The sequence below is a fragment of the Solanum dulcamara genome, chromosome 8, assembly GCF_947179165.1.
Source record: "Solanum dulcamara chromosome 8, daSolDulc1.2, whole genome shotgun sequence".
NCBI classification, from domain to species: domain Eukaryota; kingdom Viridiplantae; phylum Streptophyta; class Magnoliopsida; order Solanales; family Solanaceae; genus Solanum; species Solanum dulcamara.
This window is the reverse complement of record NC_077244.1, coordinates 1,913,478-2,057,656: the sequence shown is the minus strand read 5'-3', so window position 1 is coordinate 2,057,656 and position 144,179 is coordinate 1,913,478. Positions and strand designations below refer to the sequence as shown.

General features: G+C 34.4%; 5 protein-coding genes, 1 non-coding gene and 1 pseudogene across 11 annotated transcripts; 2 read left to right on the top strand and 5 right to left on the bottom strand.

The window, feature by feature from the left end:
- Positions 1–20,839: 20,839 nt before the first annotated feature.
- On the bottom strand, positions 20,840–36,709 carry LOC129901337 (CLIP-associated protein-like). Its single transcript, XM_055976488.1, has 21 exons — positions 36,221–36,709; positions 33,791–33,946; positions 33,592–33,654; positions 33,363–33,431; positions 33,030–33,195; positions 29,150–29,311; positions 28,890–28,987; positions 27,280–27,354; positions 27,095–27,163; positions 26,920–27,005; positions 26,714–26,831; positions 26,506–26,604; positions 26,056–26,389; positions 24,042–25,834; positions 23,761–23,862; positions 23,436–23,540; positions 23,219–23,293; positions 23,070–23,138; positions 22,910–22,978; positions 22,040–22,141; positions 20,840–21,271 (listed from the first exon to the last, which is right to left on the bottom strand). The coding sequence occupies exons 1-21, from the start codon at positions 36,551–36,553 to the stop codon at positions 21,110–21,112; spliced, it is 4,305 nt and encodes a 1,434-aa protein (XP_055832463.1). The 5' UTR covers positions 36,554–36,709; the 3' UTR covers positions 20,840–21,109.
- Positions 36,710–68,606: 31,897 nt separating this feature from the next.
- Positions 68,607–68,680, top strand: TRNAV-AAC (transfer RNA valine (anticodon AAC)). Its single transcript has one exon. It is a non-coding gene; the product is annotated as a tRNA-Val (tRNA).
- A 4,037-nt stretch (positions 68,681–72,717) lies between these two features.
- On the bottom strand, positions 72,718–75,538 carry LOC129900265 (probable indole-3-pyruvate monooxygenase YUCCA8). The gene is made up of 3 exons (XM_055975197.1): positions 74,439–75,538; positions 73,666–74,037; positions 72,718–73,146 (listed from the first exon to the last, which is right to left on the bottom strand). The coding sequence occupies exons 1-3, from the start codon at positions 75,087–75,089 to the stop codon at positions 72,922–72,924; spliced, it is 1,248 nt and encodes a 415-aa protein (XP_055831172.1). The 5' UTR covers positions 75,090–75,538; the 3' UTR covers positions 72,718–72,921.
- Positions 75,539–88,702: 13,164 nt separating this feature from the next.
- LOC129898856 (uncharacterized) lies at positions 88,703–90,624 on the top strand. Its single transcript, XM_055973568.1, has 3 exons — positions 88,703–89,016; positions 89,861–90,087; positions 90,585–90,624. Exons 1-3 carry the CDS (start codon positions 88,774–88,776, stop codon positions 90,622–90,624), a joined length of 510 nt encoding a protein of 169 aa, XP_055829543.1. The 5' UTR covers positions 88,703–88,773.
- A 1,101-nt stretch (positions 90,625–91,725) lies between these two features.
- Positions 91,726–100,970, bottom strand: LOC129901614 (cullin-1-like). 3 transcript variants are annotated; one of them, XM_055976862.1, is made up of 10 exons: positions 100,881–100,970; positions 100,538–100,597; positions 97,200–97,362; positions 96,773–96,872; positions 96,259–96,447; positions 96,122–96,169; positions 95,821–96,024; positions 95,672–95,749; positions 95,240–95,329; positions 91,726–92,017 (listed from the first exon to the last, which is right to left on the bottom strand). In XM_055976862.1, exons 3-10 carry the CDS (start codon positions 97,328–97,330, stop codon positions 91,979–91,981), a joined length of 879 nt encoding a protein of 292 aa, XP_055832837.1. In that variant the 5' UTR covers positions 97,331–97,362; positions 100,538–100,597; positions 100,881–100,970; the 3' UTR covers positions 91,726–91,978. The 3 variants fall into 3 exon arrangements, with proteins under 3 accessions (XP_055832837.1, XP_055832836.1, XP_055832838.1); XM_055976861.1 differs by having other exon boundaries at positions 100,550–100,597; XM_055976863.1 differs by lacking the exon at positions 100,881–100,970 and having other exon boundaries at positions 100,538–100,637.
- Positions 100,971–101,486: 516 nt separating this feature from the next.
- Positions 101,487–104,139, bottom strand: LOC129901616 (cullin-1-like; annotated as a pseudogene).
- Positions 104,140–112,971: 8,832 nt separating this feature from the next.
- LOC129901683 (myosin-6-like) lies at positions 112,972–139,701 on the bottom strand. Of its 4 annotated transcripts, none has more exons than XM_055976939.1 (39): positions 139,392–139,701; positions 135,829–135,957; positions 135,493–135,636; positions 135,244–135,389; positions 135,010–135,166; positions 134,822–134,880; positions 134,577–134,736; positions 132,110–132,259; positions 131,886–132,022; positions 131,629–131,775; positions 131,309–131,410; positions 130,619–130,676; positions 130,431–130,532; positions 125,929–125,966; positions 125,646–125,772; positions 125,042–125,212; positions 124,804–124,935; positions 124,611–124,720; positions 124,484–124,544; positions 123,498–123,675; positions 123,214–123,419; positions 122,907–123,026; positions 122,049–122,147; positions 121,197–121,409; positions 120,952–121,091; positions 120,702–120,810; positions 120,564–120,608; positions 119,767–119,847; positions 119,494–119,664; positions 117,804–117,959; positions 117,501–117,680; positions 116,532–116,660; positions 116,380–116,450; positions 116,196–116,295; positions 116,055–116,111; positions 115,343–115,399; positions 115,024–115,104; positions 114,839–114,921; positions 112,972–113,375 (listed from the first exon to the last, which is right to left on the bottom strand). In XM_055976939.1, exons 1-39 carry the CDS (start codon positions 139,392–139,394, stop codon positions 113,261–113,263), a joined length of 4,524 nt encoding a protein of 1,507 aa, XP_055832914.1. In that variant the 5' UTR covers positions 139,395–139,701; the 3' UTR covers positions 112,972–113,260. The 4 variants fall into 4 exon arrangements, with proteins under 4 accessions (XP_055832914.1, XP_055832913.1, XP_055832915.1 ...); XM_055976938.1 differs by having other exon boundaries at positions 120,564–120,614; positions 139,392–139,700; XM_055976940.1 differs by lacking the exon at positions 139,392–139,701 and adding an exon at positions 138,401–138,543 and having other exon boundaries at positions 120,564–120,614.
- Between the last annotated feature and the right edge of the window lie 4,478 nt (positions 139,702–144,179).

The following is a 144,179-nucleotide window of genomic DNA, read 5'->3' as shown; positions in this document are numbered from 1 at the left end:
CGTGTGCTTACAAAAGGTCCTATAAAGATTTCACAAAAAAATTGACTGAAAGTCATATCGCCAAAATATTCACGTGCTAACACACACGGAAAAAAGAGAAAATCGTCTAATTCCGCTTGAGTGGCCCTAAATGCTATAAATATATCGTGGGTCATATCGAGGCTACACGTACTACTCCTCGTATACTTACGGATGGTCCCATAAAGATTTCACAAAAAAAATATCCGAAAGTCATATTACCAAAGAATTCATGGGTTAACACATACAGAAAAAATAAAAAAAATTACCTAATTCTACTTGAATGACCCCTAAATGCAATAAATATGTCATGGATCGTGCTGAGGCTACACGTATTACTCCCCTAAATACTTACGGATGGTCCTATGTAAGGTTTGAAAAAAAAATTGATCGAAATCTATATCATCAAAAAATTCATGATCTAATACACATGAAAAAAATGATAAAATCAGCTAATTTTACTTAATTGGCTCCTAAATAGTATAAATATGCAGTGGATCGTATCGAGAATACAGGTACTACTCCATTAGGTACTTACAGGGGGTCCCATAATGATTTCGCAAAAACTAACCGAAATTTATATCACAAAAAAATACATGGGCAAAGTTATATCACAAAAAAATAAATGGACTAACACACAACGAAAAAAAATGAGAAAATCATTTAATTTCGCTTAAGTGTTATAAAGATGCAGTGGATCATGTTGAGGCTACATGTATTGCTCCCTCGGATACTTACGGAGGTTCTCATAAAGGTTTCACAATAAAATATGTCGAAGGTCATATCACCAAAAACTTTATAGTCTTACAGACACGAAATAATGAGAAAATAGCACAATTCTAGTTGAATATACCATAAATATGCTATAAATGTCATAGATCGTGATAAGGCTACACGTACTGTTCTCTCGGGTACTTACCTAGTGTTTCATAAAGGTTTCACAAAAAATATACCAAAATTCATATCTCAAAAAATTCATAAGTTAGCACATACGAAGAAAATAAGAAAATCGTCTAGTTATGCTTGAGGTATCACGACCCGATTTTTCTTAGGTCATGATGACATCTACTATAACCCACCAGTAGGTAAGTCAATCCGTAAACCCGAAATGTCAAGTAATGGGTTTGAGGGAGAAAACTAAACAAGAGTGGCGAATTATAAAAGTAAGCAAAATGAATAAGCGAAAGTAAACGAAAATATAATATAAATAACTAAAGATCCCTCCCAGAACCTGGAAGTCACAAGTACAGAGCTGCTACAAAATAAAAGACGAGTACAAGTCTCGAAAGTGGACCGGGCATATATATAAAACAACTAGCTAGTCTCAAAAAGCAAAAGACGGGCCATCCATACTGAAGGAGACAGAAGTGATCCAGAAACGCCAAGTGCTCACCCTGGTCTCCGAATCTGACTGCAACAGACTCGATCTATTCGTGACGGTAGCTGGTGCTTGGTCCTGCATCACGAAAGTAGATGTAGAGTGTAGTATGAGTACCAAAATAATATGTCACGCCCCGAGAGGGTACCCTAGGCGTGGCCGGCACTCAGAAACCATTTCTGGCTTCTAAGAGAACCACTTGGTCTCATTTCTTATTTATTCATCAGCGGAAGACTTAAGAATACTAATGTGGGCTTGTCATAATCAAAGGAAAAATAGATAATTCTTAAAAGAAGTAGTTTCTAAAGAGAACTACTCCTATTACATCATCAGACTCTGTCTATGAAGCCTCTAATACTCTTAGATGGTGCCAATGACATGTCCATGGCTACCTCAAAAGAAATATCACACTCAACAATAATAAAAGGATAAGGAGTTCATTCGAATACAAGAATGACTCACCAAATAGCTGAAAAGAAATGATCTTCAACGATGCGCCTGTTGAGGATCTCTAACACCTGTATCTGCATCATAAAACGATGCAGGTCGAATGACGTCAGTACGTGGAATGTACGAGTATGTAAAATGGCAGGAAGGTAAGGACAGATATCAAGAAACTCCTCTCAAGAAAACTCAGCTCAAAACTCAACATCATCTCAACATGAATATGTAATGCAAGTTTAAAATATAATAATAAAAATAATAGTAATAAGCAATGCTTACTCAGTTGGGAGTTTCTCTAACTGACAACCATCACTTATGAGCTAGCAATGATACAACGAAGCAATGTCGTTGCCACATCCATCTAATACCTTGCCAGGGTAAAGGACATCACCATCTTGGATCCATTCATCAAAGTCCTCTTTTTGGGACTTAAGAGGCATAGCCTCCATCCTACGCTGGCTACGTAGTTCTGGGGTTTGAGTCAATTAAACTCTTACCCAACTCGGTGCTCAATACTACTCCCAAAATATGTGCTCATATTAAACTCATCATCTAGTCTCATTGGACTTTAATTTAAATCATCAAACTCATCTCATTTCATGTTCATCAATCATTATACTTCCAAAAACATCATTTACATCTCATCAAAATATCTTGCTCAAAATATCATTTTCTCAAATTCATTCAAATTCAACTCTTTTGCTCTTTCAAAACTCAATAAAATACATATATAGTATTAATTCATATAACTCTCTTTTTATCAATAAAAATAATAAAAAGCCAACATCTTTACTCAAAACATGTGTAAAAATATTCATGAACATCAAATCAATTAGGATTCATGGGAAAATAGCCATAATAATTCCAATAATATGAGAGATAAGAATAATAATAATATTAATGCATAATATATCAAACTCAATAGAAGAAGAATTATTTCATTTATAATTCAAGATTTGGATAAAACTCAACTATAACTCAATTATAATGAATTTAAATATTGGGCGCATGGACGAACTCAATCCAATGCTATGAAAGCCTTACATACCTTAAATCCGAAGGTTTACTCCGAATTGGAACACTCTTGGATCTCTAGCCTTTTCTTCTCGCCGGAGCGTTTTGTGTACTACCCGGAGTATAAGAATCACTGGAGTAGTATTTTTATACTACTAAAACTAAAACTATATTTGAGAAGAAGTATATAGAGAGAGAAGAAATGCTTAAGAAAGCTTGATGAATAAAATGAGGAAATAAGGTGGGTATTTATAGGTGGGAAAGAGGGACCTAACAATAAATAAAATAATTATAAAGAAAAATCTGAAAATTTAATGGAATATATTGATGTCATGGATGATGTTAAATGGAGGACAATTTATGTCATGCATGATGTCAAATGCATCTAGATGTTTCCATGGTAGGTAAGATGAGTTCTTTTTAACAGAATACTCGTTTTCGAAGCTGCGTTTGAATAAGATAAATTCCTTATTAGGATTTGGTGTATTCATAAGAATTGTAGATATGGAAGTCTAGTTTCATATCGTTCAAGAATCAACTAATTTGGAGCAACCTACAGTGAGATATGAATTTTCTTCTATCAACACTCAATTCCGTCACAACACTATATCTTGCAAAGATTAATTTATTTGACCTACTTATACTCCGAATTTGTAGTTATGTTCTTCATGAAAGTTGTAGGTAAGGATGTTGTGATTACCCAGAAATTTGAATCATCTAATTTGGACCAACCTATGAAAAATTATGCCCAAAATACAGAGGCTGTATTATTTTCGTCGAGAATTGAAATACCGACATACAACATTTTAGGGGTTGTTACACAATAGGTACCCTGTAGGCATCATGCACCGACTGAGCAGAAAAGTGAAAACAATATGAAAAAAGAGGAATAATCCTAAATAAGAGTCAACATAAGTATCACAAGGGAAAATTATACTATCTATGAGGACTACAGCTAACTATACCCAACAGGACCCCCATAACCCCAGCTGAGATACTCGTGCACAACTTAAGTAAAAACCCGAACGAACCCCCATAAGCTCGCCAAGTACACAGAATAGTTATAACTACCAAGGCTAGGAACCAAGAATCTGCGATATCAGGAACCAATATACTGTATCATTTTTAAACCTAGAATCTCCAAGAATCAACGAACTAGGGGTGTCTTAGGGGTCGAGGCCGGGATTGAGACTCAAATGCTCGCCCGAATATCCAACTTGGCCAAGGCTGTAACTAGATACCCAGATGCTCGCAATAATACATCAGTGCGGTCGAGGTTGGGACTAGGTACCATGATGCTCGCCATAACAGATTGATATGATCGAGCCCAGGACTGGATACCTGGATGCTCGTCATACTAGCAAGCCGGCAGAGGTCGGGGATGGGTACTCGAATGCTTTTCGATAATTCAGAACTAAAGCCGCGATTGGGTACCCGGATACTTACATATAATTTATTCTATGGTGCCGAATATTCTTCTTCCCAACTAGACAACAACAGTACCGAGAATATCCTCCCCAATGTGTTAACTGATATGCCGCCAGAACTTGAACCTAAGCCAAAGTCAAATGATCACGAAGTCTAGTATTATCGACGCATCTCGGAGACATGTTTATACCGAGATATGGATAAGGGTGTTATTAAGAGCAAGGGTATCGCCTAGCTGAGGCCATCTTCCAGGAACTAGTCCGCTACTCCATTCTACAAGGATCTAAGTCTGAAGGAGTGACGCCAAGGCAACTAAAGCAGGTTTACAACATATACTAAGGTCAATATACTCCACAATATCAGCAAAATTCTCATTCAACTCTTATTATAATACTAACAAATAACGATAGGATACACATACTTCCAAATACCCAAAAAAACCCGATAACAAGTCTAAAACATAATTTTTAACACCTAAGATATACCATTAAGCTACCCAACTTAAATTCCAACTATTTCAATATGCTTACACACATTTCAGCTCAATCTAAAGAAAGAAAAACCATAGCCTACTTGTAGGCTGAACACGAGAGCTCTAAATCACAGTGCTCGAGCATTTCCCTTTTGAGCGATCTCAAAACGCTGCTACGCTGTCATAAATAGAAGCACAACATTGATACAGTTGTTTAGACTATTTTCATAACTTTTAGAGATGGATCAATTTGGGAGTCTAAAACGGAGAATGTGGGACCAACATCCAGAATTTCAGATTTGACCTCCAAAACAGGCTCTAAACATCACCTCAAGCTCACAAATCATTTTTATACATAATTCGGGTGGAAAAATAATGCAAGACGATCAAACAATCAATTTTCACATTTTCATACTAAGAAAACAAACAAGGCTGCCTCTTTACGCATCGATTTCTCAAGAACGAAACTCTTCCAATCAAAACAAATTACACCATGATGTTCCTTGCGAAACCCCTCATAATCTAGCCTCAAGAATCACTCAAAACGGATTTATATTGACCAAGATACACTCTTCCAAAATTCAACAAAATTTGATTTCGAAGAATACTAAGTCTACTGCTAAAAATTGATTTATTACCTCAAACGATGTGCCAAAAGCATATTTCGACTCCATGATGTTCTCCCTAATATTCCACGTAAGATAGCTTCCGAAATCACCCAAATAGGAGTCAAAACGAGCAAGAACCAGCCCCTCAAAGATCAACACAATTCTAACTTGGAAATGTAACAACCAGCTGCTAAATTCGAAGTTTTACCTTAAAAAAAGCCTTCCCTCGAGATTCCGAACCACCAATAGATTCCCCACAAAATTCTCTTGAATTTGGACCTTTAGATCGTCAAATTTGAGCTTGAAATGAAGGAGAAATCGAGGTGTGAAGTGAAACTAATTTTCAAGTAAATGCTGAAATTGGTTGCTTTAATAGAGGCGGTGCATGTGGGAGTGCACCAGATATGGTGCACCAGCTCACAACCAGATTTCAACAATTTACCAAATCCTTGGTTTTGATGCTCTGGACTCATCCTGAGTGGGAAAAATAGAAACCATATATGGAATCTGATTGGAAATAAAAATTCGAACTCAAAGGCGTGGTTAAAATTCTCATCAAAGATCGTTACAATAAAAAGTGGTTCCCACCTCCGAATATTGAAATCTACCGAGGGGGTCAAAATGAACTCAAAAGCCTCGAGAATCAAACAAAAAGTCATTCTAGACTAAAATCAACACTCTGGAGCTAATCATGCTGTTAGAATTTTTATCCAAACACGTTTTCCAATAATATTGATCAAAGTCAAACCTTGGCTTAAAATTCCTCAAATTCTCAACTCAAGGCCTCAAATTTTTGTTACAACTTCAAAACTGATTTCGTAATGTCTGCTAAGCCAATTTTGACATTTTGTAGCTGCTGGAATCGACGAAATTCCATTCTGAGACATATAGTTCTGATTGAACCCAAATTCCATTTTTAATACTTAACTCAAAATTTTCAAAGACTTAACTTTTTTTAAGATTTTCCAAAAATCAACACCTGGTACAAATCAGAAGCGACTCGGGACAACTAAAAAAAGGGGTAAAATGATCATTTTACAAAAATTCTAAAAGTGACTTTCAGGGTCATTATGCTTGAGGTACCCCTAAATGCTATCTATATATATAATGTGGATTTTTTCGAGGCTACATGTGTTTCTCCCGTGGGTACTTACGGAGGATCCATAAAGGTTTAACAAAACAATTGGCGGAAAGTCGTATCACCAAAAAATTTATGTGCGAACACACAAAAAAATTAAAAAATTGCCTAATTCTACTCGAGTGACCTCTAAATACTATAAATATATAGTGGATCGTGTCAAGACTACATGTACTTCTCTCGCAGATACTTATGAAGGTTTCCATAAAGGTTTCGCAAAAAATATACCGAAAGACATATCACCAAAAAATTTATGCTATAACACACACGAAAAAATGAAAATATCACTTAATTTCTCTTGACTGCCCCCTAAATACTATAAATATATCGTGAATCGTGATGAAGCTACATGTACTGCTCCACCGGGTACTTACGGAGGGTCCATAAATATTCCACCAAAAAAAATATACCAAAATTCATATCACCAAAAAATTTATGGTATAACACACAAGAAACAAATATGAGAAAATCTCATAATTTCACTTAAATGCCCCTAAATATTTTAAATATGTTGTGGATTATGCCGAGGCTACATATACTGCTCCACTAGGTACTTACAAAGGATCACATAAAGGTTTCTCATAAAATTAACTGATAGTCATATCACTAAAAATTTTATTGCTAACAGACACGAAAATAATGAGAAAATTACCTAATTACGCATGAGTGACCACTAAATGCTATAAATATGTCAAGTATCGTGTCGAGGCTACACGTACTACTCTCACGGGTACTTACAGAGGGTCCCATAAATGTTTCGTAAAATAATTGATCAAAAGTCATATCACCAAAAATTCAGGAGTTAAAACAAACAAAAAATAAGAAAAATCCCCTAATTTGCTTAGTGGCCTCTAAATGCTATAAATATGTCGCGAATAGTGCTTAGATTACATATAATGCTTCCTGGGGTGCTTACGACAGTTCCCATAAAGTTTTAATAACAAAAAATTGATCAAAAGTCATATCACAAAAAAAATCATTGGCTAACACGGATGAATAAAAATGAAAAAATTGGCTAATTCCTCTCGAGTGGCCTCGAAAGGCTATAAATATGTAGTGGATCGTACCGAAGCTACACGTACTACTTTCTTAGGTACTTACGGAGGGTCCCATTAAAGTTTCTCAAAAAATTGACCAAAAGTCATTCCACCAAAAATTTTATGAGTTAACACATACGATAAATGAGAAAATTGACTAATTCCGCATGAGTGGATCGTAAATGCTATAAATATGCTGTGGATCTTGCCGATGCTACACATGCTTCTTTTTCGATTACTTACGAAAGGTCCCATAAAGGTTTTGAATTTTTTTTGACAAAATCATATCACTAACGAATTCATTCATGTCACTAACGAATTCATGTGCTAACACACAACAACAACAACAACAACAACAACCCAGTGAAATCCCACAACGTGGGGTCTGGGAGGGTAGAGTGTACGCAGACCTTACTCCTACCAAGGTAGGACGACTATTTCCGAGAGACCCTCGGCTCAAAAAAGGTATAAGGGGGTCAGATAAGGTTAAGAAATTCAAAGCGCTATAGGAAAATAAATAACGAAGGCATCACAGATAAAATAGAGTAATCAAAAGTACTGAAAGTAATAAATAGTAACAGAAATAGCAGAAATGAGAGAACAAGGAATTGTAATGTGCTAGTGCGCCTATGAATAGGGAAGAATAACGAGACTATGTACTAGCCTTCTACCCTAATGTGGGTCCTTCACACCCTCTTATCTAAGGTCATGTCCTCCGTAAGCTGTAACTGAGCCATGTCCTGTCTAATCACCTCTCCCCAATACTTCTTCGGCCTACCCCTACCTCTTCTGTAACCATCCATTGCCAACCTCTCACACCTCCTCACTGGGTCATCTGTGTCTCTCCTCTTCACATGCCCAAACCATCTCAGTCGCATTTCCCGCATCTTGTCTTCCACCGAGGCCACTCCTACCTTGTCCCGAATAGCCTCATTTCTAATCTTGTCGCTCCTGGTGTGACCACACATCTATCTCAATATTCTCATCTCGGCAACTTTCATCTTTTGAATGTGAGAGATCTTAACTGGCCAACACTCTGCCCTATACAACATAGCCGGTCTAACCACCACTTTGTAGAACTTGCCCTTAAGTTGTGGTGGCACCTTCTTGTCGCATAGCACTCTGGAAGCGAGCCTCCATTTCATCCACCCTTCCCCAATATGATGTGTGACATCATCGTCAATCTCCCCGCTGCCTTGCATGATAGACCCAAGATACTTGAAACTACTTCTCTTTTGAATGGCTTGGGCACCAAGCTTAACTTCCACGCCAACCTCCTGAGGTGTCTCACTGAACTTGCACTCTAAGTACTCTGTCTTGGTCCTACTCAGCTTAAACCCTTTAGACTCCAAGGTATGTCTCCAATCCTCCAGCTTAGCATTAACTCCACTACGAGTCTCATCAATCAGGACTATGTCATCCGCGAAAAGCATACACCATGGCACCTCACCTTGAATTTGTCGCATCAATGCATCCATCACCAAGGCAAATAAAAATGGACTTAGAGCTGATCCTTGATGCAACCCCATCCCAACTGGGAAATGCTCTGAGTCCCCTCCTATTGTCCTTACCCTGGTTTTGGCTCCCTCATACATGTCCTTGATCACCCTAATGTATGCCATAGGTACATCTTTAGCCTCCAAACATTTCCATAGTATCTCTCTTGGAACTTTATCGTAGGCCTTTTCTAAGTCGATGAATACCATATGCAAGTCCCTCTTCCTCTCCCTATATTGCTCCACCAGTCTTCTCATAAGATGGATGGCTTCTGTAGTTGAGCGTCCCGGCAAAATCCGAACTGGTTCTCTGAAATAGACACGCCTCTCCTCACCCTCATCTCCACCACTCTTTCGCACACTTTCATAGTGTGGCTTAGTAACTTGATACCTCTATAGTTGTTGCAACTCTGGATATCCCCTTTGTTTTTGTATAGAGGGATCATTACGCTCAACCTCCATTCTTCGGGCATCGTTGCCATTTTAAAGATGACATTAAATAACCTAGTCAGCCACTCCAAACCTACCAAGCTGGCGCTCTTCCAAAATTCCCCAAGAATCTCGTCAGGTCCGGTTGCTCTTCCCCAGCGCATCCTACGAATAACACCCTTAACCTCTTCGACCTTAATACTCCTGCAATATTCAAAATTGCGACGCCTCTCTGTATGTTCCAAATCTCCCAACACAAACTCTCTGTCCCCTACGTCATTCAAGAGTTTATGGAAGTATGACTACCACCTCTGTTTAATGAGAGTCTCTTCTACCAATACTTTTCCATGCTCATCCTTAATGCACTTCACTTGATCCACATCGTGTTCCCTTCTCTCCCGCGCCCTGGCTAGCTTGAACAATTTTCTATCCCCACATTTTTCTTCTAGTTCAGCATAAAGGCGTTCAAAAGCTATCGTTTTTGCCGTCGAACCAGCCGACTTTGCCTCCTTCTTCGCTATCTTATAAAGTTCCTTATTCGTCCACTTCTCTACCTCATCCGTGCTTTCTATCAACTTCGCGTACGCCATTTTCTTTGCTTCCACCTTCCCTTGCACTTCTCCATTCCACCACCAGTCCCTTTGATGTCGACTACGACTACCTTTCGAGACTCCCAACACTTCCCTTGCTACAACCCTAATACAACTAGTCGTCCTATCCCACATACTGTTCGCATCCCCACTACTATTCCAGGCCCTCATGTCCTTCAATTTCTCTCCCATCTCCAGGGCACTAGCCTTGGTCAAACTCCCTCATCTGATCCTAGGTTGATCATTCCCGACCCTCTTCTTCCTCGTCATCTTGATCCCTAAATCCATTACCAAGAGCTTATGTCGGGTTGTAAGGTTGTCTATCGGAATGACCTTGCAGTCTTTGCACAGACCTTTATCATCCTTCCTAAGGAGTAAAAAGTCTATCTGAGTCTTAGCCACCGAACTACTGAAGGTTACCAAGTGGTCCTCCTTTTTTGGGAAATTCGAATTAACTATCACCAACCCAAAAGCTCTTGCGAACTCCAAAAGTGAAACTTCTCCTCCATTTCTGTCCGCGAAGCCAAAGCCTCCATGCACATCGTCATACCCTCCCGAAATAGACCCGATGTGCCCATTGAAGTCCCCTCCCATGAAAAGCTTCTCAGTAGGCGGTATGCTTCCCACTAACTCGTCCAAATCCTCCCAAAAGCGCCTCTTCTCCTCCTCTGCTAAGCCGCTTGCGGCGCATAAGCACTAATAATGTTCAAAGTGGTCCCTTCAACGACCACCTTAATCGACATCATCCTATCAGTGATTCTCCTAACCTCCACCACCTGATCCCTTAGATCACTGTCTACTAAAATGCCTACCCCATTCCTATACTTTGATCTACCAGAGAACCAAAGCTTATACTTGTCTACCTCCTTAGCTTTAGTACCTACCCATTTGGTCTCTTGGACACAAGCTATATTAATCTTCCTTTTCTTAACAATCTTAACTAGCTCTATTGACTTTCCCGTTAACGTCCTAATGTTCCAAGAACCTACTCTTAGTCAAGACTCTCCTTTAACCCATTTACCCTTCCTTACCCTCGTCCCCGACCCTGAATGAGAACATGACCCTAATCTATCATCACTATCCAAAGCCACGAAAACGCGTATGAACTACTAAAGTATTCAATGGTCTAAAGTCAGCAAAATGTAACGACAAGTGTATGAACAAAGAATATTTGGAAACCGGAGGTACCAACTCCAGTTGAAAAGAACCTAGTTCACGCCGGAAATATTGTTCGCACGCTGAAAATACTGTTCACCTCGAAACACTGTTCATGCACCGGAAACACTGTTCATGCGCCTGAAACACTGTTCATGCGCCGGAAATACTGTTCACTCGTCGGAAATACTGTTCACCGCCAGAAACTACCAAAATACCTATGCAAAAACTGCCCAAAAATCTACTGGTGGGGGATTTTCGATCGCAGTCAAAGAGGAAAAAAGAAAAGAAAAAAAACACAAAGAAGAAGGAAAGAAGAGATAAAGAGAGAGAACAGAGGGGGGAGAGATCTCGCCGAAAATAGTCTTCGCCGGTGGCCGCTTGGAGAGGTGGTGACCTGGGTGTAGGTGGGATGGAGGTGGGGGGGTCAGGGGGGTCGGGGGTGGGGGTGGGGGAGTCACTTACCATTGTGAAAGATGAGAGGAGAAACACACACGAAAAACAAAAGAAAATAACCTAATTTTGCTTGAATGCCCCCTAAATGCTATAATTATACCATGGATAGTATCGACGCTATATGTACTTCCTCTCGAGTACTTACGGAGGGTTCTATAAAGGTTTTACAAAAAAATTAACCAAAAATCATATCACCAAAAAATCATGGCCTAACACACACGAAAAAAAATTGAGAAAATCGCTTAATTATCCTTCACTAGCCCCTAAATGCGATAAATATGACGTGGATCATGCTGGCGCTACAGTACTGTTCTTTGGAGGGTCCCATAAAAGTTTCGTAAAAAATTGACCAAAAGTCACAACACCAAAAAATTAATAGGTGGACACAAACTAAAAAAGATAAGAAAGTCGCCTAATTTCGCTTAAGAGACCCCTAAATACTATAAATATATCGTGGATCGTGCTAGGATTACACGTACTACACTCTTGGATACTTATAGGGGGTCTCAAAGGTTTAACAAAAAAATTGATTGAAAGATATATCACTAAAATAGTTATTGACTAATAGACACGCATTGCTCCACTGGGTACTTAAGGAGGGTCTCATCAAGATTTCGCAAAAAAATTGACCGAAAGTTATATTATCAAGAAGTCATTGGCTTATACACACGAAAAAAATGAGAAAACAACCTAATTTTGCTTGAGTGACCCCTAAATGCTATAAATATACAGCTGATTGTGTCGAGGTTACATGTACTGCTCCCCTAGGTACTTACGGAGGGGCCCATAAATTTTTTATCAAAATATTGACTGAAAGTCATATCACCAAAAATTTCATGATCTAACACACATGAAAAAAAGAAAAAAATGTCTAATTCTACTTGAGTGGTCCAATGCTATAAAGATGCAGTAGATCGAGCTAAGGCTACAAGTACTACTCCCCCAGGTACATACGGAAAATCCATAAATATTTCTTAAAAGAATTGGTCGAAAGTCATATTATCAAAAAAAAAATCATGGAATAAAACACAGGAAAAAAATGAGAAAATTGCCTACTTCCACTATAGTGGCCCCTAAATGTTATAAATATGTCTTGAATCGTATCGAAGCTACACTTACCAATCTCTCATGTACCTATGGAGGGTTTCATAAATGTTTTGTAAAAAATAGACGAAAAGCAATATTACCAAAAACATCATGTCTAACACACACATAAAAATGAGAAAATCGCCCAATTCTGCTTGAATGGCCCTTAAATGCTATAAATATGTCGTGGATCATACCAAGGCTACACGTACTATTCCCTCAGATACTTACAAATGGTTCCATATAGGGTTTGCAAAAAAATTGACCAAAAATTATATCACCCAAAAATTCATGACCTAACACACACGAAAAATAAGAAAATCGCTTAATTCCTCTTGAGTGGCCCCAAAATCTATAAATATACAATGGTTCATAATGAATCTATATGTACTTCTCTCCCAGGTACTTATGGAGAGTCTCATAAAGGTTTTGAAAATTGATTGAAAGACATATCACCAAAAAATTTATGAGCCAACACATACGAAAAATGCTAAAATCGTCTAAATTCTCTAAATGACCCCTAAATGCTATAAATATATAATAGATCGTGTTGAGGCTACATGTACTGCTCCCCTAGGTATTTATGGAGGGTCCATAAAGGTTTCACAAAAAAAATAACTCAAAGTCATCACCAAAAAATTAATGGGCTAACATACATGAAAAAAATAAGAAAAACGCCTAATTATGCTTCTGTGGCCCCAAAATGCTACAAATATGTTGTGGATTGTGTAAAGCCACATATACTTCTCCCTTGGGTACTTCGCAAAAATATTGATCGAAAGTCATATCACCAAAAAATCATGATCTAGCACACACAAAAAATGAGAAAATCGTATAATTTCGCTTGATGACTCCTTAAAGCTATAAATATGTCGTGGATCGTGCAAAGGCTATACGTACTTCTTTCTCGAGTACTTACAAAGGTTCTCATAAAATCTTCACAATAAAATTGATCAAAAGCAATATCACGCAAAACAATAATGGGCTAACACACATGAAAAAAAAATGAGGAAATCGCCTAATTTAGCTTGATTGGCCTCCAAATGTTAAAAATACATCGTACATCGTATCGAGGCTACACGTACTTCTCCTCTTAGTAGTTACGAAGGGTCCTATAAGTATTTCAATAAAAATTGCACAAAGATAAATCATCAAAAGAATCATGTGGTAAACACCCAAAAAAATGATAAAATTTTCTAATTTCACTTGAGTGGTCCATAAATGTTATAAAAATGTAAAGAATCGTGCTGAGGCTACACGTACTGCTCCCACGGATACTTACGGAGGGTCACAGAAATTTTTCATAAAAAAATTGAACGAATGACATATCCCCAAAAAATTAATAAGCTAACGCACACGAAAAATGAGAAAAATCGCCTAATTCTACTTGAATGGCCCTAAATGCTATAAATATATTGTGAATCATACTAAGGCTACACATATTGCTCCTCGAGCACTTACGATTGGTTCCCATAATATTTTTCAAATATATTGACCGAACTCCGTATCATCAAAAAATTTATGGGCTACGTGCACTTTTCCCCCATGTACTTAAGGAGGGACTAATAAAGGTTTCTTAAATTTTTTTACTGTAAGCCATATGACAAAAAACATTATGGGCATTACACACGAAAAAACTAAAAATTCGCATAATTTTGCTTGACGTTCACCTAACTGTTTTTAATATATCATGGATTGTGTCGAGGCTACACGAACTACTCTGCCGAATACTTAAAAAGGGTTCCATAAAGGTTTACCAAAACAATTTGATCGAAAACCATATCACCAGAATATTCATAAGTTAACATACATGAAAAAAATTAGAAAATTCCCTAATTCTTCTTGAGTGTCCCTTAAATGCTTAAAATATATCAAGGATCATACCGAGACTACATGTATTTCTATCCTGGAATACTTACGTAGGGTCCCATAAATGTTTCGCAAAAGAATTGATCGAAAGCCATAACACCAAAAAAAATCATTGACTAACACACACGGAAAAAAATAAACGAGAAAATCACCTAATTCCACTTGAGTGGCCCCTAAATGTTATAAATATGCTTTGGATCATGACAAGGCTAACGCACTGCCTCCTCGAATATTTATGGAGGGTCCCGTAAAGGTTTCGCAAATACATTGACTGAAAGACATATCTCCGAAAAACTCATGGGCTAACACATATAAAAATGAGAAAAACACTTAATTCCACTTGAGAGGATCCTAAATGCTATAAATATATCATGAATCGTGTCGCTACACGTACTGTTTTCCCGGGTACTTACAGGAGTCCCTTAAAGGTTTGACAAAAATATGGATCAAAAGTCAAATCACCGAAAACTTAATGGGCTAACACACGAAAAAAGAAGAAAATTGCCTAATTTCGCTTGAATGGCGCCTAAATGCGATAAAAATATTGTGGATCCAGTTGATGCTAGACATACTTCTCCCCCAACTATTTACGGAGCGTCCCCTGATGGTTTCGCAAACACATTGACCAAAAGGCATGTCCCCAAAAATCTCATGGGCTAACACACAAAAAATGAGAAAATCACCTAATTTCGCTTGAGTGGCCCTTAATGCTATAAATTGTCATGATCATGCCAATGCTACACATACCTCTTCCCCGGATATTTACGAAGGATCCCATAAAAGTTTCGCAAACACAATTGTCATATCCCCAAAAAACTCATGGGCTAACAGACACAAAAAAATAAGAAAATCACATTATTTCGCTTGAGAGGCCCTAAATGCTGTAAATATGTTGTGGATCGTGCAAGGCTACACGTACTGCTCCCCAGGTTACTTACGGGGGGTCCCGTAAAAATTTTGTAAAAAAATTGACCGAAAATCATACCACCAAGCAATTTTAGGGTTAACACACACGAAACAAATGAGAAAATCGCTTAATTTTTCTTGAGTGACCCCTACATGCAAAAATTATGTAATTGATCGTGTCGCTTCTACAAGTAATTCTCCCTCAGGTACTTATAGAGGGTCCCATAAAATATATGCCAAAAAATTGATCGAAAGTCATATTACTTAAAAATAATTGTGGGTTAACACACACGAGAAAATGAGAAATCGCCTAATTCTGATCGAGTATCCCCTAAATGCTATAAATATGTTGTGGATCATTCGAGACTACATGTATTCTACCTCGGGTGTTTACGGAGGGTCCCATAAATAGTTCAAAAAAAAATTAAACAATCGCCTAATGCCCCATAAGTGGCCCAAAAATGTTATAAATGTGTCTTGGATCATACCGAGTCTACACATACTGTTCTCCCGGATACTTACGGAGGTTTCCATAAAGATTTAAAAAAAATATTGATCGAAAATCATGTCACCAAAATATTCATTGGGTAAAACACACGAAAATGTCAAAATTGCCTAATTCGACTTGAGTGATCTATAAATACTATAAATATATTGTGGATCATACTGAGGCTATATGTAATTCTCCCCTAGGTACTTATGACATGTTCCATAAAGGTTTTGCAAAGAAATATTGTTCGAAAGTCATATCTCCAAAAACATTCATGGGCAACACAAACAAAAAATGAAAAAATTATTTAATTTCGCTTAAGTGGCCCCAAATGTTATAATAAGTCGTGGATCATGCGGAGCTTTCACCTACTGATCTCTCCGGTAATTAGGGAGGATCTCATAATGGTTTCACAAAAAACTTAACCGAAAGTAATAGCACCAAAAAAATTAATGGGCTAGCATACACAAAAAAATGAGAAAAATATATAATTTTCTTGAGTGGATCCTAAATGTTATAAATATGTCGTGGATCATGCTAAGGCTACACGTACTTCTCTCCCGGGTAGTTACGGAGGGTCCCATAAAGTTTTCACAAAAAACTTGACCGAAATTCATAGTACTAAAAAATTCATGGGCCAACACGGTCGAAAAAATGAGAAAATCGCTCAATTCCGCTTGAGTGGACTCTAAATGCTAAGAAAATGACATGTATCTTAATGAGTCTATACGTACTGTTCTCCTAGGTTATTACGGAGGGTCGGATTAAGGTTTGTCAAAAAATTGACCAAAGGTTATACCATCAAAAAAATCACGGGTTAACACGCATGAAAACATTGAGAAAATTATATAATTTCTGTTGAGTAACCCCTAAATGGCATGGATCATGATGAGGATACACATACTATTCCCCGGTCATTGCGCAGGGTCCCATAAAAGTTTTGCAAAAGAATTGACTGAACATCATACCACCAAAATATTCATGGTCTAACACAAAAAAAACTGAGAAAATCGGCTAAATCATGTTGAGTGGCCCATATATTCTGAGAAAAAAACATGGATCATGCTAAGCTACACATATTATTCCCCCAAGTCATTACGGAACATCCTGGAAAGGTTTTGCAAAACATTGATCAAAAATAACACCACCAAAAAGTTTATGGGCTAAGACACACAAAAAAACTAAGAAAAAAAAACACAATTTTTTTGAGTGGTCTCTAAATGCTAAGAGAATGTCGTGGATCATACCAAATCTACACGTACTGTTCCCCATATCATTACAGGGGATCCTATAAAGGTTGGAAAAAATTGATTGAACATCATATTACGAAAAAAAAATTAATGAGCAAACACATATGAAAAATTGAGAAAATTGTCTAATTCTTGATGAGTAACCCTTAAATGCTAAGCAACCCCTAAATGTTAAGTATATGGCATGGATCATGTTAAGGCAACATATACTATTCCCCTATACCATTACAGAGGGCCATATAAAGGTTTTGCAATAAAATGATCAAACGTCATACCACCAAAAAATTCATGCGATAATAAACACGAAAAACATAGAAAATCGCATAATTCTTGTTGAATGAGCCCTAAATTTTACGACAGTGGTATGAATCATTTCGATGCTACATGTACTGTTCCTCCAATTTATTACGGAAGGTTTTGTAAAAGTTTTGTAAAAACATTAACCGAAAGTCATACAATAAAAAAATTCATAGGCTAACATATACGAAAAGTAAGAAAATTGCCTAATTTCGATTGAGTGGACCCTAAATTCTAAGAAAATAATGTGGATCACAACGTACTGTTACCGCAGGTCATTACTGAGGGTGCTGTAAATGTTTTACAATGAAAAGTGTGAAAATAATACAACCAAAAAATTCATGGTTAACATACACGAAGAATTGAGAAACTCTTCTAACTCTTGTTGAGTGACCCCTAAATGCTAAAAAAGTAATGTAGATCATGTTGATGCTACACGTACTTTTCCCCAAGTTATTACGGAGGTTCTTTTAATAGTTTCACAAAAAATGACTGAAAGTCATATAACACACACGAAAAACTGAAAAATCATCGAATTCCTATTGAAGTGCCCCTAAATGATAAGAATGTGGTGTGGGTCATGTCGAGACTACACGTACTATTCCTCCAGATCATTACAGACGGTCTTGTAAAGATTTTGCAAAAAAAGACCGAAAGTTATACCACCAAAAAATGAAAAACTAAAAAAATTACCTACTTCCTATTGAGTGGCCCTAGATTCTATGAAAGTGGCGTGCATCATGCCAAAGCTGCACGTACTTTTTTTCTGAATCATTACGGAAGGTCTTGTAAAGATTTTGCAAAAAAATTGACTAAAACTCATACCATCAAAACATTAATGAGCTAACACACATGAAAAATAGAGAAATCACCTAACTTCTTTCTAATGGCCCCTAAATGCAAAGAAAGTTGTATGGTTCATGTCGAGGCTACACATATTGTTCCCCTGAGTCATTACGAATGGTCCTACAAAGGTTTTGCAAAAAAAATTTACTGAATATCATACCACCAAAAAATTCATGGGCTAACACATTTAAAAAATAAGAAAATCGCCTGATTTCTGTGGATTGGTTTTCAAATGCTAAAAAAATGGCATGGGTCATGAAGAGGCTACACATAATGTTCCTCTAGGTCATTACGGAGGATCCTATAAAGGTTTCGCAAAAATATTGATCGAAAGTCATACCACCAAAAAAATAATGGGCTAACACACAAAAAAATTAAAAAAAATCTCCCAAATCCTGTTGAGTAGCCCCTAAATGCTAAAAAATATTGTGGATCATGTCAAGAATACACGTACTTATTTTTCAGGTCATTACAGAGGGTCCTATAAAAGTTATTTTAAAAATTCACCGAAAGCCCTGACTCAAAAAATTCATGGGCTAACACACACGACAAATTGAGAATATTGCCTAATTTCCATTGAGTATCTGCTAAATACTAAGAAAATTGTATGGATGATGCTGATGCTACAAGTATTATTCTTTGAGGTCATTACAGAGGGTCCTGTAAAAAAAATTCAAAAAGAAAATGATCGAAATTCATACCACCAAAAAAATCATGGGCCAACACACAAAAAAAATTTAAAAAAAATCATCCAAGTTCTGTTGAGTGCTCTAAATGCTAAAATTGACGTGGATCATGCTAAGATTACACGTATTATTTTCTAAGGTCATTATGGAGGGTCCTATTAAGATTTTGTAAAAAAAAATTGACCGAATGCCATAGACTCGAAAAAATCATGGGTTAACACACAAGACAAATCAAAAATATTGCATAATTTCGATTGAGTAACTCCTAAATATTTAGAAAATGACATAGATCATGCTGAGGCTACAAGTATTATTCCTCAAGGTCATTGCGGATGAGCCTATAAATTTTTTAAAATAACTGATCGAAAATACTACCACCAAAATATTCATAGGCTAACACACAAAAAACTGAGAATATCGCCTAACTCCTCTTGAGTGGCCCCTATATGATAAGAAAATAACATGGATCATCCCTAGCTACACGTACTGTTTCCCTAAGTAATTATGGAGCATCTTATAAAGTATTTGAATTTTTTTTAATGAAAGTCATTCACCAAAAAGTTCATTGGCTAACAAACACGAAAAATTAAGAAAATAGTCTAATTCTTATTGAGTGACCCCTAAATGCAAAGAAAATAGTGTAAATCATGTTGATGCTACATGTACTATTCTCCAAGATCATTACGAAGGTTCCTATATATGTTTACAAGAAAAAAAAATTGAAAGTCATACCACTAAAAAATCCATGGATTACACACGAAAAATTGAAAAAAATCGCTTAATTCTGTTGAGTAGCTCCTATATATGCTAAGAAAATGGCGTGGATCATTCCGAGCTACACGTATTGTTCCTCAAGTCATTACAAAGCATCCTATAAAGGTTTTGTAAAAAAGTTAACTAAAAGTCATACATCCAAAAAATTCAAGGGGTAACACACAAAAAACTGAGAATATAACATAATTCCTATTGAATGACACCTAAATACTAAGAAAATAGCGTGAATTATACCAAAACTACACGTACTACTCCTTCAGATCATTACTGTGACGACCCCCTCTTTGGGCCCCCATGGAGTATTATCTCTGCGTGGGTCAGTCAGTTCATCCATTCCTTCACCCTGCAGGGCTTCGTGGGAATCGAACCCGAAACCCTATGCTCCTTTACATCTACTCTAGGGGATCGCCTTTCACCAATTGACCTAGAGTGGATGTAAAGGAGCCTAGGGTTTCAGGTTCGTTCCCACAAAGCCCTACAGGGAGAAGAAAGGGATGAACTGGTTGACCCTTACATAGACAATACCTGAATATGTGAGCTCGAAAGGGGGCCATCACAATTATGAAGGTTCACGTAATGGTTTTACAAGAAAATTAAACAAAAGCAATACCAAAAAAAATTAATGAATTAACACACACGAAATACTGAGAAAATCATCTAATTCAAATTAAATGACCCTTAAATGTAATAAAATCATGTAGATCATATCGAGGCTACACTTATTATTCCCCCATATCATTGTGGAACGTCCTATAAAAGATTTTGCAAAAAAATTAACAAAAAGTAATATTACCAAAAATTCATGTGCTCACTTGTGAAAAACTGAGAAAATCATGCCGAGGCTACATGTACTCTTCCCCATGTCGACATTCAAATGTATAAATGAAATTTTACTGACAAGTTGAAAGGGCTGTCCATGTATTTACTATGGTCAAATATAACTACATGAATTATAAATGATATACTCCAATGTCTAATAAACAAATCATCCAAAAACTGTAGATTTCACTATGAGCTCAAAGTTTACTGTGTACAATATCACATTTGTTCTCAAACCACTCTCCTCCCAACTACCAACCAATTAGGTAAAAGAAAAAGAAAGGATAACTAAAAGAATACAACCTCACCCACCAAAAAAGAAATACACATTCACACAGATATACAAAAGACATCAAATATTAAATCACAAGATTCACAAATACACACATCTAACTACAATGAATACCAAAAAAGCTACACCAGCTAACTATGGCTCGCATCTACCGGAGTACCAGTTCTGGCTTGTGATATTCGATTTGCATAAATGGTTACCAATCGTAACTGTGTGCTGTTCAGCCCTTCCAAGTATGGCATAAATGCTTTGCCCAGCATGATGTATATGTCAACCAAACAGAATACAACAGTCTGCCAGCCAAAACAAATTATGCATATCAAGATATAGCTAAAGAGGAGATGTAAAACTATAAACATGAAAATACATTAATTGGTTTAGACATGGTTTTAATCGTAATTGCAACCACCTTACAACTGATTAAGAGAGAACGTAATGTGGTCAACTACAGCCTAGAAATTTGTAGAGCTTTGGCTCGCATACAGCGACCACATTTTAAGTCCATAAACAGGAAAGAGAAGAAATCAAGTAAGGACTGGTTCAATAGCATTAACAACCAATAGAGCTGAATAGCGGTAAAATATCTAGGAAACAAGACAACAATTTGTTGGCTAATGTTTTTGTCACTGACATAAATAAAACAAAAATGAATTTCAGAAGAGAAACATTGTTAAAGTACTTTGTGAGGAACACTTCGTTCTCATTATTTATTAGGTTTAGAATCCTGATTCTGATCCAGGTATGCAGGACAACCATCGAACAACATCTCTTTTGATTTTCTGTACAATAAACCAACCTGCCACCTATTATACACTAAGGGGAAACTGGCAGGTAGAGGAGTAACCCTTCAGGCTATCTAGTTATCCCCACAAAATGTAAAGAAAACAGCAAGATATGCAAATTGCGGCATATTACAGAAGGCTACATATCACTTCCTACTTCCCTTTCGAACTAAGATGTGATAGATGAACATTACTGAATTATCTTTAGTTCTTCTACTCCTTTCGGGTTTTATAACTAAACGTAACAGCTGAAAAAAACAGGAAAACAGTGATTTTCACCTTGCGGACATCAGCACTCTGATTTCCAAAAGCATCAAACAGGGAAGGTAAGAATGAAGGCAGATGAGACATCAATTCCTCCTGAGACAGCCTCCCAACAAGCTGAACAAAGAGATAACAAGTCCACATCAGAAACCAATTCAATGACACCATTCCAAGCTTGGATATATTAGCGGATGACATAACTTTTTCTATGATAAAATAAGATCCCAAGGTGTAATTATACCTAGACACTGACAACTCTTCACAGCAATATTATCACTACATGCTAGTAAAAAAATGTTGTAAAAGCTCCAATGTACCGCATGAGTTGTCATGTATGCCTAGAACTAATAGGTGCATATCAACATGACAACTTCAATATATCTACCTTGCTTCAAGAACAAGGACAAATTCATATCTGCTGGGGACTAGATAAATGCTGAATGGCTTATGTAATGCAAAGTAAGAAAAAAAGCTGATAAATTTCCTCCTTTGAGAAGGGGAGCCTTGGAGTAACTGGTAAAGTTGCTGCCATGTGACCAGGAGGTCACGGATTCAAACCTTGGAAACAACCTCTGGCAAAAATGCAAGTTAAAGCTGCGTACAATAGACCCTTGTGGTCGGGCCCTTCCCTGGACCCTGCGCATAGCGGGAGCTTAGTGCACCGGGCTGCACCCTAAATTTCCTCCTTTGACTGGATATCAACAAGATAGTATGCAGGCAAGAAAACATAACCCTTGCCAACCAACAGTCATGTATGGATGATTTCAACTCTTAAGCACAACATAGAAATATGGAAGAAAAGGAATAAAGAGTCCAAACTTAATGTAGCCAAGAAAGCACCAAATTAAGCAAGTTGGACGAGTTGAAACAAAATCAGCAACTCACCTTCGTCAAACAGTTTATACAAGTTACAAGAGTCTTCTCGTCTTCAGTGACAAGCAAAGGAACAATAACCTGCAATACCAGAAAATATCAGACAATACAAGAATGACTAGCCCATGGTCGAAGGAAAGAGGCAATTCACTCAGCACACTCTAGCGCTTACACTTAGGCATCTGAATGGGTCGTACTGGGACAAAATTGTAGATAAACAATTCTCAGCTTCATTTGCAACCTGAACGTTGCAACACATTAAGAAAAAATGGAAATGAAAAGTTTCAATATACATAATATTTTCGGCCAAGCAGAAGTTACTTTTGCAACATCATCCTTGGTCAAATGGAGCAGCTTTTCAATTATGATCTCAACTGAGTCCTCCATAGCATTTTTCTGGAACACAAGATTAAGCAAATTGATAATGGAAAAAGAAAAGGTAAGATGTGCACAGAAAATAACTATTCCTCTTTATTTTAGAAAGGGGTGGATCATAGAGGACATCCACAAGTGACTACTGAAAAAACAGCCTACAAACCTGATTCTTCAGCATTTCAAGAATCAGAGATAGGGCAAGTTCCCTTGTCCACGACTCAGAATCATCTAACACGTCAAGCACAGCAGTTAATATCTGATTGAAGTACTGCACAAAACCAAAAACAGCACCTCATGAGATCCATATCCTTTTTAACTTTATTAGAAGAACTAATTCTGAAGGACACGAATTAGCCTAAACTAGTTGGAATGTGATACGAATACTTAACAAAAAAAACAGTTAAATCAGACTGATCCCGAGCCTTATATTAAGAATCCGAAAATCTACATCAATTGACTAAATATCAGACAGTTCAATGGCAATATACCTTGCTCCAGATGGATCGATCATTAGCAACAGAAGCTTTGACCAATTGTTGAAGTGCATCACGCTTGTTAGCAGCAGGACTACCATCATCACCATTGCAAATCTACCCAAAAGTGGAAGAAAAAGCAGGGTAACTGGGTAAGAATACTGAAGGTTTTTATCCTCAAAATTCATGCAAAATTAAACTTGCATAATGATCTAAAAGATTCTTCATAATTTAAATAAAATGTGACGATATAACACAACCTGAATGACACAGATGGGACCACAAAAAAAACTCACCACATGAAGCATCTGAGGGATACTTGGTCCAGTTTCTGGAGTTGGATTTATCTGTAGAGCAGGAAGTTTTAGGTGATTCAGCCCCAGGTCAGATGAAGACCCATTATCAGCTCCAGCATCAAGAGCAATCTGTAGATGGTCTGAATCAACTAGCCCATTGACGTCCAGATTAGGAGTAGAGGTGTGTTCTATGTTTGAACTGTCGTCCTTGCTTTCCAATGTAGTCCATAATCCATCATTCTCACTTGTGGTAAGGGCCCCAAATTTCAAATCCTTGGCTTTTGAAACAGAAATATCAGTGTTGGGACCAGTTTCCACACCATGATAGAAGTCCTGAGCACCATCAGACAACTGGCCAATAGATCTAGTCATATAGGTTGGGTCTTGAAGAGAGTTCCACTTTCTGATGCTATCAGTATCAACTGCACCAGCAGAGTACCTTCCAAATACATTACTCTTCTTTGAAGTGCCAATATATCCCTCTTCAGATGATGTTCCAATAACATCAGATGGATCATACGACGACTTGGATCGTTGTCTTTCTTTCTTGCTCTGCACGAAATTCATCAAATCCACTTCTATACGAGGCGTGCGCTGCTTAAGAGCCCGTCTCAAGTAATTTTGTTCTTCAACTGATAAGCTAAGAATAAAATTCAGAACTGCAATAGAGTCAAAGTGTGTGTACATTGATATAATGCACGAAATAGCTGCGTCTTTCAGTTTGGTATTCTTATCATGGACCAACGGTGTCAACTTAGCAAGCCATAACTTGAGGATGCCAATGTTAGCAGCGCCTTCAGAATTTAAAGGATGCTTGTTAAATGAGCCAATTGCAAACTCAATTACAGCGAGTTTGGCCTTTGGGGAACGCTGCTCATCTAATGAACGGAGCAAAGCTGGCAAAAGGGAATCTATACCATATGATTTGCTGACTATTGCTAAGGTAGTTGAGCAGGGCTGCCTCACCAATTCTTTGGGATCAATTAACCGAGAGAAAACATGTGGCAAGATCCTCTCTATGTAACTTTCAAATGGCTTTCTGCAAGAAGGAATAAGATCTGCAAGAGTTGAAAGTGCTGCCTGTGCAACTTTATGATGGGGATCATCAAGATGCTGGAAAAACAATCTCATAACCTTCTCAAAACTCTGAGTGATTTCTTGAATACCTTTAGGGCCCTGCTGTAGCAAAGACCGGAGAGAGCTAAATGCAGCAACCCTGGCTTTCCAATCTGAAGTAGAATTCAAACCCTCACTTAATGCGTCATTTAGTGAAGCAGGACCGTCCACATAACTAGATAAATCTCCTAGAGGAAGTTGACTGTCATCAAAGCTCCTCCTCCTGCTAGCTGACATTCTTCCTGTTGTATTTTTTCTTAAGAGAGGTCGTTGAAAATTGGGAACGTGATTATGAAGGGAGTCCCTAATAGGATCTTTATACGGTGTATCTAGGTATTTTCTGTCTACATGCGAGTTCATAAACCGCCTAATATCCCTCGGCTCGGTGTTCTCTTCAACAAGTCCTCTATCCTGTAGTTTTTCAGAGCCTCGTCTTGCAGTGTAGGAGTTGAGTGACGAAAAAGACTCGTGATCCACACTACTTCGGTATGATGCTTTAGCTGAATCCTTTGAGGCCTGGATCTGAGTTATGATATCAGACAAAACCAACCCACCGTTGCGACTATTTCCTTTAGTCATAGCAGATGGTGCATCAACCAGTAAAGCATTAGTAAGACTTGTTGATGCAGGAACAGCAAGAGGGAATGGTGGATCACGGGATGAGGGAGGGTCAACTCCTGCACTAGGGTACAATATAAAAACATTTTAAGCTGTTCAATAATACTCAAAAGTTATGGCAGTAGTTGGAACGTAATTTTTTTCTGAATCATAAAACTGACAACCTTTCACAATGTCAATAACTAATTAAACACATCAAGCTTTTCTTCATCAAATCATTAACTACTTAAACACATCAAGTTTCAAGATGCTGAAGAATAATGGAAGAGGAAACAATCACCTAAATCCAAACTAGAGGAGCGATTTTTCTCAGATACATCTAGACCTTTGAGCAGGTTTTCTATAGCAGAAACTTTCTGTTTGCTGGCATGAAGTACACTCTCCAGACTACGTTCCACTCCCACAGGTTTTGGTTGTGGAAAAAGCAGCCCAGAGGACAGAGACGTTCCTGAAGGCAAATTGGCACTTCTATCCATGGAAACTATTGCAGATGTTCCATAACCAGGTAGATGTGAAGTAGATGTTTGAGAAGCAACTGAGAAGTGTGAACTCCTCTCTCGAACAGAGGGAGAAGTGTGTCGTTTATGAATACCACCATCTTCCTCATTTATGATCTGCAAAATAGTTCCACTTTAGTCCACAACATCATCCTTAAAGACACTTTTGGAAAAGATGCCCATTATCTGTCATGGAAGGATGCTGGGAGCAATTTATAAGTTAAATAGAGTACCCTTTGGATGGCAGGATCCAAGGATGACAGCAAACGCCTAGAACGTTCTGGCCAAGTTCTTGCAAACATTCTGTACAAAGTTCTTGCAGTTGATCGTACCTGTTGTTATAGCCCAGTGTTATGAATTGCCAACAACATTTCTTGAATCGAAGAGGAGGAGGAGGAGGGAAGGGGGAGCAAGTGATACTCAAGAGTTCAATAAGCATACCTCACCCATTGCATCGACCACACAGCATCTTATAAGGTCTTCATAGAGCTCTGCTGAACGTTGTACCTCAGATGCATCAGGCCAATGTTCAAGGATCAGAAGTGCGTATTCACAGCATCTGTCATCGAAAATAATCAGAAGAATAAACAGGCAATGTGTAGAACTAAATCAAAAAGATATGCTAATTAGAAGAGGCAGTATCAAACCTTGCACGAAGTACTGCATTTTTGTCATTCTTGGCAGAATCAGCTATACGAGGAAGTGCCCGACCAACTTTGCAGTTGCGCAACATCTGGAACGAAAAAAACAGCAGCAAATGATTGACAGATACTGTAAGTACAGGCAAAGGAAAACAGGTTCAAACAGCACATAAATCATTACCGTCTTTATGCAGTTATCAGCAGATTCTGCAATCACAAGAACAGTTATCACAACAAGCTTGAAAAGAACCTGAAGTTCAACGAGGATGTCATAACCTCGCGCATGTTAGAGCAAATGTAATCCTTTCTCCCCTAGTAAAATGATAGAAGTATAAGCACACGGATAACTAGAAAACTTGTTCTCACCGGAATGAACATCTCAGCACATGCCTCAAAATCTCCCAACAGCTCTTTTGATAAGAAGTTTAGTAAATGGCATGCCTACCATTCACATAAGACGGTGGATTAGCCTTCATGGAAGTCAGAACTTGGAACATATTCCATTTAGTAAATAGTGGTGCATAGCAATACAGAATAAAACATAAGTCTAAATTAACCCATCAACAATACACAAAGCACAGACTAAACAAGCACTCTGCTTGAATGGTAAGAACATGCAGGTGTGTATGTTAGCACTAAACAAGCACTCACGCTTCGTCTTCTTTTTCCACCTTTCTACTCAATTAACGACAAACATAGAATGTCTAGTTGTCTACACCGCTTTACCTAGGAGATCATTTTTCATTTTTGACTAAATTGGTTTCCCAAATCCCACAGAAGAGTTGCTGCTCATTCTATCTGATAAAAGAATTGAAGAGAATATGTTAGGAATGTAATTCTTCCACGTCTAGCTGTAGCCCTAGAACCTGAATAAATGCAACAGAAAAGAACGGGGAGATTCTCTTTAATTCTTGCAAGACTTCTGTAGATGTGCAATTACTTCTTAGAACAGAAAACCTAGATGGAACTGGACCATAATCAGTGTTGGGAACATACAGCAACACATGCTAAAAGAAACTTCAATATGCCCACATTGACTTTACAGTGCTCAAGTCTAACCATGATTCAACTATAAAGTGTTCCAGTTTCAATATGAAAGGCGGAAAGGATGATATAAACCTAATGTTCAGTTTAGGTGCTCTCTGCATTTACATCAACTTGGAGGTGCTCTCTGCATAATTGAGATGTCTCACTGAATGTCTCACTTTTTTATTATGTTCAAATACAATTAAATTGTACACATTCGAATACTAAGAAATCAAACCGTCTTAATCATTCAGTGTTTAGATCTAGTATTCAGATTTAGATACATCTTAATATTCAAATGTGTATTTACATTCAAGCGTCTTAATCTTACAACAACAACAACAACCCAGTGAAATCCCACATCGTGGGGTCTGGGGAGGGTAGAGTGTACGCAGACCTGACTCCTACCAATGTAGGACAGTTGTTTCCGAAAGACCCTCGGCTCAATAAAAGCATAGAAAAAGGTCAGACAAGAATATTAGAGTAAATAAGTAGATGACGAAAACGGTCAAGCGTCTTAATCTTAATAAAGACAAATGAACCCTTAGATAAGAGCTACTTCTCAAAAATCAAAAGAAGCAACCGCAATGACAATTTCTGTGATAAACATGACATTAGAAGGATATTTTTTTTACTTAGTTTAATAAGCTATTAGCAGCTATATTAGTGGCTAGGATAAAGGAAGAGGAATATAAATCAACTTGTAACAGGTTTTCATTGGATCTGACTGGTCATAAGAAGGTAAGCCCAAGACATTTTAGACAGGTGCATCATGGTAAATGAAAGTCAGGCTAATAAAGGTAGCACAGCATAGTTCAACAAACTAGAAATAAACAGAATATGCATCCATAGAACACATATTTCTCAGAAAAAAGTATATCATAGGAACACAGGCAAATATATGACAACATAGAGAAGCGGGAGCAGTAGCCAGTGTTATGGAACCAAACCTGTTTGATTATGCTGGATCGCCGATCAGCTAACTGTGTGCTCAAAGGAACAACAAGTTGCTTTAGAAGTCCACGAAAACAAGGATAATCAGCTGCACCTAATGGAACAGAATAAAAGATAACATGCATTATCAACTGCAGTCTTAATTAATATGGACACAACATAGGAAGATGCCACTGTAAGACCATAAGGAGGCATTGCACGTCAATTCAATAAAGGAAGAGAAAGATTATTTGGAGGTGCAAAGTTGGTAAAATACCTCCTATAACAAGTGCTTCAACTCTCTGCATAGCAGCGATACGGACAGACCAATCTTTTTCTGGTACAAGGGTAGAGCCAATATTCTCAAATTCCCTTATCAGTTCCTTTTCTGAATATACTTTAATTGGATCGACAGGCTTTTCTGTAATATCACCGTCCGCTGCACAAGAACAGAGATCAAACTAAAATCATATTAACAAGTAACCATAGAACAATTTGTTTGCATTATTTGACTGCATATCGAATCTCTTTTTGTTCCATTTCTTTGCTCAAATTACCACTGTTAGCAAAAATTGCTTAATATCTTTTTTTTTAACGAAAGGAAATTCATTAACAAGCATCCAGAAGATGCAAAAGATTACAGGGAAGAAAGACCTGCTCATATACAAAATCTAGTCTACAACTAAGCGGCAAACACTATCCAAAAGTTGATCACAACTAGTTATAGGGGCCTGGTTGAGGCCGTTGAGCTATATAAAAAATTCAGTAAACGTTTTGCTTTGAGTACATCAGTAGTAATTGAGATCTCATCAGAACATCTACGATTCCTTTTATTCCAGATGCACCAATAAATTTGCAGTGGGTACCATTAATCAAACCTTTTTGATGAATTTTCCAACTCACCAAACACCAGTTTTCATATGCGCATGACATCCAAATATAGAGAAGAACATACTCCCAAGTATCATATGCTACTGTACAATGCAAAAATGGGTGTCTGACACTTCAGAATTCAATTGACACATGTAGCACCTATTCACTATTTGTATACTTCTCCTGCTAGGATTATCTTGGATGAGGCATGCTTCCGATCAAGTTATCCGGATAAAAAGGAGCAGCCCGGTGCACTAAAGCTCCCGCTATGCACAGGGTCCGGGGAAGGGGCCGACTACAAGGGTCTATTGTACGCAGCCTTACCTTGCATTTTTGCCAGAGGCTATTTCCAAGGCTTGAACCCGTGACCACTCGGTCACATGGCAGCAACTTTACCAGCAACTCCGGATAAAGCAAATCACTTTTTTTTTGAAACTGGTAACTTTTGTATTCCTCAGCATTAAGGGTTATGCAGACCACCTCCAAAAGATGTTATAAGAAAAGAATAAGACATAAATACTTACAAAGAGCCTACGAAGTCCATTAATTGGATCTCCTCTTCTATAACATGTTATTTACACCAAAATCCTAGAGTAGTTATAACTTTCCATTTGATCTTCTGTATTGTACACTCCTTTCCTTCAAAAATTCTTTGATTCCTTTCTTTCCATATGATCCACCAAATACAAGCTGGAATTGTTCTCCACCATCTTTTCAGGCTCTTACTGCCTCCCCTTTTGATCCAACAGCTTAGGAGATTAGCAATGTGTTCTGGCATAGTCCAATAGTCATTGACTATGCCTACTAAAGCAAATCACGTTAGTAGGCAGTTTACTTCTCCAATTAGTTTCCATGGCCAATTGTCAATCAATTCCTTTTTTGAAGTCTGAACAGAGATGTGCATATGATTTCTTCACACTAAGAGCCCGTTTAGATTAGCTTATAAGCTGTTTTCAGCTTTTTGAGTGTTTGGCTGGCCAACTTAAAGTCATTTTGTGCTTAAAATAAGCCCCAAAAAATAATTGGGTTTGTTTGACTTAACTTATCTAAAACAGCTTATAAGTTGTTTTCAGCTTATAAGTTGTAGCCAAAAAAATAAGTTGGGTTACCCTAGCTTTTTTTTTAGCTTAAAATAAGCAGTTTTCAGCTTATAAGCAGCTTAAAACAAGCGTATCTAAACAGGTTATAAATGACCTATCTTTAAAATCTTCCCCTTCCAACCTATCTTTCAGCTGAGGTTGCTAGTAAGCTTAGCAAGCAATTAAATTAGATCATTCATCTCTCATCCTGAAAATTCCTCCTGTCACAGTGTTGTGAAGGGAAATCGCCTCGTCACTAATGGTGAGAGGCGAGGCAACCCTTCATCGCATATTAGCTTTGTAGCACTGCCATCTTCAAAAGGAGACGCCATGACGACAATGCCAAGAGGCGAGAAAGGCGTTGCCTTTTGTATTTTCTTACAAAAAGCCGACTAATTAAGGTTTTAAAAGTTAACAGGTAATTTTAGGGTTTTCTTGCCAAATTTGCACAGTTGCACTCTTAGAGCCCGTTTGGATGGGCTTAAAAAAAGTAACTTTTATGTATGAAGTGTTTTTAAAATTTTGAAGTGCTGAAAGTTATTTTTATAAATAAGCAGTTGAGGATTTGGATAAAAGTGCTTATATTGAAAATAAGTGTTTGAATTTTAGGATTAAAAGAATTAAAAAGGTAGTTTGAGAATTTGGTTAAAATATAAGGGATATAAAAGTAATTTCCATGGTCAAACAAAATTGCTTTAAGCACTTAGAAAAAAAAGGTTAGAAATCCTAACTTTTCATTTTTGACTGATTTTAAGAACTTTATAATTTAAAGTTAGCATTAGGCAAACACGTCCAAAAGCTAAAAAGGGGCTTATACGTTGGTTTGACCAACTTAAAGCCATCCAAACGGGCTCTTAGACTGCGACTTCAACTAGTCGACTCGACTAGACTTCTCCGACGACATATTTCTCCGGCGACCAGCCGGACTTTTCTAGCGACTCCAAATTCCAACCAATACATATTTCTTTTCTTCTTTTAATTTCTTCTCCTTTTCTTCTTTATATTTCTTCTTCCTCTATTTGTTTTTCCTCCTTCAGACTTTAGGATACTACTTGGTAAAGAATATAAATAGGGTCTCTGTGTAATAATGTAGAGACACAATTCAATAATATTTTTCTCCTATTTCTCACAATTTCAAACCTATTCCCCAAGTCATTTATTTTCATCCAACACATAGGGGTCTTTTGGGAATTGTCCACAAAAAAAAAGACAACACAATTTTGACCTTAACCTAGACAACATAAAAACTAAGAGAGCAAACTAGCTTATAAGCACTTTTTAACTTATCTATAGACCCAAATCTATCTTGATAGCTTTTCATTTCACTCCTAGATTTTTGTTTCTTTTAGACACAGTATATATGGCTTCCATTTCTTGATTAATGATTTTATGGTATTCCTCTTCCCATTGTCGTTCAAACCCCTAATGTTTCAAGCCTATTATTATGACTTTCATCTTGAAAATTATTGGTATTTCCTCCCGAGGTTTTTTCCTTCCCCTGTCATAATTGACCGAGCACACCAATCTTTTGGCTTCAAACCTCCCATTCATTCTTGATTTCTTCTCTCCACCATTTATTTTTTGTTTTTTTTTGTTGCAGTTGAAGTTGTCTCCTCTGCTCCATTCTTAAGCATCATATCAAGTATTCGTATTCATACCCATTTACAATAACTCCAAATGCCTTGATTGCCTTTCCCGCACTAATTTAATCCACTTGATGTTTCAATGACTGTAGGATTTTCCAGAATCTGGTTGCCTGAATCATACCAATGGGGAGAGAGAGAGTTATTGATAGGATGGGAGAAGCACTCCAAGTCTGAATCGCTAAGTATGTCTAAGTAATTAGTCTTGGTGCGCATGAGAGACAGCCTGTGTCTGTAGACAAATAATTTTTTTTGATAAGGTGTTCTGAGAGACGGCCTACGTTCGGTAGACAAAAAAATCTCACAATCTCATAACAGAGCAAACATTTTTCTATGTTCATAAACCTGCTGCACACCCCACCCCCTCTCTCCCTCTCTCTTCTGTTCAGTGATAACCCTTAAACAAAAAGAATATGCACATAAGACATGTAAGCAACAAATAAAAAAAGAAGGCTGACTAAAGCAATCTCGGAACATTTAGCTCAATATCATGGTAACTGGATGCTAAAATAAGCTTAACATGAAATAAAAGTTTACTTGACATAATGGTGCATGTACATACCTCCAAAGAGAGACACCTCTCTTGTTGAACGTTTTGCCTTAGGACTGCTTTTCTTAGAACTAAGACTAGCAGATCTCACCTCACCAGTTGAATAATTATTTGAGATTCCATCTATAGAACAACTTTTAGGCTCAATCTTCGCAAGTCTCGCATTAATATCTTTTAGCTGCAGTCAGTTAATAAGCCAAAACAAACACTGAGCAAAACTTTTATTTACTACATCACATTCTATTAACCAATTAAAAATTGGAAGACAACTCAGTTCATCATACAGGATGTTCAAAAAAAAGAATCTATTTGCTAGAACAAAATCATCTAAAGCTATAGCCATACCACCATGGAAGGAAGATTATGGCGCTGAAGCTCATCGCGGAACTGGGGTCCAAACTCTGAATACATCACCTGCAAAGAGGAAACATGGAAAAATATTTATCAAACAAAAGAAAATGGAAAGAGTAGTAAGTCTGTTAAAGACATCAATACTTGGTTTGTCAAGGCACTGGAGACTAATTAGGAAAAGCAGTTTGACCAAACACAAGTCAAAAAATAGCAGTATAGCTACCTCGATACATGATATGGCTGCTTCCCTCACTCCATGATTAGGATCATTCAACATTTGCAAAATCTGATAGTAGCAACAAGGAAAAAGTATGTTTACAACTTTTTTCTTCTCAAAAAAAAAACTACAAGTTACTCTGTGTAAAGTTTAGCTATATATGTGCTAATAAGTGAAATTCAATTCTAAATATCTATTAACATACTGAAGGAAGAATAGCCCGTTGAAGGGGCAGCTCTGTTGACGCAAAAAGACTAATTGCTGATGTAACAGTACGAGCAAATTCTTCTCGAACTCTAAAGCTTTTGTGCATCCAAGCATAAGACCCCGCCCTCTCAACTATAATTGTTGGTGAAGAAACCTGTACGGATTATAACAATCAATCAAATCATTTCTAGTTTTTTACCCTCATCATACCCAAAAAAGATTAGGAAAAAGAGTAAATGATTTGTGATGCTCATGTAATCAACACAACAACAACAACAACAACAAACCCCAGCATAGTCCCAAAAGCGGAGTTTGGGGAGGGTAGAGTGTACACAAATCTTACCACTACCTCGAGCATGTAGAGAGATTGTTTTAGAAAGACCCTCAACTCAAGTAACGAACATCAGAGCATCTAACGAAACAATACAGAAGTAAAGAGGACATAGAAAATAATAAGGAAAACATAACATAATGTACCCAAGAGGGGCAACAACCACAACCAACTAATGTGATAACTGAAGCATAGTAAATAACAAGGACTAACAAAGGTCGTAAGATAGGCCAACTATGAGACAAATGCTACTAATACTGGTAAAAAAAAATAAGAATCGGAAACCAGATACAATGCTTCAATTAGTACAATGCTCAACTACCTACTAACTTTCTAGCCTACTCCGCGACCTCCATAACTTCCTATCTAAGGTCATGTAATCAACATACGAGTGATAAATATCTAATAATTGTTTGAATTTCTCATTACTATGTATATTCCACAGCTTAATTTGAAGAACACAATAATTTTTTGAACTAGAAATCCAAAAAGGCCCTCAAAGTGAGAAGTATTCTAGATGGAAGAAAAAAAGTTGTATTTTTACACCAACACCATTAGTTTTTACCATTATGAGAACATATACAATAACTTTGAAAGGGTTGGTTAGCATTACAGATCATTTAGAGTTGATTATACGATAAACAAGGTGATATGTATGATATTAAAATTCCAAATCATAGATGAGTCAACTGCAGTTTGTGGCACTGTTCTATCTCATACTCTCTTTCTCTTCATCTCGATGTGTTATATATCTTGCATTTTTTACCCCGATCATCTGAAGTTAATTTTTCACTACTAAAAAAAACAAAATATACAACTTTCTTTTTTTCAAACAGTTCCCGAGGACTAGGGAACTGTATTTATAATACTGTGTGAAGTATTTTAGTTGCAAGAAAAAAAAAGTATTTACACAGCACCATTAGTTTTTCCATTATAAAAACATATACCATAATTTTGAAAGAATTGGTTTGCACTACAGATTATTTTGAGTTGGTCATATGATCAACAAAGGTGGTACGTCTCGAATCTGGTAATTACTATGATATTAACATTCCAAATTATAGAAGAGTCTAATTGTAGATTGGCATTGTTCTCTCTCTCCCACTCTTATCATCACTGGCAGTTTGAGTGCGCACATGAGAGGAATATGAATACACAACATATATCTAGCTTTTTACCCAGATCACCTGAAAAAAAAAATTCACTAATAAAGAAATCAAGTCATACAATTTTTTGTTTTTTGTTTTTCTGCACGCAATCCCAAGGACTAGGCCACTAGGGACAGACCAACTGGGCCTGGAGGCTACTGAGATTGAACTGTCTTAATGCAGCTTGAATTGTGACTCTTGACCACTGCACTGTTCCTTTTGAACATTCAATTAATCTCCTTGTTTTTGTACATACAATCAGTTGTCTTTATCCTTTTCTCTTCACGTATTTCAGCTCAACAACCACACCCAAATGTTTATTCCTCCAACACTATAAAAAATAAATTCCAGGCCAGCACTTGTACCAACCCCTATTAATTAAAGAGTAAAGACTAAATTACTCTAAGCAACTTAGTAATAGGACTCAATTGCAAATAGACCCCTGTATTTCAATACCATACACTTAATCCCCTTACATAATACTTATAAACCTGCACAAATCACAGCAAATCACAAAAGAAACTACGCCTAAACAACCAACCAGCATTTGCTCCCACCCTTATTAATTACAACTCCCTCCATTTCAATTTGTTGTCTTACTTCCCTTTTTAGTCCCATTTCAAAAAGAATGTCTATTTCCCTTTTTGACAACTCTTTAATTCTAACTTTCCACTCGACATGTTTAACACTACAAGATTCAAAAGTACTTTTCACATCGAAACCAGACAAACAAATTGAAATAGAGGTAGTACTTGTAAATTACTTTAAACAGACCTGTAATACAAAACAATTGCATATACACTCCTTTATTTCAAGATCATAAGCAAATTAAAACACCAATTCAGCAATGAACAAAAGAAAAAGAACTTTCACCTCAATAAGAACTAAAAAAAAAGGGATCAAATTCCGGTAAATATACAGATTATCTTCTGATCATGCAAATGCATACCTCCATTAAAGTAAGCAACAACCTCCTAGCTGCATCTCTAACAGGCTGCTTCGCATCTCCCAATCGTTCAACGACAGCTGGCAAAAGCGCATTGAAGTGTAACTTCAAATGCTCACCGGATAAAACAGCAGCTGAAGCAAGTGACTGAAGAGAACCTTGAGTAACCCTAAAATTGTTATCTTTCAGAAGATCTAAGCAAACATCAACAAGTGAAGTAACTTCCGAAGGCGATAGGGTTTTTCTCGAAGCTTCTAGAACTTGATGAAGATGCTCTACACCCGCCATTCTCTCCTTCGTATCCTTCGCACGCGCCAGCTCAAGCGCCGCCTCCATTGGAGACTCCGGTCGGGTTATCGGAGCTCCGATCTGGTGAAACGGGTCAGATCTGTGAGAAGAAAAAAAGTTGGTTGATGGAAATGGGGGATAGAGAGAAAGTGAAGTTTGAACTGTGGAGAAGAAAGTGAGAGAGAGAGAGAGAGAGAGGGAAAGAGTTAAAAACTTTTTTAAAAAAATAGAGTAAATATAAAATTAGTAAGGAAAATTAATACTAAAAGAATTTGGGAATTTATTTATTTTTCGATTTCACATCGGGTGCTGGATAATCACATTGTAATCAGACTAATTCAAATCTTCATTAGATAAGGTTCATTGACAATAGCGTTTTTTATCAATTACTTCCTCTATTCCATATTAACTGAATTTTTGAAGTTTTTTTTATAGTTCAAAATAAGTTAAATGTTCAAAGTTCATAAGTGTTTGAACTTTTTTTCATTCTTGCCCCGACTTTCAAAGCAAGATCCGACCCACACACTTGACGGGGACCCAACACTAACAATCGATCCATGACTCAATTTTTGAACCGACATCCGATCTTAATATCCGACTTCGACAATCGATTCGGAATTCGAACCCTATAATTTACCTAAGACCCGACCTTGATTCTCGATCCAAACTCGACTCTCTAGGTAATAAGTTCAAGAGTTAATTGATCATGTTTATGATTTTATTTTGACTTATTTCTATTTTCAAGAATAGTTTGACAATTACTAAAAAGGTAAGAGTTGAAGATGATATTTAATTTATGTCATAAATTTTTTTCTATTCATTGCCTTACAAATTTAGTTAATATAAAATAGAAAAAATATTTTTTTCATATTTAATATTTTAAATTAAAATATTTAGTTAGGAAGGGAACAGTCTCGTGTCACTGTACCTCATCCATTAGTTGTTAGAATTAGGGGTTAATAAGTGGGTGTTGCTAGATTTATGAGGAAAAAAGTTATAAATTAGAGTATAATATTTGCGGCTATGAGGAGAAACAAAAATGGACAATTTCAAATATATATAATAAACTAATTAGCTTATAATAAATATAATTATGTTTTATTTATATTTTAAAAAATAGCTAAAATGATTTTATTTATATTTAAAAAATAGCTAAAATGATAGAAAATATATAGTAATTATACAATATAGCTTGCGAAAAATAATAGAAAGTATACATTGATTATACAATATAGATTACTTATACATGAGTTATATAGTGAATATACATTATGATATACTTAAAAACTGAATATAGCTTGACTATACATAAAATATACACTGACTATACATGTGTATATAATACATGGCCATTTTTTAGTAATTACTTTTGTCAAATGGCTATGTAGCGTAATTATCCGAAAAAAGAATACCATTTCTTAGAAAATTTAAGAAGTGGAAAACTAACCCTCAAATATAGTGTTTTTGACCAAGTTTGCAAGAAGTTAAAAATGTCTTTTTCTTGACTTATTGTGCATTGATGGTATAAAGAATTAAATCCACAAATATAGTATTCTTGACGATCCTATAATTCACCTAATAGTGTATGAACTTAAATTCAAATTTTAACAATTGGTCGACTCTAAAAATCTCTAATTATTTGACAATGCACATAAGATATGTACAAGCATGCACACATATTTGAAAATGCTCAACCACATCATTTTTCATGGCTTATCATACATAAACTTTATTATAGAAAGATTAAGATTGTAAAATTTATTGAATTTGATATCTTATTTTTTTTATATTGTGTGTATTTTCTTACATATATATAAAGTTTAAATTAAAGTTATTGAATTCAAATGAACTCGTAACTCATTTGATTATGAATCCAATTCATGATTAACACATATAAAAAAAATAATTATTCTCTCAGGGTCGTTTGGTTGAAAACAAGTTATCCAGGATTAATTATCTTGGGATAACCTATCTCACCATGTATATGAGATAACTTATCTCATCACTATGGTATAATTGGTGGGATAAGTTATCCCAAACAAGATACCAAAATTTTATCCATAAACTATTTTTATTTCAGGACTATTTATTTTTGTCCCTCACATCAAATGACCCCTATTAATATCATTAAACAAAATTAATTGTTATCTTTTAAATAATTTAATCATTCTTTTTTTTCCACATAATTATAGAACTAGATAATTTAATTATAATATCCCTAGGACCATAGTCTTTTGTTTGGGAGCTTGAAATGAGTACATATAGCAAAGATGAAAGCAACTGCCCAACTGCAACACACTGATTAATAGTTTTACCAACAACTATTATACATATAACAAATAGGGAATCAATTTGTTTGTTAATAGGAAGAAATCTATTTTGCCGACAATGTCAAATAACCAATTTTTTGTTGAACTATATATAGTAAAGAATGTCCAAAATATGTTTTATGTAATTGTGTTTTATTGTACTTTTTATATTTTATTTTAACGCAATGAAAATATTCGAGGGATTTCAATTTCAAAGCAAATCTTATACTCAATATGATGAATCATGTTCTAGGTGTGCCTGTGAGAGTTTCGAGTAACTAAATAAAAAGTGGTTAATTTCATAAGTATTTTGACGCCGAAAGAAGTAATCCATAGAGGCATAGAAATATTTATTGTCTCTAAACTATATGGTTAACGAGATTTATAATCGATTGTGAATAACTAATAGCATAAAACATATTCCAGTAAATATAAAGGAACAACTGATATGTTGTCTTTATCTTTCTTTATCTCGAGTCCCATCTCCTTATAATAATGATAGAGTCAGGAATGACCCCATAACGAAATTGTCCATTTTCAATTAATTGACGTAATTTTTTTAATGGTATTAAATCAAAACTCCAATAGATAGTCATTTCCTTCTCAAATAATTGTACGTAAGACTTTCTCCTCATATGACTCTATCACTAAACTACCAATTAAACATCCATAAAAAAAAAATTAATGATTTATATCCACGTATTACTATGTTCATTCCCTATTCACTACCATAACTTGAACTTGAACATTATTCTTGAAAGAAAAAGAATATTTTCATTGCTTTATATAAAATATATATTTCTAGTATAACATGGGGGAATTAAAGAAATCAATAAAGTTGTCGATTGTCACTTTTTTTTTCATTATATGTTGTGTCCCCACTCTATAAAACAATTTTGGACTAATAATTATTACAGAATTAATTAGGTTGAGCTTTATAGGTTGGCAAATTGGTTGGTGTGTTTGTAAAGAGTTAAGCTTAAGCATCAATGAGAACAAATGACAATTTATCCTTAATTAGCGGTATTGAGTTCGAGTCACAAGAATGAAGTCATTTTTAATAAAGAGAACTTTACCTAAAGTGATACTTCTTGACGTTTTTGGATTAAGAAACCAAAAAAAATAAGCACAAATGACTACCATCAAGGATTTCGATTAACCAAAAGTTCTAAGACTAACGTGCAGAAATTATTTCTGAAAAAAAATATATTTTAATTTCAAAATAGACTTTTCAATATGAATTTGAATTAACTAATCAAATTTCGAAGAGAATACGATGTTAAATAATATACCAAAGAATGAACATGAATATAATGACAATGCTTCACTTCTTATGATGACAACCATAAGCAAGAAAATCAAGATTCTAATAATAACACAATAAAATATAAGTTTCAACTATAGAATATACTTATACTATAGTGTAAAGTTTTAAATCATGTAACTTTTTTCTTAACCAAGTCCATCAAGTTGTGCATATTGAACAAGTGATAAATGAAAAATAAATAATATGTTGCAATTGGTTAAACTAATATAAAGATAATTTGTAGTATAAAATACTTACTCCATCTAATCTGTTGTTTTTATTATTATCTATTTTTTTGTATTGCTGTTATTTTTATTTGGGACTGCTTTGAATTGCTTTTTTGAGCCAAGAATTTATCGAAAACTGTCTCTATATCTCTAAGATAGGAGTAATGTCTCGTACACTTTATTCTCACTAAATTTCACTTTGTGTAACTACAATGAATATGTTATTGTTATTATTATTATTATTATACTAGATATATTATTGTTGCCTATAGTCAAAAGAATCAGTAGGGGTCAATTTTTCAGTTATCAAACCTTGCAATTGCAATGGTGAATTTGATTTAACAAACATATTAATGAACCACTCATATATATAAACTTGGATCATAAGCAAACAAGTGGATAAAATGGGTCATCAATAAAACAAAGGGAATCAACATTTGGGTGGGCTACTCAACTTTTGGACCAGTAAACAAAAGATATATAAATAAAAAAGATCACAAAAAAAAATGCTCAGTATACTGAATAATTTCTGAAGAGATCAACAAAATTTGTAAAAGAAAAATCTAGGTAACAAAGGAAGATGGAAAAAGGGAAACATGTGTTTGGTACGAAGGAAAATGTTTTCCTAATTTATTTATTTATTGAAAAATAAATTGGTTTCGTACTTATTTTCTAGCATTTGATTAGTAATCAAGAAAATATTATCTCAATAACAGTATATGTCATCTAGCAAAACACTATGAAGGCTAGATGAAATAGAGAGTGTGGGTTTGGGGGTGGCGGTTGACAGAATGGTCAAGGGCTGGGTTTGAGGGAGTTGCGTGGGCGGGGAGAAAATTATGCAACTTGTTTTCCCTACTTACATTAGGGAAATCATTTTTCTCATTTTTGAGGAACTTGTTTTCCAAGAGAAAATATTTTCCAAACATTTTGACCAACCAAATATAGGAATTAACCACTTCAAAAAAGCCAATTTGTCCTGAATCCATTGCGTAGGAGATAACATTACACATGAGCAATAGCAACATTTAGGGATCGTTTGGTATGGTGTATAAGAATATTATTGAATATAGTGTATTAGTAATATTGACATTAGTAATGCTTGTATTAGTTATTCTGAGATTGTTTCTTATGCAGTACTGTTTGATTTGACGTATTAAAAATAACATGTATTGTATAATTTCTAAAAAAATATTTGTTTGAAAAAAATACCCTCCACAAATATGGTGGAAAGGATGTGGAAAAGATTTTGAGGGGCAATTGTGTCTTTAATTAAGCTAATGCATGCATTAAAACCTTTGCATTACTAATACCATGATTCTTCATGTATTAATCATACATAACTTAATACCAAATAAAGTGAAAAAATATATCAAACAAAATATTAATAATACACAAATTAAAAGTGGCAACTTTAACAATTTAAATCATCATTGTAGCCAATTGTGGTGATACACGTGAATGATTGGTAAACGACTCTTTCATCGAAACTAATATTGGCGTGAGTCAACACAATTGGCCATAATGATAGTTTCCATCAAAATTGCGACCATCAAACTCAAGGTGTACGACGAGAAGCCACTATAATAGCCTACACTTTCACAGTTCGTGTAGTTTCCTAAAGACATCTCGTCTACTCTCAGCTCTTCTTTTAGTGATACGTGCATCCTTTCACTATACAGTGAAATAATTTGCAATAGCGCCAAAAGCTGATTATAAGCATGATAAAATCATCTAATGTCATAAAACTATCAAAAATTCAAAACTATTTGAAACTTTAGCATGAGAACTGTTATATAAATAACCATTAATTTAAAGGAAATGAATAGGTATTGCCAATACAACTACAATTTTTAATAAAGTTGATATAATAAGATTGAATAATTGAGAATGAAAAGTCATATAGTAGTGAATCTTGTTTATTTCTTCTGTTCCAACTATAAGAATTGAAATAAAAAGGTCCGAAAAATATGAGTGTTTCTAAGAAATTGAAAGGCTAGTTATATACTTAGAATGAATAAATTTTAGGATAACAAAAATAAATTGTACATTTGGAATATGAAATCATAGTAAAACACATATTGGAAAATTTTACAATTTTTTGAAAATTAAAACATAGATTTAAATTTATCGAAACACTTAAAATTTACATCATTAATCATGAAGAGATATTTTCCTTTAAAAAATTGGAAGAGTTTTTTAGAGAGCTTGCAAACTTCAACAACAAGATTGAATTTTCTTACAAACACACCATTGGAATTACACCAAACAAAGAAGGAATACATAGAATGGTAGATAATATGCTAGAGAGAACTTCATTGTTTTTTTTATTTTTGTGTGTCTAAGTCTCCCAAGCTCTCATGCATTTTATAGGTATACTTCGGACTTGAAACTCGTACTTAAAACGTTTTTGAAATCCTTTCTCGTCAGATAGGTATGTGTTATTGGGTCCCATAGTCACATGACTTTTAAGGGAGATTACTTCAGCTAGCCTGAGCTCATTGGATCCCATTGTCACATGACTTCTAAGGAAATTCCTTCATTTTTAATCACTTCTTTGTCTTTAAGATATTTATTTTTATTTTATTTCTTGTTGATTTTGTTTTTTTTAATTACATTACTAGGTTATGTAAAGCCACAATTCTAGTTATGAGAGTTCTACTCCACTTTGCTTAAAAGCACAATTATATTTTTTAAAACTTATGTACTAACTGACATGTGATATGTGTGCAAAATACGTGTTCAAAAAATGCTACACATTATAAATGTAGGATTTAGACTCAACTAATGCTATGATTATTAGTTATTCTTATAATAAGAAAAGAATGATTTTTTTAGTTTATGTTAGGAGTGAATTAAAATTTTATGATGTATCTAAATATATAAAGGAGATAAATTAGATAATTATTGACAGATTGATATGACCTATATCCAACAAATCAAAATAAAATTGTGTGGGTTCTTCTATTCTATTTAAAACATTTAAAAATTATAAAATATATGTTTTTTTAAACAAAAACAAATTAGATTATAAAATAATTAAAAAGAATAACAATATTATGCAAACACACCACTATAATTACCCTAAACAAAGAGTCAAAACAAAGGATGGTAGACAATATGCTAGAGAAGAACTTGATTGTTTTTTTATTTTTGTGTGTCTAGTCTCCTAAGCCGCTCATGCTATTTATAGGTGTATTTCGGACTTAAAATTTAGACTTGAAACATTTCTGAAATTCTTTCTTGTCAGGTTGTCAGATGCCATTGGATCCCACAGTCACATGCCTTCTGAGGGAGATTACTTCAGCTAGCTTGTGCTCATTAAACCCCATCTGTAGGAATGAAACTTATTTTACCTTCAAATATTTTAATTATTAATAAATTTATGTTATTATTCAAAACTTTGTAATAAATGAATCGAAATATATGTGCAATGCACAAGCATAAAATTAGTAAGAAAAAATAGAAGAAACCTCCCAAAAGAACCAAAAATAAAATGAGATTCCTAATTTAGAGAGTTCCACATGATCTTTCTTTTTAAGACCCCAACTAAAGTTTTAAGAAATTAGATTATGCACTAATTGACATGAAATATAGTGACATACGTGTAAAACATGTAGCCAGAGAATATTAGATATAAAATGTAGAGTTTCTGGCTCAATTAACAGTGTGATTAGTCATTATTTCTATAATAAGAAAACAAAAATTGTTTTATATTAAGACTTTAAGAGAGAGATTTATAATAACCATTTTTTGAGTTTAACTACTCTCTAGTTTCTACTACACCAATACATGTATTTTCTTAGTAAATATTTTATAATTGGGAGAACAAATTCCCTCTCTGTCCTAAAGGTTCTTCCAAAAGACTTTAACTTTTCATTTTACAAATTTTAGTTCTATATATCCTCATGAGTTAACATATTTAGTTTATAAATCATTTCTTGTCCCTTTGACACTCATGACCCATACATGTATCTTTGAAAAGTCATACTTAGCACTTGAGGCAATTTCATGACCATTTTACTTTAAAAAGAAATCCAAAAGTTTGCAATTAAGTAATTAAGTAAAACATGAAACTTTAACTTTGAAACAATGCATGTACTACTTCTTTATCATAAAACATGAAATTCACATTAAATGAGTGAAAAAGACCAAAAATATCCTTACTTAAAAACTGTTGGAGGGACCTACGACTGGGACCTATTGGTCATAGGTCCATGCACCAGTCACAAAGATGGTTCATAAAAATGCAAGTCGAAAATCAATCCATATTCTGCGACCGATGTCCTATGGATAGTAGAAATTCTTACGAATCGTATATTAAATTGCCGTCCATTAGGCCAACAAGCGCTATTGACACTTGTAACCCCAAAACATTGATAACAAGTAACTCTTATAACTTTGTCTATCTCTTTTCACATTCTTTCTCAACTTTACCTCAAATCTCTTCTCCAACTATCAACCACTCAATAACCATAATCAAGTTTGCATATCATGTATTTCATCATATACCTCATAATTTTTTTTATGGATATACATGGATATACATGAAATACACCGATATACATGTATATTATACATAGAAGATATACACAAGTATGAAAAAAATAGCAGGTCAACAGACAGCTCCATTTTTGGCACATTATTTTTTGGGAAAACTACACAAATTGAACCCATTAGGCAAAATATTTACTCAAATAGACCCAAGCCAAACTATTTATCTGAGTTGGACCCACGTCTCAAACTATTTACCCGCCCACCCCCTTGTTCTATTCCTGAATCACTGCTTCTTCATACTTGATACCATCGGGGTATATATACTCTGATGGTATCTATATACTTTGATTGTATCAAGCAATAATTGAATAGTCTTTTCACTGAAACACTGTCTATTATATATATATATATATATACACTCTAATGGTATTTAGGAATAATTGATTACTGTTCTCTTCTTCTCTTTATTACTATCAGAGTATATATATTCCGATTGTATCAAGCAGTAAAAGCGAATTAGCAGTTACAAACAGCGGGTATGATATTGTTATACCCGAAAAATTATCAAAATACCCCTAGAGAATAGCGTGCTCGTATAACGTACCATCCCCTATTTTTTTGGCCAATCCGAGGCCGGAATATCGATCGGGGAGAAAAATCATATGAAAAAGTGGTCTCGACTAAATTTTAGGCCAATTGAGTCTAAAGATAATTTTTCAGAAAAAGGCAGCCAAACCAAAAGAGTATGCGGCAGGTCCGCGAGTTCATTTTCTCACTTTGTTCATAAAACCCATTTGGGAAGTGAATTTTATGTGTTGCGCGACTTTTGTACATAAATCACATTTGACAAAATGCGATTTATGTATATATTTTCATACGTTTTTCAATTTCAGTGAGGTGCATTTCAGTCGTTTTTCTCCATCCCTCCTATACTTAAACCATGACTGATACAGGCTATTTTTGACCTTATAAGGGTTTCTTAATCCATTTCTTAGACTTTTTACGCATTCGAGCAAAAGAAACTAGGGCTAAAGAGAGGATAAAAGGCAAGAATTCAAGGATTTCAAACTAGAATCTTGCCAGTTTGATTGTCTGTTTTCATCCCAGGTATGTAAGGCTAAATTAAAGCATGAACCTTGTTCTTCCATGTGCTCCATAATTTTGATAGGTTGATTTGTTGATGAATTGAGTCCCCATGATTGTATTTCTTGAAAATTTCCTTAAATTTAATATATTTTACATAATATTGCGTAATTGATATTTTTTACAAACTTGTTTCTTGAAAAAATGATTTAAACTACTTATTTCATAAACCCTAATAATATTTTGACTAATATTGAATACATATGCCTAAGGATTGAGTCTAGAGCCTTGAACTTGTGAATACATGATTGTGATTGAGATGTGAGCATGATGATAGTCTTGATGAAACTTGATAGTCCTATCTATCTTCATAATTGAATCCAAATGAATGGTCTCAACTGAATGTTGTCATAAATGACTGTCTTAACTACTTGTTATGTCGGAAAAAACCATTTTAAATTTATTTCAACTTTATAGAGAGAAAATCAATTTTAGAAAAAGAGGAGTCGCCACTTAATTTTTTAAAGAAATTAAGAAAACTTAATTTAAAAGACCCTAACAGATTTAAGTCTTAAAAATTCAGAGAAAAAGGTACGAGGTTCTTAATTCCACTTTGAGAAGATGTTAAGCATTCAAAGTGGCCGCTAACGTGCGGTTATCCAATGATTTGAAAAATTATTTGACTAACGTTTGAAAATATTAATTTAAAAGGAAATGAAGATTTTAAAATTATTTGTTTTTCAAAAAAAAGATCCAACTCAAAATTTGAATATAATATACATGTATTAAAAAAAGTAAAGTTTACCAAATGCCTAAGTAAAGGTAGAAAAATCATCTAAAGAGTAAATTAACATGAATTGGTTTATCTTTAGGGAATCTAATTAAGTTAAAACAAATTAAAATTAATATGTAAGCAAGCATAAATAATACAACAATAACAACCTATTGAAATCCCACAACGTGGGGTCTGGCTAAACAAGCATAAAGAACATAAGTAAATTATAACACCCCTCAAATTTTTTCCTAAGATTCAGATCTTTCTTGTATTGGGTAGGGTCGAACTCGAGTATTGTGGAGAATTTGCATGAGTTAAGATGAGTCTTTGAGAAATTGAGCAGCGTTAGAGGTGATGTGGGGTCATGAAGGACCCCTAGGACCAAATCAAATCCAAAAGATTCGTCGTGGCTAAGTTTGAGGAGGAGTTCGCATAAGGGGTTGACTTCTAACGACCCTATCTTTTGAAGGACGATAATCTGGGTGGCCCACGACCTATTAAATTAAAGGTCGTCGAGTCTTCTTTCCAACGCCACCAAGAATGTAACTTTTGGAGTTCGGAGTCAAAAGATATGTCGATCCTAAGATGAACTAGCACAGTAGGGATTTTCAGGCTTGGGGTTCAACTACTGGAAATCTGGGCTTGGCGCCTCAGTGGCGCGACGCGCCACTATCGCGCCAGGAACACGCCTCAGTAGTTTGGCCCCTGGCGCGGCGCGCCACTACGAGGTGTGTAGGGTTTTCAAGATAATTTCCAAAACCCAGAAAGATTTGGCCTTGGCGCCGTAAGGGCGCGACGCGCCACTATCGCACTTAAAACATGCCTCAGTAGTTTGGTCCTTGGCGCGGCGCGCCACTAAAAGTTGTGCAGGTTTTTAGGCGTAATCGGCCTGGCGCTGCACTGGCGCGATGCGCTACTATCGCGCCAGGAGCATTTTAGCCTATTTTTAGAACCTTTTGAGAATGGGCAATTTGGGAACTTACCCAAATTATATATGTATCACCCTAGACCATTTTGAGATCATATTTTGCAGCCCCTCTCTCTCTCTAAATAGCCCTAGGAGTTTTTTTCTCTCTCTCTTCCTCTTCTTCTTCTCCAAGTCCTTCTTTAACAAAGAATTGTTCCAAGAGCTTCAAGATTCGAGTTCTCCATTGAAGACCCAACCACAAGGTTTTCTTCAAAGTCTTCACTAAGGTATGTAAGGCTATCTAAAACATGGGTTGAGTCCACCCATGTGCCCTATACCTTCTTTGAGGATAAATACCCATAGAAATGGAGTTTCTTGCTAGAGTTGTGTTCAAATGAGTTTTGTTGTCTATTAGAGTGATTCTTGTTATGTTGATGAGGTTTAGTCAAGAACTTCCAAAAAGAGTCTTTGTGTGAGTATGAGTTGATGAAGATGAGTTGTTAAAAATGTTTTATTGATTTTCTTAGCTATGTGGATTATGATAAATGATGCTATTTTCTTAAAAATGATGCTTATCTTGAATTGTTGATTTAAAGCCTTGGAGTTGTGATGAGTTTCAAAGATTGATTAAATGGATAGAGGAAATGATTGGTTATGTTTACATATTGCTATAAATGTGCCTTTAAATTTCTCTTGAAAGATATGATTTAGAGATGATTGATTGTGCTAGAGTGGATGAGTTGACAAGGTTTAAATGAGACTTGTCGATATGATTTGATTGAGTCGATTGGATGGAGTTTTATGAGCATTGAGTCTTGGGAGGAGTATCGAGCATCGAATTCAGTAAGAGTAAAGTCCATACTCGAACCCAATAACTACGTCGCCAAACGTAGGAGGGGATTGAACCGTTAAAGTCGGATATTTCCCCAAAATATTTATCCTGACATTATCAGACTTGGTTGGATTGGATCCATGATTGGTTGACTCGTTCATGCCCTGGTAAAGCATGAACGGATGCGACAACAACGTCGGCTTATTGTACTATCACTGGCTCATAAGTGATGGTTGTCGGATAAGAGAAACTCCCACCTAAGTCTTGATAGTACTCTGAGTCGGATTGAGTTGAATTGTATGTGATTGGTCCCGTCTAAACCGTATTCTTGTTTAGACCTAGGACACTTGATTGAGTTGTTATTTCTCTTGAGTTGAGTTCCGAGTGAGTTTGATGTTTCCTTTATGTCTTTTCATTCGGCCATTTTACATACCAGTACATTCCACGTACTGACGCCATTTGGCCTGCATCGTTTCATGATGCAGAGACAGGTACTAGAGATCATCAATTGGTGCTCCGTTGAAGATCCATACCCACTCCCAGCTAGCGGTGAGTCCTCCTAGTTCCGGAGGATATTAAGCCCATTTTGTATAGTTTGATGTCATTTACTTTGACTTGATTGTTGGTAGCCACGAGTTTGTCATGGGCACCTTCTGGGTTGTAGATAGAGGCTTCATAGACCGGAGTGTAGAAATGTTGAATTGTTCTTTTGAGTAGCCCTTTTTAATATTTCTTGTCGAGCTGATGATTGTTTGGCCTTTGGCCCTAATTTATGAACAGTATATCATTAATTGAGTTTTTTGCTAAGAGAATGTGATTGAATGAATGTATGACTGGACTAGGTGGTTCGCTCGGAGGTCAGAAATGGCCTTCGAGTGTCGGCCACGCCTAGGGTACCCTCTCGGGGCGTGACATAAATAAATTATTACAACCCAAATTATTATAAATAAACAATAAATAACATATGAAAATATTGCCCGACACTTAGTTTCTGTACGTCTGGACTAAGCTGTTAGGTCATCTGCGTTATGAGCCTTAAACACAATTCCACTATATATATCGCAGCTGTATATATATTGTATATCATAATATATATACTGTATACAGTGTATATAATTTTATTTCTGTATATCAAACTATACACACACTATACCACCTGTTTATTCCCTATATCTGTTGTATATTACTGTATATCAGACTATATATATACTGTATATCAGTATATAGAACACTGTTTTCACTTGTATTCCGTGTAACAGTCCAATATCAATATATAATCATGAATATTACCTTCTTTTCTATTTATCAACTTTCCAGCAATTCAAAACAGATGATGGGAGACTCAAAACTCAACGATATGCAATAATGGGGTTCAAAGATGGACTTAAATTTATATCACATGCACCAAAATAAAATTACAAAGTATTTACTTATTTTAAGCTAAACCAAGGAACATATCACGATATTTTAAGTTATCAAATTGATGAGCATCCTAGAAGTGACTAACAACATGCATATATGTGGACAAAGAAAAGGAAAGAAGAAATATATTCAAGTAACTAAAGAACACGAATTTAATATATACGTTATACTAGCTCAAATTTTAAAGAAAAGAATTAAATCAATTAGGACATGAAAATTCTAAATGAATAATAACTTTAAACATATTTTTTGTTATCTAAATCATGTTAAAAGAAGAAATTAAAAACATAAAAATCTATATTGTCAAAGGAAACTATTTGGAAAAATAATGAACAAAACTAAGATCTTTCGTGAAATAATCCTAACACATGATAGCTAATTAATTCTAATGCATGCTAACTATAAAAAATTTCTATCATTAATCTAATTATTCTTAATACATGCTAACTAAAATAAGACTACGAATCAACTAAATATAAAATATCAAAATAATTAAATAAAATAAAACTGAGAAAGATTTTACCTTTTTTCGGAAAACAAGACTGAAGATGATGAGCGGAAGACAACTTCACCACCACCCAATAGCTTGATGGAACTCCAATCTACAAAAAAAAAGATTAAAAATTTAGACTCGATCCTTCGTGGGTTCAACGTTATAAAAACACTGTTCTTAGCCTAAATTTTGACTTCAATCTCCTATTTTCCTTGAAGAAAAGTATAGATTGAAAGCTAAAAAATTTCACAACTTTTAGGCTGGGGACAAGAGTCCAAAAATCCTAGCCAAGTTAAGAAAATTTCTAACTTTGGGGTGGCTAAAGAACCTCCCACTTCTTCCCCTTCTTAATAAGAATATGAGTCTTTATATAGGCTCTAAAAACTTCAAAATTTCTTGCAATTTTTGATGTGCGAGATTGTTTTTTTTAGAAAAAACTAAAATTTTCACAAATGCAAACTATAATTAAACTAACCTAACTAACATTGTATTTAGTTAAAAATAAAAAAAATTTGAGATGATTTTTGAATAACTACATAAATAGTAATCAAAAATATAATTTATAGAAATATTTATATTATACTAAAATTTATAAAAAAAAATAAAATAGTTAAGAATAACATGAAAATATCTTTGTTTTTTATAAAAGCTAATTATTTCAAAAAATGGTTGAAATTCAAAGAAACTCGATAGCTAATTTGCGTTATGGAGGGTAAAAATTGGGTGTCAACTCTACTCTTAAATGATTAAGAATGATTGGATAAATGATTGGATAGAACTAATAAAAGTCAATATACGACTTGTTGATTGGTTTGATTGAGATTGATTTTCTTATGAGCATTGAGTATTGGTAGGAGCATCGAGCACCGAATTGGGTAAAAGTAAGTAATAACTAGAGTTCAATAACTATGTTACAAAACTTAGGAGAGGATTGAATCGTTAAGTAATATATTTCCCTATTTTATTTTTCTGACATGATAGGACTTGATTGATTATTGGATCCATGATTGGTTGATTCGTCCTTTACCGTAGAAAGAGTAAGTAATAACTCGAACTCAATAACTACGTCTGATTGGATTGGTTCCTGTCTAAACCTTATTCTTGCTTTAGACTTATGGCATCTTGATTGAGTTCTTGTCTATTGAGTTTATTGTAGAGATTGAGTTAAGTGTTGTTGATTGTTTCTTCTTCCTACCATTTTACATACTCGTACATTTCATGTATTGACGCCTTTTGGCCTGTATCGTTTCATGATGTAGATACATGTGCTAGAGATCGTCAACATGCGCTCTGTTGAAGATCTATCTTCCTTTCTGAACAGTGATGAGACCTCCTTGCCTTCGGAGGGATCTTGATAATTTCATTTTCTTTTCATTTTGATTTAACGTAGTCATGAACCTTTCATTGGCACCACTTAGACAGTTGATAGAGGCTTCATATACTAGATTATTGATGTGTTGATTGGATATTGTCTTTTGGCGAGTTTCGTTCATACTAGTCTTGTCGATTCGATTAGATAGATTATTGGCCTTTGGCCTTATCCTATAAGTTATAGATTTGATTATCATTTTGAGTTATTTTCTTGATGAGTTAAGTCTTCCGCTGATAGAATGTCGATTGAATGAATGTGTGAACAGGTCAAGTGGTTTGCTTGGGGACTAACAATAGTCTCTGAGTGCCGGCCACACTAGCGTACCCTCCCGGGGTGTGACAGAAAGTAAAGGTGTAGCTACTTGTAAATAGTTCAGGAGTACAAGTGTTATTTTCCCTTGTTTTTTTTTCCAGAAAACAATGTATATCACTTATAAGAGCCTGTTTGGATAGGCTTATTTTAAGTACTTTTTAAGTTAAAATAACTTTTAAGCTCTTTTATGGTGTTTGTATAAACGAAAAAAGTGCTTTTAAATACTCATTTTAAGGCAAAACAACTTTAAAAAAGCTGAAAGCTAAAAGTTGGAATTTCCACCTTAAAAATGCAGTTTAAAAAAACTTATCCAAACAGGCTTTAAGTTTTATTAATATACACAAATAAATAAGTCTGGAGATACATTGATATACAAATGCTTCAAACTTCACAAATCTAATCCCAAAAACCCATCTGGAATTACCCAATTCATTGTTTATAATTCATTCACATAATTAATTTTCGAAAATTATATAAAAATTAAAAAGATATAAATCAAAAACTTGGGAAGATCAGTAAAGGTTATATATTTAAACAACATATTTCTAGCTACACAAATGTTGGATCAATTGTCTACACACATGAGCTCTCTTTGTGCATCTTAATAGGTCTAATCTTTCCTTCACCTCCATTGGGACTTGAGGAGTTACAGTCTTACGTGGCTATTCATGTGTGATACACTCGAACTAATTTATATTATGCCACGTAGGACGTTCTGGCTAAGGAGAATGCTTGAAGCATGTTTTTGGATGAGCCAGTATTTTTGGAAGTTCCTCTGATGTATGTAGTAGATGCTCCAGGAGCTACTTTATCTAAAATAATATCTGCTTGTAATATTAGTACTATTGGTCAGGAATGCCTACAACATGTTTTTTTTTCCATGTCAACATGTCCTCCAAATTTCTTTGGTTTGCAGATTTTCTTAGTGATACAAATGTGTAAGCTTAGTGATTTTTTCACATTGAACACTTCAAAATTTCTTTTAAGGAAAATTAGGGAATCAAATATGTACCATATATAATCAAATTCCAATGACAAAAAAAGAAGTGAATCACTCAAAACTTTGTTTGGATGGTTGTTAGTATTGTTTCATAATATATCGTATTATATTATATCATATTATATTATTTTAATGAAGATAGTATTTGGATATATTGTATCGATATCCGTCGTTACATAATATCACACATTTACAATTTGAATGATAAACCTACAAGAAGAGTAGGGTACAGAATAGAGCTGCTACTACAAAAAGGTAAGATAAATGATAAAATAAGATTATTCAATAATAAATAAAGATAAAATGAGAAGAAAATATTAAAGTAACGACGCCATTACATAAAATTAATTGTTAGACAAAATAAAACTTTTTGTCGTTACTTGAATTCATAGAATACTTTACCATACATGCACGGGTAACAACCATCCAAGTTAAACAAGTGAACAAGAAAGTGGCAATTTTTGTCTAGCCCATGTGGTGGTGATCTGTCAATGTTGTTAAGTGATGTCTTACCTTAAAAAACAAAGAAGAGGCAAACCGTTACAATTGATCGATCTTGAATTGAGAGAATCATGTGGATTGTTCTTTGGTGTTTTGTACGTAGCCGTAGACGAATTTAGGGCGAATTCTGTAAGTTCAACTAAATTCATTATTTTTAGTTTGTATTATCTCTACGTGCTTATATTCACTCTTTGATAATCTAATAAATTAATAATTATTTCTTTGTGATGTTTTTCCAATTTTTGCTACTTGCTACATATGTAGTATGTTTTTAAGGCAATGTGAATATATAAATGTAATTACACAAAAAACAATAATAACAATAACATATTCACTGTAATCTCACCAAGTAAAATCTGAGAAGCACAGAGTGTCTGCAAATTTTACCTATACCTTACAGGTAGATAGACTGTTTCTGATAGACCCTCAGACCTCTAAAAAGAAGAAGAAAAAAATTCAAAGCAGTACAAAACAAACAAAAAATGAAAATGAAGAAGCCACATCAATTATACAAAGTTTGGTGATAATCAATGTTGTCCTAATACAAGTGCATCAATATACTCACAAAGTTAGGATTTTAAATTTATGAATATGAAGGTGTAATAGAAAAATAATTAAGACTACTAATAATTTAAAAGGGAATTAAATAAAACATGTCAAGTTTAGAGAAGTCTGTAATTATTCTGTCTAAATTATTTATGCATATTAAGTAATTTTTTAAACTCAATTATATGATTTGAGCCAAAGACTAGCCACTTACTGTTGCAATTTTAATTGATTTTCTTGTAATTTTGAAAATCATAGTAAAACACATATTGGAAAATTTTACAATTTTTTGAAAATTAAAACATAGATTTAAATTTATCGAAACACTTAAAATTTACATCATTAATCATGAAGAGATATTTTCCTTTAAAAAATTGGAAGAGTTTTTTAGAGAGCTTGCAAACTTCAACAACAAGATTGAATTTTCTTACAAACACACCATTGGAATTACACCAAACAAAGAAGGAATACATAGAATGGTAGATAATATGCTAGAAAGGAACTTCATTGTTTTTTTATTTTTGTGTGTCTAAGTCTCCCAAGCTCTCATGCATTTTATAGGTATACTTCGGACTTGAAACTCGTACTTAAAACGTTTTTGAAATCCTTTCTCGTCAAATAGGTATGTGTTATTGGGTCCCATAGTCACATGACTTTTAAGGGAGATTACTTCAGCTAGCCTGAGCTCATTGGATCCCATTGTCACATGACTTCTAAGGAAATTCCTTCATTTTTAATCACTTCTTTGTCTTTAAGATATTTATTTTTATTTTATTTCATGTTGATTTTGTTTTTTTTAATTACATTACTAGGTTATGTAAAGCCACAATTCTAGTTATGAGAGTTCTACTCCACTTTGCTTAAAAGCACAATTATATTTTTTAAAACTTATGTACTAACTGACATGTGATATGTGTGCAAAATACGTGTTCAAAAAATGCTACACATTATAAATGTAGGATTTAGACTCAACTAATGCTATGATTATTAGTTATTCTTATAATAAGAAAAGAATGATTTGTTTAGTTTATGTTAGGAGTGAATTAAAATTTTATGATGTATCTAAAGGAGATAAATTAGATAATTATTGACAGATTGATATGACCTATATCCAACAAATCAAAATAAAATTGTGTGGGTTCTTCTATTCTATTTAAAACATTTAAAAATTATAAAATATATGTTTTTTTTAAACAAAAACAAATTAGATTATAAAATAATTAAAAAGAATAACAATATTATGCAAACACACCACTATAATTACCCTAAACAAAGAGTCAAAACAAAGGATGGTAGACAATATGCTAGAGAAGAACTTGATTGTTTTATTTTCGTGTGTCTATTCTCCTAAGCCGCTCATGCTATTTATAAGTGTATTTCGGACTTGAAATTTGGACTTGAAATATTTTTGAAATTCTTTCTCGTCAGGTTGCCAGATGCCATTGGATTCCACAGTCACATGCCTTCTGAGAGAGATTACTTCAGCTAGCTTGTGCTCAGTGAGCCCCGTCAGCACATGACTTTTTATGGAGATTTCTTCAGTTAACCAGTGCTCATCGACACCCATCATCACATGGCTTCTAAGGAGATTCCTTCATTTTTATCGGAATATAATGGTTAGTCATTTCTCTGTCTTTATGTCTTTTATTTCATTTCTTTTCGATTTTTGTTTAAATTATTTCATTTTACATGTCTCGATTAGACAAAGCCACTGAATTCTAGTTATGAGAGTTCTACATCACTTTGCTTAAAAACACAATTATATTTCTTAAAATTTATGTACTCACTGACATGTGATAGGCATGCAAAATGCGTGTTCAAAAAATGTTACACATAAAATAAAATTTTTAATTCAACTAATTGTATGATTATTAGCTATTTCTATAATAAGAAGAGATTTTTATTTTTTTTTTGCTTTATGTTAAGAGTGAATTATATAAAGGAGATAATAATTAGATAACTATTGACAGATCGATATGACATGTATCTAACAAATCAAAACAAAAGTTTCGAATAACAAAATTATAAAATTTTGTCTTTTCTGTAGGAATAAAACTTATTTTACCTTTAATTATTTTAATTATTAATAAATTTATGTTATTATTCAAAACTTTGTAATAAATGAATCGAAATATATGTGCAATGCACAAGCATAAAATTAGTAAGAAAAAATAGAAGAAACCTCCCAAAAGAACCAAAAATAAAATGAGATTCCTAATTTAGAGAGTTCCACATGATCTTTCTTTTTAAGACCCCAACTAAAGTTTTAAGAAATTAGATTATGCACTAATTGACATGAAATATAGTGACATACGTGTAAAACATGTAGCCAGAGAATATTAGATATAAAATGTAGAGTTTCTGGCTCAATTAACAGTGTGATTAGTCATTATTTCTATAATAAGAAAACAAAAATTGTTTTATATAGACTTTAAGAGAGAGATTTATAATAACCAATTTTTGAGTTTAACTACTCTCTAGTCTCTACTACACCAATACATGTATTTTCTAAGTAAATATTTTATAATTGGGAGAACAAATTCCCTCTCTGTCCTAAAGGTTCTTCCAAAAGACTTTAACTTTTCATTTTACAAATTTTAGTTCTATATATCCTCATGAGTTAGCATATTTAGTTTATAAATCATTTCTTGTCCCTATGACACTCATGACCCATACATGTATCTTTGAAAATTCATACTTAGCACTTGAGGCAATTTCATGACCATTTTACTTTTAAAAGAAATCCAAAAGTTTGCAATTAAGTAATTATGTAAAACATGAAACTTTAACTTTGAAACAATGCATGTACTACTACTTTATCATAAAACATGAAATTCACATTGAGATTTAGCATTAAATGAGTGAAAAAGGCCGAAAATATCCTTACTTAAAAACTGTTGGAGGGACCTACGACCTGGACCTATTGGTCATAGGTCCATGCACCAGTCATATAGATGGTTCATAATAATTCAAGTCGAAAATCAATCCACTTTCTGCGACCGATGTCCTATGAATAGTAGAAATTCTTACGAATCGTATATTAAATTGCCATCCATTAGGCCAACAAGCGATATTGACACTTGTAACCCCAAAACATCGATAACAAGTAACTCCTATAACTTTGTCTATCTCTTTTCACATTCTTTCTCAACTTTACCTCAAATCTCTTCTCCAACTAACAACCACTCAATAACCATAATCAAGTTTGCATATAATGTATTTCATCATATACCTCATAATTTTTTTTATGGATATACATAGATATACATGAAATATACCGATATACATGTATATTATACAAAGAAGATATACACAAGTATGAAAAAAATAGCAGGTCAACAGATCCATTTTTGGCACATTATTTTTTGGGAAAACTACACAAATTGAATCCATTTGGTAAAATATTTACTCAAAAGGACTCAAGCCAAACTATTTATCTGAGTTGGACCCACGTCCCAAACTATTTACCCGCCCACCCCTTGTTCTATTCCTAAATCACTGCTTCTTCAAAGTTGATACCATTGGGGTATATATACTCTGATGGTATATATATACTTTGATTGTATCAAGCAGTAATTGAATAGTCTTTTCACTGAAACACTGTCTATTATATATATATATATATATATATATATATATATATACTTTAATGGTATCAAGGAGTAACTGATTAGTGTTCTCTTCTTCTCTTTAATACCATCAGAGTATATATATTCCGATTGTATCAAGCAGTAAAAACAAATTAGCAGTTAAAAACAGCGGGTATGATATTGTTATACCCCAAAAATTATCAAAATACCCCTAGAGGATAGCACGCTCGTATAACGTACCATCCCTTACTTTTTGGCCAATCCGAGGCCGAAATATCAATCGGGGAGAAAAATCATATGAAAAAGTGGTCTCGACTAAATTTTAGGCCAACAGAGTCAAAAGACAATTTTTCAGAAAAAGACAGCCAAACCAAAAGAGTACGCGGCAGGTCCGCGAGTTCATTTTCTCACTTTGTTCATAAAATGCATTTGGCAAGTGCATTTTATGTGTTGCGCGACTTTTATACATAAATCACATTTGACAAATGCGATTTATGTGTAATTTTTCATACGTTTTTCAATTTCAGTGAGGGGCATTTTGGTCGTTTTTCTCCACCCCTCCTATACTTAAACCATGACTGATATAGGCCATTTTTGACCTTATAAGGGTTTCTAAACCCATTTCTTAGACTTTTTACGCATTTAAGCAAAAAAAACTAGTGCTAAGGAGAGGATAAAAGGCAAGAGTTCAAGGATTTCAATCTAGAATTTTGCCAGTTTGATTGTCTGTTTTCATCCCTGGTATGTAAGACTAAACTAAAGCATGAACCTTGTTCTTTCATGTGCCCCATGATTTTGATAGGTTGATTTGTTGATGAATTGAGTCCCCATGATTGTGTTTCTTGAAAATTTCCTTAAATTTAATATATTTTACATAATATTGCGTAATTAATGTTTACTACGAACTTGTTTCTTGAAAAAATGATTTAAACTACTTATTTCATAAATCCTAATAGTATTTTGACTAATATTGAATACATATGCCTAAGGATTGAGTCTAGAGCCTTAAACTTGTGAATGCATGATTGTGATTGAGATGTGAGCATGATGATAGTTTTGATGAAACTTGATAGTCCTATCTATCTTCATAATTGAATCCAGATGAATGGTCTCAACTGAATGTTGTCTTAAATGACTGTCTCAACTACTCTTAAATGATTAGGAATGATTGGATAATTGATTGGTTAAAATAATTGATTGGATAGAACTGATGAACTGATAAAAGTCAATATACGACTTATTGACTAGTTTGATTGAGATTGATTGTCTTATGAGCATTGAGTATTGGTAGGAGCATCGAGCACCGAATTGGGTAAAAGTAAGTAATAACTAGAGTTCAATAACTATGTTACAAAACTTAGGAGAGGATTGAACCGTTAAGTAAGATATTTCCCTATTTTATTTTTCTGACAAGATAGGACTTGATTGATTGTTGGATCCATGATTGGTTGATTCGTCCTTTACCGTAGAAAGAGTAAGTAATAACTCGAACTCAATAACTACGTCTGATTGGATTGGTTCCTGTCTAAACCTTATTCTTGCTTTAGACTTATGGCATCTTGATTGAGTTCTTGTCTATTGAGTTTATTGTAGAGATTGAGTTAAGTGTTGTTGATTGTTTCTTCTTCCTACCATTTTACATACTCGTACATTTCATGTATTGACGCCTTTTGGCCTGTATCGTTTCATGATGTAGATACATGTGCTAGAAATCGTCAACATGCGCTCCGTTGAAGATCTATCTTCCTTTCATGATAGTGATGAGACCTCCTTGCCTTCAGAGGAATCTTGATAATTTTATTTTCTTTTCATTTTGATTTAACGTAGTCATGAACCTTTCATTGGCACCACTTAGATAGTTGATAGAGGCTTCATATACTAGATTATTGATGTGTTGATTGGATATTGTCTTTTGGCTAGTTTCGTTCATACTAGTCTTGTCGATTCGATTAGATAGATTATTGGCCTTTGGCCTTATCCTATAAGTTATAGATTTGATTATCATTTTGAGTTATTTTCTTGATGAGTTAAGTCTTCCGCTGATAGAATGTCGATTGAATGAATGTGTGAACAGGTCAAGTGGTTTGCTTGGGGACTAACAATAGTCTCTGAGTGCCGGCCACGCTAGCGTACCCTCCCGGGGTGTGACAGAAAGTAAAGGTGTAGCTACTTGTAAATAGTTCAGGAGTACAAGTGTTATTTTCCCTTGTTTTTTTTTCCAGAAAACAATGTATATCACATATAAGAGCCTGTTTGGATAGGCTTATTTTAAGTACTTTTTAAGTTAAAATAGTTTTAAGCTCTTTTATGGTGTTTGGATAAACGAAAAAAGTGCTTTTAAACACTCATTTTAAGGCAAAACAACTTTTAAAAAGCTGAAAGTTAAAAGTTGAAATTTCCACCTTAAAAAATGCAATTTAAAAAAACTTATCCAAATAGGCTTTAAGTTTTATTAATGTACACAAATAAATAAGTCTAGAGATACATTGATATACAAATGCTTCAAACTTCACAAATCTAATCCCAAAAACCCATCTGGAATGACCCAATTCTTGTTTATAATTCATTCACATAATTAATTTTCGAAAATAATATCAAAATTAAAAAGATATAAATCAAAAACTTGGGAAGATGAGTAAAAGTGTTATATATTGAAACAACATATTTCTAGCTACACAAATGTTGGATCAATTGTCTACACACATGAGCTCTCTTTGTGCATCTTAATTGGTCTAATCTTTCCTTCACCTCCTTTGGTACTTGAGGAGTTACAGTCCTACGTGGCTATTCATATGTGATATACTCGAACTAATTTATATTATGCCACATAAGACGTTCTGGCTAAGGAGGATGCTTGAAGCATGTTTTTGGATGAGCCAGTGCCAGTGTTTTTGGAAGTTCCTTTGATGTATGCAGTAGATGCAGTTGAAGCAGACACTCCAGAAACTACTTCATCTAAAAAAATATCTGCGTGTAATATTAGTACTATTGGCCAGGAATGCATACAACATGTCTTTTTTCCCATGTCAACATGTCCTCCAAATTTCTTTGCTTTGCAGATTTTCTTAGTGATACAAATGTGTAAGCTTAGTGATTTTTTCACATTGAACACTTCAAAATTTCTTTTAAGGAATATTAGGGAATCAAATATGTACCATATACAATCAAATTCTAATAACAAAAAAAGAAGTGAAGCACTCAAAACTATGTTTGGATGGTTGTTACTTGTTAGTATTGTTTCATAATATATCGTATTATATTGGATCATACTATATTATTTTAATGAAGATAATATTTGGATATATTGTATCGCTCTCCGTCGCTACATAATTTCACACTCTACAATTTGAATGATAAACCTATAAGAAGAGTAGTGTACGGAATAGAGCTACTACAAAAAGGTAGGATAAAGAATAAAATAGGATTATTCAATAATAAATAAAGATAAAATGAGAAGAAAATATTAAAGTAATGACTCCATCACATCAAATTAATTGTTAAAAAAAATAAAGCTTTTTGTCGTTATTGAATTCATACAATACTATACCATACATGCACGGGTAACAACCATCCAAATTAAACAAGGTGAACAAGAAAGTGGCAATTTTTGACTAGCCCATGGGGTGGTGAACTGTCAATGTTGGTAAGTGATGTCTTACCTTAAAAAACAAATAAGAGGCAAACCGTTACAATTGATCGATCTTGAATTGAGAGAATCATGTGAATTGTTCTTTGGTGTTTTGTACGTAGCCGAAGACGAATTTAGGGCGAATTCTGTAAGTTCAACTAAATTTATTATTTTTAGTTTGTATTATGTCTACGTGCTTATATTCACTCTTTGGTAATCTAATAAATTAATAATTATTTCTTTGTGATGTTTTTCAAAAAATTTTTACTTGCTACATATGTAGTATGTTTTTAAGGCAATGTGAATATATAAATGTAATTACACAAACAACAATAATAACATATTCACTGTAATCTCACCAAGGAGAATCTGAGAAGCATAGAGTGTCTGCAAATCTTACCTATACCTTACAGGTAGATAGACTGTTTCTGATAGACCCTCAGTCCTCTAAAAAAGAAGAAGAAAAAAAATCCAAAGCAGTACAAAACAAACGAAAAATGTAAATGAAGAAGCCACATCAATTACACAAAGCTTGGTGATAATCAATGTTGTCCTAACACAAGTGCATCAATATATTCACAAAGTTAGGATTTTAAATTTATGAATATAAAGGTGTAGTAGAAAAATAATTAAGACTACTAATAGTTTAAAAGGAAATTGAATAAAACACGTCAAGTTTAGAGGAGTCTGTAATTTTTCTGTCTAAATTATTTATGCATATTAAGTAATTTTTTAAACTCAAATATATGATTTGAGCCAAAGACTAGCCACTTACTGTTGCAATTTTAATTGATTTTTTTGTAATTTTGAAAATCTATATTGTGTATAAGAATAAAAACGTCAAAAGATGTCACAAGTTGGTATCGTGGTTTAGTTGGTTATCACGTTAGTCTAACACATTGAAGGTCTTCGGTTTGAGTCCGGGCGATGCCATATCATTTTTTTTATCTTTCTTTTTTGTAAGTCAAGAACATTTCTTGCTTCAAAATACTTCATTTTAAACTTGTGAATGCATGATTGTGATTGCGATGTGAGCCTGATGATTATCTTAATGAAACTTGATAGTCCTATCTATCTTCATAATTGAATCCAAATGAATAGTCTCAACTGAATGTTGTCATAAATAATTGTCTCAACTACTCTTAAATGATTAGGAATGATTGGATAATTGATTGGTTGAAAGGATTGATTGGATAGAACTGATGAATTGATAAAAGTCTATATAATACTTGTTGATTGGTTTGATTGAGATTGATTGTCTTATGAGTATTGAGTCTTGGGAGGAGTATCGAGCACCGAATTGATTGTCTTATGCCCTTTAATTTCGCACCTTGGGACACTGTCTTAAGTCTCTTGAAAAGTGCCGTGTGATCTAGATTATCCACCACGTATCAAATAACTCTAAGGAAAGGAGAATGAGATACCCCATAATAGAAAAGATTGGAAATAGGGTTATAAGAATTCGGAAGGAGTTGGAGGCCAAGTAATGGGTCATAGGACTCGACTTACTTGCGTAAGCTACCGATTTAGACGTCTTACATAACTAAGCTACTTGGGTACACGTTGAGCTTAAGTAGCAAGGAATACATAGGCTCTTGGAGTAAGATGAGATTACGAACCCACGAAAGAGAAATAAGGAGACGACGCGCCTACTCGAAGAAAGTAGGTGATGCACCTACTTAGGGTCAAGTAGGTGATGCAGCAGCTTGGGTGGGCCCCACGCTTCCACGTGGTAGCCAAGGATTGAAGGCATGGTTGAGGTGGCGCCCTAGGGGGCTGCCACATGTCACCTCTAGGGGGCTGCCATGTGGCACCCCTAGGGGGATGCCATGTGGAACCTCCTAAGGATGCATATATATAGGTGTTACATGCTGTATACACCTTAAACTTCAGCAAAATTGAACAAAAAAAAAGAGAAAACCTAGGGAGCAAAAAAGAGAGGCATCGACCATGGCTACTTTAAGGTAAGCCCTCCAATTTTTCTTCGTGAATTAATTAGCTAAGGTATTCCTCAACTAAGTGGGGGTGTTTAATAAAGGAAATTGATAGTTGGGGAAGCAAGGTAGGGCTGCAAATAGCCACCAAAGTTTAGCCGCTCAAGGAGTTTTCGAAGTTAATTTTCAGCAAGTTTGGGAAGCCATTTGTTAAGGTATGACTTGATTCTCTTCTTCCATGTTTTGGTAAAGGTTTAAGCATGTTATGGGTCTGTAAACATGAGTTGTATACATGAAAATATGGATGTTACGGCTGAAGGAAGGTGCAGGTCGTATAGGGACTGTTTTAACGTATTCTAGTGGCTTAAAATATAACTAGTGTCGTTGTTATTGTAGTGTCGTATTGGGAATTGTTTTGTAGTGTTGCAGGGCTGGAAACATGTCTAAATATGGGTATAAGTGCTGCTGGTTGTAGCCACATGACACCCCATTTTGTGTGGTGAAGATTTTATGAAATAAAGATTGAAAACCATATTTTGGAGTCGTAGTTTTGAACGAGCTGTTGGGGACTTGTTTTGTGTAATGTTGAAGTGGTATAATTGCGTATTGGCTGCTGATTGTTGTTGTTAGTTGGATTTACTAATTGAAGATGTAATTGGAAGTTCGGATAAGATGAGTTATAGAGGAGATGCTGCCCGAATTCCGTTAACTTCTTAACTAACTAATAGACTAGTCGAGACTAGTCGAGAAAGGCAAATAAGGAATTGATGTCTATGGGTGATTGGTTGTGGATTTAGAAGCTGGAAAGTTAAAGGTTATTAATATGAGTATTATTTTCATGTTAAATAGGTTTAGAGGACGACGACGCGAATGTGGTTACGAGTAACCCGTAAGAGGTATGTAAAGCTTATCTCTTCCTTTCTTTTGGCATGTCTTGAAGTTAAGTAATGAATGATATGAGCTTGAGGGTAAATCTACTCATAAATACCAAGCGTAATTCACAGTTCTTATGTACTCCTTGATGAAAGCACTCTTATAGTAATCGAACTAGGGCTTCTCAAGCCTTCCATACGTTAGAAAGTGATGAGTATATGAAGCTACCCTTTCTTCTCTTTTGACATGACTTAGATGTAAGTATTATGTGTATGAAATTGGGAGTTATTCCACTCTTAAAACTCTGAGTGTGATTTAAGGCTCTTGTTCACTTCCTACTGATTAGAACTCCTGTAACAAGTTGAGTCATTACTTTTCAAGTCTTCCATGTGATAGAAAATAGTACATGTAAAGCTTGTCTTTTTCTACTTCTAGAAAGATTGGACTATAGGTACTATAGGACATGGATTTGGAGATAGTTCCATTTATAGATTCTGGATGTAACTCATGACTTGTACCCACTTTTGAATGATAAGGGCCTTGAAATAGTTGAACTATGACCCTTGAGCCTTCTATAGGCTGAATAGTGATAGGATGTGTAAGCTCCTATACCTAGGAGCTCTTGGACATACTTTATGATAATGTGTTGAGAGATGTTTGATATGTTACCAAGCTTTACGTGCACGTATATGCATTATGATATATATGGATCGGACCGAACGTACCTCGACATATTTTGCTATATAGGGATCGGTCCGTACGTTTCACGACATATTGTATTATACATGGATCGGGCCATCGTACCTTGACATTATTATACGATATACGGATCGAGCCGTCATACCTCGGTATTATTATATGATATACGAATAGGGTCATCGTCCCTCGGTATGATTATATGAGATATATATAAAGCCGTCGTATACGATATGTGGATCGGGCCATCGTTCCTCAGCGTGTACTGGCTATATACATAGATCGGGCTGTACATTCCACAACGCTAATGGTACATATGTGCTTATGATGACAAAATGATGTAGTTATTACACCGAGTCCCCGAACGGGCCGGATATAATACGTGATGATAGTATGTATGCCTTTATTTTATAAGATGCAGGTACGGTAAATGGCTAAATGTTATACTTGCTCCCTGCATCCCTATTTCAGCTGTTGTCTCAGTTATGATGTTTTATACTTTATATACTCAGTACATATATCATACTGACCCCTTTTCCTCGGGGGGATGCGTTTCATGCCCGCAGGTATAAATGTTTATTTTAGGAATCCGTCAGCTTAGGATTTCCACTCAACTATGTCGGAAGTGCTCCACTGTTCTAGAGCCTAGCTTTTGGTGCTGAATTTCTAAAGTATATATTTATTTATTCAGGGATACGGTAGGGGTCCTGTCCCGCCATATATTACTGTTAATATTCTTAGAGGTTTGTAGACATGTGTGTGGGTTATACGTGTAAATTCTGTTCATTTATGTCTACATGATGTATTGTAAATATTGAGATATTATGGCAGCCTCGTCGGGTTACACGCCCTTTCATGACAAGATACAAATAAAAGAGGCTACAAGTATATAAAAATGTTATGACCCACTGGGGTTCTTATGTATAGTTCTTAAATTGATTGTTACATCTGATAGTTAAGTATACAGGGGTCCAGGTCGGACCCTAGTCACGACCTATGGGGTTGGGTGATGTAGATACATGTGCTAGAAATCGTCAACATGCGCTCCGTTGAAGATCTATCTTCCTTTCATGATAGTGATGAGACCTCCTTGCCTTCAGAGGAATCTTGATAATTTTATTTTCTTTTCATTTTGATTTAACGTAGTCATGAACCTTTCATTGGCACCACTTAGATAGTTGATAGAGGCTTCATATACTAGATTATTGATGTGTTGATTGGATATTGTCTTTTGGCTAGTTTCGTTCATACTAGTCTTGTCGATTCGATTAGATAGATTATTGGCCTTTGGCCTTATCCTATAAGTTATAGATTTGATTATCATTTTGAGTTATTTTCTTGATGAGTTAAGTCTTCCGCTGATAGAATGTCGATTGAATGAATGTGTGAACAGGTCAAGTGGTTTGCTTGGGGACTAACAATAGTCTCTGAGTGCCGGCCACGCTAGCGTACCCTCCCGGGGTGTGACAGAAAGTAAAGGTGTAGCTACTTGTAAATAGTTCAGGAGTACAAGTGTTATTTTCCCTTGTTTTTTTTTCCAGAAAACAATGTATATCACATATAAGAGCCTGTTTGGATAGGCTTATTTTAAGTACTTTTTAAGTTAAAATAGTTTTAAGCTCTTTTATGGTGTTTGGATAAACGAAAAAAGTGCTTTTAAACACTCATTTTAAGGCAAAACAACTTTTAAAAAGCTGAAAGTTAAAAGTTGAAATTTCCACCTTAAAAAATGCAATTTAAAAAAACTTATCCAAATAGGCTTTAAGTTTTATTAATGTACACAAATAAATAAGTCTAGAGATACATTGATATACAAATGCTTCAAACTTCACAAATCTAATCCCAAAAACCCATCTGGAATGACCCAATTCTTGTTTATAATTCATTCACATAATTAATTTTCGAAAATAATATCAAAATTAAAAAGATATAAATCAAAAACTTGGGAAGATGAGTAAAAGTGTTATATATTGAAACAACATATTTCTAGCTACACAAATGTTGGATCAATTGTCTACACACATGAGCTCTCTTTGTGCATCTTAATTGGTCTAATCTTTCCTTCACCTCCTTTGGTACTTGAGGAGTTACAGTCCTACGTGGCTATTCATATGTGATATACTCGAACTAATTTATATTATGCCACATAAGACGTTCTGGCTAAGGAGGATGCTTGAAGCATGTTTTTGGATGAGCCAGTGCCAGTGTTTTTGGAAGTTCCTTTGATGTATGCAGTAGATGCAGTTGAAGCAGACACTCCAGAAACTACTTCATCTAAAAAAATATCTGCGTGTAATATTAGTACTATTGGCCAGGAATGCATACAACATGTCTTTTTTCCCATGTCAACATGTCCTCCAAATTTCTTTGCTTTGCAGATTTTCTTAGTGATACAAATGTGTAAGCTTAGTGATTTTTTCACATTGAACACTTCAAAATTTCTTTTAAGGAAAATTAGGGAATCAAATATGTACCATATATAATCAAATTCTAATGACAAAAAAAGAAGTGAAGCACTCAAAACTATGTTTGGATGGTTGTTAGTATTGTTTCATAATATATCGATACTATATTATTTTAATGAAGATAATATTTGGATATTTTGTATCGCTATCCGTCGTTACATAATATCACACATCTATAATTTGAATGATAAACCTATAAAAAGAATAGGATACGGAATAGAGCTACTACAAAAAGATAGGATAAAGAATAAAATAGGATTATTCAATAATAAATAAAGATTAAATGAGAAGAAAATATTAAAGTAAAATTTTTTGTCGTTACTTGAATTCATAAAATACTATACCATACATGCACGGGTAACAACCATCCAAGTTAAACAAGTGAACAAGAAAGTGGCAATTTTTGTCTAGCCCATGTGGTGGTGATCTGTCAATGTTGTTAAGTGATGTCTTACCTTAAAAAACAAATAAGAGGCAAACCGCTAATTTTAGAATCAAACAAAATCCATAGTACATTACAATTGATCGATCTTGAATTGAGAGAATCATGTGGGTTGTTCTTTGGTGTTTTGTATGTACCGGAAGACGAATTTAGGGTGAATTCTGTAAGTTCAACTAAATTCATTATTTTTAGTTTGTATAATGTCTACGTGCTTATATTCACTCTTTGGTAATCTAATAAATTAATAATTATTTCTTTGTGATGTTTTTCCAATTTTTTTCTACTTGCTACATATGTAGTATGTTTTTAAGGCAATTTGAATATATAAATGTAATTACACAAACAACAATAATAACAATAACATATTCACTGTAATCTCACCAAGTAGAATCTGAGAAGCATAGAGTGTCTGCAAATATTATCTATACCTTACAGGTAGATAGAATGTTTCTGATAGATCCTCAGACCTCTAAAAAAAGAAGAAAAAAATTCAAAGCAGTACAAAACAAACAAAAAATGAAAATGAAGAAGCCACATCAATTATACAAAGTTTGGTGATAATCAATGTTGTCCTAATACAAGTGCATCAATATACTCACAAAGTTAGGATTTTAAATTTATGAATATGAAGGTGTAATAGAAAAATAATTAAGACTACTAATAATTTAAAAGGGAATTAAATAAAACATGTCAAGTTTAGAAAAGTCTGTAATTATTCTGTCTAAATTATTTATGCATATTAAGTAATTTTTTAAACAAAAATATATGTTTTGAGCCAAAGACTAGCCACTTACGGTTGCAATTTTAATTGATTTTTAAATTCATCGGTCTTGTAATTTTGAAAATATATATTGTATATAAAAATAAAAACGTCAAAAGTATTTACAAGTTGGTGTCGTGGTGTAGTTGGTTATCACGTCAGTCTAACACACTGAAGGTCTCCGGTTCGAGTCCGGGCGACGCCATTTCATTGTTTTTATCTTTCTTTTTTGTAAGTTAAGAACATTTCTTGCTTCAAAATACTCCATTTTTTTGTAAAAAATATTTTGAATTATCAATCTGTAATTTATAGTATTTTTATGTAGTTTTTAAATATGCAAAGGTTATTTCAAAAATCTTATAGCTTCTATGCTCGAATTCACAATCAAAAATATATTGTTTGACTCTCAAAATCTAAACTATGCCACATGAATTGAAACTGAGAGGGTACTATACTAATGGTTAATAAAGATAAGTTCAATTAAGTGTGTTGTTTTTTGATGTGATATAAAGAGAAGATTCAACTGTAAAATGTTTCCAAATTTAACAACCAAGGATATCGTAGTGGATATCCATCCTCTGTTAATCAAAGGTTACGAGTTCATGCTCTTGAAATGAACAACAAGGTGTCATTGGCATCCCTCCTCCAATCCCTCAATCAGAGATTACGTGTTCGAGTTCTGAAAATGAAGAATTTTTTGTTAGGGAGCATTTTACGACTCTTTAATGAACTTGATTTCGCTTTTCAAACCAATTGATGTAGGAGAAACCCTAAATCTAATATGCTATGAGGACCCTAAGACTATTCAACGCAAATTCAACTTAATCAAACTAATGAATTTCAAATATGAATGATTCGGAAAGAGTTTCCAAAGAAGGCAAGAGTCGGTAAAATAGCGACAAAAATAAGAGTTGAATCTATTTTTTTTAGTATTATTATAATATTGATTAGGTCAAAATTTAGTAAATGAGATTGTGAAGTTTGTAGCTAAAGAAATAATGTAGTATAGAAATGTATTAGACCATCAGCTTCATGAAGAAACCCTATCCATCTATTTTGAAATGCATGTTTAATATAATTTTTCATATATTTGGCAAGTTGGTTTACCAATCAATATTTTAGGACCACTTTCAATTATTCTTAGCTAAGAATTAATTGATTTATTCTTCAAAGGTCTTTATCTTGGTTGCTTCATTGGCATGCCACTCTCTTTTCACAATTTTTTCATATCATTTTGGATTAGCCATGATCCATACAGAAGTAATTTTTGAAAAAAAAAGAAGAGAAGAGAGTATACCAAGTTTTATATATTGGTGATATAGAAAAATGATCGTGTCATTTAATAACTTTATATATAGTTTTTTCATGCCATGTCTAATAATGCGATAATTGTTGGAAAACATATGCACAACGAAAGTATTTTAGAAATATATTACTTACATGAATAATAGATAACACATATATTTATTTAAGAACATAAAATACATAATTTTTTTGAAATTTAATTTAATAAATATCCTTCAAAGTATGAACATAGATCTTCAAGCAAGTCCACAAGTCTGATTTAAGTTCTACAGTGATCCCAAATTAAATGCTGGACTCTTTCAATACTTGAGCGGACAAGTATTGTAGGAAAACTTATTGCTTTACGAGTTAGAAGGAGCTCTATAAATAGCGACGTTTTTCCAGCTTGTCCAAAACCTAGACAAAAACAAATATTTTCTTTTTCTACTAAGAAATAAGATTTTGAGTCTTAATTAAATATGGGCACAATATGGACTACAAAATTAATTACTGAGGCTCCCTTTTATGGAAATAACGTGAAAATTTGATTTGAATTATTCTTACAATAATAAATTATAAATCATTCAACTAGAAATTCGTAATTGTACTTCTGCATTTATATTTTAGAATTCTCTATGTTAAGATTACAGATACTAATCAATAAATTAAATTACTGACTAAATTAATTCAAAGATTAATTTTTTAGAGCATTGCTTAACTTATTTCATGTGTCGGATTCATAAATCTAATTGCAAGGTTTGACACAATGAATACTTATAAGTTTTTCAAAAAGACATATTATCAATCTCTATATGAGACAGGAATTCCATCAACTAACTTATTTTTTTACCAATATATATTATTACCATCCAATCTACCAGGCATATTGTTCTATCTCAGGATCTCACCTTTTAATAAATCAAAACGATAACTAATGTATACAACTTATAATTATTATATTAGGATTGAGAATATAAATACATTTAACAATTTAAAAAATATATTTTTATCAGTCAGTCTAAAACATCTATCTTTATTCGGTCTCGTTCAATACATACAAAATGCACTAGCACAAGAAGTCAGAACAACACCTCTCCACAATCAAGATAAGTTATATTTAATCTTGTGTTACAATCATATAGATAATTTTTCCGATTTCCATCTTAGATTGTGAACAAAATTTTTTATGCTTATAAGAACGATGATTTAATCTTTTGTGTATAAGCTAAAACTCTATACACTGGATCATCTACTATATAAGTAAATAAACAGATAAATGAATATATGATCTATTAATCTTTTATTAAAACTGAATAAAAAATTATTCTATAACAAATACTATTAATAGTATATATCTCATAGTTAATAGTATATATTCCAATAATATCCACTTAAACTTTTACCCATCACAATTATTATAATATACTATATCCAAATACATGATTAATAATACATACCCTAACAACAATATGATACAACAACACCATTGCTCTTGGTTCATAACTATTTCGACTACAGGTACAATTCGATTGAACTGGAAAAATTTGATGACTTTACTCTTTTCTTTTCAAAGTTACTATGATCAACTATTTATAATTAAGTTCTTTTCACGATTACATCATATCATATATTTTGGATATACCATGATCTATACTAAAGTAATTTTCAAAAAATACAAAGTCTTATCCATCGACGATGTATAAAATATGATTATCGTGGAGTTAATAATCACTATATAGGGTCGATATTGCACATCATGTGCAGTGTGCACCTCTTTCTTTCTACTTGAACTATATATACATAAAAAAAAACATTTAAAATATTATACTTCATTAAGTGTACACTTATTATTTGTGTTATTTCACTTTTGAATTCTCCTTTTTAAGGTCTCCAACAAAATCTTCCTTTGTAAATGAGTATATGTGTGCTAAGGGTGTTGAAATGATAACTAGTTACTTTCAGAAAACTTCATAGCTGTACTGAGTATGACCAATTGACAAGAACTTGAAATAGGACATTCCTTTTGTGATACAATTTATGTTCTATTTATTGCATTGAAAATTATGCATAGAAAGTGAGCAAATTGAAGAGTCATTTTCTTCATTCAAGTTTTTCTGAATTTCATTCAAAGCTTCACCAATATGATTTGTGAATATTTTATTTTTGTATATATTTGAGACTTATCTAGTGTATCTCCCCATTTTTGTGGTCTACATCATTGCTTACTTAATTATTATTATTTTTTTGATAATTGAGAAATTTTTGAGGGTATTTAAAATTAGGTGTGATAATTGCCAGCACTTCTACTCTTTTTCACTTTAACTACCAAAATTTCATTTGTGGTAGGATTGAGACTTGGCAACGTGTGCATAATCCCCATATCACATGTACTCCTATCATTAGACCAAAGCTTTAGGGCCAATGCTTATAAATAAAGATAAATATAAAATTTGGAACAATCAAATCATATTGAAAAATAAATAATATCTTTGTCACTTTAATTAATCAATTAGTAGTAATTGTACAAATTTGAACAAAAAGTCCATATAATCGAAAAATTCCCAAGGGACAATGACATATATATTGAAGCGTGATAGATAATAGGTCCGCCCTACTACTCTTTTTTATTTAAATACAAAAAATATATTTGCGACGTTACAGTTTAGACTTGTGACGTGAGGTCTAATCCACATATCACGCGCTACACTCCTATCATTAGACCAAAGCTTTGGGGCAAAACCTAGTTAAAGATAAACATGAAATTCAGAACAATCAAATCACACCAAGGCTACTTTTGAACAATAAAGGAGTATCTTTGTCACTTTGATTAATCATCAGTAGTACTTGTACAAATATGTACAAAAATATCAATTTAAATGAACACTAAAAACAAAGTTGGAAAAGGGGTAAAAGGGAAAAATAAAAAAACTAAAAACACCTCATCATCCTCAAGATCCAAACATCGAGTCCCCAACAACTTATGCAGGTACTTTCCAACAAACCTTTTTTTGTTTTAAGGAACTTAACAACTTATTCAGGAACTCTATTATTGCTTCCACTACAAAACTCCCAAACTATACCAAAACTTGGGCTTTTGGAGAGGGCTAATCTCTGTGTTACCTATTGTTTTCACAAAATTAATCTCTATATGATTCAATTCAATCAAAATGTTGAGATGCATCTTGTATATGTAGAATTTTTTTGCTTCTTTTGCATAATATCTTCATTGTAAACTTTGCTAATATCTTGTGCAATTTTAATAGCATCAGCAGAAGCACCAGATAGCCCTCTCCTTGTGAAACCAACAGCATATAGTCCAGATTTTCCTTTCCAACTATTTGGAAATGGTGCTTTTGGGAATCCATTCTTGGAAAAGAATTCACTTTCCTATATAAAAAATAACAAAATAAAAATTAGTCTACTATTCAAGAATCTTCCATAAAAAGTTCAAACATTAGTCAATTTGACAGTCATATTTACATGACTTACAAGTGCTGACCCCTTTTAACTCGATCGGTTTTCAAACAAACACCATTACTTAAATCTTATTGATGATGTGTTTGACCAAGGTAAGGTGTATGTTTGAGAACTGTCGAATTAAGAAACGTTGCAAGTACGGATATTGATATAGGTACTAAACTTAAGTATAATTAAAAAGGAAGAACATCCAAAATTTCAATATTTTTTAGTTTGACACTTATGCTTGCACGACTTTCTAGTGGTGACCCCTTAACTTCAATGATTCACAAACAGACACCATTAATTTATAAAAAAAAAACATTTTTTGATCAAGTTAAGGTGTCTGTTTGAGAATTCATCGACGTGTTAATTTAGGGACTAAGCTTACACGCCTACACAAAAAAAGAAAAAATCCAAAAAATTGAGAAGAATAGAACATTTTCTCACCTTTAGCCAAAAAGGGACATTGCTGCAATAACCAGTAGCAAGAACAACAGAATCAATTTCAAGCTTTTCACCATTGCCAAGTTCAACGGTGCCACACGAAAACCTCTTGATTCCAGGGACAACATTGATTTTTCTTGATCTAATTTTTTCCAATGCACCAATGTCCAAAACAGGAGTTTTCCCTTGTGTGTTCTTGAGTTCCAAAGGACCAATTTTTGGTCTCTTTAGTCCATATTTCTCAATGTTACCAAGAATGAACCATGTCAAAATAAGTAAAATTTTGTCAACTAGCCACAATGGTAGCCATTTCATCATAAACATAGCCAACTCAAATATTGATTTCCCAAAGATTTCTCTTGGCAATACATGAACCTGAAGAAGAACAAAAAAGAACAAAATTCCATTAGAATCCAAACTTTATAGTTTCTAAGCAAATTCAAAAAGGATTTAGTATATTTTAACATGTTATAGTAGGTTATCTTATTCGTCTTTTAGCTAACTAATCCCACTTTTTATGACTAGTTATCTATAGCTACTATCTTTTGTATGACCTGATAGTGTACAAATTCTTGTACTTTATCAGTTATAAGAGATCAACTTATACATACTGACATTGTAAAAGAAATTTTTATACTATCAAGTCACCTAAAAGATAACTACAAATAAATCGTCTATATTAAGTGGGATTATTAACCTGAAAAGCTACAACACGTTAAATTAAAGTACACCGACACTGTAAAAGATTCTTCATATTGTCCGTGTATATAACTTACCGAGCTACGGCAAACCAATGATGGTTGAGCATTATGGTTGCAAAGATCAAGAGAAACTTCCATGCCAGAGTTTCCACAACCAACAACAAGAACTTTCTTCCCACTAAACTTTTCACCAGACTTGTAATCACAAGCATGAATCACTTCACCTCCAAATTCTTTTAATCCTTCAATATTAGGCACAACTTTCTCAGCATTTTCCCCAGTAGCCACAACAAGCCATTGACAAATATACTCAACTTCTAAGCCATTTGGTGAAATAGTTTTCACCCTCCATAATTTGCAAGATTGGTCATATTTTGCAAATTGAACACATTCATTGAACATTGGGTTGATGTCAAATTTTCTTGCATATGATTCAAGGTAATCAATGAATTGTTTCTTTGTAGGGTACTCAGGATAGTGTTGAGGAAATGGGAATTTTGGTAATTGACAAAATTGTTTAGGGAGGTGTAGTTTTAATCTATTATAAGTTTTTTTTTGCCATAAAGATGCAATACAATCTGATTTTTCCAAGATGACAAAAGGGATACCTTGTTCTTTTAAGCAAGCACCCACAGCTAGTCCTGATGGACCTGCACCTACAATAACAGGACCATTTACCCATACACATCTACTAGAAAAGAAATCTTGATCATTGAAGTTAACCATAATTTTCTCCCTTAGTGAAAAAAATCGACGACTGACTTTGAAAGCAGAACACAAGCTTATTTTTGTAATTGTGATGTATGAAGATTGAAAGAAGAGGAAGTTGGTTTGAGTTTGTTGTTCAAATGGTTTTGTCTAGTGGAAAAAGTCGAACGTCTGACTTTGAAAGCAGAACACGAATCTATTTTCGCTATTCTGGATTTTAATTGAGCAATGGTGGTGGTGTGAAGACTTGAAAGAAGAGGAAATTGGCTCAAGTGTTTTTGAAGTGGTCTTTTCTTGTGAAAAGTCGACGACCGACTTTGAAAGCAGAACACGAATCTTCTATTTCTACTATTCAAGATTTTTATTGAGCAATGATGATGGATGAGTACTTAAACACGTAGTGATAAATGACTGAATTTCAGTGAATCATGACAATAAGATCACTCTGTGGATGTGTAGTTGAAGTTGTGAATATTGTAATGAGAGAGAAGTAGTTTAATTTGATGGGAATTGGAGGGGGTGGAAGGTGTTTAAATAGAAGTTTTGGTAGTGACATATATGAAAAGGGCATGTGATAGAAGGTGGGAGGTTAATGGCTTTTCAAATGGGTCCCTCTCAAATCATAAGCTATACTCTGACAACTATTATTTAATTCAAAAGTTAATACTAATTCATAAACTATTTGTATCATACTAAAATATTAGTACACTATAGTACTCCACTTTTATATCAAGAATAATACTGAAAAGTCTTTAGAAGGTCAAGATAAGCTGGCATAGAGAAAGCTGACTTGGACATAGCAAATATGTCCAAGTGTATATGTTGGTGTCTAGGGGATTTCTTAAGTAGGATTAACTTATATTCACTCGTTAAAAAGACAGTTCGATTCACAAAATATGAGTTTTAGTCTAAAGAAATATAATGTAAGTAATCTACACTAAAATAAACATGCATTGATGACTAATTCTACGACTAGCTCGAACATATAACCTGTAAATCGCAAGGGACATTTACTGTTACGTTAAGACTCTTTTTTATTAACTTAATTAAGTTTTGACGGTATAAATAAGTTGAATAATATCAGTTTAATTATTTTAACTTATTATAACAAAATTACGGACAATATATTTTATGTTGCATGCCTTCTTTTCAAGGTAGCTAGTTCTATTTTATTATTGACAGTTACGTATAATTATCAACTAGTTCTATTTTATGTTGCATTACTAACTAATTTTATAGTTCGAATTCATAACTTGTAAATTGCAAGGGACTTTATCGCTATTTCAAGATTCCTCTTCATTAACTTAAAATTTTACCGGTATAAATAATTTATATATTATTAAATTTATTTTAACCTCTTATAACAAATCATTGACTTGAATACAGTAAATTTTATGTTGGACCCCATCCTAGGGCTATCCTAAGGTAGTAATAACTTCAGTGCTAAGTGTTAAGGCTGTTTTTAGCCACAAATATGCCCATACCTGCCAGCTGAAAACCTGTGGCTTACACCATCTTGATTGCCATGTATATCGACCCCACTTTATTTCATTATCCATTGTACTTTCCAAGAATATTTTCCTTAAATAAACATCAAAAATTTTCATAGCTTGATAATATAATAATATATTCAGTATAACGTTAATAGCGTTAAAAGCAAAGTAAAATATGAGGAATTAGATGAATTGTATGATGTTGTCTATGATAGATCTTCGTCTCAAAGAAAACTCATGGTTCAGAATATGTTTGAAAAAATGCACAAGTAAAGCTTGTGGGAGATTTGCATGAAAGGAATATTTTTGTATTGGTGTTTAAATAATTTTATTCAAGCTTTTGATATTTATGTATTCATGAAGTTTTAAGTTTAATGAAAAATTTCGATTAAAATAATTTTAAGTTGAGTAAGTCATGACAAATTCGTAGGATAGCTCACAAATTCTATGGACTAACATGATTTTGTGCATGTTCAATTGTTCAACGAATCTCGTTATATTATTCAAAATTCTTAGTAGATTGATATGATTTATATATTTGTATCGTTCAACATGGTGTTCTTCGAATTTGCAATTTCAATTTCGATTAAACCACACTAAATCTGTTTCAAAGTCAAAATGATCTAAAATTTGACACAAAGCCTCCAAACACCAACACAAACAATCACCAATCTAGTCAAATAGCGCCAAATCAAGTCCCATTTTGTCTTCTTCAACACTTTCTAAAGATCAACAATTGAGTTTTTTGATTATCAAATAGTGTTCTTACTTATTTTCTAGCATGAGTGCATGATTTGAACCAACTTATCTCTCGATTGTAAAAGTATTTAACCATTTGAAAAAATTACCTGACGCTAAAAAGGAATCGTCTTGTGATAGTACTCATGCTTTCCACCCTAAATTATATATCATAATGTTATATCTCTTTAAAACTACCTAAATATCTCTGTGTCTACCCAAACTCAAAGAGTCTTATGGTGCAATGAAGTTTTGGGCTCACCTCTATAATTAATGTTGAGGGTTCAATTCTTATGTTTATCATTGGTTCAATTTCATCAAGTACTTTTTTCTTTGTCTTTCTTTCTTTATACTTGATGTATTCTTTCATAATGCCCAATTGTGACTTGTTGAAATCTCTATTCTCTTTTTGTAATCATACAAATTTTATATAATCAAATCAAGTATTTATTTTAGTAGCAGTGGAGGATTGAGCATATAGGAGTTCAACTAATTAATCTCAATATTTCAACATGAAAAATCATTAAAATATTTCAACAAAAACAATTTGAACCTATAATTTCAAATTAAATTGTAATGAGTTCCAAAAGTAAACATTTTAACAATTGAACCCTTCAAATTTAAATTCTAAATTCGCATATTTATGATAAAATATTTATCTTCTTGAAATTCTGTATCCACACGCCTATTGCAACTCCCCCCCCCCCCAACCAACACACACCACTTGGCCATCTCAAGTGCAAATTCATTGGAAAGAATAGGAGGGTGCATGTGCATGAGCTTGGTTTTATGGAGCTTTCTCTTCTTTTCATGACAGGATTTGGGAGCTAGCTAGGGTTTTGGCCTTTCTTATTAGGTTTTATTAAACATTACAAAATAATACTAATGCCTTTGGAATGAACAAGTGCCCCATAAATACATCATTCTTCCAACTTTGCTCTATATAGTCATAAGTGGCCAAACCCTAAAACCCAAAAAGTGATGAATAAAATTTAGAAAAAGGACCCCAAGGAATTATAGAAGATCAAAAAGAAGATCTGAGATAACATTATACTGATATTTATGAGAGATTTGATGGCGGATAAGAATAGACGGTATTCAAAATTTAAAGCTTGATCGTTCTATTCAATCATTATAGTTTCTAGCTAGTATTGTATTCGTTATATTTAAGACCTACATATTATTTATTATGATTTTAATAATTTTTTATATATATAAAATTTATTTTTTAATAAAAAAATATTAAATTCAGATAAATTCAATCCGCGTCCGGGATATGTGTATGTGTTTGGTTAATTGTCCCTATTCTTGATCCCCACCAACCATCTTGGGCCAGCTTGGTAGTTGATCATTTGGAGGCCGGGGCTACTACTTTTTGCATTATTATTTTATTCCCTTCTAAAAAAAGTTAATTAAATAAAAATTTTATTATTATATGCACTAATAATATAGAGAAATTTTATTCTATCAAATTTATATACACTGATTTTTTTACTCTAGGAATGTAACTTAATCTGTTATACATAATTACGTATCGTTTTATTCTAAGTCATCGATCAATATTATGCGGTAGTCGGTGTATATTGGGGTGTGCAAAAATCGAATCTATCGATAAATCGAATTCAAAAAAGTGTTATTGTTTTATTGCTATTGAGTTATTGAGTTAACAGTTATTTAATGGTTTTATAAAAAAAATTATTGGGTTATAGGTTCGGTATGAATTTTTTAATATTGGGTTATTGAGTAAACCGATAACCCATTGAAACTATAATAATTTACTATTTTAATGTTTACTCATGCATAAATATCAAAGTATCAAACAAAAGATATTAATATGATCACTATATAAAACTATCAGTACCCTACACAATTCACAGTTCACACTTACTCTTAAGGCTTTAGTATTACTTTAGGTTCACAACGTCAAAATCTAAAGAACTAAGAATGGCGGCTACAGTTTGCAACAACAACAAGGGATAAGCGACGGGTAGGGTTGTGACTTGTGAGTATTCACAACAAGAACTTCTGATTTGCTTGTTTCTATGTATGTCTGTATCGCGTCAAATTGTTGGAGAAGTCATATATTTGTTTTGAAAGCATTTTTTTATTGGTTAAACAGAAAACCTAATCGTTAAAGACCAAAAGACGATAAATCGAAGATCGATAACAAATATCTTATTGATTTGATTATCGATTTAGTGTATTTAAAAACCAAAATCAATAAATCGAACTGATAGTACTTAAAATCGAACCAAATCGACTATATTTAAAAATAAAAAAAGATCTAATTGTGTAAATATTTTTAAATTTCATAACTTTCTGTGGTTCGGCTGTGTGAAGAAAGCGCGTAATTGGGCAAAATATTTTTGGTGGCTATTGGTAGCTTAAATATTTTAAGAAGCTAATAATATAATAAAAAAGGGATTAATATTTAAATGGGAAAAAGTTTTGGTTTTGATGAAATTTATACTGAATTTGTTCACGTGTAAAGTAAAGTTGGAGAAAGATAAAATCATACCGATCTGTCTCAAAATACTTGTCGTACTTAATAAAAATATATATTTTAAAATATTATTTTTCATTTTATTCTTTATAGTAATTACTTTTGAAGACTATAAATACCTTAATTATGACATATAAATAAAATAAATATTTAATAAAGAAAAATAATATCTTAAAACATAAATAATGATAAACTAATAGTCAAACATCCGTCCTAATTAATTTATATGTAAGTGGAAAACACGAAAAATCTTTTGAGACGAGGGAGTACATATCGCAAGAAGCTTTTTATTTTATTTTATTTTATTTATATCCTAACTAAATTTAATATAACTGGTTAAATTGCACTAATAGTGTTAAGGTTCTTAATACTGTGAATATATATCATAGTATTTTATTTTTTTTGTAATTTAGTAGACTATTATTACTATATAGAAGAGGCAACAGTTGTTCGTCGACATGTATGTTTCTAGGCGAGGTCATTTTTGGAATTTTGTACTTTTTTATTTTAATTTGTCTTATTTTTTTTATCTGTTATATATTTAAAAATTATGTAAATAATATTATAAATCACAATAATTAACAACTTAAAATATTTAAAAAAAAATAAAATTGATTCATTCTAAAAATTCTATTAGTGCCCCATAAATTAGGACGTAGAAAGTAACATACATTATTTAAAAATTACGTAAAAAATACTATATATTACAATAATTAACAACTTAAAATATCTAAAAATTATATAAAAAAATTGATTGACTCTTCAAATTCTATGTGTATCATATAAATAGAGAAAACAAAAAATACTACTAATATATATATATTGAACCCGTATTGACACGAAGTAGCCTACTCTGTCATTCTTTATTCAGCAAAAAGTTTGAATTATTAATCAAATACTATTTCTAGGTATCTAATAATTAGCTAAAGACCCAAAAACTTTATGAAGTTCCACTTGATCATAGTACCATGTTCTATATAAAGTAATACAAGTTTTTTATTTGGAATTTTGTACAACATACATTCACTCACTAACTTCAAAAATTTCTCTCTATATATATATGTAAATTTCCTCTTGTAGTCTTGTTGGTGTGAAGTTTCTGATTTAAAGCTTTTGGTAAAGATAAGAAACAAGTGGCAAATTTAACAATATATCAATTAATACCATGAAATTCTTCTACTATCAAATATTATTCATTCTGTTCTAATTTGTGTGATATTATTTGATTTGACATCGATTTTAAGAAAAAAATTTTAAAAAAATATGTGGTATAAAACAAGGGCATAAATGTTTGCATGACTATAAATCATGTCATTAATGATAACATGAGCATTTTAAAATTTAATTGTTACTAAATAAAGATATATATCCCCTTTTTTTTGTTTTGAAAATTGACTAAAAAAGAAAAAAATGTCATATGTTTTGAGAAAGTTTTGAAAGGTTTCATATTTTAGAAAAATAAGGTTTGGTTATTGTACCTTTTTACAAGGGGAAAAAGAACCAAATTTGTCATTCTACCAAATGAAAAGATTTAAGTTTGTTATTATAAAAATTAATTCCTTTTTCAGAAAGAGAAAGGAGAAATAAAAAAAAATAGGGAGAAGTAACTCATATTTATGGTTAAACTATCTATTTCCAAAGAAGAAAAAGAAAAGAAATAAATAGAAAAAATATAATAAAAGGAAAGACATGGTGGAAAGTAAAAGAAATAAAAATAAGGAATAATTTGATAAATATAAATTTATGAATATTTATAAAAACAAATAATTTATAGCTTCTTCCAATAACAGAAAAATGACTTCTACCACTTTTCAAAAAAAAAGTATTGGCCAAACACCTTAAATTTAAAACAAAATGATTTTGAAGGAAAAAAAAGAAAGAGTATTTTTTAGCCTTTAAAAAGCTTGGCCAAATAAATTATAATTATCCGAATTAATAATCATAAAATCTGAGTTTTCTTTGTTGAAAAAAGAAAAGATTATATGATTAATTAATCATCTAATCATTATATAGGTAACCCTATTTATGTAGGTTAAGATGATGATTACATTATTCTCTCACTCTCTATACAAACTTAAAAACATTATTTATTTAATCAATGATTTATTATTAAATTCTTAGTCATCATTGCCAACACAAATTCTAGAATCATCCAACGTTTGCATGATTCTTTAAGAGGAAAAAAGTTAACAAAATTAACTTTCTTACTTTGTTTTGTACGAGAGATAAGAAATAATAATTTTGAAAATAAGAAGCATGATAATTTAATTTTGAAATTATTTATTTTATCTTTTATATATTTAATGATGGAATAATTTATCTCAATATATAGTGAAATAATTTATTCCATATAATAACTTTTTTAATAAGGAAACCTAATTAGTGACGAATATTACAATTTAGCTACATAATTTGTTTGTTGTTGATTTTTATTCTTATTACTAACTATTCATGTGGAAAACTAATTAGAGATTGGTTTTATTGTTTAACTACAAAAATTATTAGTCGTTAATTCTTATTTTTCTAGTAATAACTATTCACGAGGAAACTTAATTAGTGGTGAATTTTGTCGTTTAGTTAATTTATCTGTTGTTTTTTAGTGTTAACTATTCATGAGAAAACAGTTGTAAGAGATCATGATTAGTCAAATGGTGATCCCATGTTAATTAGAAGCATGGTACTTGCCATAATATAATTAATGCTATTTTTAATCCACTAGTATTAGTGTATGATTTTCAGTTAAAATTTAGTTTAGTAATTTAAATATAATTAATTTTGTAAAGCCTAGGTGCCACCCCCCAATACTCTTTCCATATTTTAGAACTTAAACCATTGCATTAATATTAATTTTAGCTTCCCAAGTGGAGATTATTTTATTAAATAGTGTTAAAATAAAAAAGAAAAAAGAAGGCATAGCATGTGGTAATACGATAATATCTCTTTATTGGAACCCTCCATTCTAATCAAAAAAATTTGGTTCGAGCCTTTAATACGAAAAAATTATATTAAACAGTGTTTTCCCTTATACTCCCCCTATTCACTTTTATCTATTACGTTTCTATTTTTGAGAGTCAAATTATATTGACCTTTACCAATATTTTTAAGATGTATTTTTTTATCATCATATTACTATGAAAAAGATTGCAACTTATTTTTTTAAAATAATTTTTGAACATATAAATTTAAACTATTAAATTAGTCTGATTCAATTTAATTCTAATAATTAATTAAGTTGACTCTCTTAAAATAAAATATGAGAAGTAAAAGTGAATCGAGAGAGTATTAATTAGGGAAAATGGTGATCCCATGTTAATTAGAAGCATGGGACTTGACATAATATAATTAAGCTGCTTTGCATGTAGCACTAAAGTGCTATTTTATCCCCAATTAATTTACAGTTAAATAGTTGTAAGAGGTCATGATTAGTCAAATGGTTATCCCATGTTAACTAGAAGCATGGTACATGCCATAATATAAGTTGCCTTTGCATGCATAGCACTAATGCTATATTAATTTTGACTTTCCCAAGTGGAAATTAATTTATTAAAAAAAATGTTCTTTAAAAATATATTATTTGTTTCAAAATAGTTGTCACATTTTGCTTTTGGAGAGTCAATTTGATTAATTTTTAATACTAAATTAGATTAGATTAATTTGATATTTTAAAATTACAATTTAGATATTCAAAAACTATACGAAAAATGTTATAAATTATACGGAAAAGGGCCTAAAATGCCCTTGAATTATTGAAAATAATACAAAAATGTCTTTCATCCATCTATTGGGCATAAAATGCCTTTGACATCCACATTTATGTCCAAAATGACATTTTCTTTCACGGAAGAGGACATGAGGGACATTTTGTACCATTTCCAATAGTTCGAGGGCATTTTAGGCTCTTTTCTATAATCAAAATTCTGTTAAATAAATTTTAATTTATAATTAATTTTAAATAATTAAATTGTAACCAATAGATGACCTTCATGCCCTTTTCCTTTAAAGAAAAGGTCATTTTTGGATCGAAATGTGGATGTCAAGGGCATTTTAGGCCCAATAGATGAATGAGAGACATTTTTGTACCACTACCAATGGTTCGAGGGCATTTTAGGTCATTTTTTCGTAAATTATAATGTTTTTTATTTCAATATAACAAAAAAAATACACCTTAAAATGTTGGTCAAAGTTCATAATATTTTACTCTCAGTATGAAATTGTGACAAATATTTTGGAACGGCGGGAAGAAGGGGGGGGGGGTATTAGTTAGGTTGAGTTTTTTACTATTTTATTCTCATTTATGTCTTAAGATATATTTTCTCTGTTCCAAAACAATTATTGCTTTAGAAATTTAAAACAATAATTAGTAAGTTTCTAAATGTACCCTTATATTAAAGAACTATTTATTTTTAATAGTGTTCAATTCTCAACCAAAAAAATATTTACTAAATAGGATTAATTTAATAAATAACATCTTATATTTATTATTTTTCTTAGTGGGACATTTAAATAAGCGGAGCTATAAAGTTCAAGATCACCCAACTTAACTCCATGATCATTTTAATAAATTTCTCTCTTTCCCAACAACAAAATTAAGATTTTTTATCAAGGGACATTTATATATAAGGAATTACGCAAGAAGTCAAGGGAATTCAAAGAGACACATAATATAATTTTTTGATGAAAAAATATTTTGACATCCCTCGAACAAAGGTAGTTTTGTCACCAACTTTGCTAGGAATTTAAGTCAGATTAATATTAATATGCTAGAAAATATATAGAAAATATTTTAATATTACAAAAATTAGTGTGAATGGAAATGGGCTTAAACAGAATGATATGAGCATAACTAATAGTAATTTATTTGAAATTGAGAAGTAATTATTATTATCATCATCATATATTAAGTCATATATTATGTCATTTAAAAGAATGACGAGTGAAGTGGTATTCTATTCTTATAATAACAACTATAATATATTCAGTATAGTATTATTATTAAGTGAGATCGGAAAAAAGTGAGTTTATGCATATCTTATTTTTATCTTTATAAAATAGAGAAATTGCTTCCGATCGATAGATCTTCACCTCAAAAATATGGTATTCTATTCCTAGAAAAGCCTAAATTTCTTTTTGGATTGTTCCAACTGAGAAACAAAACCAGTCTTTAACAAAATCTCCATCCTTCTTTTCATTGATACATAGTGGGGATGTAGTGTATATAATTTATAGGTTGATTCGAACTTAATAATTTTAGCTCAAATTATATATGTATCAAAAACTTCTTAAATAAATACATATAACAAATTTTGAATTTAGTAAATCAAATTGAGTTATGATAAAATTTAGAACCAGTAAATCGAATAAAAATTTTAGAACTCAAATTTGTATATTAAATCTTGAATTTATTTCTGTGTTAACCTAAGTTTTTTCCCAAATCGGCCTGCGGTTAACTACAAAAAGGGAATTAAACATTTGGATCTCATTTCTACTCAATTAAGGGATGTGAGATAGGTAGTCATGTGGGGTAATTTGAGAAAAGTAGTAAATTAAGTAATATATATTAACGGTATATAAAGTACATTGATTGATTATAATATATTATCAATTTATTTTCTAGGTTACTTATCAAATATAATGTTATTATAAGTCAGATATATATTATCAGTGCATAAAACGTAAATTCTTGCTTTTAATCCTATGGTCACAATCAATCTTAATCGAGCAGATAGGGTGAATCTTTCTCCTAAAATTATTAAATATTTTTGATGGACCATTCCATTCCTTAAAGAATGTCAAAAAATGACCACAAACTTTGAACGTGATAAATTTGCATTTATACAATAGTATATATTGTTTGGTTTGCGGATTAAATTATTTTGAAATTATAATTTTGGAATTAATTTATTCCACTTAAAAAGTGAGATAAAATGATTTTAAATTTAATGGGATAAAATGGGATGTTCAGAATTAAGTTTGAAATAAAAATTTATATTATATCAATTAAATACAATATAAATTTAATACTGAAAGTCTGAAATATCGCATTTTACCATGCGTATCAAAAACCTACCAAAATAGATAGGTTTTTGGGCATTTTGTGCATGAGTCCAATGCCATAATTACTTATGGAAAGTGACTAACTTGGGGTTTCTTGAGATTGAGTCTTATCATCTTCATCCATTAGCTACCAAAAATAAACAAAAATCTTAAGACTAAATAATATTTTTGAAAAAAATATTATATGCTATAATTGAGTGGGGTGGTTCTTTTTTGGGAGTATATGTAATAAATCTATGTTGATGTAACTTAGTTGACTACGATGGGTCCAATATTTTTGTTGTTTGTTAGTTGGATTCTTGAAAATCAGAAAGATTTTTTTCATTATCAGATCATTTGTTAAGTTTATCACAGGAGATAAACATATTTAATGTCCACTCTTGATTTTATTAATAAAATAATTTTTTTTTTTAGTTTATTCTTTTATAATTTTCAAGTTTGAATGTAAACTCTCCTCTTCACCGCAAAATTGTATATAATTAAATTAAATGTCTATTAAAACCAGTATCAATGTAGGATATAACATATAGTCCACTGATTCAATTAAACTCAGCATTTTCTTAGCAGTTTATAAATATTTAGGTGAAAATAATAGATTTTTCTGATTTGATATGACACAAAAAAATAATACAAAACAATAGAATACAATTAGATAGATGATAGAGAGATTTTTGCGATCAAAAGCAATGATGAATCACCTTCTCCTTGTCAATAAAAACCTCGTGGCATACAATCGAAATGACTCCAGCCAGATAGCCAACCCTTTCACTCTTTTAACAACCAAGTGGAAGGACGAAAGAAGGAGAGTTAAAGATCGAGGCAATGAAAGCTCGTGAAGTAGATAAACAAGCATCAAGCAAGAGCTTTTCAACCTATAATATTGTACTCATTTTCTTAAAATTCTAAATCTACACCGACATAAAAATTAAAAAATTAAAATTTCAGATTCGACTCTCAATGGATTGAAAAGTCAATGATGATTGACATGTAACTTGGTTTCATAAATATGAACATATGATTCTTTCTATTGTCACCAAGTAAAAAAAAACAAGAATATAAAACCATGTGAAAATATGTATATGGGAGATGGGAGGGGACCTTATTGGTTTATTCAAACTACTAAGAGAAGGACCATTTACAGAACATGTATTTGACTTAGTCAGGTGAAATTCACAAGGTTTAGCCCATTTTGGGACCATAAATAAAAGTGCCAAGTGCTAGCCTATTTTGATTGGCTGCATACTCTAACCATTTTGGTATCGACATGACAGAGGCGAATTCAAAATTTTAAAATAGTGAATAATAGTATTAATATATTGACAACACTTCGTGTCAGTGGTCACAATCGTGCGAGAAATGAACATATATACACTTTTTTTTGTTGTCATTCACTTTTTCATGAGTTCAAGATTTTTTTATTTTATACTCGTTCACAAGTTCCCTCATTTAGATTAGTCAAGCACTCTCCAAAGTCTCCTATCACTCGGCTCAACAACCAACTTGGACCTCTTTATAAATTTGGGCCACATATCAAAACAAACTATAATTAAGGATTGTTTCGAACTATAAGTTTCCCAATGAGATAAACACTCTTGATGGAGCTTTTTACTAGTTGAATTTCCTTATGTGAAAAGAACTCAATTAGCTTGATGTACATATACCAATTAATTTGATCTAATTTAGAGGGCGGCTCTAGTGCAATGGTTATATATATAGTCATGTGAATCCATTAATTTTTTGCCCTAGACCACTTATTTGTATTGAAATTTTCATGAAATGTATAAGAATATTTAGCTCGGAATTCAGTTCTTTTGTCCGGATAATAGTGTATGCTAACATGAGATCATTGTAGAAGCTTTAAACTTACAAAGACATAATACATAGATAGACATTTTAACATGGCCTCCACTGACAGTTGAACACCTCAACTTGCATTGTGACCATCTAGACACTTCAACTCGACATAGGTGCGTCTCGCCGACACCTCAATTTTGAAAATGCACATCTAGACACATTTAAGGGAATGCATTCTAGATGTACATTCTCAAAGTTGGGGTGTTTACGGAGCCAACTTAAATCAAGTTATTAAGGTGTCTAAATATACATTTTCAAAATTGAAGTGTTTAGTTGCCAGTTGAGGCTAAGTTGAGATGTCTATTTATGTTTTATATCAAATTAATATCTTGAATCCGCCTCTAATTTCTGTAGAATTGATTCTAATATGAACAAGGAAATTTCCAAAACAAAAATAAATTGGCAAGTGGTGTGAGTCATCCACTAATATTTGAACTCTTCATTAATATTTGATTTGTACACTGGGCCTGTAATTCAAAATTCTTGTTGTCAAATTACTGAGTAGTGGTCCAGTAATGGACCAAAATTTCAAGCCATTTGATCATGTGAAATCCTCATGGGCTGGCTCAAAGTACAATTACATTTTTTTCAACAATTACAAATCACTATGGAGTAGCAAAATATCCCAAATATTAATTACAACTTGATTATACATGTTTAACATTACTTATTTTCCTCTTTTTTTTTTGGGTAAATTACCCTTTTACACATATTCCCCTAATATATTTACTTTTATTCCCATATACATCAAAAAAATTCCAAATTCCCTCTTTTTCCTTTCTCTCTCTATACCTCACTGATACATCCGCCTCTTCTTTCATCCTTGCCCTAATTTGCTCTAGTTAATTTGTTATTCTTCAACTGCTAATCAATTTCAAGGTTCCAAATAAGGTATATTTCAATCTTCCCTTATATGGAATTTTACTTCATCCTCATTCAATCTGATTTCTCCTAAAATTTATATATTTTGATTTCTTCTGAAAATCTTTGAAAAATCTTCTAAATTTTTATCATTTGCTTTCTTCTGTAAATCTTTCTATTTTTGTTTCTCATACCTTCAATGATACATATGGAATCCGTTCATGGTCTCAAACAGTCCAATAAAAATCAACGAATTCTTGTTTCTCCTGGTTCTGATTCGTCTTGGGAAGGTTACGACGAAGTTAGATCCAAACATCGTAACGATCCAGCAGTGATGAATAAGCTACGTGAGAAATTGAAGTCGAAAGCTACAGTTAAACATGCACCCAAAGAAATAGACAACAAGATTGAAGGGGTTACAACATGCCCTAATCTCCCAAAGGTATGTGTTCAATTAAGTTTTTGTTTTAGAATGAAAATTTTGTGAAGGTTTTAATGATTCTGATACATATCATTTATGTATCAGATACATAATGTCTTTTTAAAAGGAATTTTTTTGGAGATTTTCTATTTCTGATACATCATGTTTAAGTGTCAGTTTCTGTTGTTTTAATTTTTAATGATTCTGATACATATACATTTATGTATCAGATACATAATGTCTTTTTCAAATGTAATTTTTTGGAGATTTACTATTTCTGATACATTATGTTTAAGTGTCATTTTATGTTGTTTCAAGTTTTAATGAAGCTGATACATATCATTTATGTATCAGATACATAATGTTTTTTCAAATGCAATTATTTGAGATTTACTATTTCTGATACATTATGTTTAAGTCTCAGTTTCTGTTATTTCAAGTTTAATGATTCTGATACATCTACATTTATGTATCAGATACATAATGTCTGTTTCAAATGCAATTTTTTGAGAATTACTATTTCTGATACATCATCTTTAAGTCTCAGTATTTGTTATTTCAAGTTTTAATGATTCTGATACATATACATTTATGTATCAGATACATAATATTTTTTCAAATGCAATTTTTTGGAGATTTACCATTTCTGATACTTCATGTGTAAGTGTCATTTTTTGATGTTTCAAGTTTTAATGATTTTGATACTTCTACATTTATGTATCAGAATATAATATATAACTGTTTCTGATACATCTTCTGTATGTATCAGAATCTCATCTCATGGATCAGATATTTTAATGCATATGATACATCGTATTTATGTATAAAGTTCAAGTTGTATTTAACCATTTTCATACCAATGCAGGAAATGAAATACGTCATCAAGAAGATCCCGTCCCACCCATTGAGATTCGGAACGGCATATAGGGCTAATTTTCTTGATGATTTTGAATCATCAATAGGTGAAGAAGGTATAAAGTTATTTAGGATGGAATTTCTATTCCAAATACTGGACTACATGCCGAATTCTTCCGTTCAAGATATGCCACACTATTGTGGAATTTTGGTTGTCGAAAGGCCAATGATGGTTATGTTAGCGATACCGAAGATTCTAAAAAATCTAAGAGAGATTTCATATCTTCTAGTCAAGGAGAACCGATGGACGTCGAGTAGTTTTTTTTTTGAATTTTGTATTAGAAGAATGTACAATTACCAGACTTTTAAGTTTTTCTCATGTATGAAACTCTCATATAAGATGAAAGTTAATGTATCATATTCTAATGTATAAAACTTGACTGCTTCTTGATTCTGATACATACTATTAATGTATCATATTCTAATGTATAAAACTTGACTGCTTCTGATACATATTGTTAATGTATCATATTCTAATGTATAAAACTTGACTGCTTCTGATACATACTGTTAATGTATCATATTCTAATTTATCAAACTTGATTGTTTCTGATACATACTGTTAATGTATCAGATTCTAATTTATCAAACTTGAATTCTTCTGATATTGTATATGTATCAGCATCTCATGTATCAAGATTTAGTGATTCTGATACATCTTATTTATGTATCAGAATCTCATTTATCAGCTTTAATGAATCTGATTCATCTTGATTATATATCAGATTATCATGTATCAATATTTAATGTTTCTGATACATCTTGTCTATGTATCAACACCTCACGTATCAACCTTTAATGTGTCTGATACATCTTGTTTATGTATTAAAATTCTCATGTATCAAAATATAATGATTCTGATACATCATGTTTATGTATCAGATTCTGATACATCTCATGATTCTGATTGAATTTTTTTTCCGCACTGATGCTCTGTTTTTAGAATTTTCCTTGATCTTCATAACTATTTTGTTCTTAAAAGGATTCTTTACCTTATTTAGCACTTTAATTGATTGAAACAATCAATCATAACTTAAATTACGTTACTATCCATAAATAACTCACAAGCATTAATTATTTTACACCCAAAAACTGATGTATCAGGAAGGTGAGTAATGTATCAGAAATTTGAAAAAAAAAAGGGAAATCGGGTAATTTAAGAAAAATGAGGGATACATTGTAATTGAGCTTTTTCACTATGGGATTTAGGTAAAGTTTACTTTTTTTTTTGGTCTTTATACCAAGTTGTCCTGTGACTAAGATTGGACGTTCTGATAATTCGGAGTAGATATGAAAATTTCGATTAGGATTTTATGTTTCCGAATTGAAGAAATTACAATTCAAATTCAATCCAAACAGAGTTGAGCCTAGCGATTCCATCTTATCGTTGGAATTGAAAGGTAACACAAGTGTGATTACGATGATATAAGTCAAAGAATTGGTGCTATTTAATTTTGGCTTTTGTATTTATGATTTGCTAGTCTGATTGAAATTGAGACCAGAGGGCTTCAACAATAATAGGTAAGGAAATAAACTTTAAAAACACCTTGATCCAGCTATTTGTATAGATATCCCTAAGGAGTCGTTTGGTGTGAGGTATAAAGAATAATAATTCCAGGATACCTTTTATACCTTAGTGATAGAATAAGTTATCCCATATACATGGTGGGATAACTACCTGAAATAGTTAATCCCAGAATAACTTACTCCCAACCAAACAACCCCTTAGAGAATTAATTGGATGCATTATGTAATCAACCTGTTCATCATTCTTTATTTAGACAACAAGAAGAATATCAGAATCTCAATAGGAAATGTAAAACTGGACAGGCCAAGCAAATTTTACTTTAGTATTGTTACTATTGAAGAATTTAACAAAGGATCATGAAATGCAGACATCCGCATGTGTAATGCGTCTATAGAGTCATGAAAAATAGCGAAATATTGGCTTCTATAGTGAAACATTGTCATAGAGACCATATAACATAACACAACATGAAAAAAAATAAGACTCCAGTAAACACTTGGCCATCATGGTGAAATGCTGAAATAGAGGATGATGGTTGCATTATGGTATCATCCGGCAAGACGAGCCTGAACTTTCAGCCTGCACAAGAACACACCTATTAACACTTTACACTATAAAATTATTCTCAGGAACAATTTTTTTTTTTGAATTTTCTATACAATGTTCTTTACACCAAAAGTAGAAAGTTGCAATGCAACTCCCTTTGATTTGTTTTTTTGAATACTATATTGAATCTATCGTCAAGGCTTCTTCCATTCCTCTACCTCCAGATGGTCCACCAGATAGAGTGTGAAATTATTCTCCACCACTTCTCCTGTGTTTTGCTTCCCCCTCTCCTAATTCAGCGACTTAACAAGTCTGCTGTGCGCTCTAGCATTGACCATTTGGTCTCCGTTAAACTGATGAACAGAGTCCAAAGCTGAGATGTGAAACAGATGGTTATTTGTCTCTCTAGCCTCCCTGCGTAGCATGCATCTGGACACAATTTGCAATCCCTTTTTCTGTAGGATCTCGAGTGAAGCCAAGCAAAAGCACTTAACTTTAGTAGGAGCCATACAAAACTATGGCAGCATCCTGGATACCTCTTTTTTATAAATTCTACCTATAAACACTATACCAAAAATGATCTTTAGCGGCAACTAATTAATGACAATAGCTTAATTGCCGCTAAAAATGTATTTTTAGAGGCAATTAACACTTTGTAAATATCCCTAAATCCTATAGCGACATTGGATCCAAAAACAATTAACTAATGCCAAAAAAGGCTTTAGCACTCTTTGTTAATGTGTATATTTATTGCCACTAAAGGTTGTTGATAGTTTTTGCACATGAAACCATCAATCATCTGCAATATCTATCAACCACCTACCTATTTCCTGGTTATTAAGAAGATGCCTCCGAAGGGGAGCCTTGGAGTAACTGGTAAAGTTGCTACCATGTGACCAGGAGGTCACGGGTTCAAGCCTTGGAAACAGCCTCTAGCAGAATTGCAAGGTAAGGCTGCGTACAATAGACCCTTGTGGTCGGGCCCTTCCCGGACCCTGCGCATAGCGGGAGCTTTAATGCACCGGGCTGCCCCTAAGAAGATGCCTCCTGAAAAAGAATTTCCATCCCTGAGGAGACTAACTATCAGCCATTGTAAGTGCATATATTGGCCAGATCAGGGAAAACTTGCATTAAAACTTCCCGTCCAATCCATGAGTCCTTCCAAAATAATATTTTGTCACCAACACCCACCTCATAACATGACTTCTTTGCTAGTCTAGGCCAAAGATTTCTTATCGATCTCCATACTGATGTTCCATAGGTGGTTGATATTGCATTGGTGCACGTGCACCATTGCTCTGTCTGGCCATACTTATTCAAGGTTACCTCCTTCCATAGAGCCTGTTCATTATTTCCATTAAATCTCCATGATCATTTCATGAGCAAGCAATCATTCTGCATATTCGGATTCATGACTCCTAAACCACCAGCCTCCTTGTGTAATTGTGCAATCTTCCATTCTACTAAGTGATACCCCTTTCCCTCCCTGTTCCCAAACCAAAAAAAATTCATTTTAATCTGTCCAACACCTTGGCCACACTTATTGGAATGGGGAATGCGGACATCACATATGTGGGTAGTGTCCACAACTGCATTTATCAAAGTGAGCCTACCTCCAAGAGACAAGTATTGTGTCGTCCAATTTGCCAACTTTTCAGTCTTTTCAATGATCTCATCCCAGATAACCAATTCTTTGTTTTTGTTGCCTAATATCATGCCCAAATAGACTGTTGGTAATTTATCTACCATACACTCCAAGATCCCAGCTAGTTACATTTTGTTCTGTAAATGGTGTTTCTTGCATTCTACCTCCCTCCCACTGTTTTTACCTACTGAAAAATTTAGTGTTTCTGGCATTCTACCTCCCTCCCACTATTTTTACCTACTGAAAAATTTAGAAGGACTTGGACTCGCTTACAATTAACAGACCCTTGCATATTCAGATAAACATCGCTCGCAAGTGTAAAGCCATTGAACATATGTAACGGGGACATGGACAATTCAGCTTGTTACTTGCCGTATCTTCAGCCTGTTGCACCAAGTCCATGTCTTCAGCAGTGACATGCTGCGGAATATGTATAATTGGCATATGTTACGCCAAAGCAACAAAACTAAATACTTAACTAATCCTTTTGTTGTCACAGAAATCAAAAATACTTGTTTAAGCATACTAGTAACAGGTTCCAATTCATTCGAAATTCTGCAGAATAGCCTATACATTCGAGATAAATCCTCTACGATTCTACCTGAGCGAACAAAAGAGAGTAGCCGCGATACGTCCCAAGATGCCTTGAGAACTTGCACACTGAGCTGAGGTAGAGTTCGAGGACTTTACTTCAAGCTGCAACCTTGGAGACTTAGAAGGTGCTTGGAAGGAAGGATGAAGGCCAACAACATGCTGAAATGGAAGTACAAGGGTCCACCTAAAAGAATGCTCGGAGCTGAGGAAAGGTCATGGACGGAATGGAGCCAAGCCAGGTTCGTGAAGGTCACGACCCATACTGGGGCACCATACTCGGGAACAAAAGGAAAGTTGAAACACTGGCGAGCCCGGTATGCATCCACAGTGCCACATACGGACCTGGGAATCCAGATACAGTTCGTTTACTATACTAGACAGTCTATCTGGATTCTCATCCTCGGCGTTCGTGTACCATCACGGGCAGAGTACTTTGCTTCATTTGCATTATTCAGACGCCACTTTGGGGCATTTTTGTAATAGACCTCTTAGGTCTCCTAAAACAATAAATAGTTGGGAGTAGCCCATTTTTACCTAGACAAATGTTGATGGCGTGGCTTGCTTGTGGAATCATTCCTCTTGAGGATTATCTTAGATAGATCGCTTTCTTGAGAAATCTTTCCTCTTGAGGGTTGTCTTACAGATTTGATGCTTGTTTCTGGATTTTTAATAGAAGATTTTTGTTTTCATATAGCCATTATTGTCTATTAGTTCCATACTTGTGCCTATCTTCTATCTTTTATTCTTGTTCTTAGAACTTAGGGTTTCTTTCTATTTCCGCACAATCCGGTTCGTATCAAGCCATAAGGCAGAAGAGAGAGAGAGAGAGAGCAACAAAAAAAGGGCAGCCCAGTGCACTAAAGCTCCCGCTATGCGTAGGGTCCGGGGAAGATCCCGACCACAAGGGTCTATTGTACGCAGCCTTACCTTGCATTTTTGCTAGAGGCGCAACAAATAGCATTTAAATCAGAACTACCACAAAACTAATGGTGAAAAGCAAAACAAGGAATCAATACCTTATCATCTCTAAGCAAAGCATGGGATCCAGAATGCTCCTTCTCAAGTAACTGATCGGCATACACAACCAATAATTCGTTTTTCACTTTCTGCAGCATAAATTTGGTCTCAGCATTGAACACAAATCCAACTAAAAGAAGATTTTCAACATAAAGAAGGTCTTAATTTTTAGCATTCCAACTCAAGTATCTATCAAGTGAATACTTTAAAGAGAAGAAATGTGAGATTGTTAACTTAGCTTTTCATGTTTATTTCCTTAAACAAAATTAAAAATTATGATTGACCAACCACCATCTCGCACCAGCAAAGAAGATGTGCTTTAAGCAATATAACACTTTTAAGATTTGGCTGTGGCTGACTAATATCACAAAAACAAGAAGCAATGTCTCTACTGCTCCAAGAAGAAAAGAAGGGTAAATTTCAATGCTGACCTCCAGAAGTTTTGTCTCGCTACTAACGTGAAGATAATGAGACACTCTTTCCTTCTCTTTCTTCAAGCACTCTTCCACCTGTGTTAGCAAAACATGGGTATCACAATTTTCTCTAGCAACTTAAAGCAATAACCAAAATTGAGTTGTACCTTCAACATATAATCCGAATAAGAATCTTCCACGATCCAACTTGAAGCTTTTCGAGAATAATAAGTTGCAGTATCTCTAAGCATTGCATCTTCAAAGTCATCAACATAATACTCCATTTCCCCCCTTCCAATTGCAACAAATATATCAAGAACGTTCTTCACTAAAGCTCTATCAATCTGCTCACCCTCACGTTCTTTTTCAATCTGATACAAGCCAACTCTTAATCAGACCCTCATAACTAGCATGTAGTACCACAAGACTCGGGAAAACGAAAACAAAAATAAGAGATATGATACTTGCCAACACAATAACTGCATTTATAGCTTTACCACTCAACTCCTGATAAACCTATTGTCAACAAAAAACAGAAATAAGTTATCCACACAACAAAAATACGACGAATGCTCAACCAAAATTAGGATTGGCAAGAAACAAACCAAATTGTGGAAGCATGTCAGACCAGCTTTGTCCAGTGTAGATAGATTGCGTCGAGGAATATGATACAGTGAAAGATAATAGAAGAACCGTGAGAGAAACCTGATCATACATTTATGATTTTCCCACCTCTTCACAAGCTCCCTCAACATTAACTCAGCATCCTGCTTCTCTCTTAAAGCAGGGAGAACCTAATAAAGAGTACAAACACAGATTGCAAAATTGAACAGCGATTAGCAAAGCAACTAGAATAAATTCAATAATATATCCTGTATCCTTTTCAAATTAGATGAAGTAGTGTTGACTAGCATGCGTCAGTTATACAAATAAACGAGCACCAATATGTTGGCCTAATTATCATAAGCTATGTTGCTCGGACTCTCCAAAAATACTGTAGCATTCGTGTCGAATCCTTAAAAATTGCACTGCTTTTGGAGGATCCGACACGCACCAGATGAATTTTTTTGAAGAATCCGAACAACCTAGATCATAAGAGAGAAAGTTAATGCTTCTTACGGTGGAATTGATGTATTCATCAAGTACTTCCTTGTACTTATCATACAGCTGCGGAGCGTAACTGTGAGGAGGTGCCTGTGAACACATGTTATATATAACTCTACTCTTCAAATTAAGGAGAAGCTTCTTCCTGGGGGCGGATGTAACCTTTCGGGCTGCAAGACTTTCGACACGGATTTTATATATATGTAAAAAGCTACCAAAATCTCAAACAATATCAGATATGAACTCATTGTTTTATCACTACATTGAATTCAATGATGAAAATCTTAAAAGTTGAACCCATTAAGTAAAATCTTGAATACGCTTCTACTTCCTCCCATGACAAGAGTGCAGGTTTATCACATTTTAAAGATTATCAATATAATACAGTGTGTACATACCAAACAAATAATATTTTATATATTAAGACAAATGATAAGGATACGTGTATAACATCATGGATTCTTCAGCCCTGAATGATTCTGGCTTTCCTTCCAGAATTCTCTTCACTTTTTTGATTCCCTTCTGTATAAAATCCCATCCTTCCTCAAACTCAACTATACTCCTCCGTCTCATTTCAATCTTAGAAGCACGCGCTTTATAGCAATCTGTATATGACAAATCAAAAACCACACATATAATCACACAACACTACATATTACAAGCATTAAAAAAGTAAAAAAGCAATTCCATGCCAACTACTAATAAACAATGCCAATTCAACTTTCAAGAAAAATAGCGTCAATGTACATAGGTGACAGCAACAAGCAGCAACTTCCCAGCATCCAAGAGTGTCAATAGAGTGGATAGAGAACCATGAGGTCGTTCAAATCTCAGGAAAGGCAAAGCACTAAGTGATTTCTTCTCCTCTGTCCAAGCCTTGTGGACAGAGTTACCTGTAGCACTCAGTGCTGGATGAAGCCTTGGTGGACACAGGTACCACGTGAAATTAATCGAAGTGCACATGAGTTGGCCCAAAAACCAACAAAACCAACAATATATCCAGTGTAATCCTACTAGTGAGATCCGGGAAGGGTAGGATGTTCGCAGACCTTAATCCTACCTTTCTTAGGTAAAGAGGTTGTTTCCGATAGACCTCGGGTTAAAAAATGTAATCAAAGCATGCTTGAAAGGATAATAATGACATCACAATGACTAGACACATAAAGAAAAAGAAGCAACATGTAGTAGTGAACATTGAAGAATAAGATACTATGTGACTAGTGACTAATATTACTAAATACGGAGAAGAGGAGACTGACCCCCTGCCTCTCCCACATGAAAGTGTGATAACACTCAGCTACCTACTATCCTTCTACCCTAATCAAAGCATGCTTGAAAGGATAATAATGACATCACAATGACTAGACACATAAAGAAAAAGAAGCAACATGTAGTAGTGAACATTGAAGAATAAGATACTATGTGACTAGTGACTAATATTACTAAATATGGAGAAGAGGAGACTGACCCCCTGCCTCTCCCACATGAAAGTGTGATAACACTCAGCTACCTACTATCCTTCTACCCTAATCAAAGCATGCTTGAAAGGATAATAATGACATCACAATGACTAGACACATAAAGAAAAAGAAGCAACATGTAGTAGTGAACATTGAAGAATAAGATACTATGTGACTAGTGACTAATATTACTAAATACGGAGAAGAGGAGACTGACCCCCTGCCTCTCCCACATAAAAGTGTGATAACACTCAACTACCTACTATCCTTCTACCCTAATTCTCGGCCTCCACATTGTCCTATCTAGGGTCATGTCCTCAATAAGTTGAAGATGTGCCATGTCTTGTCTAATCACCTCCCCCAATTCTTCTTCAGCCTACCTCAACCTCTCCTAAAACTTGCTACAGCCAACTTCTCACACCTCATAACTAGTGCATCTGCGCACCTCTTCACATACCCAGATCATCTCAGCTGGCCCAAATAGCACGTTTATAAAATAAAAGTAAGCAGCAAATTCTCAATTAAAAATCAGTAGAACATACAATGTCAGTTCAACTTTCAACGATAAAGAAGCAAAACATCATAAATGCACACAAGTTACAACAAAAAAGAAATATTTTATTACAATGTCGATTTCCACATATACAACTTAAACTTTTATTGTTTTGCAAGTTTCATACCGAAAATATCGGGTGTTCACAAAACTACCTCAGATGAAAATACACCCCAGAGGAATGTGCCTCTCAACAAGTTATATGAAATATTTTCATACATTCAATCCATGGTTTTTAATCTAAAGGGAGATATAGGTAGGGGTAACAAGAACACACAATAAACTAGTTTAGGTATGAAACTGGAAAAATGGTCATAGATTAGGGGGATATTTAACTTTCTATACAAAAAGACCTAGAATCACATGTCCTTTTCTTTTCCCAAAATCCTAATTCAATTTAATGTTAAAAGGATTTTAGCACGATATCGAACCCTAACAACAATAAGTAGAACAAGAATCCACGAATCAAAGCTTAATTCAGAACTTTCTATGTGCTTACCTGAGAAAAGGATCGATCGCCGATGTCTTTGGAAAATTTTCGCTCTCCTCGAAGTAATTCAAAAATGGAGTACTGTGTGTTAAGTTGAATTCAACTAAAGCTAGTCATAAGACTCTTCGTAAAATTACTCCTTATAACCATGCTCTTTTTTGGTAATTTAGTAATTCAACATCTTTATAGAAACAAAATTTCTAAGATCACAAATATCTAGAGATTTTGACTAATATTTTGATACTTGAATACACTTTTTGTGTTTATACCAAGTTGTCTTGTGACTAGGATTGGACGTTCCAACAGATCGGAGTGGATATGAAAATTTCGATTAGGATTTTAGGTTTTCGGATTGAAGAATACAATTCAAATCCAATCCAAACAAGCTTTGATGCTGCTCGGATTGTATCGAATTTCTTCAGTTCGGTTTCAAACTAATCGGTTTGGATATTTTGAATTTTTGAGCCTATAAGTTGAGAGCTTACATCCAGTCAAATATCTTAGTAATTCCTCATTCCCACCACTATCATCCAAATAAAGTATTCATGCAATCAATGCTACGATATTATCAAGGAAATGCAACAAAAAGCATTAATAAAGCGTTAAAAATATTAAGTACAACATAGTAAAATTATGTCGAAGTCTTGAGCCGGGGGTCTATCGAAAACAACCTCTCTACCTTAACCTCACCTCTGAGGCAGCGGTAAGGTCTGAGTACACTCTACCCTCTCCAAACCCTACTACGTGGGATTACACTGGATATGTTGTTGTTGTATAGTAAAATAATGTCGATATAAAAAGTATTTTGACAGTGACTTAGTAATTAGAATTAATTAGATGAACTAATATCTAGTAAGTAGGGTGTTGGACTTATTAGTAATCGGCATATGGATAATGGGTAGGGCTAAAAATAAGGTATGAAAGTTTCAGATTTATATCCGAAAATCCGAATACCCAAATTTGAAATCCAATCCGAAATACTAATATTTAACAATTGAATCTGAAATCCAATCCGTAATCTTAAAATTCAAATAAACATACCAGGTGTGATCCCACAAATGGGGTCTGGGGGGTGTATGCATACCTTACCCCTACCTCTTGCAGGGCAGAGAGGTTGTTTCCGAAAGACCCTCATCAAAGAAAAGTGATTTTTGACACTATATAAAATTATAATCAGGAAAAAAATTATCTTGAAACCATAGGGACATCAAGGTTGCAAAGATTGTTCTTAAGTGTAAAACCATCAAAAATATATTACGGGGACATGGACAATTCACCTTGTTACTTACCGTATCTTCAGACTGTTGCACCAAGTCCATGTCTTCAGCAGTGACATGCTGCGGAATATGTATAGTCAGCATATGTTAAGACAAATCAGCAAAACTAAATAACCAATCCTTCTGTCATAGAAAGCAAAATTTTCTGTTCAAACATATTAGCAACAGGTTCCAATTCATTCGGAAGTCTGCAGAATAGCCTATACATTTGAGATAAATCCTCTACCTGGGCGAACAAAAGAAAGTGGGGCCGTAAGGTCAAAAGAGAGAGAGAGAATCAAATAGCATTTAAATCGGAATTATCAGTAAACTAATAGTGAAAAGAAAAACAAGGAATCAATACCTGATCATTTCTAAGCAAAGCTCGGGATCCAGAATGCTCGTTGTCAAGTAACTGATTGGTATACACAACCAATAATTCGTTTATCACTTTCTGCAGCACAAATTTGGACTCAGCACTGAAAACAAATCCAACTAAAGGAAGATTTTCAACATGATGGAGGTCTGAATTTCAACATTCCAAGTAAAGTATCTATCAGGCGAATACTTTAAAAGCAAAGACATGAACAATAAGTGCACTGTAGAAATATGAGACTGTTAACTTTCTTTTCATGTTTTATTTTCTTGAACAAAATTAAAACAATCATTGATGCGAAGAAGAAGTGCTTTTGGTAATATAACACTTAAGATTTGGCTGCAGCAGACTAATATCACAAAAACAAGAAGCAAAATCTCCTCTGCTCCAAAAAGAAAAGAAGGGTAAATTTCAGTGCGGACCTCCAGAAGTTTTTTCTCGTTACAAACGTGGAGATAATGAGACACTCTATCCTTCTCTTTCTTCAAGCACTCTTCTACCTGTGTTATCAAAGCATGGGTATCACAGTTTACTCGGGCAACTTAAAGCAATAACCAACTATTTATGGAGAAAATTATAAAAACTGAGTTGTACCTTCAACATATAATCTGCATAAGACTCTTCCACGATACAACTTGGAAGCTTTTCGAGAATAATAAGCTGCAGAATCTCTAAACATTGAATCTTCAAAGTCATTCACAAAATACTCCATTCCCCCCTTCCCCCCTTCCATTTCCAACAAATATATCAAGAACGTTCTTCAATAAAGTTCTATCAATCTGCTCACCCTCACGTTCTTTTTTCAATCTGATATAAGCTAACTCTTAATCAGAACCTCATAACTACCAAATAGTATCACAAGATTTGGGGTCAGTGAAAAGGGGGGAAAACGAGAAACAAAAATAAGAGATATGATACTTGCCAACACAATAACAGCATTTACAGCTTTACCGCGCAACTCCTGATAAACCTATTGCCAACAAAAACTGAAATAAGTTACCACAAAATAAACATATGACGAAAGCTAATGCTGCCTATAATTAAATGGGATTGGCAAGAAACATACCAAATCATGGAAGCACGTCAGACCAACTTCGCTCGGTGCAGGTAGAAACCTTAGGGGAATAAAAAACACGTCAAGATGATGGAAGAACTGTGAGAGCCACATGACCATAAGTTTATGGTTCTCCTGTCTTTTCACAAGGTCCCTGACATAAACTCAGCATCATGCTTCTCTCTTCAAGCAGGCAGAATCTAATAAAGAATTCAAACACAAATTGCAAAATTGAACAGTGATTAGCAAAGCAACTAGAATAAATTCCATAATGTAGCATGTATCCTTTTCAAATCAGATGAAGTAATGTTGACTAGCATGTGTCAATTATACCAATACAAGAGAACCAAAATTGTCCAGACCAAACTCAAGTTCTATTCGTTAATTGCCTAATTAAAAGTACAACTCGGCCAAAAAGCCCCCCAATTTGCATGAATATGTTGGCCTAATTATCATAAGCTATGTTGCTCGGACTCTCCAAAAATATTGTCGCATTCGTGTCGGACCCTCAAAAAATGCACTACTTTTGGAGGATCCAACACGCACCGATGATTTTTTTTTTTGAAGAATCGAGCAACATAGATCATAAGAGAGAAAGTCAATAGTTCTTACAGTTGAATTGATGTATTTATCAAGTGTTTCCTTGTACTTATCACATAGCTGCTGAGAGTAACTGTGAGGAGGCCTATGTGAACACATTTTATATACAATTCTACACTTCAAATTAAGGAGAAGCTTCATTTGGGGGGGGGGGGATAGTACCTTTCGGCTGCAGGACTTTCGACATATATACATATGTAAAAAAGCTATTAAAATCTCAATCAATACAGATTTGAACCCACGGTTTTAACATTACAATGAATTCAATCATGAAAATTTAAAAGATGAACCCATTAAGTTAAATTCCTGGATACGTTTTTCCTTCTTCCCGTGGAAAAAGTGCAGGTTCACCACATTTTAAAAATTATTTCATACTAAAAAAATAATACAGTGTATACATAAAAAAAAAAAAAGGGCAGCCCGGTGCACTAAAGCTCCCACTATGCGCAGGGTCCGGGGAAGGGCCCGACCACAAGGGTCTATTGTACGCAGCCTTACCTTGCATTTCTGCCAGAGGCTGTTTCCAAGGCTTGAACCCGTGACCTCCTGGTCACATGGTAGTAACTTTACCAGTATATACATACTAAACAAATAATATTTCATATATTAAGCCATACTTCAAGAACAAAGAATTTTAAGGATACGTGTATAACATCATGTATTCTTCACCGCTTAATGATTCTTGCTGTCCTTCCAGAATTCTATTCAAATTTTCGATTCCCTCCTATATACACCCCATCCTTCCTCAAACTCATTTATGTTCGCCAACTTAACTATCTCCATCTGGCTCATTTCAATCTTAGAAGCACGCGTTTTACTGCCACCTGAATATGAAAAATCGAAAACCACAAAATATAATCACATAACACTACACCAAGCACCATAACGAAAAAAAGCCATCCCATGCCAATTTAACTTTCACAAAAAATAGCATCACAGGTGGCAGAAACAAGCAGCAACTTCCCAGCACCCAAGAGTATCAATAAAGTGGATTGAGAACCGTGAATTCCTGGGAAGGAAAAAACACTAGGTGATTTCTTCCCCTCTGTCCAAGCCTTGGTGCAGAGTTACCCATAGTACTCTGTGTTGGTGGAAGCCTTGGATGACAAAGGTATCACGCGAAATTAATCGAGGAGAACATGAGTTGGCCCTAACACCACATTTATAAGAAAAAAAGAGTCAATGGTCAAAAACACACCTAAACTATCACATTTTCGCGAGTTTCATACCTCAACTATCCATTGTTCCATTTACCTACCTAAACTATCACTCTTTTGTATTAAAACACACCTCAATGCTCAGGTGGCCTACAAGCGTCTATTGTCGATTGGGAATAAATATTTGGCCAACTCAGCCTCGAGATGTTTTTAATACAAAGAGAGTGATAATTTAGGTAGATAAATGGAACAACGGATAGTTGATGTATGAAATTTGCAAAAAGATTATAGTTTGAGTGTGTTTTTGACGATCAACTCAAAAAAAGCAATCGGCAACGTCTCATTTAGTAATCATTTTAACTTACGATGTCAATTCAACTTTCAACGATAAAGAAGAAAACATCATCAATTGACGCAGGTTACAACAAAGGAAGAAATATTTTACCTCAGTGTCGATTTCCCCATATACAAAAGAGTGAATAGATTAAAAGAACTCAAACTGCCATTGTTTTGCACGTTGCAAACCTAAAATATCGGGTTTTCACAAAACCTCCTTGAACTACCATGAACTCATATGAAAATAAACCCTGGAGGAATATGAAAATCACACTCCAGAAGCTCCTCCAAGGAGTTCCATGTCACAGTACACATAGACACTATTTTGCAAGTTTCATACTTAATTTATTGAGTGTTCACAGAACCCCCTGAACTACCATAAACTCATTGCGTGCCTCTCAGCAAGTTATCTCAAACATTTTGAGACATGCAATTGAGGGTTTTTAATCTAAAGAGAGTTAGTCGAAGTATAACAGGAACACACACTAAACTATTTTAGGTATGGAACTCGTAAAATGGTAATAGATTACTGTTTCTTTAACCTATTCACTCTATACCAAGAGACCTAGAATCACACCTAATTTTAAGAGTTCCACGTCGTCGTACACATGGACACTGTTTTGCAAGTTTCATACCTAATTTATTGAGTGTTCACAGAACCCCTGAACTACCATGAACTCATTGGGTCATGTGAACTCATTTTTAAGACTTTTTTTCATCTCCCACATGCCTCTCAGCAAGTTATCTTAAACAGTTTGAGACATCCAATCAAGTTTTTCAATCTAAAGGGATTTATAGTCTAGAAGGAGCATTGGAAGAACAATGGGAAAAATGCAGTGCGATAGTGTTGTCTTGGATAGCGAGCACTGGTACGAGTGAATTGCTACCAGGAATCATGTACGCTTCGAATGCGAAGAGAGTTTGAGCAGACTTTGAGGAAAGGTTTGAGAGGTCAGATCTCACCAGAACCTACCATCTGTGGTACGAAATTGCAACTCTAAAACAAGGTACCGACTCTGTTACTTCATACTATTCGAATTTGAAGGACCTATGGTCTGAATTGGATGTAATGATTCCATCACCGGGGTGTAACTGTACGGATTCAGCCTCCTATGTGGAGCATTTGAAGTCACAAAGACTACTTCAATTCCTGATGGGATTGAATGAGAGTTTAGGGAACATTAGGAGCAGTATTTTGGCTGGAAAGCCTATCGTAACTGTCAATGAAGCATATGCTGTAGCAGCACAAGAAGAGAGACAGAGATCATTAGGAGTTGTAGATAAAGCCAGAGATGCTCTAACACTTCTAGCAGGAAGAACTCAAGGGTAAAGGCCAAGGCCAAAGAAATTTGTACCTCCTGGAACAATTTCACTGTGGTTTCAAAGGTCACTTTAAGGGTGATTGCTCTAGATTGGTTGGATATCACCAGACTTCAAAAGTAACAGAAAAGGAGCTGATGACTCTAAACATGATTTCAAGCCTGCAACTGCAAATCTTACAAGGAATGCTGATGATGATTTCACCAATGGAGGAAGATTCACAGAAAATCATGTCACCAGCTCAGTATCAGGATCTAGTAAGCAGGATGGATAAAAAGTAACATCAGATTGTGTTGCTAACATGTCAGGTATTACCTCCTTACTGTCCAATGCAGGTAAGATCTATGAGTGTATAATTGATAGTGGAGCTACACATCATATTACACCTAGTGAGGATTTATTAACTGCTATTAGAAGAATAAAGGATAATAACACTAATGGAGTAAAAGTGCCAACAGGAAACAGATGTGATATCAAAGGTGAAGGGAATGCAAATATTTTGGAAGGCCATGAACTTAAGAATGTTTTGCATGTACCAGACTTCAAGTTCAGTTTATTGTCAGTCTCCAAACTAACCAGGGAACTCTCCTGTTCAGTTTCCTTTTTCCCTGAATTCTGTGTATTTCAGGGAATCTTCAATGCCAAGTGTTGGGGATTGGTAGGGAGAAGGAAGGTCTGTACATACTAAAGGAACAAGTAGGACCACAATAAATGCAATGGTTGCTGAGAATGGGAATGAAGATGCAAGGTTATGGCACTTGAGACTAGGACATGCATCAACTGGAGCAATACAACAAAAACACCTCTCAGACAAGAGTGTACAACACAACTGTGAGATCTGTCCTCTAGATAAACAATGTCGATGAAGTTTCCTATTAGTGACAATAAAACACTTTTGAGTTGGTTCATGTTGATGTCTGGGGACCATATAGAAAGTCTACTTATGACAAGAAGAACTATTTTGTTACTATAGTGGATGATCATAGTAGGTACACATGGATATGTCTGATTCATTCTAAGAGTGAAGTCATTGTAGTGCTCAAAGATTTCACTGCTCTAATAAACAATCAATTTGACTTGTCTGTGAAAACATTAAGGTCTGATAATGGCTCAGAATTTTTCAATTCTTCAGTAATTGATTTACTTGCATCTCAATGTATTGTGCACCAAAGTATCTGTGCTTACCCCCCCCCCCCCCAAACAGAATAGGACAGTGCAGAGAAAACACAGACACATCCTAGAAGTGGCTAGGGCATTGAGGTTCTAGAGTTCACTATTCATTTTTGGGGAGAGTGTATTGGAACTGACGTATACTTGATTAATAAGTTGCTGTTGTTGTGCCTCAATTATTGCAGTGTTTGTTGGAAGTTGAATTACTGCCCCTAAATTCAAGGCAGAAAATAAAAGTTGGCTGAATAAATTGCTATGTTTTAGTTGTTTCCCTTTTCTAGTTCGTTTAAAAGTCTATTAGCTATTTTTTAAGATTAGTTCCTTATTTTCAACAACATACCCAGTGGAATCCTACTAAGTGGAATCCTACTAAGTGGGGTCTGGGGAGGGCAGAGTATACACAGACCTTACCACTACCTCGAGGAGGTAGAGAGACTGTTTCCGAAAGACCCTCTGCTCAAGTGCCTCAAACCCAAGTAACAGAATAATACACAATAAATATAGCATAGCAATTAATAGGAAAGTCTACAATGAAGAAACAACTCACAGCACAAAAGAGTGATAATATAGACATGATACACAACACAATAAACTAATCCTCCACTAATTCCCTCCCCCTACTAACCTTCTACCCTAATATGTGTCCTCCACTCCTTCCTATCTGGGGTCAAGTCCTCAGTACTATGGAGGTGTGCCAAATCCTGTCTAATCACTTCTCCCCAATACTTCTTCGGCCTACCTCTACCCCTCTGATTCCCCCCTACAACCATCCTCTCACACCTCCTCACTGGGGCCTCAACGCACCTCCTTTGCACATGTCCAAACCATCTCAGTCTCGCTTCCCTCATCTTGTCCGCCACAGGGGTCACTCCTACCTTCTCCCGAATAACCTCATTCCTAATTCTGACGCTTCTAGTATGACCACATATCCATCTCAATATCCTCATCTACGCAACATTCATCTTCTGAACATGAGAGTTCTTGACTGGCCAGCATTCCACCCCATACAATAGGGACTGTCTAACCACCACTCTGTAAAACTTTCCTTTAAGTTTGGGTGGTACCTTCTTATCGCACAAAACTCCAGACGCAAGCCTCCATTTCGTCCATGTCACCCCAATGCGGCGTGTGACATCACTATCGATGTCCCCACTACCCTGGATTACGGACCTAAGATACTTGAAATTTTCTCTCTTGGGAATAGGTTATGTCGCAAGCCTCACTTCTGCGTTTGCTTCATCTACCACACCACCGAATTTGCACTCCAAATACTCTGTTTTGATCCTGCTCAACCTGAATCCTTTGGACTCCAGAGTCTATCTCCAAACCTCTAACCTAGCATTAACTTTGTCCCGCGTCTCACCAATCAGTACTATGCAAATAACATACACCAAGGAACCTCCTCCTGAATAGATCACGTCAACTCAGCAAGCAGTAATTTCAGTTAGCATATTAGGAGTACTTTGCTGAATCTTTAGTTAACGTGTAATGTATATATTCAGTCTCTGAAGATCAATAAAACATCTCTCTCTTTCTCTTTTTCTTCTTTAAATGAGCCTTTGTTCTCCTCTGTTAACAACAACAGTTGCCTACTGAAGTACTTGGAGGAAGAACACCGTATGAGATGCTACATCATAAGACACCTAGACTTGATTATCTAAGCGTATTTGGTTGATTATCTAAGCGTATTTGGTTGCTTATGCTATGCAAGCAGATTACCAAGAGGGGACAAGTTTGCACCTAGAGACAGGAAGGCAGTATTTCTAGGATACTAGACTCAGGAGGGATATAGATTATATGATCTGACTGAGAAAGTCTTCTTTGAGAGTAGAGATGTCACTTTCAGAGAATATAGTTTTCCTTACCAGGAGGGATATTCACCTGATAAGCTTGACATGTTTGAACTAAACAACTCAGTGAATCTTGCTCCTCAACTGGAGATGAAGAGCAAGTAGTGCTGGGACAGCCAGTTGAAGTGAACCATGATGATGGAACATTCCCTCCAATAACAGAACAACCTACTGAGTATAGTGCAGATCCTAGCCTTGACATCATTGTTGCTACTAGCCTTGACATCATTGTTGATACTGAAGTTGATGTGGTTGATAATTCACATTCTGAAGGAGATTCAGAGGATAATCCACCAATAGGACAAGATCTACTACCAGCCACAACAGTAGATGTACAACTAAAGGATCAAACCAAGCTCAGGCCCACTAGGACTACTAAGCAACCTGTATGGCTTAGTGACCATATTACTTCTTCTAAACCATCCAAACCATCTGCTAGTTGCTCCTACCCTATTTAAGATTCCATCCACTACTCTCACTTGTCATCTTCTTACCAAGCCTACTTAAGTGCATTCTCTTCTCCAGTAGAACCCAAGTCATTCAAAGAAGCTTATCAGGATGATAGATGGATTGCAGCTATGACTGATGAAATAGCTGCTTTAGAAAGTAATCACACCTGGGACGTAGTTGATCTACCACCACGAAAACAAGCTATTGGTTCAAAATGGGTTTTTAAGATCAAACACAAGGCAAATGGGATTGTGGATAAATACAAAGCAAGATTGGTGGCCAAGGGTTATAATCAAAAGAAAGGACTGGACTATCATGAGACTTTCTCTCCTGTTGCAAAGATTGTGAGAGTAACAACAATTATTAGCATTGCAGCTTCAAAAGATTGGCCATTGCTCCAAATGGATGTTAACAATGCATTCTTACAAGGTGATTTGTATGAAGAAGTTTATATGACTTTGCCACAAGGTTTTCACAAACAGGGGGAGACTAGATATGCAAACTTCTGAAATCTCTATATGGCCTGAAACAAGCTTCTACACAATGGAATATCAAATTGTCCATTGCTTTATTGGAAGCAGGGTATAATCAAAGTTCACATGATCATTCCTTATTTACCAAACAATCTGGAACTGATATAATAATAATCTTGGTATATGTTGATGATTTATTGATCACAGGAAGTAGTCAACAACTGATTGATGATGCTCAAAGGACTCTGCATAGTACGTTCAAAGTGAAAGACTTGAGACAGCTCAGATACTTTCTGGGAATTGAGGTATTGAGGTCAAACAAAGGCATTCTACTTAATCAGAGGAAGTACACTTTGGAGCTGCTCTCCACAGTGGGATTAAGGGGAGCTAAACCACCATCTACTCCCATGAAAATGAATATGAAGCTCACTACAGTAGAATATGACTCAGTGGTTGGGAATATTGATGATCCTATCCTAGAAGACATTCACAGCTATCAACGGTTAGTTGGGAAGCTGCTTTATTTGACAATCACCAGACCTGACATATGTTTTGCTGTTCAAGTTCTTAGTCAATTTATGCAGCACCGCAAAAGATCACATTGGGATGCAGCACTGACAGTCCTCAGATACTTGAAGAAAGCACCTGGGCAAGGGTTGTTACTGAAGAAAGGATCACTTACAAATCTAACAGCCTTCTGTGATTCAGACTGGACAGCTTGTCCCAATACCAGAAGATCAGTTACAGGATATGTAATCCAACTTGATGAATCTCTGATCTCATGCAAATCAAAGAAACAACACACAGTGAGTAGGAGTTCAGCAGAAGCTGCGTATAGGAGTATAGCAGGCGCAGTGGCAGATATCATTTGGCTGGTTGGATTGCTCAAAGATCTAATGGTGGACATCATCACACCAGTTAGACTTTGCTGTAACAGCAAAACAGCTATGCGAAATTGCCTCCAATCCAATCTTTCCTGAAAGAACAAAACATATCGGAATAGACTATCATTTTGTGAGAGAAAAGCTCAAGGATGGTTTGATTAAGCCAGAGTATATTGGGTCCAAATCTCAATTAGCAGACTTGCTTACAAAAGGATTGGGGATAGTACAGCACCAGTTTCTTCTTTCCGAACTAGGAGTTCTTGATTTCTTCCATCCTATTAAATCTAGCTAAAGTGTAGAATTATACAGCTGGATATTAGCTGTCAAATAGTTAGTTGTAGTTGGTTGTAACTAACTACGCTGTTAAGAGTTAGCTACTAAAGTTGGCAGTTATCACTGTATAAAACTCTGTATGTTGGTTGATCAATGTTGTTGAAGCTCAGTTGAGCTAGTTTCAGCTGTAATTGATAAGAGTTTTGACCACCTGTCACCTTCCACCAACAACATATACCACATAACTTTGTCTACCAATACTAGGACAACCCATAATAACTATTTTATGTATGAAACTCGCAAAATAGTGATAAATTAGGATTTTTAAACCTATCACTACCAAATGACCTAAAATCAAATGCAGTTATCTTTTTCTTTTTACATAATTCCAATTCAATGTTGAAGAATATTCAACCTTAGCAACAACAAGAAGCACAAGAATCCACAAATCAAACCTTAAATCGGAATTTCCCTTTGAATGATGGATCAGTTAGATATATGGAAAATTTTGACTCTCCTTTGAAGAAATGTGAAATTCAAAAATGGAGGATTACGAGTTCAATGGAATTCAACATAAGTCTCTTTCCAAAATTACCCTTTATAACCTTATCTTTTTTTAGGTAATATAATAATTAATCATTTTTATAGAATTAGAATCATTATCAATTATAACTCTAAAGTTTTTGATGAAATATTTTAATATTTAATATACTATTGATAATAAAGAATATTATATGCATATATATTTATTGAAATAATTTATAATACGAAAAGGGTAAAAATGTCTTTAACTTTTTGAACGAATTTGTGAGAGTTATATCGCTCATTGAGAAACTATTTGTAGGAGGGGATTACAATAGCCACATTGGGACTACCTAAAGAGGTTGCGACGATATACATAAAGGTTTTGGTTTCAGGGATCAAAAGGAAGAATGAGTCTCGCATTTCGATTTTGCAAAAGTTTTTGAGTTGGTAATTGCAAATTCGAGTTTTCCAAAGAAAGAGGATCATTTGGTTACCTTCTTTAGCGTCGTGGCAAGATTTATACTCCTTAGAAAGGGCGATAGAGATATGACAATGTGCACAAAGATTTTGGTGGTGATCGAAAGGAAGAATGAGTCTCGCATTTGGATTTTATAAAAGTTTTTGAGTTGTTAGTTACAAATCCAAGTTTTCCAAAGAAAGAGGATCATTTGGTTATTCCCCTTAGAACCGTGGCAAGATTGATTACTTACTCCGTAGACAAGGTAATAAAGGTCTCTTCAATCTTACTCCATAGAAAGGATGATAAAGGTCTCTGCAAGGTTATTCACTTATTTCGAATGAGAATCTTACAACTCAACATAAACTTTTGATGATGGATTTAGAGATTAAGAGGAAGAAGAGGGCTTGGTATGACGCGTCAAGGATCCAATAAGGTGACTTGTCGCCTGTCAGAGCTCATGTTATGGGGGAGAAGTTGGCGGCAATAAGGGCTTGGAAGCAATGGAGATGTGATCGGTATGCGGAATAACAAAGCTAGTTGCATAAGAGAAGTTGCAAGATAGGTGGTCGGAGTCTCGAAGGATAGCTTTGGTGGACATCAAGAAGACTGGTGTTGGAATGGTAAAGTCCAACATAAAGTGAAAGCAAAGAAGACAGCATATGCGAAGTTGGTTGAGAGTAAGGACAGGAAAGATACGCAGGCAAGAAGAAAAATGCATAGGGTGGCAAGGAGGGAGGAGAAGTTACCAGTTACAGCGGCAAAAACAACTTTCAAATGCTTGTATGAGGAGATGGGGACAACGACAGAGATAGGAAGTTTTACATGCTATCCAAGGCAATACAGAAGAAGGTCCGAGACCTAGACCAAGTGAAGTGCATCAAAGACGAAAAAGGCAAAATATTGATGGAGAAGGCACTCATTAGACAGAGGTAACAAACATATTTTCATAAACTCTTGAATGAAGAGAAAGACAACGACTATATGCTGGGAGAGTTGGAGCCCTCAAAGAGAGAGAGAGTTTGGGTATTGCAGGCCTATAAAGCTTGACAAGCTTAAGGGTATTATTTGTAGGATGAGCAAGGGAAGAAGGATTGAAGATTTCAGACAGATTGTTGAAGTGGATATTTATTGACAGGAACCAGTTCCCTTTATGTTGTTCTGAAGAGAAAACAACGGACCACTTACTCTTTCTATGTCCTTATTCAGCTGCAATATGGGAGAAACTGTTATCATGGCAAGGCATCTACAGACCTCCTATGCAATGGAATGAGGAAGTGAATTGAATGATCTGTTATGTGAACAAGAATAATGCTCAGAATGAGATGATTCGAATTGTTACTACTGCTTGTGTTTATCACGTACAACGAGAGAAATTCCAGAGTTCTTCAAGATGAACAAAGATCAACGAAGAGTCTCATACGACATTTCTGGCCAAACGAATATGTGGTTTAAACTTGTATCGCTAGATAGCGCTTTCCATGGTGTTTTGTTCTCAAAAATCTTCAAAACAATACCCCATGGCTACTCTTTCATTACAAAGATAAATTGTATAGGGTAAAAAACATTTACACCATTCTATATAAACCAATATGCTTTGCTCCCAATTTCCCAAAAAAAATGGAGTTGCTCTTTGTTCCATCAAAAGAAATAGAAAGCTCACCTTTTGCTATGAATTATTACAACTATAAACAAAAGAAAATTATATTACATCAAGATATATTGAAAAGGATGAATTTACAAGAAATCGGGGACGTCTGACGAGGATGGTACAAAATCTTTTCGTGCAAACAGGGGAAAATCTTGGTGTTCCTAGGCCTCACTCATGTAAAAATTGGAAGGCTGGATTCTCAAGAAGTTGGGTTGCAGGTTTTACATCTGCGAAATCCTTGACTTGAAGTGAATTTGAAACCTCTTCAATTGAGAATGGGATGCTGCAATTGAAAAGATGCACTTGTTAGAACTAACTTCTTGAATCAACTCAAAGACATGTTAGTACGTTTACTTTAGGTCTTATGTTTTTTAGGAGTCCTTTAGACTGGTCAATGTCTATATGCCCGTATAAATTATAGGGAACTTCTAGTACTTTTTTTTTCTTATTATTTTGTATATATTGTTCAGTGAGCGACATGATCATTGAAGATCCATATAGGCGACCCCAACTTGCTTGGGATTGAGGTGTAGTAGTAGTTGTAGTTGAATCCATTCAAACATTTCAATTAAGAAAAAATTTTAGTCAGTGTGAGTATAGCATTACTGGGGACATGACTCTGGAGATTTGAATATGATAGACATGTAGATTGTTCTCAAGTAACATGCATACATGTAGTAAGTGCATGGGAAAAATATTAAAAGGAAAGAGGATTTCACAAGGTTCATTGGCTCCACGCTGGGAATTAGAGGTATAATTTTGGTTGGATTTGTGGTGTGGCCATTCAATCTTAAAGTAGGCGTATCCATGGGTGTAAGCTTTTACAGATGATATTATTGCAACCGTGGCTATCCTGATCACAAGAAGTACTTGAGGTTATCATGGAAAATATAACCCAAAGAGTTACCGTGAGTGGAAGTGGATTGCAAAATCCAGAGTATAGAGTATATGAAGATGACTGGGTACAAATATATTCATGGTAAGATCTATTGATATTGCTTACTGAATGGGGTAGACATGAAGACAGGTAGAATAGAGATATGAAAGAAAAAAATGCCGAAGAAAGTTGCATCGATCACATCGTATGTGCCACATGGAATGCAATTCTTACAGCAAACAGTTTAAGGAGGACAAATTGGATTGTATAAGTTGGTGTTCAATGTGCAAGGATCATATGGAAGATATACATCACTTATTCTTGTGTTCTAGAGAGACTTCACAACCCTGGACATTATCTTTCTTCAACATCCAATGTTTACTCCTGGAAATGGTGTTACAGGCGATGGCGAAGCATGGAGAGTCCATTATGATTTTCTCTGATAATTGTGAATGAAAGGAATTGGTGGATGTTTTAAGGCACTACAAAAGTACTATGTTGTCTGGACTCTAAAAAAATGATGCCACACCCGTGTCGGATCCTCCAAGAATGCACTACTTTCGGAGGATACGACGCGCACGTGACGACAATTTTTGGGGAGTACGAGCACAATAGCAAAAGAATGGAGGAGTATGAGAAGTTCCTTTATGATTTATGCTTTTGTATAATAAACAGCAACTTTTACAAGGTTTATTTGGAGATCAAACATAGCCTACATACCCACAATGTATATTAAGAAAGCCTGCAAGTTCTATTTCTAACGACACAATATAAGGCAAAATCATGATAGAAGCATCCAAGAGAAATTCCTTGTGATAAATTTGGCAGAGGATGACATAACTTTTCTAAAACATTGAATAGTTTCTCACCTTGAGTTATCATCCAACAAAAAAGAGTTGCTCTCGGCGTCGTTTGAGTCCTCTGTCATAAGTACCCTCATGTTAGATATGACCTGTCAGGACAAACGGAATTCCCTCAACATTCAACTATGACCGATGAACATGCACTGGCAAGACATCAATCGGAAAAATACCATCGGCCATGCATAACTTACATCTGGGGAGACACTTCGTGTATTATATTTGTCATCCCAGTAAAGAGTACAAATTCTGTAAAGTTGCTGGACACTGAGAACCTGTAAAACCAGAATTTTACATTTTAAAAGAAGGTGCTATGGTTTACGCTCGATGAAATGGAAACCAGAAAAGATAAAATTGATAAACCAAGTTCTGTCTGGACTGATAGAGAAGAAAGTTTGACAAAGAACTCTTCAGATCTAAATTACAAAATGGCGAAGATCTTAAATTTTAAGTCTTCTACAAATGCATTTCATAACACTGGAAAGCTAATGTTGTTAGAGAAAAGGGACTTACAGGACACAAATCATTAGTGATATCATCATACGAAATTCTGTACTTCTGATGTATAACCTGCAAAAGAGTAACAATTAACAGAAACTCCATATCAATGGTGGATCGCACTGCATATGTAAAATTATAGACATAAACAAGTTCTAAAGAGAAAAGGAAAAGCAACAATTATTTTGCAACAGCCAAGTCATAATAGCCATAATGCTTCCATTAAAGCACAAGAAATTAGTAAGTAACCAAAAAAAACTCAGGGAAACTTCAGCAGCTCCGCTTACTACTAATTCATTTCCAGACAAGATGTCTCAGAACTTTTTTCTTGCACAATAAACCATATCTACTTTCTCAAACACTTTCATCTGAGATTAAAATAGAACTTCACAAAAATAAAAATAAAAAGGATAAAGGAAATACAGATGTCACATTTAGATAGATTGACGGAACCAGAACAGCTTAGACTACCAGAATCAAATAATAGAGAGGCCACACGATGAGGAAGTCAGTGTCCATGTAATAAATGTTGAGAGATAAAACAATATGTGAAGGTTCTTAAAATCTGGCATTTAATAACCTTGCAGGGAGGATATGCATATTGGCCCATGTCCTACTCTTTCAGCATAGTTCAGCCTTGAAAACTTGGTTTGTGGTTATGATAGCTGGCTACTTCTAATCAATGATACTAGACGAAAAAATGTTAAAATTCAATCTTTTAACATACCAAGAATCCAACAACTTGTCGTATATGTCTGAGTTCATCCCAGGATGAGCCAGCATACTGCAAGCCAGGAATACATGAAACAAAAAAGGAATTAGATCCAAAAAAAAATCATTTAGGTGATAACAGTGAACCATAAATTACCTCTTTCTTTGCTTGGGAGCACCACAGCTCTAGCTCAGCCAAACCGGATTTAACATATTCTGCATTACTGAATGTACAACACTCCCGGCGAAGAAGAAAACTATGATTGCATAATTTAAATGAGCTTAGAAAGCTTAAATTGACAAAGAACTAAAGACAACTTAGATAAGAAAACCATGGCTACCTGTTAAAGAGCTGTACATTCATGTAAGAAAAGGCTTGACTAAATATCTTCTGAACAAGAATCGGAGGCATCTGAGAATGGAAGGCAGCAAATATTAGCTTTCCTTATGACTAAAAAGATAGAGAAATAGGTAAAGGTCTGTGAGGCCATACAAAGTTTTCTTTCATTGTACAGAGAAGAGAATCAAGGCATTCAATTATCCCTCGCCAGTGATTTATTGAATAATCTTTGCCAAAGGATCGACCAGACTTTAGCACACTTCCTTTGGAGGTCCTTGGTGCCTGATTTTCAACATGACATACATTATGAAGAAAACTGAAGGCTTTAAAAGACAAAATAATGTTCACCTTGCTCCACAATACATATAATTTAGAAGGAAAAGCAAAACACAGTGATAAATTTAAATATGTCATAAGAAACAATTAAAACCAGACGAAAAAACGTAGAAGTGAAGAAAAATTACAAAAAATTTGAAAAGCCATAGAACAATGTGCCCGGCAAGATTATCCTATTGAACAGTAGAAGGGAACCCTTTCAAACACATAATTACTTAAAACAAATTCACCTGTATTCTCTCCACCCAAATTTTTAAACCACTCTCTTTATTTTCATGTTGGGATGTCAACAAATGTTTGTCACAATCCCATTTTAATATAACTTTCACAATTTTCAAAAATTCAAATTTAACACTTCTATGTGATGCTTTTTCCTATTGAAATGCATGCGAACTTAGTGAAAAATTAGAACAAAATGGAAACAAATATCCGTATACGTGATACGAACTAGTGGGGATTAAGGCTTAGTCGTGTAATTTTTATGCCTATAAACTAAATCCCAAACATGAAGAACTATTTCTTCCTTAGAAGAGAGCATATATTTGACATCATGTAATAATAGTCAAATTACCAGGGTTCTACTTAGAGGAAAATATTGACAATCATGCAAAAAAAATTAATCAAGAAGTAAAATTAAGTTGAAAAGATTTGCATGTTTCAGTTGTGCAGTATCATCTTAGAGCCATCCTGAAGTTTTAGGAGCATAAGGCGAAAAGGAACATGCAGAAATGCAGAAAGGCTTTTTTATTGAAGACGTTGGATTGCAGTTTGTAAAATTTAACATACCTGGATACATAGGGAAAGAAGTGATCCTAACTCCTTCTTCAAGTTATCACGAATAATTCCATAAATTTTCTCAACATATGCTGTAAGCTGCTGTTTGAAAAGCAGAGCTGGGTATTTTGCTTCAACCTGGTGCGCTGTACCTCCAGCAAGATTGATGTCAGAAGATGACGAGCGAAATCCCTGAAAACAAGAACAGCAAACTCAGTTAGTACATATATGGGAGAAAAACTACTATAACTAAGCTCTTAGTACTCTACATCAGTTTTAAAGCAAGAATTAATTCAACATGAAAAGTTTTCATACCATTGTCATTCTCCCAAACAGGGATGTTGCAGGCTGTGGTTTACGGGTAGGAGTTGCACCGACTTCACTGTCTGGCTTCAGGCTTTTTTGGATTAACAATAACAATGTTGAGGTATTGGACAGCCAGTATGCCATGTGGTCATCGCTATCTTGATTCTGCAATTAGCAGACTTCTCATCATGTTTCTAGATTGCATTAAAGTCTCTACTGAAACATGTACCTCCAAAATTTAAGAAATTAATCGTCTTCCTGTCTTCTTATCACCTTAGGAGTAATTATTGAAGATTATAAGAATTCATCACAAAGCAGAAGAATGACACAGATAACAGTCCTTATACATGCTTTAATAATAATGCAGGTTATAATGATATTCACGATGATTAATGTAAGAGCTTAAATACTTGCACTCTTGATTATTTCAATGTAGGCACCATAATTTTGTCAAATCTCACTTCACCTTCATTCTTCTTATGGGGGGCTACACTTGCAGCAAGATATACTTTGTTTTAGTTCTACTTATCCTAAACCCTTACTAAGTGATTCTCCATAATTCTAACTTCTGGTTGACTTTCTCACTGGTTTTGCCATTTAACGCTTTATTATTAGCGAACTAGCATGCACCATAGAATTATCCATCACCAAGATAAGTAGAGAGCCCAAGGTAGATCCTTGGTGTAAACCCATTTTTATGGAATACTCCTCTGCATCGCCACTATTTAGACCATGGTGAATGCTCCTTTGTACATATCCTTCACATAGTTGGTAAGTGGTATAAATTTCTTGCTACTCAAGCATCCATCAAATGATTTTCTTCACACCTTATCATATGATTTTCCATCACACAAATAAAATATCCACACCAATGAAATATCAATTACGTCAAAAAAATCATTGGAATGATATAAATAACTAAAACTAGGGGAGGTGATTATACAGGACATAACACATCTTCAGCTAATTGAAGACATGACCCTAGATGGGAAGGTATGGAAGTCGAGGATTACGGTAGAAGGATAGTAGACAGCCAAGTGTTGTCACACTTTTATGTAGGAGAGGCAGGGGTCAGTCTCCTCTTCTAATCTTTTTCTTATTTAGCAGTATTAGCTAGTAGTCACATAGTATCTTATTCTTCAATTTTCACTACTACTTAATGCTTCATTTTCTCTGTGTATCTTGCTATTTTGCGGTCGTTATTTTCCTTTCTATCTTGCTTTGATTACACTTCTTTTAAGCCGCCCCACAAAGATAGGGGTAAGGTCTATGCACATCCTACCCTCCCCAGACCCCACTTGTGGGATTACACCAGGTATGTTGTTGCTATAAATAACTAAAAAGCTAAACTGTATGTTTTGGTGCAAATAATAAGATAATGAGATTATAACACTGGTAAGCCTTTTTTTCTTCGGAATAAGTTATAACACTGCTAGCCTTATTGATGTGTATCATAGTGACATTCTCCCAATGATGATTTAAATAAATGCTCTGCGACAACCAAAGGTGGAAGCAGGTCGATTGTTTTTTTAAAATCAAATGCTGCCAAGGACAGCAGGTAGTTGCATGATATCAGGAGTAGCTAATGGCAGAACCAATAGAACTGGGTAAACACATTTTACTTTATTGTTTCTATCGTTGTTTTACTCCAGGAGGCGTGATGTCAAAGTCAAATAGTTGCAATTCTCCATCTAGTTACCTCAATGGCAGAACCAATCATCTGCACTAAACGATCAAACACGCTAGTCTTTTCTGCTTCAAGAGATTTCCAGTGAAGAAGGCATTTGTAGATGGTAAAAGCTGCAACAGGCTTGCTTTGACTGAATCCAACATCCTTCATCACACAGTCAATGAGTGCACCAATATCTTCCTGCAGCATGGTTCACCAAGATATCAGTTTATAAAATGTTTCTCCGCCAAACATTAAGAAATTTGACACAAAAGGTCCACCAGGGCCCAGGGAAGTACATACACGTTGTCGGTCAATAGGAGGTCTCCTTGACTTGCTATTAGGGGTTTCAACTTTATTAGCCGGTGTTGAACCTAGTGGATCCTGCAAAAGTCAATCCTCTCATAAGCATGGAGCATGAATTGGACTATGACAACTACCGGACATTAGTGTGGAAAAAGGAACCCACTTTTTAGTCATCCACTGAACCCGCCCTAGTGCAAATGTGTTGAAGTATGATACCTTTTTTATTTGACCCAAGGATCGCATAAAGAATGACCCACCGAACTATTGGGTCAAAATGGATCAAAATAGTGTAACTCAACGGGTCAAAATGCAACACAAACCCCAACATACGAAATCAAGTTTGGAGATTGGGAATTGGCAATTAAGTAAATTTGGAAGACTTTTAATAATTTAAGAAAAATATATAATATTTCACATATTTTTTTCCGAAAATCCAAAATAAAAGGAGGAAAGGTTGGGTCATGTTGGGCTGGATGGATTATGACCCATTATTTGACCCAACTTGGTTTTGCTGCACTTGAGCCAAGGATCTACCGGAAACAACCTCTCTACCTCCATGAGGTAGGGGTAAGGTTTGTGTACACTCTACCCTACCCGGACCCCACTTGTGGGATTTCCTAGGGTATGTTGTTGTTGTTGTTGTTGTTGTTGTTGTATTTGACCCAACCAAACTACTGTGTTGGTTGGATCATGATCCGTTTATAGATTTGACCGGCCAAAGTTTGACCAAACCTGCCTATTTGTCACTTGTGCTTGACATGATATTGCAGGATGACAAGAAAAGAGTATCTTACATTGGTTCTAGTTTCTTCTTTGAGGTGGTAACCATTTTCTTCTATCTGCACCTACATAATAGTGTCAATGTGATAGGCAGTATTTGTCAAAGGGAAAGAGGGAAGGAAAGGAGACTAATAAATTTTAAAGGCAAATACCTTGGAAGCCAGATTAGGTGAATGATCTGAAAACTGCTTGGCAGGGGTTAACAAGGCTTGCTGAAGAACCTGATTCTCAGATTCCAAATCAAAATTCCTTTCCTGGAACCTATAACCAGAAAATGCAATGATGAGTAGAGACGAATTACATTAAGTTATCAGTCTATATAAAAATAAAATTGCCACAAGATTATCCATTCAAGCTACTTGTGAGTTATGAGTTATGAGTTATGACATAAGTTCATTAAACCTTTGCATAGTAGTCTTCAACTGAACAATTGTAGACTCTGCATCCAACACCTGCCTCAACCTCTCCTCACTAAGTTTGCTTGTCTCTTCATACTTTTTTTCTGTCTCGTCAATCTTCTGTTCTAGAGAGCTTACCAAAGACTGAAATCAAAAACAAAAAGGAGTATCAAAAGCTGAATGCAAGTAGCTCCTGTGAATACAAGCAAGTCGTTTACACTTAAAACTCCCTTGTTTCAACAAACCTACCTTTAGTTTCTCATTTTCAACACTAAGTTTGTTCATCATTTCATGATCAACAACAGGAACTTCCTGCATAATAGGAACTTCCTCTGCCGCCCTTTTTGCAGTTTCACGTTCTTTGACAAACATTTCTTTTGTTTCCTTGAACTGAAGCTGGACCTCTTGCAAAGCTGATTGCAGTTTTGCATTTTCTTGTGTTTTTGCTTCTTCCATGTCAGCCTACAAAAAACAAAATTATATTGTTTAAACTGGAAGGCAGACACTTAAAAGCATACAGTGGTAGAAACGGAATTAGCTTATTTTCTTGTACCATTTTTTTATATTCCTATTCCACTTTGACAGAAGCAAATACTTCAAGTCAACTAGGCCCATCGATAAATTATGGTCCATTATGCTTAATGCTACCAGTTCGACTAAATAGGGAGTCTATATGTGATTCCAATCTCACAGAGGTCATGTTGACAATGATGTGACTTGTGAGACACAAACCAGAAGAAAGTCACCCTATTTCTGAATCAGCAGTGGTTTTGTTTGTATTTCCTTCGTCAAATACGATTATAGAATTGCATGTATGATGTACCTATTCCTGCTCTAAAGCTTTTCCTTGAAAAACGTAACTCTAGTTAACAAGTTTGTTTTTTCGGTCCACAGCTTAACAGATCAACATGGACACATATGAGTATTAACAGTACTAGATTCACACTCAAACACTTGCAAAGCTTTCACCAAGTCCATCATATAGCATTATTTAAAGATCGAGTTCCTCTAGGACATTATGTGTTCTAGATGATTGAATCCTTTATGATTTAAGAATAGGGCACAGCAGCATCTTAAGATAAAGAATTTTGATCTACTCACCCTTATGCGTTTCTCCAGCTGTAGTCTCCAAGTTAATTCTTCAACTTGCTTCTCTAATTTATTCTTTGCAGCTTGAAGCGCACCAGTCTCCCGGGCAGCCTATGCAGAAATAAGTTAGAATGGAACTCCGAACAAAAATGAAACTGTTTGAGAACAAACAATAGATATTCAATCAAAAGTATAGTAATAAGAAAAAGATGACTTTTGCAAGCAGGCCAACCATCACATTGTTTGTTTAAATTGAGCACGATGCATGAAATGCATAAACTCAACTTTCTAACCTTTAGCATCGATAAATTTAAAACTGGGGATTTCCCTAGAAGATATTAACTATTGAATGTAACATGAGCTGGCACTGAAATGTGAGATAAATCAAATCTGGATGAATGTACAAAATATCATTGAAACTTATCTTTCTTACACAACAATTCTAGCAGCATGGCATTACGACTTATGTACTCAAAGACTCCAATTGGCTGCAAAAAATGAGCCTAATTTTTAAGAAGAGCCACATTTCCAGTTGTGTACTATAGCTTGCAAGTTCTTGAAGGCAGTCCAGTTATCTTAAATGCTTATTTTAGAAGTTAATGCTGATCCCCTTCAAAGTATTCACTCCAAGTACGAATGGCCTAATGCATGAAAGAGAATTTAGAGGTTTAAATTTGATGTAAGCATGAGCAGTGAGAAGCATAACTGCAGTTAGTTTCTACAGGATTTAAGCATTCAGTAATCTAATACATATCTGAGAAATTTAAGCTGTGTATCAACTCAGAATACAGACGCTAACAGAGGCTTTAGTAGCTAAGAACCTCTGGATCAGTAAAGAAGATAAAGAGGAGATGAAGAATGAGATATCACCATCTTAAGTTGCCGTAGCTCCCCACGAGCGACTCTAGCTCTCCAAGCACATTGAGTGGTAATAGCAGCTTTCTTGAGCTTCTTGTATTTCAACCGGGCCAACAATGCACGAGAATGACTCTGTACATATAGCATGAGGATGAGGATCATTATGAGTGTGAATCACAGCTTCCAAGGCATGCATTAATTTAATAAACAGGTAGAGCAATAGCAGCAAGAATAACTATTCCAAATATTCTGTTGATACTAAATTAGAAATTTTTCTGAAAATTTCAAAAGAATTATTCTTCCATTACAAAAAGTTTACCTGAATAATAATGGCAGCTTTTGTCTGCCTCCTGAATCGTACTTCATTGCGTGCAGCCATCCCACGCATTCCTGTCTGAATTGAAATGGCAGCAGAGCACAATTCTTTGTAACCCTTCCTAGCAAGATGCATGCGCATGTCTGTCTGGATCTTCAGACAAGCTGCTTCTCTCCGCAAGTTCTCATATACACGCCGAGAAAGTTCTCCTGTAACAATGAGAGATGAAAACATTGATAGATTTTAATCTACAAACCCAAAAGCCAAGCGTATAACAAATGAAATACCTCTGCACATCGATTGTATCCTTATTGCCAACTGACGTAACAACGTAAAATTTTTTCGAGCCATGTGAGAACGAACGTTCCTCTGAATGATGCTCGCCGATCTCCCTAACACCTCTGTCCTGCGACTGTCTAGCTCTGCCATTTGACCAGCCCTTAGGAACACTTTTGTTTTACCAATCTGCAAAGGCAAAAGGAACAAATGATTGGCTTTCCTGAAGTCTTCTCCACATGGAAGACATCTCACAAACAAAATCCAGAGGGATTCTGATAATTTATTTATTTTGCCTTTTTTAGATCATTAGAAGAATGAAATATTCTACATTTGACCTAAGTAAAAAGACAAGGAAAGTATGAAATATGTTCCAGACATTAAAGATGATGCTTGTGGCTTTTAAAGCCAACATCTTCTGCATATGATCATAAAACAAGAACCGAAAGAACTCTGGGAAGAAGATGAAAAAAACACTATACTTATGGAAGGGATACACACTATCATGATCAGCAAGGACTCAAAACTAGAAAATTTCAAAAACTAAAGAAATTCACAGTGCATCCATGTAATTACAAGAAAAAATAAGAAAGATGAGCATATAATACAACTGAACAATCTAACCAACAATACCTAAAAAATAGAAATGCTAAGAAGGAAAGGAAGTACAAGTAGCAATGAGAGGAGGCCACCAGAAAGGCGAAAGAATTTACAGATTTATTATTCACCAAATATCTGACCTGCCAAAAGCCTGATAGGATTCAGGTGTGCAACAAATGCAAAATGGAACCACTGAAATTCTTTAAACATTTTACTGAATGAAGAATGTGCTAAAATGTGCTAGATAAACATCAATTAAAAGCGATAAAACCACACTTTCTGTCAATTGATGTTATCTCCTGAAATCAATAAGAGACTCCAAAATTACAGAAATGAACTGGAAAAGTTTGAATAGTTTCATGTTTAAACTATAACTTCAAATAAAGCGATGTATTACCTGATATCCTTGAAGGCCGACTTTCTCTAAAAGGCGTGTGCATGCAGTGACCTCGTCCGTACTGTCATGAGTTAGTCAGAAAGAATCACAACGCATTGACAAGCTGATCAACAAGGTAAATATGTACCTTCCATCTAAAACTCCAGGTGAAAGGATGCCAAAGCGATCTAAAAATTCATAAAAGGGTCTCCGAGTAGGATATCCAGCACAGCTTATTCTTATTGCTTCCATCACTCCCTAGAGAAGAAAAAAACAGTGACCACAAACTTTCAATTCATATATATGCCACCAATTTGAAAAAATTCGACACCTTTCCTTACCCCACAGCACAGCTGTTGCAGAACATTGTGATTCTCGAAGATAGAGGGCTTTAGCAGATTATTTGGTTTCACACATCGAATATAATGGGGTTCAGTTGCATTCAGAGTTTCAAGCAAAGATTGCAGTTGTAGCTGCAAAGTATATAAAAGAACATGTGATGATTCAATATGATCTGTGTAATTGCATGCATAGATGAAAAGAGGAGCAAAATATGTAAGAAAAACAGAAGCAGGGTGCCTTGAAGCTAGAGCCAATAGAAGAGAACTTTGACTTTTTTGAGGATTCTTCCACTGATTTTGGAAACAAACTAGATGCAAAAGAACACTTTGAAGCTCTTAGGAGTGCCTGATGTTCAGCAACAACGTAGTCTTTGTTTTTATCCAGAAACAATTCTGTTTGATATGTGACCTGCAAGAAAAGAACATGTATAATTATCCATGGCTTCAGAATAAAGTTTGTAAAGATATGGCACTTGGGCCTAACTCAACCTCAAAAGCTAGCTCAAGAGGGGAGATTTCTCCAAGTCCATATGAGCAGACCACCAGTCCATTCCCCAACCAATGTGGGACTTTTACCCACTCTAACACCCCCCTTCACGCCCAAGCCCAACTGGAGCATGGACCGGGAGCCCAAAATGGGGATGGACATGGCTCTGATCCCATGTAAAGATATGGCACCTGGGCGTAACTCAACCTCAAAAGCTAGCTCAAGAGGGGAGGTTTGTCCAAGTCCATATAAGCAGACCACCAGTCCATTGCCCAACCAATGTGGGACTTTTACCCACTCTAACAAAGTTGAAGATCTAAGCTCGAAATTTGTTACAGTAGATGAAAAGACTTACATCACCAGCATAATGGCAAATAGTGAAGTCAGAACGAGCCAACTTGGGCTTGCTGAATCGTTTATGGTTTTGGAAAGTCTGATAGAGCTTCTGCGCAAATGTTTCATGAGTTGATCTTGGAAACATACTGCAAAAACAAAATAACAGCAGTGTGATTATCCTAAGCCCTAAGAAATGAGTATAAATAGGGTAAACAGAAGGGATGTTTGGACCATCTAAACAATGAGAATGAAGAATAACAAAAGCTACTAAAAAAATAGTTCTTCATTCAAAATCAGCTTACCAAGCTTCATCAAGGAGTGCTATAATACCTCCTGGTTTCTGAGCAAGAGAAAGAACTGTTAAAATATGTTACTGGAAAAACAAAGGAGAAAATTAAGCCTTGGTCCATCAATAAAAAAATTATGTAAATTAGAGAATGAAATCAACATCATCACAAAAGGGAGGTTTATATGGAACATCTGTTGCAGATATCTCTGTCAGAAACAAGATTTCAGGTACTTAGCTCCCTCGAATTGAGCCAACTTTCAGAAAAGTGTGATTTCAGCCTTCAACACTAAAATAAAGTTTCTGGCTTTTTCTCGCTGAAATTGCGACATTTTTGCATATCTCAGCCTTCATAACCTCTCTTTTATAAATATTCTTCTTTGGATGCTAAAACTAGCCAAAATTTGGTCCCACACTGAGTCAAAATCAGATTTTAGTCCAGCAAGTGTAACGACTAAAAACATCTTCCGGTGTTGCTCCAATTTTTTTTCAACACTTAAGTAGCGGGCACAACTCATTAAATTCTTCCATTACCTCCTGAACCTGTCCAAGATAAGTAAACATATCCGAATTGTGTTTTTTAAGATAGGTAAACCGAGAAATCATATTATAAAAGAAGGATATGTCATTTTGTGAATAGCCCACGAGCCCTTTTTCAAACTGAGAAGCGAGCTTAGAATGGTCGGAACAATGACATCAACTTCAAATCAATAGATTTCCACAACAGACTACACAATTAAGCATCAATCTTCTACCATTTGCCTCTATCCTTAGCGGCTTAGCCTGTTTGAACAAGTGATCTTGAACACCTTGTCCTTTGCACCATAGCTAAACAAAGAAAACCAAGATAAGCAGTTTGCACTACCTATCAAGGGTGTTGTGGTGATACCATGGTTTGGGTTGCTGGAAACCATAGATTTAGTACCAAAACCATCAGATCCGAGGGACATGAGGGGTCAAAGAATAAAATACAGTGCTATTAGCGTCCAAAAATAGAGTGAATTCTGGCCCGAGACGTAATGTTGTCGCCGGAATCTGGAAATATTAGTTACTATAGCAGGAAAAAGTAGATCTGATCACTGGAAAATGGTCGGAACAGGAAAAATTATATGGACAACTTCGGATGAAGAAGCTAGACTACTGGAAAATACTGCCGGGAACTCAGCACGTGCGGGCACATGAGGCACCAGGCGACGGAGATCTAAAGTAGCAGGGGGCGCGTGAGCACGCATGAGGGACCCAACTGCAGCAGAAATTCTTGGGTAGGGTCGCCTGAGGGTTCTGATCATATTGGTGGTATTGGTATATGCACAATACCCCTAGAAAATAAAGAACAGCCTTGGACCTGCAGTGTATATTTCAAAAAATATGTGTTCTTTTCTCTTCAAAAAATTATTTTACTGCTTGTATCTCACAGTCCACCACCCTTGGTCCTTGGGTCATGGACTCAGGTGCTTCTGACCACATTGCTGGTAACAAAACTTTATCGTCTAATATTACTTATTTTCAATCCCTTCCCACTATTAGTTAGCTAATGATTCTCACCCCATGGCAACCCAGAGTCAATCAATCCAATCCCTTACCTTCCTTGACTTAATAATTTTCTTTTTGTCCCTAGTTGTCCTTTTAGCTTTTGGTCGATCAGTCATTTGGCTAGAGCATTTAATTGTTTCATCTCATTCTTCAATAACTTCTTTGTTATAAAGGACCTCCATACAGGAAAGATGATAGGCGAAAAACGTGAGTCAAATGGACTTTACTATCTCAATTCTCCTAGCTCCACTACACTTTGTTCGTTTTCCGACTCTCCAGATTTAATCCACGTACGATTGGGGCACCCTAGTTTCTCGAAACTTCAAAAGATGGTACCTTCCTATGCTATTCAAAATCAGGCTACACACTCTGTTTTGTTTCTTCAATTAACCTCGTTTCTCTTTCACCACGTGTCTTTGGGAGCACATGCTTTGTCCATATCCTCACTCCAAGTAAAGACAAATTGGCTCCTCGTACTCTTAAATGTGTTTCTTGACTATTCGAGGGTACAAAAGGTATAACAATGCATCTCACCTGACCCAGCGATTACCTTATGTTTGATGATGTTACTTTCTTTGAAGGTCAGCCCTTTACATCCTCTCTGCTGAACATTTAGGCATTTCTGAGGTTCTACCAGTTCCATTTTTGGGGGATCTCGCCATAGTCTACCCTTCCACTTCACCTGCTACAACTACATCTTCCTCAGCTCCAACTCCACCACTATTGATGTATCATCATCGTCCGCATTCCTTATCTGGACCAAATGATTCCGCCCAACACCAGAGTCCTTCACGCTGCAAACGTATCTACACAGAGTTCTTCCACTGCCACTGGAAAAAGTATTTGCTCTACTCGTAATCCTCACTCTATCTATACTTGTTTGAGATATCATCATTTGTCACCAGCCCATTCTGCATCACAATCATTTGTTTTTATTCCTAAGACTGCAGGTGAAGCTCTTTCTCATTCAGGCTGGCAACAAGCTATGATCGAGGAGATGTCTAGAGCTCGTTCCTCTACCTCCAGGCAAGTCTACAGTTGGATGTTGTTGGGTATATATGGTAAGGGTTTCCCCCGATGGACAGTTTAATCGCCTAAAGGCTCACCTAGTCGCCAAGGGTTATACATACATTTTTGTTCTTGATTATTGTAATACCTTCTCTTGTCGTTAAGATTGCTTCAGTCAGTCTCTTCTTATCTATTGTTGTTATTTGCTATTGGCCTCTCTACCAATTGGATATTAAAATTCCTTTCTTCATATGAATCTCGAAAATGGGGTATATATGGAGCAACCACCTGGTATTATTGCTCTAAAGGAGTCTAGTAACATGGTGTGCAGGTTACGACAAGCACTGTATGGCCTGAAGCAGTCTCCTCGAGCACGGGTCAGGAAGTTTAGCATGGTTATTCAAGAATTCGGCATGGTACGAAATGAAGCCGTTCATTCTGTGTTTCATCTTCACTTTGCTCCAGGTTTGTGCATGTACTTGGTGGTTTATGTTGATGACATAGTCATCACGGGCAATGATGACAAGGGAATTACCAAACTGAAACAACACCCTTTTCGGCATTTTATCTTGGTCAATTGAGGTACTTCTCGGGCATTGAGATTGCTCAATCCAAATCAAAAGTTGTCATCTCACAGAGGAAGTATGCACTTGATATTCTTGAGGAGACAAGGATGACAGATTGCAGGCCTATTGATACTCCAATGATCCAAATGTTAAGCTCCTACCAAGGCGGGGGAGCCTCTTAGTGATCCTGGAAGATACAGGAGGTTGGTAGGAAAGTTGAATTATCTCACTGTGACTCAACCTGGCATTGCCTTTCCAGTTAATGTTGTAAGTCAAATTTTGGATTCTCCAAGGTAACAGTCACTGGATTGCAGTTATTCGCATTTTTCGATGCTTAAAATCTGCTCCAGGGAAAGTACTACTTTACGAAGGCCGAGGACATGAGAAAATTGTTAGAAATTCAGACACAAACTGAGCAGTCACCCTCAGACAGACGATCCACTTCTAGATACTATGTTATAGTTGGTTTTCTTGGAAAAGTAAGAAAAAAAATGTGGTTGATAGATCTTGTGCATAAAAAATATATCGTGCTATGGAAGTGGCGATATGTGAACTCATATGGATCAAGCAACTAATGAAGAAGTTGAAATTTGGAGAGATTAAAGAAGTGGAACTTGTATGTGATAATGAAGTTGCACTTCACATTGCATCGAATCAACTATGTCATGAGAGGACTAAACACAGAGATTGATTGTCATTTTGTCAGATAGAAGGTACTCTGAGGAGACATCATCACAAGGTTCGTGCGGAAAAATGATCAGCTTGCAAACATATTCATCAAGTCCCTAGCCGGTTCCAGAACAAAATATATATGTAGCAAGCTTGGTACTTATAATTTGTAAGCACTAACTTAAGGGGTTGGAATCCTTGTGAATATTCAAGAATATATGTAAATAAAGTAGGTAGTTTAATTTACTCATCTTGTAATTAGGCATTGATTTGTATTGATTTCCTTTCCTTTTTAGGACACGTAAACATAGTTATTTAAACCCCAATAACTTGAGGAAACAATCAAGTTGAGTTTGCTCTCAACACTCCCGTCTTTCTCACCATGGAAAACACATCTCTAAGTGAATTTCATCTAAACTTTATCAGCTGCAACTTCCAACCTTTTCTGGTTAAATTTAGCTGCAACATTCAACTCATATCCAAGATCAACCATATATAACTGAAAATATAATCCTTGGAGAAGACAACATATTCTTAAGGAAACAATCTGATGTATGTAAATGGAAGGGATTTTACAAAGGGAAATGGATGAGAGTAAGAAAAGGGATTGACTGGACATGCTGAATCAGAGTGCTCAAGGAACAGCTTTCTTTTAACTGGGTCAAACACACTGAAACTAAATCTTGTGAAGTCATTTACATGTAACAAGTGTAAGAAATAAAAAGCAAATCTAAGCGCAAACCTTTTCTATTAGATCCAGAATATCTTGATTATCAATGAACTCAATGTAGCTCCAATCAATTTCTTCTCTAGTATACTCTTCTTGTTCCATTTTGAAAACATGCTGACAGACCACATGCAGGTATGATAAAGATGAGTACAGTAGTAATGATAGTTCAACAAACTCAAAGATGAGAAAATAACCAGAACCTGATTGAAGTGCTGCTGAAGTTTCTCATTTGTCAAATTGATACAGAATTGTTCAAAGCTGCAGAAATAAAGAGCATCAGAAGTATGATTCATAGCTGCAGAAATAAAGAGCATCAGAAATATTAAACAATCTACAAAGCCAGGCCCATGACTAGTCGGTTTTCAGAATAAAAAACTGATACTGCAGTTAAAGGAAATAGTACAAAATTAGAAAGATGGCAGAAGAAAAATCTTTCACTCAACAAGAAGTTCAATACCAGCTTTCCCATTTAAGATTATAGGGGCATATTTCATCCCATTGAGTGCGGCCTAAGGGTTGCAAGCCCATCTAATTCAATTACAGAAAAATCAAAACCTATGTGACAATAGTTTATGAATTTGACACTTCTCTTTAGGCGACAACCAAATAAAGAGGAATAAGATGCATCGAACTGACTCATAACTCATGTATTAGGCACCAGAAAGCAAAGACAAGATCATAGTAAACAAAGGGTTGTGAATTGGCAATTAATGATGCTTATGGAAATTGTGCTATGAGTCCTCTGTCAAGTGGGCTAAAGATAAAGAGAAGTCACTAAATAACTGAAAATATAAAATAATTGACCACTGAGCAAAGGCTATTTTTATATAGTTCATTCGAGAAGAACACATCTCATACAATCCAAACAAAAAGGCATACCAGTCAAGCACCTGTTAGTCTTGAAACTCTCAAATCCATATATATCCAGCACACCAATCAAAGATTTCGAATTTGGATCTTGACCAATTGAATTATTAATCTTATCCACCAGCCTGAAATTGAAATTGAAGAGCACGGGGTAAAAAATTGAAGGCATTATTGCTTAACAAATTTTGTAACAGAGTAGTAAATGCTTCAGGTACATAGCAGATAACTGATGATCTGATTCGGGGCTGACTGCCTAGTAAATTTAAAGCTTTTTTTGAAACTAAAAAAAATGCTTTAAACTGGGTAGTCAGTGAATAAGATCACCAGTACAGTAAAAGCTTACCAATCAAACAATCTTGAGTATACTATTTTTGCCAAAGCATCTCTACTGATAGCTGCTGCTTCTGGATCCAGCCACTTGATGATGGTTTCACCCCGAGTTACAATAACACGTTTGCAAAGTGAATCTTCAAGAGCCTTCATGTCACACCTAGGAAATATTAGAAGTTCAAAAGGGCTGCACTTTTTCTCTTTGAGAAAAGCTTCCAGCTAGTAATTCAGAATGGTAATTGACTTCAATGAGCCAATTTCATCACTTACATGAACAGATCAGCCGCAGTTCTTAGATGAAACCAAGATTTTTCATCTTTGGGAGCTGAGGAGTCCATCTCCTTCCCCTTTGTAAATTCAATGTTTCCAAGATGGAGAATTGCAGCCACTACTCGAAATATTGCATCCTGGGGAATGCAAGAGAGTGAGAAAACCACTTGCTAAAATTCTACCCATGAACATATTTTTCTGTCTCTGCAACTTTCCAAATATACCTGCTCTTCCGAACTTATTCCTACAACATCCATTGCCCTTCTTGTAGCTAGGTATTCTTTTGAATCATCAACCCCATCTAGCTGATAGCAATTTGATTGATTTAGATAATGAAATGACCGAGGGTTATCCAACTTGTACCTTTGAATATCCTGAGAGTGGAGAACAGAATCAGACTGGTAAAAATTCCAAGTCCCATTACTAAATTTTAATCAAGATTTGTAAAAATGCAAAGTAGTATGTTGTCCCTAGTTTCTTTTTGTGTACTTATGAGGTCCCTATCTATATAGAGGATTGGATCTCTTTTGTCGAGAAACATATTTTGGTGTAGGTTCTCTTTTTTTAGTACATGGCTTGTACACGGAATTTCCACAATTGTCAATAAAATTATTTACTTTATCAAAAAAAAACCTCAAAACAGAAGGCTGGGAATGAGAATGCCCCAACGTAAGAGTTCATCCACCTCCTTAGTAGGAGTACTGGTGGTTACAAAATGCTGCCTGGCCAATTTATTGTATTAAATCTAAGACTTCTCACACACCTATTCTAATGAATTTTCAGGAGCAAGGTGCATGTCCCAATGAGCTAAGAAAAACTAAAGCATGGTATTCCAGCAAGAGTCGTTGTATTCTCCTGTTAGGAGCAACATGGCTTTCAAATAGAATAAAGTTTCCTGGTGGTGCTTGGATACGTATTCTTCATTTTGGGATTCTCAAGGCAGCATAAGGTGCAGTGCAAACATTGAATTTATGAGGGTTCTACCATCAGAATGTGCATTTCCACCATCAGAATTTTGCCAGTTGCACAAATTAGGAGCAGAAAGAATAACTGGCAGATTCAACCAGACTTGTCTTGCAAATAACACAGATGACGGGTTCTCTGTCGCAGAGGAACAAAATCAATGAGATTGTTCTCTCAAGTCATTGAAGAGATGGCTTTAATGAACCCCCTCCACCTCCATTTTGATGGTGACAGATTCATATAGTCAAGGGATGAGTTGATGAGAAACACGTCTCACATTGAATAACAACAACAACATACCCAGTGGAATCCCACAAAGTGGAGTATGAGAATTGGGTAGAGTGTACGCAGACCTTACCACTACCTCGTAGAGGTAGAGAGGCTGTTTCCGAAAGACTCTCGGCTCAAGTGAATCAAACACAGGAAAAAGGAAGAAAACAATGACGAAAGCATAAGAGAAAAAACAACAACAAATAAACTGATAAACAAAATGCAATAAACAACATATGGCAATATCTATAAGGGCACGACCTATGACCTGCACTATACCTCTACACGCAAGACAACACTCTACCCCTACTAGCCTTCTATCCTAATAAGTAACCTCCACTTTTTTCTATCTAGAGTCATATCCTCGGTAATATGAAGTCGCGTCATGTCATGACGAATCACCTCGCCCCAATACTTTTTAGGCCTACCCCTACCCCGCCGCGTGCCCCCTATATCCAACCTATCGCACCTCCTCACTGGTGCGTCGGCGCACCTCCTCTGCACATGCCCAAATCATCTCAATCTCGCTTCCCTCATCTTGTCTGTCACCGGAGTCACTCCTACCTTCTCCCGAATAACCTCATTCCTAATCTTGTCACTCTTATTATGCACACACATCCATCTCAACATCCTCATTTCTGCGACATGCATCTTCTGAATAGGAGAGTTCTTGACTGGCCAACACTCCACCCCATACAACAAAGACGGTCTAACCACCATTCTGTAGAACTTACCTTTAAGTTTAGGTGGTACCTTCTTGTCACACAAGACTCCAGAGGAAAGCCTCCATTTCATCCAACCAGCCCCAATGCGATGTGTAACATCATCGTCGATGTACCCACTACTCTGGATGACGGACCCGAGATATTTAAAAATTTGTTGGGAATAGTCTGTGATACAAGCCTAACTTCTACGGCCGGTTCAGCCAACGACACACTGAATTTGCACTCCAAATACTCCGTTGTGGTCCTGCTCAACCTAAACCCTTTAGACTCCAGAGTTTGTCTCCACACCTCCAACCTATCATTAACTCTGTCTCGAGTCTCATCAATCAGTACTATGTCGTCCACAAATAGCATACACCATGGAACCTCATCCTGAATATGTCGCGTCAGCTCATCCATCAGCACGTCTCGCATTGAATGATCCCTTATATTCTTTTATCAAGTGTATGGAATGAAGCATTTAGGTGTACAAGGCAGAGAGACTGTTGCCAAAAGATTTTTTACCACAACACTTACCCTCAAGTTCACTTGCAAAAAGTACATATGGTTTCAACAAGGATAAAATCCACTTCTTACTGTATTAAGTTTTATTAGATTGCATGAATTTTTTTACTTTGAGAAACATATGTGCGTGTAAATGAATTTCCAATGGAAAAACAAGATAAAACACCATGGTTTCAGAAAGCTCATCTTCTGCAAAAGCAATTTATTGAAGTAAATACTGGTGCATTACCTTTGGTGGGGCAGCACAAATCATGTAGAAACAGTGATAATTTCTCTCTGGATCAGAAACTTGGCAAACACGAGATCTTTCCAGTAAATATGTTCTGATAGCGGCTCCTGAAATCCTTCCTCTCTGGTCAAACTGGATCTCCACAAACTTGCCAAATCGACTGCAATCTCGGTGTAAGATATATTACAAACATGTGTGATAATACAACATGCTCTAGAAAAGTTAGCTAATTTTATCTGTCTAACCTTGAGTTGTTGTTTCTGACAGTCTTCGCATTACCAAATGCTTCCAGAACAGGATTTGACTGCAAAATGCACAAATGTATCTAAAAGTTAAGCCTGAAACCTAGCATCGAATTGTGCATGACAACCAACTGTCCGAGTTGCAAATCCTTTTTGCAAGAACTTAAGGTAAAAGATCTACCACATCTTACCTCCAGGACTTGCTGCTCAACAGTTCTACCCTCAGATGCAGCTCTACCTCCCATGTAAGCAAGATAGCGCATTAGTTGCTTCGTGCTTTCTGTTTTACCAGCCCCACTCTCCCCACTAACCAATATTGATTGACTTACTCCTTCATTGATCATAAGTCTGCATAGAAAGGGGATATTCTCTTACTGAAAATACAAAATAAAGGACTTAATCCATAAACATGGGACAGCACGCACCGGTATGCTGCATCTGCAACAGCAAAAGGGTGAGGGCTCAGCTCTCCAAATGCGGCACCTTTATATTGGGCCATCATATGGCTATCATATAAGTGAGGTAATCTTCTGAAAGGGTTGACAGCGATTAGTATATTCCCCGTATATGTCTGAAACAACCAGCTACAAGGTTAGTTCAGTAAACATTAAGCTTAGCCAAATACTATAAGGAAAACAAAAAGATAACAATGAAATGACACTAAAAACACTCACATATATTTCATTAATATCATATCTAGTCTTTAAATTATGCAGGACTCCTGGTTCGTGCAAATAAGCTAGCTTTGTCATATCATCAACACCACTGGGTGGAGCTTCAGCATCTTTAGGGTAGAGGTTACAAGACTTAACAACCACCTGAAAATTAACAAGAAACAAGAGGAACGGGACTCGGTCAATCCACTAAATCTGCTTAAGTTGATAACTTCCCAAAATATGGTGGGAACCATACAAGTCCTTGTCTAATTCTGAGCATTACGAAAAATAAGAAGCAAGTTATCATTTACTACTTTAGTGCAATCTGAGGCCATAAACAACGTCGTAATGTACCGTTTTCCCAGAAGTACAAGAAACCTTGATGTCTGTGCCATTGATCTCTAAAACTTCCCCATCTATCCAGGCTAAATCAGGATCTTGCACCCAAACAAGTGATCCCACCCCTAAGCTAACTGAAGCAGCCTGCAAATCCAACAATGTAATATTCTTCAGTAAGTATATGCAATGTTGTCCATAATAGATACTTTGTAATCCTTTAATCTGGCCTTAGGTATAAGCAAAATGGTGAAGAATTCAATTAGATGCTGCCAGACAGCTAAAAAGAAAAATGCAAATATGATATTAACAGCTAAAGCAATGAGAATAAAAGAAACTCTTCTAAATGATAGAGATAACGCTACATGACACTGAACTTATTGAAGACATACGAATGCAGAAAGTTGCCAGCTCATTAAACTAGAAAATAGTCATGATTGCAATTTAAAATATAGAATTTGTTAATCCCTTTATCCTGCCTGAGAGTGTGTTACAGTCTGCTCACCATTAAGAACGGCAAACCACTAACAACTAGTAGCAAAATGCATGAGATTTCTCTTTGAAAGGTAATTCACAACACTAGTTTAAGAGTACAAGAGCTTCAGAAGGTATTAGCCAAGAATAATGCGAAAAAATCTAGTACTCCATCTGTCCCAATTTATATGACTCTCTACATAGTAGATAGTAACATGATTAGGGTAGAAGGTTAGTAGGTGGTGGTGTGATCTCTTGTTGTCCGTCCATACTAGTAGTCTTAGTATTGCTCCTATAGTTTCTTATCCTTCAATTTATGTTACTATCTGTTATTTCTTGTACTTTGACTATCGTATTATTTTGGTGTAGTATTGTTCCGTTACTATTTATTGCGTGTGTTACTGTGTGTTGTTGCTTGAACTTTTGTTACTTCCTTTTCTGGACTGCTTTGGACTGTTTTTCTTTGAGCCGATGGTCTATCGGAAACAATCTCTTTACCTCTGAGATAGTGGTAACGTCTTCGTATGCTCTGCTCTCCCTAGACCGCAGTTTGTAGGACTACACTGGTATGTTGTTGTATCTGTTTTGGGACATTCCGAAGTGTTTCACACCATTCCATTGTTATGATCTTTTCTTATCAAACTAACTTTACAGCTAGTACTCTAATATTTTCTTTTCTCATTATTATATAACATATAAGTCAAACTTAACATCTTCAGCTCTATAACCAGTGGAAAACCATCACATAGAATTGGACGAACGGAGTAATTGAAGCAAAACTCAAAATAACTCCTTTAACTTCATTAAACTTGTACATATTAATGTTGTTTTAAACCAAAGGTCGAATCTTGGGACAGTAACTTAGCAAAAGAATATATATTAACAAGCCTTAATCAATTACTAAAGCAAATAAGAGCAGAATATGTTCAAGAAGTTTGGAGAAAAAACAATTCATTACACATGTCCAAAACACAATGTTAAATAAACTCAAGAACAAGATGATAGTCGAATACCATCAGATACAACGTGAAAGTGAAATGCGCACTAAATATTTAAAGATATGAATGTTGTATATATAAAATAAAATGCTCCCTCCATTTCAATTTGTTTGTATTACTTTCCTTTTAGTCTGTTTCAAAAAGAATGTCTCTTTCTTTTTTTGGCTACTTCTTAATTCACTTTCCGTGGCATGTTTAAGACCACAAGATCAAAGGATATTTTGGTATATTTTACATATCTTTAGTTTCAAACCATAAGATTCAACCGTCTCCTTTAATTTCTTAAACTCCGTGTCAAGTCAAAACCAAACAAATAAATTAAAACGAAGGGAGTAAAAAGAACAAGATGATAATCAAATACAAAAACAATATACTCAGTGAAATCCCACAAGTAGGGTCTGGGAGGAAAGAGTGTACGTAGACCTTACCACTACCTCGTGGAGATAGAGAAGTCGTTTCCGAAAGACCCTCAGTTCAAGTGCAGCACATCCAAGTACAAAAAAGAAGAAAACAATGTAGAAAGGTACAAGAACAATAAAATAGTGTGATAATTCGAACATAGTAAATAACTGATGATGCTAGATACTCAAAAGCAAAAAATACAATAATACAGCTAGTACAAAGCAAAGCAATGTGGAAAATAGCGCAAGGAAACGTAACAACAACAGCAAGGTGCAATCACCAAAACACATGAGTAGGTGATATTAGATACCAAAATAGAACAAATAACCAATCAATTTCCTTCAAAAATTCAACCCCATTTCTGTTTCAACTTCAACTTTACTCTTAGGAAATGTGAATATGAAATACACACTAAATGAAACTCAACAAGACACAATTTTTAAGATATGATTATCAAACCAAATGTTGTATACCAATCAAAAACAAAACAAAGAGCAAGATGATAGTCCAATATTGTAGTACTTTAAATTTTCAATTCCTCTCTGATAAATATCAATCATGACTATCGTAAGTACTTTAAATTTTCATTTTATCCAAGAATTTAAGTTATATGTATTGATGTAATTAATTTTAATGTCACTACTAAAAAATGGGTTAGAAGTGACGGATAGAGTCGGTTATTTAAGAAAAAACGATGCCAAACTGATGGACTGTACATTGTCGGTCTTTCCTTCGTCGCTTTCGTGAAACCAATGGCCAGCTGATCTTGAACTCGTTGTTCTTTCCTTCGTCTCTTTCGTGAAACCGACGGACACCGATCCTGTTCGTCGATTTTTCAGAAGTATACATAAAAATGCAACTACTTGGAATCGAAACTCAGGTATGTTCTATTCCTTTGGACAATTCTACGACTCGACCACACACGTTCTTTGATGAAATATACCATCATTTTTATTTTTACTTTTCAACTACATTTTGCACTTCAAAAACCGACCTGTCCGATACCATTTTCTAAATAACTCCTATCAGACAGATTCTTGAAGAAGCTTCTGAGTACTCAATGATAACCAAAAAAAAAATCAACTCAAACAGAACAAATAACCAATCAATTTGCTTCAAAAATTCAACCCCATTTCTGTTTCAACTTCAACTTTACTCTTAAAACAATGTGAACATGAAATACACACTAAATGAAACTCAACAAGACAACATTTTTAAGATATGAAAATCAACCAAATGTTGTATAACAATAAAAAAAAAAAAACCAAGATGATAATCGAATACCATTTTCTAAATAACTCCAATCAAACAAATTCTTGAAGCAGCTCCTGTTCACCCAATGATAACAAAAAGAATCAACTCAATACAGACAAATAAGCAATCAATTTCCTTCAAAAATTCAACCCCATTAAACACTAGATGATTTCTTCCCTTCTGTCATAGCCTTGGCCTTGGTGTACAGAATTACCTAGTACTTGTTGCTACATGTTGTTTGTGGCAAGTCGCAGGTATAATATGGAATTAGTCGAGGAACACGAAAAAAAAAAAAGAATCAACGCCCTTGCTATTCAACTTTACTCTTAAGACAATGTGAATATACAATACACACTAAATGAAACTCAACAAGACAACATTTTTAATATATGAAAATAACCAAATGCTGTATACCAATAACAAAAACAAGAAAACAAGATGATAATCAAATACCATTTTGCTCCAATTAGACAAATTCTTGAAACAGCTTCTTGATCAGCTTCTCATCAACCCAATACAGTTTTGTTTCAAAAAATCAACCCAATTTCTGTACAATTTCAACTTTACTTCGACTTTCTACTATAAATCAAAAAAAATAAAAATATAGTTTTGAACTTTCCTTTAAATGGGGTTTTGTTTCTGAAAATTTTGGGGGAAAAGGGAAGAATTTTAAGGTTTAAGACCGAAAAAAAAATGGAGTCTTTACGGCGTTCTTTGTCTTTTCTTGTTCTTTTTTTTTTTTTTTCTTTGTTCTATTTTTGGAGGTTTTGGTCTAAAGTTCATTAATTAATATTTTTAATGTACAATTTGTAATTAAAAAGAGTAGTAATTGAATGTTGAAAGTATTTAAATACCAAGTCAATGGAAAAAATAATAAATGGAATACCAAGTCTACCATGGTAGTTCATGTATCTTCTCTTTTTTCCACTTGTATTCTTCTTCTATAATTTAATATAAATAAAATTTAGATTTTTTTATAAATTTAAGCGTTTTAAATTCAATTTCAAATATATGAATTTAAAATTTTAAAAATTATAGTTATATGCGTCAAAAGTTTGACTTGCCAAAGCCTAAAAACTACATGAAATTTTATTTTATTAAATATTTTTAATATTCTGTCGATTTTATGAATTGTTTCGCGTGAAAATAATATTTTTTTAATGATTCATATTTCTTATCATTCTAATGGTGATTGGTATATTGAAATCATAGTGAACCACTATGTTTTTAAATTTGATAATAAAAAAATAAAAAAGAATCACTATTTTCTTCGAATTTAAAAACACGCCATGAAATTTCAGTGTCTTATACATACAAATAAGTAGGTGGAGAAGGAAGTTTTTTGTTTAAAGTTTGTGAACCCGATTACAATTTAAATAATTTGAAAAAACTGAATATGGGTTAAATAAAAAGAATTAAAGCGGACTAATAAATGAAATTCTTACGTAATTAAAATTATTTTGACCTCAAAAAGAATTGTAATTTTGAATAGTTGAAAATTCTCTTTTCAATGTTGTAACTTATGCTTATCATACTATACTTCCAAAGTAACTTTTTTGTTTCTTTTAAAAAATTTAGAATATCACTTTGTAAAATAACTTTTTAATAAAGATTGTGAGATTCTTTAATAAATAATGGATATTAAAAATGTATAGTACTAACAAAACTAATAAAACAAGGGTCAACTTTGTAGCAAGCAATTCTACAAGCAAGGTCAATTAACATTTTTTTGAAAGTTGTGTATACGTGAAATTGTTTCACTTGTATGGGGATTAGTAATCGAATAAAAAAAAATTGTTTAACATTAAATTATAAAAATAAAATTCTTAATTAGAAACTACAACTATCCTAAAAACCCAATCGAGGATTTAGAATTTTTGTTTTTGTTATTTATTTGGTATCTAGTATTAATATTGGGATCAGTTAAATTTGAATTCGTGCATTTTTTAAAGCAATGCTACTAATCAAAAAAAAGTTATTTTCATGAATTTGAATTCAAAACATGTAATTAAAGGCGGAAGAATTTTAACTATCCCACCACACCTCATATTAGTTAGGACTTAGGATTTCGCCAAAAGGCCTTCGAGTACAGACATCCTATTTTGAGAAATTGATGAAAATAAGACTGAATACATATGCAGCCCTTGTCATCTACTGTGTTCAACAAGAATATCAAAAGAAGAAAGAAAACTGGAAAATAGAAAAGACTAAAAGTATTAAACAATTATTCGAGACCACGAAATTCCTTGTCTTTAAGAGATTTAATTCATTCACTGTATCCGAGGTTAAGGATTTTTTCCCTCCGAGAATAAAACGGATATACAAGTTAAAGAAGTAGCGATACCTCAAACTTCAGCGAACTCAAAAATCAGCAACCAAATCACACAAATACTCTATTTTGTTTGTAAAAAATTATATGCAGAAGAAGAAGAAGAAGAAAATTTGATTCAGAAAAATGAGAGAAAACCCTCTATTTATAGCCAACAAAGGATAGTGTGAACAAGTATTTATTGTATCTTATCGAAAAGGTCATAATCATTGAAAAAGTCACAATTCTTCAAAAAAATCACAATATTATCGAATATCAAAAGGAAAAAAGAGAAATATTGGGTATATATGATCAATAAAGGATAGGCAAATTTCATTGAATCGATTTCTAATTCAATTTATTCAGGAAATTAAAAGTTTAGCTATTTATGATGTCTTCATTGGGGACAAAATCAAAATTGAAGAATTTGCTTAATCAAAGATAATTCAATTTAATCTCAATCAATTTGTGCAAGTTATAATAGTTATTGAATCATATTACTCTCAGCAACACCACTAATAATATGATAAAATAATTGGAATCACTTAATTAAAAAAATTATTTTAAATTTTGAAAATGGTTCCTTTTTTGGGATAAAAATATTTTACCTTTTTAAAAAACTACTATTTAGTAAAATTCTAATTAGTCACACTAAAAAATATCAATCATCAAATAATTTAATTGAAAAATATCTTGTCTAGATAAGGTAAGAGAAATATGTCACATACAAATAAATGTACAAACTAAAGTCCCTTGTAATTCCTTATTTGCATAAATGTGGTAGTTGGAAGAGGTCCATCTCAACATTATATTTTTTTCATTTATGAAAGCTTCAATTATTTCGTCATATTTATGTTGATTAAAATTTTGAATTTGCTAAAAGTCCTTCAAGTATTGACATATTATTTTGAGAAAATGATAAAAATAAGACTGAATACATATATAATCCTTTACATTTGCCCAAAATTTTCAATTTGAATTTGTACTAAACCTTATTCCAATTAAACACTTGTTGGTAATATTGCAACCAAAACCAATTAAAAAGGACATGTTATGTTTTGTCAATTTTCTAGTTTATCTGAGTTTTATCATAGTTTATTCCACTTTAAAAGTATTTTTCTGGTGGAAACTGATAGAAGATTCTTTTTTTCTTATAAAAAAACATAATAATATCCATGATATAGATTATTCACTCAATAGTTTTTATGCATTTTTTATAATATTTATTTTTTCATATATAAGTTAATTGCCCAAAATATATTAAGTTTTATGTCCATTTTACTATTTTTCTTTTATAATTCGATTTATCGTCATTAAAAATTTACAATCACTAGTTTCTGCATGACGCCCTATTATTTCGACCCAACAAATATGTCCTTGAATATTTTTTAGATTTTAGGGACTACAAATGTATCCAACAACAATAAAAATAAAATAATTATTGTAGTCGCATAAAGCGAAGGAGGTTAAAGTATAAGCATACTTTAAAAGTAAAAAAGTTATTTTCAATAGAGATTACAAATGTATTCAATCTGAAAAATAATTTATTATTTTTGAAGTATGTAGTTGTTATAATTTCTACCTTTTTTTGATGTATTTTTAGAGTTTGGTATAACTTTTTGAAGTAAAGTTTTGATGTCTTTCCTCAAGACTACACCATCATAGTGTTCTTACATATATTTTTACGGGGATTTTATTAGCTTATTACATAGAGTTTAGATTTAATCGAAAGAGGAATTCTCATATCGATAGTAATTGTTATTTTCATCATAACCATAACCAACTCAGGTTTTTTATCACCTAAATAATAAGTTTTCTTTTGGAATATTATTTGAATCAATTCACGTAAAGACGATTTTTATATTATATTATTTTTAATTATCAAAACGCATTACAATCTAACAACTAGAGTTTGTAATAATTTTAAAATGCTCATTTTAATCAAACTTAGAGAATTTTTGATCTTTTGAGATGATGTAACACGAACTTTCTTGTAACCAAAAAGAACTTTTCATAGAGATTTTTTAAAATTATTTTTTTATTTGATGCTCAATATCCATATTTGAGTTCGATTAAAGTTGATTCGCCCCAAAAAAATTCAGCGCTCCTTAACAATGACAACTCCGTATCCAATGAGACTCAAATCCAATTTTTTTGAATAAGGACGAAAGAGTACTTACCATTTTTTCTTGTTTTATTCAATATTGATACTTGTATTAGAATTCAACTAAGAGCCCGTTTGGATTGGCTTTAAGTTGGTCAAAACCAACTTAAAGCCCCTTTTTAGCTTTTGGTCGTGTTTGCCTAATGCTGACTTTAAGCCATAAAGTTCTTAAAGTCAGTCAGAAATGAAAAGTTAGGATTTCTAACTTTTTTTTCCAAAGTGCTTAAAGTCATTTTCTTTGACCATGGAAATTACTTTTATATCCTTTATATTTTAACTAAATTCTCAAACTACCTTTTTTATTCTTTTAACCCTAAAATTCACATCATAAGCACTTTTATCCAAACACTCAACTGCTTATTTATAAAAATAACTTTCAGCACTTCAAAGTTCTAAAAGCACTTTATACATAAAAATTAATTTTTTTAAGCCTATCCAAACGGGTTCTAATTTAGATTCACGTTGAATATGATCCATTCGAGATTAACGCTCGCTAAAAAAAAAAGTTATATCCAAAATTTAAAACCTATACCTCGAACAGTCACATCCACTTTATCATATCAATTAATGGTAGATGCACACTTTCAGTTCAGTTCTACGACAAACTCTTTTTTTTTTGTCAGAGTTCTACAACAAACTCAAAAAGGCTAGTAAATGCTTTTTGGTTCCAAGTCTGGTATTATAGTTATCTTACTTTATCTAGTTCACCTTAACAGTTATCATAGTCATATTTTATAATCAGAATTAATAATGTGATAAATTTAATTTT

Coding starts and splice junctions, on each gene's coding strand:
- LOC129901337 (XM_055976488.1), bottom strand. CDS start 36,553: ATGGAGGCGGCGCTTGAGCTGGCGCGTGCGAAGGATACGAAGGAGAGA. Junction 26,605..26,713: donor TGGTCGATGCAATGGGTGAG/GTATGCTTATTG, acceptor CTATAACAACAG/GTACGATCAACTGCAAGAAC. Junction 25,835..26,055: donor CTCCTCTAGTTTGGATTTAG/GTGATTGTTTCC, acceptor ACCCTAGTGCAG/GAGTTGACCCTCCCTCATCC.
- LOC129900265 (XM_055975197.1), bottom strand. CDS start 75,089: ATGGTTAACTTCAATGATCAAGATTTCTTTTCTAGTAGATGTGTATGG. Junction 74,038..74,438: donor CATTGGTTTGCCGTAGCTCG/GTAAGTTATATA, acceptor GTTCTTCTTCAG/GTTCATGTATTGCCAAGAGA. Junction 73,147..73,665: donor ATGTCCCTTTTTGGCTAAAG/GTGAGAAAATGT, acceptor TTTTTTATATAG/GAAAGTGAATTCTTTTCCAA.
- LOC129898856 (XM_055973568.1), top strand. CDS start 88,774: ATGATACATATGGAATCCGTTCATGGTCTCAAACAGTCCAATAAAAAT. Junction 89,017..89,860: donor CATGCCCTAATCTCCCAAAG/GTATGTGTTCAA, acceptor ATACCAATGCAG/GAAATGAAATACGTCATCAA. Junction 90,088..90,584: donor GAAAGGCCAATGATGGTTAT/GTTAGCGATACC, acceptor TTTATGTATCAG/AATCTCATTTATCAGCTTTA.
- LOC129901614 (XM_055976862.1), bottom strand. CDS start 97,330: ATGAGACGGAGGAGTATAGTTGAGTTTGAGGAAGGATGGGATTTTATA. Junction 96,448..96,772: donor ATGAATACATCAATTCCACC/GTAAGAAGCATT, acceptor ACTCTTTATTAG/GTTCTCCCTGCTTTAAGAGA. Junction 96,170..96,258: donor TGACATGCTTCCACAATTTG/GTTTGTTTCTTG, acceptor TGTTGACAATAG/GTTTATCAGGAGTTGAGTGG.
- LOC129901683 (XM_055976938.1), bottom strand. Junction 131,411..131,628: donor TACTCAAGATTGTTTGATTG/GTAAGCTTTTAC, acceptor TTTCAATTTCAG/GCTGGTGGATAAGATTAATA. Junction 119,665..119,766: donor CTCCTATTGACCGACAACGT/GTATGTACTTCC, acceptor ACCATGCTGCAG/GAAGATATTGGTGCACTCAT.